This window comes from Barbus barbus (genome assembly GCF_936440315.1).
Source record: "Barbus barbus genome assembly, chromosome: 3".
In the NCBI taxonomy this organism is placed as follows: Eukaryota; Metazoa; Chordata; class Actinopteri; order Cypriniformes; family Cyprinidae; genus Barbus; species Barbus barbus.
This window is the reverse complement of record NC_136731.1, coordinates 19539790-19683968: the sequence shown is the minus strand read 5'-3', so window position 1 is coordinate 19683968 and position 144179 is coordinate 19539790. Positions and strand designations below refer to the sequence as shown.

Here is a 144179-nt window from a genome sequence, read left to right as displayed (position 1 = left end):
TGAGACAGACAGAATGAATGCTTCAGACAAAGTATACAGTTCCACATGCGTTGAAAGGAGCGAACACTTCCCACAGTATAGTTAAGTTGCAGGGATACAACAGACTCGAAGTCGACAGGCCGAACAGGGCTTCTTCTAACACAGGCAAAATGAATATTTCAGACAGAGCGTGCCAACCTCACATTCGGGGCAGAGGGACAGTCGCTTCTCCCAGCACAGGTGGGCTACAAGGGTGCAGCAGACTCGAAGTTGACAGGCTGCACGAGGCTTTTACTGAGACAGACAGTGAACATTGCAACGGGGCATCTCCTCTCCTATTAGGGCAACAGAGGGGTTAATTCAAATCCCAGATGATAATTCTTCAACATCCAAACAGTTAAAACAGATCAATGTCACAGAACTCTCACTATTGACGGTAGACCAGCATAACACCGGGAGAGTGCACGGCAAAAGGGAATGTATCTTCCACACACACGGCAATTCCACTTCAAGCATATAATGTGGGGGAAACGTCAATCATCGGCACTGCAAACTCACTTCACAAGTGCAATTTAAAGCCAGCACTCACCCTTGGGTCTCTGTGCGAGGGGCCGTGATCATCAATACTGCTGAGGATGGTTTAGGATGTCTTTCTTCACATACACAGGCAGAGTTCACCTCACCATTTTTAATGGAGGGAGAGATAAGAGATCGGTAATGAATCAATACAATCCACTCAGTGATATTTATAAACGTGATCCAAACACTCCCAGCCACATCCAATTCAGTGTCAAACACATGTAATTACGAGACTCCGTTCTCAGTTACTTAGCTCTTCTCCAATGCAAACGGGGTATTTCACTCTCCCTCTGTTGTCCTCAGGTCTCTCATCAAGCCAACACTCTCCTCTTCCTTCACCCGTACTCAAATAACTGCAACCACCCAATAAAACAACTTCTCACGGGGGAGAAAAGACCAACCCCAACCGCCTCTCTCTCCTGCCTTTTATCCTCTCAAATACTGACGGGGCTTCTTCCAAACTCTCCGAGTAATTTCCCACACCTGTCGCCAATCTGTTGGGGTTGTCATGACAACAGACACACACTCAGGCCGGGGGACGGAGTTTCACTCACAAGTGTCCCACCGGAAACACTGCTTCAGCGGGAATAAGTTCCATATGCTTTTTGTCACATCGTGACAAAGACATCACTAGTAACGTGTCTTTGTCTTCTGGAACGTCACCACGTTTTGCCATTGGGAGAGGAATTAGGCAAGGCTGCCCTATTTCCCCCTTCTTGTTTTCGTTAGTTGCAGAGCTTCTTAATCTTTATACAGTGAATTGTTCAAATATTGAGGGCATCCAAATTGTAGATCAAACTATTTTGATTAATCAACTCGCAGACGATACATGTATTTTCCTAAAAGACAAAAGACAGGTCCCTATTATTTTAGAAGCTTTAAAACTGTTTTCAAGTGCCTCTGGCCTTTCTGTTAACCAGACTAAATCTGAGATTATGACAATTCATTACTCTGATATATCAGATGTATGTGGAGTTAAGGTAAAACAAACAGTTAGATATCTTGGTATTGTAATGAATAAATGTTCATCTGAAAGAATTGAATCTAATTTTTCTAAATGTTTACTTAAAGCAACAACAGTTTTTAATTGCTGGTCTCAGAGGAATCTAACCATCCATGGGCGTGTTCTGCTCTACAAGGCTGAGGGAATTTCGAGGCTGGTGTATCCTGCTCTGTCTTTGTATGTTAACCCTAAAATGTGCTCAGATATTGACAGGGCTTTATTTAAGTTTATTTGGAAAAACAGAACTGAATATGTGAAAAGAAAAACTGTTATTAGAACTTTTTCAGAGGGTGGGCTTAATGTCCTTGATTTTAGTACTCTTAATATTATTTTTAAAATCAATTGGATTAAACATTGCTTGACCCAGAGTAAATCTATATGGTTTCATATCCCCTGTTGTAACATGTCAGTTTTGGTTTTGTTCCGTTTCTACCTTATTTGGTTCTTCCTGTATTAGTTCCTGTCCTAGTTCTGTTAATTAATGATCCCCAACACCTGTCATCTTGTTTCCTCGTTTGTTCCTCTCCCTTTATAAGTCCTCAGTTCTGCCTTTATGTTTGTCGGATCTTGAGTTAACTTATTGTCAAATGTGTGTTGATGCTACTGATTAAAGCTTACTCTTTTGTTTATACTTTCGTCGAGCGCCTTTTTTGTCTACAACCACTGGACCGTTACAGAAGATCCGACCACTACCGAAGATGAGGAGGCAGCTATTTTTGGTTCCCCGCAACGGAGGTCCGGCGCCGATCAGCTTGCCCACGGCGAAGAATGTTCCGCACGTGGCGATGAGGAAACCGCCGCAACCGGCGATGAACGTTGCACCGTTGACGGCGATGATGGTCCCCCCGCCCAGGACGGCGATGATGGTCCCGTCCAGCCCACCTGAGTTCCCGCTGGTCCCGTCCAGCCCACCTGAGTTCCCGCTGGTCTCGCCCAGCTCTCCTTCGTCTCCGCTGGTCCCGCCCAGCTCTCCTACGTCTCCGCTGGTTCCGTCCAGCTCCGCGCTACAAGAGCGCCCCTCTGAATCCGCGCTTTCAGAGCGCAACCGAGAATCCAGTTCTCAATTCACGGCCAGGAGTGCCGATCCCGATCCCCGAGAATCCAGTTCTCATGTCACGGCCAGGAGTGCCGATTCCGAATCCCGAGAATCCAGTTCTCAAGCCTCGGCCAGGAGCGCCGATCCCGAATCCCGACAATCCCGTTCTCTGACCTCGGCCAGGAGTGCCGATCCCGAATCCAGTTCACCAGTCATGGCCAGGAGTGCCAATCCCGAATCCCGAGAATCCAGTTCTCTGACCACGGCCAGGAGTGCCGATCCCGAATCCAGTTCCCAGACTACGGCCAGGAGTGCCGATCCCGAACCCCGAGAATCCAGTTCTCATGTCACGGCCAGGAGTGCCGATCCCGAATCCTGAGAATCCAGTTCTCAAGCCTCGGCCAGGAGCGCCGATCCCGAATCCCATTCTCTGACCTCGGCCAGGAGTGCCGATCCCGAATCCAGTTCTCCAGTCACGGCCAGGAGTGCCGATCCCGAATCCCGAGAATCCAGTTCTCTGACCACGGCCAGGAGTGCCGATCCCGAATCCAGTTCCCAGACTACGGCCAGGAGTGCCGAACCCCGAGAATCCAGTTCTCCAGTCACGGCCAGGAGTGCCAATCCCGAATCCATTTCCCAGTCTACGGCCAGGAGTGCCGATCCCGAATCCCCTGTGTCTGCGCTGTCCGTGTGCCCCGTTGAATCTGCGCTACAAGAGCACCCCCAAGTGCCCGCGCTGCAAGAGCACCCCCAAGTGCCCGCGCTGCAAGAGCGCCCCCCAAGTGTCAGCGCTGCAAGAGCGCCCTCAAGTGTCCGTGCTGCAAGAGCGCCCTCCTGTGTCTCCGCTGGTCCCGTCCAGCTGTCCTTCGTCTTTGCTGGTCCTGTCCAGCTCCGTGCCTCCCGTGCACCCTCGAATGTCCGCTCTGCAAGAGTGCCCTCAGGTGTCTGCTCTACAAGAGCGCCCTCCTGCGTCTACGCCGGTCCCTTCCAGCTCTCCTTCGTCTCCGCTGGTTCTGTCCAGCTCTCCTTCGTCTCCGCTGGTTCTGTCCAGCTCCGCGCCTCCCGTGCACCCCCAAGAGCCCGCTCCTCCAGAGTGCCCCCAAGAGCCCTCTCTTCCTGAGCGTTACCATGAACCTGCTCCTGCAGTATGTCCGCCAGAGGGGAACGTTCCCAAATAAATTTTTTGGGGGGTGCCATATAGCCTCAGTCTGTGTGGCCAGGCCAAAGGCCAAGGCCACAAAGCTCCCCGATCCGCCATGGCCGCCCAAGGACCCCGATCCGCCATGGCCGCCCGTGTCTCCGATCCGCCATGGCATGCCGAGTCCCCTGATCCGCCATGGCATGCCGAGTCTCCTGATCCGCCATGGCATGCCGAATCTCCTGATCCACCATGGCCTCCCGAGTCTCCAATCCCGCCATGGTCTCCTGAGTCTCCAGATCCGCCATGGTCTCCCGAATCTCCAGATCCGCCCTGGAGGCTTCCCTTGTCTCCTCCCTGTCCTGGCCTGCTCCAGCCTCCAGGGCGCCCGCCCCCCCCTCCCCGATGTTGCTGTTACGATGCGGGACGCACCTTCCGGGAGGGGGAGATACTGTAACATGTCAGTTTTGGTTTTGTTCCGTTTCTACCTTATTTGGTTCTTCCTGTATTAGTTCCTGTCCTAGTTCTGTTAATTAATGATCCCCAACACCTGTGTTTGATTTAATCATCTTGTTTCCTCGTTTGTTCCTCTCCCTTTATAAGTCCTCAGTTTTGCCTTTATGTTTGTCGGATCTTGAGTTAACTTATTGTCAAATGTGTGTTGATGCTACTGATTAAAGCTTACTCTTTTGTTTATACTTTCGTCGAGCGCCTTTTTTGTCTACAACCACTGGACCGTTACACCTGTTTGTTCTTTGAAAAATGTGGTGGGTTATCCTTTCTACTATCGTGTGACTTCAAATACAGTAAACTTCACATAAAATTATCTAACTTTCATAAGCAATCACTAGAAGCATGGAAATTAGCCTTTAAACATAATTTCTCTCCACATTCATGCATACTATGGCATAACCAATTTGTGTTGTCTAAAAACAAGAGTATATTTAAAAAAGAATGGTTTGATAAAGGGATTATATTTCTTTCAGATTTATTGAATACTGATGGTGAGATTTATACTTATCAGCAATTTCTTTCTTCCTCGGGGATTGAATCTTCCTGTAGAGAATATAATTTGGTTGTGAAAAGCATTTCCCATAAACTGCTTCACCTTGTGAAAATACATCTCAGTTATAATTCAGCTGTCTGTCAAATTCCAAACCTTGTTATAGGAGGTGTTAATATAATGGCTATTAAGTGTAATAACTCACACATTAGAAAATGCCTTATTCAAGATGTCAGCTGTTACCCAAAAGCACTCATTAAATGGAAACAATTCTATTTCATTCCTGCCTCTGAAAAAATATAGTCGGCAACTAATAAATTTGTACTGCCAAATAAGGTAAAGGAATTACATTTTAAGATATTGCATAGGTACTATCCCTGTAACACTTTTATTAACAAGTTTAGAAAAGATGTCTCACCAAAATGTTCATTTTGTAACTTAGAAAATGAAACGCTTATACACTTGTTTTGTAACTGTAAATATTCTGAAGACTTTTGGAAGCAGGTATCTATGTTGGTTTTTGATATATTTTACAAAATATTTAAAATAGATGAATCTATGATCCTTTTTTTGAACTGTAATACTGGATCCGATGTAGTTGATAACACTTTAAAGGTGATAATTCTTCTTTATCTTCCATATACATAAAGCAAAAATTACATCTATTAGTCCCTCATTTAAGTTTTTTTGTAAAGAACTTAATATATTTTATGACTCATTGACTTCAATTACTAGAAACAAGAAATGTATAAAAACATCTCTCATATTAAAAAATGTTATTTGTAAAATGTAATGTTTTACCATACATCATATATATTTGTTATATGTATCCCCCATGTTCTTATTTATTTATTTTTGTGTGTGTGTGTGTGTTTTATATGTGAGTTATGCTTGAAGTTATGTACTTTTGTATAATTGAAAATAATAATAATAATAATAAAAATATATATATATGTGTGTTTTTTTTGTTTGTTTTGTTTTTTTAATTGTCAATAACATGAACAGTTTGACAATATTACCATTTAAATATTTGTGATTTGTGATCATTGTTGGAAAAACAAATATCGATGTCCCACTTCTATATAACCATTTTGCATTTTGAAGTGTTATTGAAAGGAATTCTCAATATAATAACAAAGAAATCTCTTAAATTTCTGTATAGTTGTGTATTTCATTACATGAAATCATGATGTGACCCTGCTGTTGCTTTTATGCTGCTTCTCTGTTTACATGCTGCTCATGCATGGTGTAAAACAGCACAACAGAAACAACACAAGATGAGCCACAAAGATTCATAGTGTGTAAAGATGGTTGTTTATTCCGGGGTGCAGCCCAACTCTTTTCCTTCACCCTCCCTTACTTTTTCATTTTGTACTTCTGTTAACTTTCTCTATCTCTCTGTCACACACAGATGCTCATAAAATGGACCTTTTTCTCAGATTGATTGTAGCCATCGACAGAAGAGTGAGCCGAACGGCCATTTAACTGGACTTGGCCATCAAATAATAAAGATATGAAAGTCAGCGGAATAATTGAAGAAGGTGTTTTATATGTAGAAGACAGAGAGGGGATGAAGTGGAATTGAATCTCAAAGAAAACAAGAAGGGAGAGCGAATCTCAGGAGACAGGCGCACAAAAGCTCCACCATGTTTGAAGAAAATAGAGGATAATTAGAGTGGTCAGTACCTTCCCTCGACTGGAACACTTCAGTCTCTCTCTCTCTCTCTCTCTCTCTCACACACACACACACACACACACACACACACACGTAATCACACGCAGATAAAGATAGCAGATTCTACACACGCTAACAGGCATAAATCAGTTGGCTTTTGAAGCTCCCATGAGCAGTTTATGAAACTGTCTACAGTGAATACATATCACTCTGAGAAGAGGCAAAAAACAAAAACAACAAAAAAAAACACTTTAGTGCCTTCACATCTCTCTTTGACTTTCTCTTCAAGGGGACCAGTTTTAGCCAATTTTGCTAAAACAGGAGAGCTCACTCACTCACATGTCTTCCCTCCCCTAGTTCAGCTGTTGTAAGGGCTAAAATGGTCTCTTCCTAGTTCCTCCATCACAATTGAGGGGTAGAGAGAGCCCCACGCTGGCACGCGGTCTGGAATGAAAGAAAACATTCTGTCTTCAGATCGCCTATTGATCCCAACACCAGTCCCCACCGGCCTGTCCACATGACAGTAACTAGTCTCCATGACAACAGCATTTGAGATGCAGATCCTTGTGGGTCCCATCTGTGAAAATAATAGCCCACCTATTTAGCATATATGCCCACGTGAGGGGTTACAATCGCTGGAACAAATATGCGTAAATTTATGGAAAATATTTTATCTAAATAAATTTAGATGCAAATGCATTTATAGAACATTTATAAATGTAAAATATTGTTCAAAAGTTGTTTTTTTTTTTTTAAGAAATTAATAATGTTTATGTTGCAAGTGTACACATTCAATGGATTAAAAACTGAGATTGAAGACATTTATAATGTTATTTATTTCATATGAATGCATTCATCAAAGATTAAAAAGAAAGCCTTGCTGAGCGTAAGAGACATTTTTCAAAAACATTAAAAACCTTACTAGCTCCAAATTTTTGAAAGGTAGTGTATATTTGGGCCATTAAATCAGTCTAGTAAGAAAATATACTGTTCCCAAACAAAGGTTATTTAATGATTCTTTGCAGCAAAGAACCCTTTTTGTACCAAAAACTTTTTCACTTTACAGTACTTTATGGTTTACATGTATGCTTGACACAGATGTTTTTCTTTCACTTTTAGTCCAATTCAGCCATTATAAAATAAATTCTGGTAACACTTTACCTTAAAGTTCAGTTTGTTCAAGTCAAGTCAAGTCAAGTCACCATTATGTACAGTATATAACACTTTTTACAATGCAGATTGTATCAAAGCAGCTTTACCATATTAAATGGGGGAATAGTGTGCCGTTCTACTCTGGCCAGAATTTCAAATTAGTAGTTCATTTATTATGACTAAAAATTAAAATACTAAAAATTTAAATTGAATCATTATTAATTTTTAAGATTATGAGAAACATACAGTTAAGTGTGTTCTATAGTAAGTTTTGACTGTTAGTGTATAATATAAAACTGAGACGTTTTTCTAATCGCCAGAGAACTATCTTACAACCATACAGTGTAACTTCATAAAGTTTGAAAAAAAGAAATGTACAGTCCTAAAATATGAGATGTCTGTATTTGCTTACATTCATTCATTCATCCATTCATTCATTGGGTCAATCCATAATTCCATCCATTTGTATTATTTTCTGATGACTTTTCTATTATTCTAAAATGAGAAAAATAAGAGTGCCAAAGAATGAGTAAATGGTCCAAATCTTTGACCAGTCCTGTATACTGTAAGAAAAAAAGAAATTATAGAAAAATTAAAAATGTCCCTCACAGCCATTTCCTCCGACCCCGAAACTTCTGAAAAATCAATACAGAAAAAAGCTACTTTTGCAGCCTCTATTTTTGAGTGTCGCTTTATGCTTTCTCCTGATCTCAATTCAAGCATTTGACAACAGAGGGACAGCGTGTGTGGAAATAAGTCCATCTCTGCCCTCTCCTTCTCCTCTAGGCCTAATCCCTCAGTATCGATTACCCTGCAAGAGTGCAGGTAAGAGAAGATAAATATGAAGTCGGTGGCCATGAATGCTCCTCTCACTCACGATCACACGGCCAGCGATAGAATCATTTTCCTGCACTTTCAACCTCCCGCTGCTCTGAGCTCGAACAACCCAAATCTTAACCTTGATTCAAGGAGAAGCACACAGGGCGTCCTCTGGTTATGAGCCCTTCCTTTAACCCTAGAGTGAAGACCCTGAGCAGAGGGCTGATCGGCAGTCACAGAACCACACAGCGCTCTATACGCAAGGTAAATAATGGCTGGTAGCCCGATGCGCTGGGGGCAGTGAACCGATACACTCGCTCTTTCCATCTTTCTCTTCCTCTCACTGATTTCTCAAACCCGTATCTGCATCTAGAACAGCAAACTGAAAAGGCAAATTGCTTTGTCACACCCAGACATGCTTGACTACCCTGAATAATTGCACTGCAGCGCTGAAAAAGAGCTGTTTTCCTTTTATCTAATGAAGCCCTTAAGGGGAGGGGAGGTGTGGGTTGTGTACGAATATGTATTGGTGTCTGTGAGAGCGAGAGATGTAATGATAACTCCCACCTTCGTAATATGTTGATCATCCGGCTGCAGGTGAAGGAGAGTACCGGTTCAATAATGCCAGAGGGAATAACAGACAGCAGTGGACTTCAAACAACAAGCCCTAAAATTTGCTGACGCTTCATTCTACACACTGATACCTGCTGAGAGAAAGATATAAGATGAGCAAGAAAGAGAAAGTGAGAGAGCGAGCGATGCCAGAGCCAAGGGTTCAATCAGACCACTGTGGCTTCTTGGCCAGAGGTGACTGTCGAGTATTCGCTCTTAAACACAGAGAGGAAGAAAAAGAAAAACAGAAGTGAGAATGACTGTAAGGGACTGCATGCAGGGCTAATGATTGCGTACAGCAGGATATAGAATTTTTACACATGATTTCCACATAAAAATGACTGTGAAGGGATCAAGCTGATATTTGCATGTAGATTTATATACTGTTAATTTATATTAAAATTTATTCAATTAGGGAACTACAGGGGGGAGGTGATTAAAAAAGCTGAAGTTGTGTGTGAGCAGATAAAAGTTTCCTCATTATTTTAATGTATGGCAGTGTTCTACAGGGCTCATTTTATGGTTTTGAAGTTCCATCTGCTCAGAGCTTGACATTATGATTAAGAAATTTCCAAATACTGACATATATTTAACATGGATGCCATCAATTTAAGATATCAATGTTTCATGTAATGAATAACTGTTTTGTTTTTAAATTAGCTTGTTTTTTATTACACCACTATTAAAAAGTTTGAGGTTGACAATATTTTTTAGTTAAAAAAAAAAAAAAAAGACTCACCATGGCCGCATTGCTTACCAAGGATACATTTATTTGATCAAAAATACAGTTCTGTCATGACAACTCTCTGAGATTTTGGCATGGTAATACACATGGTTGTTAATGTTAATAATAATGTTATATCACCCTGCAGCCCAAGACTGGTTGCCCACTGAAGCTATGCAGGGTTGAGCCTGGTCAGTACCTGGATGGGAGACCTCTGGTGAAAACTAGGTTGCTGTTGGAAGAGGTGTTAGTAAGGCCAGCAGGGGGTGCTCACCCTGTGGTCTGTGTGGGTCCTAACCCCTCAGTATAGTGACGGGGACACTATACTGTAAAAAAGCACCGTCTTTCGGATGAGACGTTAAACCGAGGTCCTGACTCTCTGTGGTCATTAAAAATCCCATGGCACTGCTCGTAAAGAGTAGGGGTGTAACCCCGGTGTCCTGGCCAAATTCCCTCTACTGGCCTTTGTCTATCATGGCCTCCTAATAATCCCCATACACTTGATTGGCTCTATGACTCTCTCTCATCTCCACCTGTAGCTGGTGTGTGGTGAGTGCACTGGCGCCATTGTAGTGTGGCTGCCGTCACATAATACAAGTGGATGCTGCACACTGGTGGTGGTTGAGGAGCGACCCCCACATGATTGTAAAGCGCTTTGGGTGTACAGCAATCAGTGGTGGTCAGTAATGAAGTAGCTTTACTTCGTTACTGTACTTAAGTACATTTTTCAAGTATCTGTACTTTACTGGAGTAGTTTTATTTTGAGTAACTTTTACTTTTACTTCATTACATTCCAAAGCATAAGATCGTACTTTTTACTTCACTACATTTCATAAAACATATCGTTAATCCTTAAAATACATCACGAGCTCCGAGACGCGGAAGCGGTGTCTGATTCATGAACAAACTGATTCTTTTCAATGAACCTGTGAAATCGGTTCGCAAATCGCAACAAACGATTCATTCACGAATTGGAATGATCCGATTGCAGCTGTTCTTGAGTCGACAACTCACTGATTCAAATGATCCGTTTAGGGCGAGTCTCCAATGAACCGGGAGATCTTGTGATCTCCAAAGAACCGGGAGATCTTGTGAGTGCAACTGATGCTGCGAAAAGTAAGTTACTAATGTCGAATTTTAGGATTAATTATTGTAACTGAAAATCATATTACGTCAAATCTGCTGTAAAGGGTGATCTATTTAAGCCCACTGAAATGCTTGAATGCAAACAGATCGATGACAGTGTCTCTATGTTTTAGGTAAAAAAAACCGAAACATTAAAATAACACAGATTAAATAAAATAACTGATGCACGTTCATATTCCCCGCTGCTGTAACGTTAGCACTTTTATTAAAATGCTACGCATTTAGCCCTATGTTTTATATTGTTTATCAACAGTATAAATTTTTATATTGTTTAGATCATCTAGCCGAGTAGACAGATATGAATGTTTATTCATAACCTTACTGAAAATAAGTAAATATTGTTAGCTGATGCTAACTGTCTAGCTAGCAAGCTTGCTGGTGCTAAGTTGAGGAAATTTTTAGATATAAAGTCCAAATATTTTTATCCAACCACCTAGATAGATTACATCTGAGGGAAAAAGAAAGAATGTGATGTTCAGAACATGATAACTACAGTAATTATCAGAGTGGGAAGTGATGCCCTCTGTGGGCATTTGGCCAGGGGTGTTTTTACACCACAGACAAGGTTTGAGAAGAAAAAAAAATCATTATGAAAATATAATTATATTTTCCTTAAAATGTTCTTTCTAACTTCAGGCCTTATTCTCATGTCATATATAACTGTGACATTCTGCAAAACAACAAGCTTTAAAACACTTTTTTCTTACTGGTGAAAATTATATGGTCAGATCTGTTTTCTCTCAGGTACATCACAATGTAAGCTTCACAGAGAACATTACTACATCACTCTCGTCAACATAGTCCATATCAACAACAAAATATATCCCTTGACTCCATATAGTTGTTATTTTGGGAAAATCCCAGGTATTTTGAGCAACATGATTATAAAAATATGCGCTAATATAAAAGTAAATCAAGTAGTCTATATAAAATTGCAAATAAATCTATCTATCAGTACTTTTTTACTTAAGTACATAAAAAATTTTGTACTTTTGTACTTTCACTCAAGTAAAATTGAAAAAGCAGTACTTTTACTTTTACTGGAGTAATATTTTATAGTACGTATCTGTACTTTTACTCAAGTACTTGATCTGTGTACTTCGTCCACCACTAGGGCTGGGTATCGTTCAAAAATGTTCGATATCGATACCGATACCGGTACCTTGAGTTCAATACCGGTTCCTGATCGATACTTTTTTCGATACCAATTTTATGAAAACAGTTTTAACAAGATTTCATTATCTCAAAAAACTTTGGTTTTATTTTTTTCAGCTTGTTGACATGTATACAGACTCAAAGACTCATCTCCTGAGCCAATGCACAAAGGAACAAAATATAGCCAACACAATAAATCAGTACAAATAATTTTAATAAAGCTCAAATAGTTTTCAGTTTACACTAGTGCGTGCTCGTTTTAAAACGCATAGCTCAGACAGAATCATAATTTTTATTCATTTATTCTAGGTTGTTAAAGACTTCAAGAAATGTAAAATCTTTATCCACTTTCATAAGTGAATGTTTTATTTTCTTTCACAATATGTTTTATTGTTATTAAATTCTATGTTGTAGTATGTCTATTTATTTGAATGCATAAATCTACTTAGTTTATTCAAATTTATTCTTAAAACAGCCTTATGAAATGTTTTCTTTTTCCTCAGAAATTCTGTATTCTGTATCTGGTTTTCAAATGAAGGCATAAACCATTAATTTCATTTTTCTTTTAAATTATTGAAAATAAAACTTTATTTTGGCAAACAAAATTTTACTATTAAAATTAAAACATGGAAGAAATGTTGTGTGATCATTAATTAAAAAATAAGAGTTTTAATAATTTTAATAGTAGCCTAGTAGTAGCAGTATGTACTGTCTGCTGAACAATATAAATTTATTTCTGCCGCAGTGTCTTCTAAGTTAAACCGAACTTTTATTTTGAATACCTTTACAGTTCTGTGTGTATATGATATGACGCAAGTTTTACTCAAATCAAATGGTAAAATGCTCATGAAGTGACTCTCAGAGCAGTTCTAGAGCTGTTGTTCATGTGTTTATGTCCTCATTTAGTGAGACGGCAGACGCTGAAATGTCACGCGAGCTTCAGTCTGTGTCAAGTAAGCGAAACTGCGCGATATAGAGAGCAGACTGCTCCGTACGCTTTCGAATTGCTCTCGCGGATGTCAAACACTGATCAATCAGCACCGCGTCACTTCTAGTCAAACACACCTAGTGCTGCAGGCTTATTGGCTCACTGACGTTAATGAGATTAACCCCTTAGGTATCGAAATTTGGTACCGAACGACAAGATGTTTTTCAATACTCGGTGGTATCGAAGCAATTCGGTCGGTGCCTAAAAAGTATCGAACTCGATACCCAGCCCTATCCACCACTGACAGCAATACACAATAAAGTGCTATATAAATGCATCATTCAGTCATTCATTAATGTGTTTGGTCTTGGTGGAATAGATCTGCTACGCTGCAAGTACAGAGATTTGCTACTGCCAATAAATCCACAGACATGCTGCTGTGAGTATGTAAGAAATACTGCTGCTGCACATAAAACATATGAAATAACCCCTATCCCAGATAGCAAAATTCCTGAGGTCCAGATGAGGCCCACACCTGACACTTTCATCTGGCCCACATACCACGTGGAATGATGGCACTTGGGCAGTCCACTCCTGTGTAGGATATCATAGACTGAATCAGACAATTTTTAAGATGCATTGGAACATTGAAACCTGAGGAGCTGGAATGCAGAGAGGCCTTAAGGAACAGGACGTCATAAATCTAGTTTGGGGCAAGCAACTCCCAACTAGCAAGCCTTTTTCACCAAACAACTTACAACACTGAGGACAAAGAAACACTTATTGATAATTCCAATTCAAGAAGGAGACTGTCAAATTTGTTGCAAGTAATCAAGACTGATGTTCACATGTAAACCTGTGATAGAAATTCATTAGCTACAGACTCTTTCGGGCGTGTCTCCACACATAAAAGACCGTCCAAACCAACATTCCTTCGTTCTCCTTAGAACTATACAAATACTTTATTTTTCATATGCACATAAAATCATCCTAAAAGGACATTTTTATGCAGAACCCCACATATGATTTTAATATCCTTGTTTTAATCACTCATTGTGTATGTCTTGCTTTTAATCATTATTGAATAGCTCGAGCCTTAAAGATAAATATTGCATATTTAGTATGTATGAGCTCGAAAATCCATGATGTGAATGTTTCTTCCAATCAGTTCTTTGTCAAGTGCATCATAGTCTTATTATGAAATCATGTTCAGAAAGGTATGCTTTGCCAAAGCCTTTAAAATTCGAACCATGTGACTGATAACAAGCTGATTTATGATGTGAAGAACACACCCTAGCTAAGCAAGGACTGTATCTGGTTGGTCGGGACGTCCAGATGGGACGGTCCAGAAGCTGAGTTTAAAACCTCAGGACATCGTAAAATACCCTCTCTCTTGCCTTTTACTCTCTCCAACTCTCGTCCCTCTCACCGAGTGCGTGCTGCTCTTTGAGCGTGCCCTGGCCCACGTGCCATAATGAGAAAGAAAACAACTTAGTCTCGTTACATCATTTTATTTTATTATTTTACTTTAGTTTCTTTTCTTTCCGTGGAGTTTCGTGTTCTAATGTAAGTTTGCTACGAAGCTAGCTCCGACCCGCTTCAAACTTCAACCAGAAAGAACTCCGCATCCTCAGCCAACGCCCAAGAGACATCACTTCAAAGACTACTGAACTTCCAGCCAATCAGACACTTCGGGGAACCCCCCCTGTCTGCAACGAGGACACAACCCCGTTACACAGGCAAAACCAGCAACACACCTCCAGATTCTAACAGGTTCAAATTGGTGTATTTAATATAAATTTTAGCCTCATTGAGAAACTCAAAGCGAGGGTTAAATAAGTGATTGACGGTTGTTCAGGTCTATGCAATAGCACATTTTGCTGTGAACTTGGGATTTCACATTTCCATTCTCTTAAACTCATCCTTTCCTCACTTTCTCTCTTTCTGCAACGTGTGAACGTGTGAATGCTTGTGTTCATGTGTTAGATTAGTTTATGTCTTAGGTTTATATAAATAAAATCTGATTTATATTTTAAAAGAGAAGTATCTTGTGTTTTCTGCTCACAAGTTAATGCCTTAATCTGTCGATTTCGTTACTGTGCTATTTAATAGCGTTTTCACTATATTTGGGATTTTAATATCCAGTGCAGAGTTTGTTATACGGCTCGTTCAGTGAATCGCCGTAACGCTGATTCTGTTCAAATCCCTATAAAATCATAAATGATTCCCTTTGAGCTAAATTAAACTATTTGTTTAAATTACGTATTAATATTATATGTAATAACCTTACACCTGTTTGCCAGATTTGGGCCACAAAGAAGCCAAAGGAAGGCCCAGTGTCAGCCATGAATAAACCAAATAAAGCAGAACTGGCCCAAATCTGGGCCACATTGATTTTATTGATTTAATTCTGGCCCATATCCAACACTTTGCTCTTGGATCTGGGCCGACACTAGTTGCTGTCTGGGTGGGTATGTAGCCTTCTTAAGACTTACTATCCAGATCATCCTGCATCAGTTAACTGTTGCATCCTACTAAAAGTAGCCAAATTCTATTAAGCCATATTTACAATTTCAAAATTCTATTTCAATTAGCCAGTGTCAAGTGCAACATCAAAACCAGAAGTGGCCCTCATCTGTTTTATATTATATGGGGCATATTTGCCACGTCTTGTCCAGGGACAAGTTAGGCTCACAGCCACATTAGCCAGTGCTCACTGTGCCATATCTTTGCCAAAACTTGCCCAAATTGTTACAGTAACTTCCCAACACAGAGGTAGGTGTAAAAGAATAGATGTTTATTTTACAGGATGAGTGGGAACTGTGATGGTGAGGTGAGTCGTGAACTTTAGATATCTTGCAGGTGATGATTCGTGCTTCTAAAGTGTCTTTCGTGTCTTCAGGTGCTGGATGAGGCGGTGATGTGGAACACAGGAGAGCGGGGATATCCAATGACACACAGGACGGTCTGGAGAAGGGGAAGACAACGAGGAAGAGAACAGGAGGTAAGTATCAATAGGTAAGGAACGCAGAGGTAATACTCAACGGCTGGAGTCTGTCGGGGGATCCTCCCTGGAGACCCATGAGCGCTCTTCGGGACCGTAGCCTTCCCAGTCGACTAGGTATTCCAGTCTCCCACCACGGCGCCGAGAAGTCAAGATCTCCCGGACCCTATAGACGGCACCTTCGTCCATGATGAGCGGGAGAGGGGGCTCCTCGACCGGGCCAGGCTCTGGGGACACAGAAGGGAAAAATGGTTTCAATAAAGAGACATGGAATGTGGGATGGATCCTGTATTGTGCAGGTAGCTGAAGCTTATATGTAACCGGGTTAACCTGTTCCAGAATGGTGAAGGGACCAATGAATCTGGGACTGAGTTTCCGGCAAGGCAGGCCAGCCTGTGGATAGCCATACCTTCTGCCCGGGATGGTAAGTGGGCGTGGCGGAACGGCGGGCATCCGCTGTTATCAGTTGTCTGCGCACTGCCTGCTGCAACTGATAGTGTGCTGTGTCCCAGACATTGGAAATGGCACAGTCTGGGAAGCCCTGAACGAACCTTCTCACGTCCCTGGCCATGCTGGGCCACCAGAAGCTCTCCTTGAGCAGCGAGAGAGTGGCATTGGCCCCTGGGTGGCCAGTACCGAGAGAAGTGTGCGTGGAGTGGATGAGTGGTGTGCGTTGGATCCTGGGAACGTACTGTCGGTTTGGAGGGCAGCCCGGCGGACTGGCAGGTGGAGTGTCGGAGACAACTGGTGGAGAGGTCCACTGAATGGGGCTTGCAATAAGTTCCGCTGGTAGAATTCCCTCTGGTTCCTCGTGATACTCCACGGAGGTATGGATGCGGGATAGAGCATCCGCCTTGACATTCCTAGGACCGGGACGATAGGAGATCTTGAACTGGAATCTAGTGAAAAATAAGGCCCATCGAGCCTGACGAGGGTTTAGCCGCTTAGCATCACGAAGGTACTCAAGGTTTTTGTGATCCGTGAGAACCATAAAGGGATGTGCTGCCCCCTCCAACCAGTGTCTCCACTCTTCCAGAGCGAGCTTGATAGCGAGTAGTTCTCGGTTGCCGATGTCGTAATTTCTCTCCGCCGGACTGAGCTTCCGAGAAAAGAAGGCACATGGATGGAGCTTGGGAGGCGTCCCCTGCTGCTGCGAAAGGACCGCACCTACTCCCGTGGTGGAGGCATCTACCTCGACTACGAAGGGTAACTCGGGGTTCGGATGGACGAGGAGAGGTGCGGTAGTGAATGCTTGCTTCAGCTAGTTGAACGCCTTCGTGGCACAGGTGTTCCAGGACAGAGACTTGGTTCCTCCCTTGAGTAAATCGGTAAGTGGACTGGTAATGGAGCTGTAGTTGGCGATGAAACGGCGGTAGAAATTTGAAAAGCCTAGGAAGCGTTGGAGTTGGATGGATTTTGGTAGTGGCCAGGATGTGATAGCTTCCACCTTCCTCTTGTCCATGCGAATGCCACCACTATGGATAACGTAACCGAGGAAATGAACAGAGGATTGATGGAAGATGCATTTTTATGCCTTGAGATACAGTTGGTATTTCCGAAGCTGTTTGAGGACCTCCTCAACGTGGTGGCAATGTTCGGCCAAGCTCTGGGAGTATATAAAGATATCGTCTATATAAATGACCACGAATCGATGCAGAAACTCCCGGAGCACCTCATGCATAAACCCCTGGAAGACAGAGGGGGCGTTGACGAGCCCATAAGGCATCACCCGGTATTCGTAGTGGCCAGTGGGTGTCACGAAGGCTGTCTTCCATTCGTCTCCCTCTCGGATGCGAATGAGGTTATATGCGCTGCGGAGGTCCAATTTGGTGAATATGGTGGCACTGCGGAGTTATTCCAGAGCTGCTGGGACAAGAGGAAGGGGATACCTAAATTTAACGGTGATTTCGTTGAGCGTTCGGTAGTCTATGCAGGGTCACAAGCCTCCGTCCTTTTTGGCCACGAAGACGCTGGAAGCAGCAGGGGAGGTGGATGGTACAATATACTCTTGCTTGAGTGCCTCCTCAATGTACTCCTCCATGGCCTTCTGTTCAGGTAAGGAAAGGGGGTATATTTTACCCCGTGGTACTGGCTCACCCGGAACAAGGTCTATGGCACAGTCTCATGGCCGATGAGATGGAAGTTGGGAAGCCCTTTTGGGGCAAAAGACGTCGCTGAAGGAGGTATAATCTGAAGGGATGTCTACCGATTGCTTCTCAATAGGACTCTCGATGGAGGTGTCTTGGAGTGGTATGGGTGTAGGGACTCGGTGTACAGGTCGAGGCAGATTGGGGAAGCACCGAGGGAAGCAATTGTTACCCCACTTCAGGACGTCTCCTGACTTCCAAGACAGTGTGGGATCATGGTTCACCAGCCAGGGACGGCCTAAGATGATGTCCACTGTGGAACCCTCCAGAACCAGCAAATGGATTGATTCGTGATGAAGTTGGCCTATTCGGAGCTGTAAGGGTCCAACACAAAATTTAACCAGACGACGAGTAAGTGGTGTACCTGTTATGGTTTGGATCTGGTAGGTGGTTTCTGTGGCGGTGGTCGAGAGGTGGAGCTGCTTGCAGAGATTCCCGGAAATGAAGTTCCCCGCGGAGCCGGAGTCGAGGAGTACGGTAACTGACAGAGCAGTGGTATCAGTGATCAGTTGGGCATGGGTGGTTAAGGGGTTCATTTTGGGAATATAAGGCCGAATTCCACTCACCATCAGCCGTGGAGGGCCAAGGGGACATGCCAGGATCATGTGACCGTTACCACCACAATACAGACACAAACCATTCATTATTCGTCGCTGTCTCTCTGAAGGCTCTAGGCGATGCATATCATTTTGCATGGCTTCTGGAGGGTCTCTGGCCTCTGGCTGGTGACTGGGACGAGTGGCAATGGCGGTAATGGTCGCTGGATCTGGTTGGCAGGCTTGCATTCGATTCGAGCAGCGGATCGCTAACTGGATGAATTTCTCGAGCCCATAGGTGTCATCATAGGTGTCATCATATGCCGCTAGATGTAATTTTAACCGGGGGTTCAGTCCTTGGCGAAAAGCGGTCAGTAGTGAGGGCTCATTCCAACTGCTCGCGGCCGCGAGGGTGCGGAATTTAAGAGAATATTGGTGGATGGTCATGGAGCCCTGCCGCAGCTGATACAGTTGTTCGCCCACTGAAGAATCCCCCGGAGAACTACTGAACACTTCACGGAAATGGGCCAGAAATAGGGTGAAGGATTGGGTAGCGGGACCGGCTTGATTCAGAATCGTCTCTGCCCACTTAAGTGCGGGACCCGTGAGTGATGTTACAACAAAAACAATCTTGGCTTGATCTGTGGTGAACATATGATCTGTGGGATATCCAATGACACACAGGACGGTCTGGAGAAGGGGAAGACAACGAGGAAGAGAACAGGAGGTAAGTATCAATAGGTAAGGAATGCAGAGGTAATACTCAACGGCTGGAGTCTGTCGGGAGAGAGTCCACGTTGCAAGAACGAGATCGGACAACTAGGTGAATGGAGGTGAGTGCTTTTATGTGGTTCTGGGTGATGGTGGTGATGAGGTGCAGGTGCGCGTGATCAGAACTCAGGTGAAGTGGATCGTGGTAATTGGTTGATGGGAGAGCCTGGCCCACAAATATGTTTGAGGATAACTGGACCACATTTGCAGCATCATATAAGGGCCACTTTAGGCTCACAGCCACAACAGCTCACTGTGCTACATCTTTGCCAAACTGGCCCAGATATGTTTTAATATATCTGGGCCACATTTGCTGAAACGTATGTGGACCACATTTGGTTTAGCCTTTGGTGACTGTGCCACATTTTTGCCAAAGGCGGACCACATTTGGTTGGCACTATTTGGGCCATATTTACTATTTACCACATGGGCCACTTTAGGGTCACATTCAGATTCCACATTGCTGTGAACACCACATCTTTGCCTACAGAGGCCCACATGTGATTTGATACATTGGGGCCATTTTTGCTATTTTATATGTGGGCCACTTCAGGCTTATATCCATTTTGTATGGGCCATAAGAAGGCCAGCAGTGGCGTATCATTGCCTTAAATGGCCCACATTCACATGCTATCTGGTATATAACATAAATGAAATCACCCCGTAGCAGATCTAGACAGGCGTATTTGAAAGTAGAGCAGCATGCTCATTGGCTGCTGATGTGAAAAGAAACCAATCAGCTGCGTCATATGAGTAGCGATCTGATTATATCAGATTAAGTTGGAACCTATTGACCTGCACCATTTAGATTTTTATGACAGAACTTTATTAGTTAAATATTATTACAGTTTAAATCAGCTAATTTCTATTTGAATGCATTTTAAAAGGTAATATGTTCTTGTGATTCAAAGCTGAATTTTCAGCAGCCATTACTCCAGTTAAAAAATTGCTTAATATTTTCATGGAAACTGTGATACATTTTTTTTCAAGAGTCTCTGATAAATGGAAAGTTCAAAAGAACAGCATTTACTGTCACTTTTGATCAATTTAATGCATCCTTGCTGAATAAAAGGATCAAAACGTCCAGACTCTAGGCTTTTGAACAGTACTGTAGTCAGCAACTTTAACCTGCCATCTTATAATCAAAACCAATTGTATTTATGTGCATCATTTGAAGCAGTGGCAGAACTAAAGCTTTATACATGGGGTGGCCCAGGGGTGGCCAAGGCTGCTTCAGGGGGTCCAAGGAAAATTAGTGTGTAAGGCAGAGTGTGGAGCACTACCTAACACTTTTTAGCTTTCTCTCATTTTTTTTTTGTGTGTGTAAATTCACTTGGGGTTCAGATAATTTTTCCCCCACAGACTCTGAAACAACTGTACAGCAGAGGTATAAGTGATAAATTATGTAACCATGAGTTTAATGTGGCAAAAGTGGTCTGATTACACTCACGATGCTGTGACTATACACTTCCGTAATCATTTGAAAGACAAATGTATTACTGAAAAATGTCTATATACTCTTTTCTAGCCTACACTCTAAAAATTGGTGCTAAATAGCACCAAAAATAGATCATGGGCTAGTAATCATAGGGGTACCACTTTAAGTGCTATATAGCACCTCTCTATGAACAAATTATTCTTTTAAGGCTAGTGCTGTTGGTTAATGTTTTAAGGTGCTTGCACTTTAACTGGGCATCTTAGCTTGTTGTGATACAGAAACAGCCAAATCAAGCTGCTCTTCAAACTGAATGTTTCGAGGTATCTTGAATAGAGGTGTCTGAGATTATAGTTTAGTATTGGCTGTTACAGTATACATATGGTCAGGAACAACTGATTTGATGTTGTCACACTTGCCATACCATTCCATGCTGTAGTGCTAGCAACATAATAATCATGGGTTCAAATCCCAGGGAAGGCACATACTGGCTAAACATATAGTACGTTAAATATACATGTGACTAATAAGTCAACGACTGCATATATCCTCATCAGACTTATTTCAGCACAGGCTTTGTGTGTGATGCAATCAAATGTTTGTCACAATGGAGATCAGACTAAAACAAGCTCAGTGCAAATGATGAACAGTCTGCAGGAAGGAATAAAGCAGTGAGTAGTGACCAGTGCAAGGTGTGCTGTTCTGCAGCTGTCAATCATCACAAACACAGATTGTGTCTGCAAACACTAAAAAGCAGCATGTTTCAGTGTTCCCAAAACATCGTATAGCCATAATCTGGAACAATATGAGGATGAGTTAATGATTTTTGGGTGAACGATCCATTTAATTGACAAAATAATAGTATTGTTTTCCAGATACAGCTCTTGAACTTCTCTTTTTTATCCAGGAATGCATATTAACTCCTAATTATCCCATGAACCGATCAACCTTGTATTGACTAGAAGTTTTAGAATAGCTGAAAACCAATTTCAGTTGACAGCAGACATTTACAACTGCCTAGTAAAAGCCTAAATTAAATCAGTTCATCATATAAAGCGATCGTATCTCTTCACAAGACTTGAATTAAACCGCTCAATTCATATGGATTTGTTTTAGAACATTTTTGGAGCTTTTAAGTTTTTGTTAACTAGCCCTTCAATGGAGAACTAGAAAGGTTTCATTAAAAATGTCTCACTTTGTGTTTTGAAGATTAACCAAAGTCTTACGGGTTTGGAACGACATGAGGGTAGGTTTTAAAAAAGTACATCAAAAAAATATTCCAGCATAAGGGGAGAAACAAAACAAAACAGAACAGCTGTTTTTTTCCATTCAAATATGGACACTGTCACAAACTCCAAATGAACTGCACTTCGGTGCATCTCATAAATATGCAAAGCATACAGGAATAAATTCAATTCAATTCAATTCAATTCAATTAAAATATATAAAAATATTCATATATAGAAAAAATTGTAACAAAATATTAATAAAAAATGAAATAAAATAAAACGTTTTTGCATATTGAAACTGACAGAATTTCCCAAACCTCACTTTGGGCGGTTGCACATTTAGTACCTGCTCGTAACCAAGGCAACTGGGGCAAGGGCAAACAAAGTTCACAGAGAAGTATTGCGATGCGTTGTTTGTGTGGCCATGAACTCAGATGAGGAAACAACACATATCTGCACTTAGATAAGGCTTGTTGTGAGTTCACTGCTGCTCGCTGATTGATTGTTTAAGGAAAGACTCTGGACTCCACCAGATTGTTCCGTTCATCAGTACAATCACAGCGCTTCAATCTAGAGCCATGATTTCTGAACACCACATGTACACATTCAGTCTAGAGATGAGACATTTGTTGGGCCGCGCACGATAGCCCGTATTTGTGTCTAATTGGATGCAGAAAGAACCATAATGGGATACGAGAAATTGCATAGCTCCCAGTTTTCTCTGCCAGCCGAAAGCTGCAGTTATTTGCTGTCGGCAACTCTCCCTGTTGTTTTTTTCTGCTCCATTGAAACAGAAGACATTTCATGTTTTTTCCCCATTCATTTAAATTTCAAAATGGGCTTCCTGTGTTTTCAACAACCCAGAGAATGTCGTTTTAATGTGTGCTGGTGTTGGAGGTCTTTAGACGGTTGCCCTCCTTGTCAAAGTTACAATGGCGGTGATTGCGCCCCTTTTTTCTCAAACATGGGGTAACAGTAATAGCCATCTGCGGATGTATGGTCATAAAGGGCATTGTGCTGTGAAATTACAAGCTTTTCTTTCTTTTTTAAGGGAATTGTTCATGCAAATATGACAACTGATTCTGTAAAGGCTATTAGAGTTGTCATAGAAACGGCATTTGTAAACCAAGGGCCGTAGAGCCATTAACAGACTCTGGAGATTATGACATCCCTCCCTCTCTGGCGTCGCAAGACCTGATTCACAGGCAGATGGAGTAAACAACAGAAATTTCCTGGCTTCCTCACTCAGCTTTGCCCGGAAGTGAAGCCTCGTCCTTAGAGGTTAGTAAAAATCGGGTACGTTTTTCCATGGCTGTTCCTACCGAGTCTGTGGGTATGAGCAGACGCAGAGAGAAAGGGGCTGGGGGATAAAAGCATGGTTTTACATAATTAAACAGATAGTAGCGATTACAGGAGCTTAGCCTCAGAGCACTGAACTCCACGCACTTGGGCTCATTATGAAGTTAAATACTCCAAACTGTCACTGATGGTTTAATTACAGCTCTGCTATGGAACAATCGCTTCAAAACCCATCGGCACAATCCGCAAACCTGCCCCGAAACGCACGGCATCAGCCCGGAAAGAAGCCGAATTTCCTTCTTTTCCTGCATTTCTTATACCCCAGAGAGAAAGGGAGAGTAATTAAACAGTCATTATGATGCACTTCCCCTGCTGGCTGACAGGGCTGCACTCTGATGGAGGAATTCCTGTGCTCTCACTGTCAGCTGTTCTCTGTCCAGGAGGAATGGAACACTTAAAGGCGTTACATAACCAGGATGCAAAAAAGGCAGGGGAGAGTGGGGTAAACTGTGCCACTTTTTACTCCAGGCAACGAGAAACAAGATGGTAGGTTAAAAAAAGGACAGTTCACCTAAAACCTACTCTCATGTCGTTCCAAGCCCGTAAGACTTTGGTTAATCTTCAAAACACAAAGTGAGACATTTTTTATGAAACCTTTCTAGTTCTCCATTGAAGGGCCAGTTAACAAAAACTTAAAAGCTCCAAAAATGTTCTAAAACAAATCCATATGAATTGAGCGGTTTAATTCAAGTCTTGTGAAGAGATACGATCGCTTTATATGATGAACTGATTTAATTTAGGCTTTTACTAGGCAGTTGTAAATGTCTGCTGTCAACTGAAATTGGTTTTCAGCTATTCTAAAACTTCTAGTCAATACAAGGTTGATCAGTTCATGGGATAATTAGCAGTTAATATGCATTCCTGGATAAAAAAAGAGAAGTTCAAGAGCTGTATCTGGAAAACAATACTATTATTTTGTCAATTAAATGGATCGTTCACCCAAAAATCATTAACTCATCCTCATATTGTTCCAGATTATGGCTATACGATGTTTTGGGAACACTGAAACATGCTGCTTTTTAGTGTTTGCAGACACAATCTGTGTTTGTGATGATTGACAGCTGCAGAACAGCACATCTTGCACTGGTCACTACTCACTGCTTTATTCCTTCCTGCAGACTGTTCATCATTTGCACTGAGCTTGTTTTAGTCTGATCTGCATTGTGACAAACCTTACTAGGTTACGTATGTAACCCAGGTTCCCTGAAGGGAACGAGAGCTGCGTCCGAAAACACTATGGGAACGCCTTCAGCGTGACCACGCTCTGAATATCACCTGTAATCAGTCAAAAGAAGGCGAGGCGTCACGGGCGGGGTGACGTCACGACCAGGAAGTATATAAGCACGTGCGGCGGAGCCGGCGTCAGCTTCAAGTCATGAAGCAAACACTGGCAGGGATGCCGGAAGTGTGGCTACGAGACGCAGCTCTCGTTCCCTTCAGGGAACCTGGGTTACATACGTAACCTAGTACGTTCCCTTCCAGGAACTTCGAGCTGCGTCCGAAAACGCTATGGGAACGAGATACCAACACCGCCAGACTGACAAGTCCCTGCCTGGTGTCAGGACGAAAGGACGGAGAAGCCTGGAGTGGCTTGGATGTCTAGGTTATAGAACCTGGCGAATGTCAGGGGCGTGGGCCACCCAGCAGCGTTGCAGATGTCCTGCAAGGAGACACCTGCCAAGAAGGCCTTGGAGGCCGCCACACCTCGTGTTGAGTGCGCTTTGACTCCCAACGGCGGGGGACGCTCAGAGGCCTCGTATGCCAGATTAATGGGGTAGAGAAAGACTTTCGCTGAACCGGGCGCAAAGTCAATACACGAAGGGGCCGTAGACAGGGCCTGAAGGTCACCCACCCTCCTCAGAGAAGTGATGGCCAACAAGAAAACGGTCTTAATGGTGAGGAGTCTGTCCGAGATCTCCTCAATAGGCTCAAAAGGTGCCACACACAGAGCCTCCAGTACCACAGCCAGGTCTCACGTGGGGACACGTGATTGTACAGGCGGCCTCAGCCTCAGCGCACCGCGGAGGAAACGTGTAACTAGGGGGTGTCTACCCACTGACTGGCCACTACTAGGGGCGGGGTATGACGAAATAGCTGCCACGTAGACCTTAATAGTGGAGTGGGTTAACCCTGCGGAGAAACGGGCCTGCAGGAACTCCAGAACTGCGCAGCCTCCAGAGTTAGAGAGCAACGGGGGAGGAACCGCTTGAACGCCTCCGCTTGCTTGCGAGCCTCCTAAAACCTGTTGACGACAGAGCTCACAGCGTCGGCGAACAGGCCAGAAGGCTGAAGCGAGGCGTCCAGAAGGCAGACCCTGTCCTTTTCCTTAATATCGGACAGGGTCAGCCATAAATGCCTCTCCGTTGCCACCATAGCTGCCATGGAGCGGCCGATGGCACGGGTCGACTCCTTGGTGGCATGGAGGGCAAGATCAGCGGTTCTCCTGAGCTCGGAGATATCATCAGCTCTGATATCCCCGCCCTCATCTAACTCTCTCAGCATTTCGGCCTAGTACGCCTGCAACACTGCCATAGGGTGCAGACACGCACCGGCCTGACCTGCTGCCGCATTCCCCCTGCCCACTAAGGATGATGTGGTGCGCAGAGGCTTAGCGGGCAGAGTAGGAGCCTTCAGAGACGGTGCCGTGGAAGGAGACAGATAGCTCGCGAGCATCTGCTCAATCTGGGGCATCGCCTTGTATCCGCGCACATCCAATTCCCGCACATTACCGTAGTAATCAGACGCGGGAACGAATGGGTGGGACGAATAGGATGTGGAGATCCTCGGTGTGGAGATCGGGGAAAAACGGAAGGCTCCTGCGTAGAGGTGGTGGCTGCGAGCGTAGAAAACGCTCATCAAGGAGACTATAATGCGGCACAGTGACGCCCGTGACGCCTCGCCTTCTTTTGACTGATTACAGGTGATATTCAGAGCGTGGTCACGCTGAAGGCGTTCCCATAGCGTTTTCGGACGCAGCTCGAAGTTCCTGGAAGGGAAATTTGATTGCATCACACACAAAGCCTGTGCTGAAATAAGTCTGATGAGGATATATGCAGTCATTGACTTATTAGTCCTGTACTGATGAACGAACAATCTGGTGGAGTCCAGAGTCTTTCCTTAAACAATCAATCAGCGAGCAGCAGTGAACTCACAACAAGCCTTATCTAAGTGCAGATATGTGTTGTTTACTCATCTGAGTTCATGGCCACACAAACAACGCATCGCAATACTTCTCTGTGAGTTCCCTTCCAGGAACTCGAGCTGCGTCGAAGCGCTAGGGGAACGCCCACAGCGTGACCGCGCTCTGAATCAAAGTGTAATGTGTCCAATGGAAGGGCGAGACATCATAGGCGGGTGACGTCACTGACCGGAAAGCATATAAGCACGTGCGGTGGAGCCGGCGTTTGCTTTTCGTCATTCAGCAACCGCTTCTCTGTCTGTGTTTACTGTCTTTGCATGTTGTGAGTCTTATTTAGTGTTGTTTGTCCTGCACAATCACTTGAATAGGCTCCAGCAATATGTGCAAGCACTGGGGCGATAGCACATCGCATTCGGGGCTGTGTGTTCCTCCCTGCACACATTATATCACTGCTTGGGATACATGCAGTCTGTGTGTGGTCTGCTTGAGAGCAGAGCGCGCAGATTCAGCTCTCGAGGGAGCTGACTGCCCGTTTGTGAGCTTTTTTCATTTCTTACGCCTGCTCTCTGAAGGCTCTCTTTAAAAAAAAAAAGAGAGGAGTGAGTTTCACTAGCGCTGTAGGAAGGCGGGCGAGCCCCTATCCTCTTCCCTTCCCTACACCTGTCTTCCTCCGAGGAGGTGGATGTGTCAATGAAACAGTGCTTGCACAAGCATATTATGAATGAGAACGGCGCGCAGTCAGCTCTAAAAAAAAAAAAAAAGGAGAAAGGGGGCTGATTGTGTTTCTCTCCGCTGTACATCTCGCATTCCCGCCGCTGCTGAGGCACGGCGGCGAGTGTGATTGCGGGGATCAGCGCGCGTTGCCGAGGCGACGCGTGCGTTATGTATTCTCATTCATATCAGAGCGATGCCCCGGGTGGATGCGTTGTCTCTGAAGGCTCGCGGCGGCAGGTCAGGCTGGTGCGTGTCTGCACACTGAAAAAAAAAAAAAAAAAGAAAGAGAGTGTTGCAGGCGCACCAAGCTGACGTACCTGCTTAGAGAGCTGGATGAGGGATTGGGGCTCAACTTGATTGAAATATAAGTTGATCTCTGAGCTCCCTAGAAACGCTGTCTGTGGTCGACCCTATCTGACATGAAAGAGAAGATAGGGTTTTCCTCATGGACGCCCCGCTTGCGCCTTCTGGCCTGTTCGACGCCGCCGTCAATCACGTCGTCAACAGGTACCAGGAGGCTCGTAGACAAGCGGCGGCGTTTCAGCGGTTTCTCCCTCACCTGTCTCTAGCTCAGGGGGCTGCTGGGCGGGAGCAGCCCTTGCCGTGTGCCAGCCCCTCTTTAGAGAGGCGCAAAACAGAGCGTGGCTACTCGCACCCCACCGAGGTGGGGCCGTGGTGGCTAACGCTCTGGGAGGGGGTTCTCAGCCAAGAAGCCTACGGGCGTGGCAGATCAGTCTGCCAACCCTGCCAGAGTTCCAGGGCGCAGCTGGCTCCAGCGAGCAATGTTCTCAGTTCTTCCGCCCCGAAGTGTAGCGGAGCTGAGAAGCTCGCCACCCCTGCGGGGGTCTCTAGAGCTTCTGGTTCAGCCGTCTCCTGCCGGTCCTCCGCTTCAGGGCACCGAGCCAGCAGCTCTAGGCATGCCAGAGGCCAGTCTCGAGAGACTGGTTCCCTTAGGAGACCATCGGGCAGCGTGGAAACTACTGCCAAATGGATCTCGTTGGGTCCTGCGTACTGTAGAGAAAGGCCTTTTGTATTCAGTTCGGCGCTCTGCCACCGCCTTTCAACGGGGTGATTCCCACGTGCGTGGGCCTCCAGCAGGCTCTGATCATGGAACAGGAAGTAGACACTCTCTTGGGGAAGGAGGCCATCGAGGTGGCCCCTCCTCATGGAAGAGAGTCCGGGTTCTACAGCCGGTACTTCATTGTTCCAAGGAAGGATGGTAGATCTGCGTCAGTTGAACCGCTCAGTCATGTGACTGAAGTTCAGGGTGCTTACACTCATCAGTCATGTCTCAGACCAAGTCCGAGGACTGGTTTGTCACGATGGATCTAAGGAAGCATATTTCACGTCTCCATCCTTCCCTCTCACGGGAAGTCCCTCAGGTTTGCTTTTAGGGGAAAAGCTTACCGATATCGGGTTCTTCCCGTTGGCCCTGCACTCGTACCCCGCATTTTACATCAACGATTGGTTGATTCTAGCTCGATCAGAGCAGGTGGCGACTCGGCATCGAGATGTCGTTCTCGCGCACATGAAGGGGTTGAAACTGAACGCCAAGAAAGTGTGATTTCTCCAGTATAGAGAACCACTTATCTAGGCGTGGTGTGGGATTCGACCACGATGCAGGCACGTATGTAAGTGAAGAGAGTGAAAGAGGGCCAGTCACTCACTGTCAGGCAGTTTCAGAAACTGCTGGGGCTCATGGCAGCTGCGTCCAACGTGATTACTTTTGGCCTCCTGTACATGAGACCCCTACAGTGGTGGCTCAAGACCAAGGGGTTCTCCCCGAGGGGAAACCCGCGTCGCATGTTCAAGGTCACGCGGCGATGCCTACGTGCCTTAGACATGTGGAGCCAAGCTTGGTTCTTGTCTCAGGGCCCGGTGCTGGGAGCCTCTTGTCGCCGCGTAATGCTAGCGACGGACGCATCCCTCACCGGTTGGGGAGCGGTCATGAGTGGCCACCCTGCCCGCGGTCTGTGGAGCGGTCGCCATCTAACGTGGCATATCAATTGTTTGGAAATGTTGGCCGTGTTTTGTGCACTCAAGCACTTTCTCCTGGACCTAAGAGATCACCATGTGTTGGTGCGTACCGACAGCACAGCGGTGGTCTCTTACATCAACCACCAGGGAGGTCTGCGGCCGAGGCTTCGTCTGTACGGTTTTTCCCCGATCGCTCTGCTCCCGGGAGTTCTGGATGGCAACAGGGATCTGGTGAACAGGTTGGAGACGAGTTCGCCCTATCTCCTCCTGCATTCCCCAGATCTAGCGCTCTCGCTCGTGGAAACCCACGTGTGCGGTTCTTCCCCCTCTGAGTGAGTGCTCGCTGTTGCAGCGCACGTTGCCGAGGCTCTCAACCGAGGTTGCTGAGACCATCTTCCAATCCAGAGCTCCCTCTACGAGGAAACTGTATGCCCTGAAGTGAAAATATTTCACTTCTTGGTGCGGAGACCGCCACCTTGACCCAGTAAACTGCCCGTTTGGTACAGTGCTGCATGTCCTGCAGGCCCGTTTCTCTGCAGGGGTAACTCACTCCACCCTGAAGGTTTACGTGGCGGCTTTATCGGCCTACCATGCCCTTCTCGGTGGCCTTACAGTGGGTCGACACCCCCTGGTTACATGTTTCCTCCATGGTGCGCTGAGGCTGAGGCCTCCTGTACGACGTGTCCCTACGGGGACCTGGCTGTGGTCTCTTAAGAGAGTGGGGATTTGTAGGCCCTTCATGGCCCCTTCTTATCTCGTCTTTGCCCCTGGTCTGGCCAAAGCGTTTTTCTACCCTCGAGCGGGTTATTTCCTAGATCCCCTCTTCTATACCACAGCCTGTCGTGCTGCAGGCCCTCAGTCCTCCTCCCTTTCGGGAGCCTGACCAGCGAAAGCATAACTGTGTGTGTCCAGTGCAAGCACTGGACGCATACGTCCACAGAGCTGCTGTGGAGAAGGACGGACCAATTGCTAGTTTGCTTTGGTCCTCCTAAGTGGGGTCTGCCTGCTTCTAGGCAGACCCTTAGCAGGTGGATTGTGGATACTATTTCCTTGGCCTATGAATCTTCAGGCATCCCTTCGCCTCTGGGGCTTAAGGCCCATTCAACTAGGAGTATGGCGGCCTCCAAGGCCTTTCTGGCAGGGGTTTCGATGCAGGATATCTGCAATGCTGCGGGTTGGTCCACGCCCTTCACCTTTGTTCGGTTCTATCACCTTGATCTTACGGTCACTCCCGGCTCTTCTTCTCGCCCTCACTGTGCTCCCAGTGATACACACAGGGCAGGTATTTTGGAAGTCTGGAGGCGTGGGCATCTCGTTCCCCTAGCACTTTGACGCAGCTCGAGTTCCTGGAAGGGAACGTCTCGGTTACGTATGTAACCCCGGTTCCCTGAAGGGAACGAGACGCTGCGTCTCGTAGCCATACTTCCTGTATCCCTGCGGGCGGTTGCTTCATTCCTGGAAGCAAACACCGGCTCCACCGCACGTGCTTATATGCTTTCCGGTCAGTGACGTCACCCGCCTATGACGTCTCGCCCTTCCATTGGACACATTACACTTTGATTCAGAGCGCGGTCACGCTGTGGGTGTTCCCCTAGCGCTTCGACGCAGCGTCTCATTCCCTTCAGGGAACCGGGGTTACATACGTAACCGAGACGCTTTGTTTGCCCTTGCCCCAGTTGCCTTGGTTACGAGCAGGTACTAAATGTGCAACTGCCCAAGGGAGGGTGTGAAACGCCATGTTTGGTTCTGGCCGACGAGCAATCTGCCTCTTACACCTTCTCCTGCTGAGACCGTAATGGACATTGCTATGGCAACAAACCACTCCTCATACCTCTTGCCCCATAGGAGGACAATGGCTGAACGACGTGACCAGATTTGGGCTGTTTATGCCCCAAATAAGAATCTCCATCAGTCGGTACTGTGGCTTGCAGATGGGACTGAGGAACGACCATTGTCTCAATATCAGCTAGAGAGTGACGCTGCGAGGGAAATAACTGTGAGCTGTGCTGGATTGATGCTCAATTCCCATCAGAGTTGGATGTTTGAAAATCCTACTTGATATCCCCGGCTTCTGATCTTATAGCTTTCTGTTTTATGATGCTGGGAAGATGATGTATAAAGAAGCAATACTATCATTTGTTTTGTAAGTGCACTGCTGCCAACAGAGAAGGTTATTTACCATGTTTTAGAAACCTTTTTTAAGCAAATGTTTGACAAACAGGTTTAAAAAAAAATGTTGAGGGAAAATTGACTAATTGATGCATTTTTATTTTATATTATTTTTTTTTAGTTATTAGTTAAGTAATATTATTGTAAACCTGCACCAAAGTGAGGTTTGGGAAATTCTGTCAGTTTCAATATGCAAAAACTATTTATTTTATTTCATTTTTTATTAACATTTTGTTACAATTTTTTCTATATTTGAATATTTTCCTATATTTTAATTGAATTGAATTGAATTTATTCCTGTATGCTTTGCATATTTATGAGATGCACCGAAATGCAGTTCATTTGGAGTTTGTGACAGTGTCCATATTTGGGCACTTGTTACTGTTTTGTTTTGTTTCTCCCCTTATGCTGGAATATTTTTGTGATGTACTTTTTTTTTTTTTTTTGAGAGAGAGAAATTGTCTCTGGTTCATTGTTATTAATACTTGTAGCATGGTAGCCCATTTACATCACATAAGCAAAAATCACGCAGTGGTAATAATCTCATTATTATGAGATTTAAAAGTCAATATTATGAAATACCAAGTCATAATTATGAGATACATGTCAAAATAATGTAATAATTATTATTGTAATAATTTTAACTTTTTATCAGAAATATGACTTCTCATAATTTTTCATGACTTTTCATGTCAATTTTTTTCATGTTGAATTTTTAACCAAATTTGTCATAATTTTTAATTATCAAAACACTTCCATAAATGTGCTACAGTATGCCCTTAGTATGCTGAAATATATCCCTGGGTCTCACTGACAGTGTTTGACATTTGCTTGGGAAAGTGGAAGTGACCGGAAGAATGCTGATGGTGCTGACACACAGTTAAGCTGCTTTCACATGTGGACTACACAGCAGCTCAGACATCTTTCAGACTCCAGTGCGTCTTTCTACCATATCAGGATGGGAACAGAATCAATGCACAGAAATTTTTAAATGAACAAGTATCGATCTGTTCCTGTTTCCACTGTTCATTCCTCCTTAAAACCACTACATTACCCTCTGAAGGCAGCCTGTTGCTGGATAACTAGTTCCCTCAATAAGCATTTTCCATTTCATGTGTGTCATTTGGAAAATAATTAAGCTTTAGGCATTCAAGGGTTGCTATTTTGCTGTTAGGAACAATCACTGCTCAATACAGACTTCTCTAAAGCTTCCTACAGAATATAAGCAAAATCACACACACACAAACACACACTAAGGTCTAGACATTGTGTCCTGCAGCCTTCAGTATACAAAAAGACTATCTGCCACTGTTAAGGAGACAGAGAGAGATAGTGGGGAAAATATAGATGCTTTAGCTCAATTTCCTTTTCATAGTGTGCAGCCAAGTGTGCAAAAACAGAAAGAGAGAGAGAGAGAGAGAACTCCTGATTTGGCTCTGCGCCTCAGAAAACACAAAACTTTTTCTGCCCACTGTGTGTATGTGTGTGTGTGTGTGTGTGTGTGTGTCTGTAAAATAGTCGCTTTTGTCATGCATATTTAACAATGCAGATAGATTTAGCAATCTCATTTGTGTTATCTGATATGCATCAATGAAAACTGACACTAAAAACCAAGTAGATTTTCTGCAGCTTTGTAAATAATATGCACTTATATCACTACTCAACAAACGTTAAGACACTCCAATCTCTGCATTTCAGGTTCTCCAAACTGGCAATTCCTATTACAACACTTAATATTAAATGTCAAAGATTTCATGTTCATGTGAAGGCCTGCAGCCTTCACATGAACTTTGATTGCTTTTAAACAAGTGCAATCAACAAGTAGGCCTACTATGGCCATTATATATTTGCTTATATTTCTTCATAATTCATAAATAATGCACTGAGAGTGGCAGGCATTTGCACCGGAGTTTGATGCAGGAGTGTGCGTTCTGGCATCTTTGTTTATTAATGCACATTCATATTGCTTGGGGGCAAAAAATATAATCCACCTCATCAAACCCAGGGCGATCAGAGCCCTACCACACACTCCCTACTACAAACATCCAGAGGTTCTGCTTCTCTTACTCCTGTCTCTCAACATTTTTTATTCTTATTTATTTATATATATTTTTCCCACAGAGGGACGCTTCTTCTTACTGTGAAGAAACAGTAACAGCACTGCAGTGTGTAACACTGATGCAACTGATACAAAAGTATACATCGTACAGTATGGTAAAGATGCTGTTAGTTCTGCACCATATTCAGTACCACCCAACTTAAATGTAGTAGTCATACTATGTGTGTGTGTATGTATAAATTTCCTAAAGAAAATTTTGCTTTCATGTGCAAAACTAACCAGTTTACCAGTATGTCATGCTAAAATATCATAATGGTATTGATACTACCATTATGTACCATTATACTGCTGGGTTAGCAACTAACCCAGCTCTCTGTCCCCACCTCTGTCTGTCAGTGGATCAATAGCTTCCTGACAGACAGACAGCAGTTAGTAAAGCTTGGTAAATTCACATACAGCACTCGTACCATCAGCACTGGAGCTCCTCAGGGCTGCGTACTCTCCCCAATGCTCTTCTCCCTCTACACCAATGACTGCACATCTACAGACCCCTCTGTCAAGCTCCTGAAGTTTGCAGATGACACCACACTGATCGGCCTCACCCAGGACGGTGACGAGTCTGCTTACAGACAGGAGGTTAAGGAGCTGGCTGTCTGGTGCAGTCTTAAAAACCTGGAGCTTAACACGCTCAAAATTGTGGAGATGATCATGGACTTCAGGAGAAACCCCCCTGCTCTCCCCCCACTCACCATCATGAACAGCACTGTGACTGCAGTGGAGTCATTCAGATTCCTGGGCACCACCATCTCCCAGGACCTGAAGTGGGATATTCACATAGACTCCATTGTCAGAAAGGCCCAGCAGAGGTTGTACTTTCTTCGCCAGCTGAGGAAGTTCAACCTGCCACAGGACTTACTGAAACAGTTCTACTCCGCCATCATTGAATTTATCCTCTGCACTTCAATAACTGTCTGGTTCAGCTCAACTACCAAATCTGACCTCAAAAGACTACGGAGGGTAGTCCGGACAGCTGAGAGAATCATTGGTACAACCCTCCCCACTCTCCAAGAACTGTACTTGTCCAGAGTGAGCAAAAGGTCTCGTAAAATCACTCTGGACCCCTCACATCCAGCACACTCCCTCTTTGAACTGTTACCGTCTGGTCGACGCTACAGAGCTCTGTGCACCAGAACGGCCAGACACAGGAACAGTTTCTTCCCTCAGGCAATCCATCTCATGAACACTCAACAATAAACGTGGAACACACAACTATAATACATTATCCATTCACCACACTCACTTATTTTATTTTTATTTTCTCATTTCTAATTTGCACATACTTGACCTGTACATACATAGTTGTCTATATTATATATTGTGTTTTTGCTGCTTTGTACATTGCCCATTTGGATATTTGTATATTATTCTTTTATTATCTGTGTCCTGTCCTGTTGCTGTCTTTCTGTTGCACTGTGGAGCTTCTGTCACTACAACAAATTCCTCGTGTGTAAACATACTTGGCCAATAAAGCTCATTCTGATTCTGATTCTGATACATTAATGATTTAACATTATTACATTTATAACATTTACGTATAACCCTATAACATTTCACAAATTTATAATGCCATGCATGGACCCCCAAATATGATGATCTTGTTGTAATGGATCTCTTTCATAATATATAGGCCGACATTTGTTTTCATATACGTGACACTGGAACACAAAACCAGTCATAAGAGTAAATTTTTGGATAGGGCAATACTTGGCTGAGATACAGCTATTTGAAAATCTGGAATCTGAGGGTGCACAAAATCAAAATATTGAGATAATTGCCTTTAAAGTTGTCCAAATGAAGTTCTTAGCAATGCATATTAGTCAGAAATTAGGTTTGATATATTTACGGTAGGAAATTTACAAAATATCTTCATGGAACATGATCTTTATTTAATATCCTGATGATTTTTGGCATAAAAGAAAAATCGATAATTTTGACACATGCAATGTATTTTTGTCTATTGCTACAAATATATCCGTGCTACTTATCACTGGTTTTGTGGTCCAGGGTCACATTTAAAGACACATTTACAAATAAAAATATTTTACATATTTACAAATTGAAAATAAATAAATTAACAAAATTAAATAGTAAGATCTTTTTATGTTTTTAAAACAAAAATATTTTTTGTAAAGTAAAATTATTTTATAATGTAATTAATTCCTGTGATGGCAAAGCTGAATTTTCAAAAAAAGAAAAGTTGTACTGTTTAATATTTTTGTGGAAACTTTATTTTTCAGGATTCCTTGATGAATAGACAGTTAAAAAGAACATAATTTATTTGAAACAGAAATCTATATAAATAATTATACATCTTTAAACTGTCACTTTTGGTCAATTTAATGCATTCTTGCTGAATAAAAGTAGAAATGCCTTTCCAAAATATAGTGTGTGTGTGTGTGTGTGTGTGTGTGTATATATATATATATATATATATATATATATATATATATATACATATACACATTTAATACTATTTGTGTGAAATATCATCTTGAAATGAATCCAAGAATTTAGAAATAACCTCATAGCATGTCATAATTTGTTAAGGTATTATTATTCTTATTTATTCTTATTTGTGTACACTATTTTCTCTGCCATGGCCCCCATCACTCATCCCTGAACCTTACTTTGAAAACCTTGGCTCTACAAGGCTTCACTGGCCAATCTCATAATTGATATTCACATAAAAATGGTCAACTATTTTTGAACGTTGTCCATTTGTCATGGCCTCATTGTATATACACTCATCTGGGAAACCTACATTTCCTAAATATTGCAGCAGTCTGTCCACAGCCTCCACAACTAAACAAAACAACTTCTCTCAAATTAATATTTTATGTCTGTTTATTTATTTATTTGCTAAGTAGCCCTAACAACTGGGATAATGTGCAATAAGCTGGCCATTATCACAAAATAACCCCCTTCAGGGTGATACAAGACACCTCTTGATCAGCCTGTCGGAGTTCTTTTGCAATAATGACCAGCTGACTGCGTAGATTATCCCTTACTTAGAGACTCCACTAACTGTCAGCAACTCTCTTTCACATACAAAGCGCCGCTAATACGCTGCTCAAAGTCTAATCCAATCATCAAACCGCCCGTATCATAATGTCACAGCTCTCCTGGGGATATGCATGTCATTTCATCCCATCTCAAAAATCCATTGTTTGTGCAACAGACTGGTCTGTCAATACAAAGCCTCCCCTTTCACCCTCACACACACACACACACACTGGAGCGGCTGGGCTGCATCTCGAGCAGGGCATCTCTTTGATTCCTCTCCCAGAGCGTCAATGTGTGCTGCTCCTAGCGTCAGAGCTTCGCAAGCACATTAGTCACCTTCCAACCTCTGCAACTCGAGCTCAGGCAGTCGATCCCACTTCAAAAAGCCTGCTGAGAAGGGAACTGTGGATGTGGATCGTCGCGCTCGCTCGACAGATCACTGACAGAATCCTGCGCGGAGCTTAAGGTAGGCAGGAGAGCTCTGAAAACGAAAGTGTCCGAGTGCTGCTGGTGGTCGGGAACGCTGTCATTTCGAGAGGAATGCATCTCTTCAGTGCCATGTTCCTGCTGCTGATGTTATCTACTATACCCTGCGAGGTAAGATGCCTTCGTAGCATGCGAAACGCTGCTCTTCATCACAACCTGTGTTGTAAATAGGCATTGTTGCGAGATGCACAGTGGCTTCTTTGATGATCAGTTTCTAAACAAGTGCACTCTAATTAGCTCATCGGAGGTTAATGGCTGAATCACTGTTGAGTTGTTTGAATAAATCACAGACGCAGGGAAGGTTTTCTAAGAATCTGGGAACTCGATTAAGAGGACGACAGCTGAAAAGTTTCGCGATGAATCACAGTCCTCAACCCTGAACGTTTCATCACATCCAGACTTGTGTTTGTTGGAGCACTGTTCGTATTGTCACAGAAGCACTTGTAAGAGCTCTTTTTGTTTGTTCGCCTCGAGTGTGAGATTTCCTCGCGCTGGCTGATGAGAGCTGAAGTGACAGATGTGAATTGAAGTGAAGGACGGCGCATTACCTGACCTAGAAATATTCAGGCAAAATCAGACATGCGAAAATTTCACAGGCTACAATTGAGTGTGAAATTTTGATAGACTCGCCAAAACTACTCTTCTATCAGTCGTTGTCGTTTCAGCTGTTAATTATCAATAGCTAATTTGAACTCTTAGAATTGTGTATTTAGGATTCACGCAATGAAAATCTATGGCCAGATTGGTCAGGACCATGGACAGCGCTCAGCCAATGGCGTTTATGTTGGCTGAAGTCGCCTTACTCTGTTTGGAGTGAATTATTACCTGTGCCACAACTTTCTAAATTCTGGTTTAACCAGCAGTGCAATTAGTCAATATTCAGTTTGCGTTATGCTGCAATAAATAGTAGGAGTGGCTGGAGAGTGCTGTAACACGGGGTGAGTTGTAACACCATCAATTTAACCAATTGGGAATGTGCTACAGAGTGACATCACTGACATGCTAACATGTTGTAGTCTACATCTACAGTATGTTTTAATTTGTTGCAGAATGATGCAAATGGTTGTTAAATGACAGAACTGGTGTCTTTCTGGGCTTTCCTGGGGGCTTTCCTGTAGCACAAATAGTAGAGCATGGCGCTAGCAATGTCATGGGTTCGATTCCCAGGGAAAGCAAGAGCTGATAAAATGTAAAAACTGTAACTTGAATGCAATGTGAGTCGCTAGCGTCTGCTAAATGCATAAATGTAAATGTGTCATCTGACTGAGCAGATGGGAACGGTTGTACAGTAAAAATGTCCATTGTACTTCTACTGCATTTGCCACACTTATGAGACAGCTATTAATCAAGGTCTATTATGTTGTTAGAGACGCAAGCCTTTGTTTTATTTGATTTGATGTGCTGTTTTGTATTAGGCCTTACATGTTTAACTTTTTTGAATTAGATTAGGTGGTGAGATGAATGGGTTAGGGGTTAGGAAATAATTATGCTGAACAAGTAAATTCGATTAACGCAATACATTCATGCACCAAATTTATAATGTCCATGTTTTCTGTTAATACAATCAGCTGTTTAGGTAGGATGTAACAGCAGCACTCTTTGACACTAATTTACACCGATTATTCTACTGTAGATTTCTGAAATACCTTGATTTATAGCAGAATGAATATAATCATGCCAAAGTTATATATAAAAAAAAATTACTGTTACAGACTCTGAAATAATGTGTTACAACACTCCCTGGTCTTCCATAAATTTGTTAACATCTGCATAATAAATAATTAAGGCATGTTCTTGAAACTGTGTTAGAACAGCTCTGCTGTGTTTTATTTTATTTTATTGTCAGTGGTGTCTAGAATGGAAAATGATATAATTTATCATTTTATACCTTTAGAACTATTTCCATTATATTTTGTTTTATCACATGCTAGTTTAATATGCTATTAAAAAAAAATAAAAAATCAAATAAAACCCAAGAGCATGTGACTTTCCACTGTGTGGCATAATTAGAGACTGGAGATGATGCATTTGATTAGATGTAACCTGTGTGCTCTATAAAGCAGTATGTTAAACAGTCTGCGACTGATTTTAATATTAGAGGAAAGGAAAGGAAATGATACGGTACAAGATGTGTGCACAGTTTGCAAATTTGCCAGTGCTGCTGTTCCAGACATACATTAGGATATGTAAATGCGAACGCATCACTAAAAGATATGAGAGTCCTGTAGGCATGCATAGGAATGTATATTTCTATTCCTTCACCACAAACTTCTCATAATTGGCCCAAGGGGACAATTTGTTGTAAGTGATTGCATTAAATATTAAATGGAGAAGAGAAGAAATGGCACCACCCATCTCCCTGATGTAGAAATGTAGACATGAAAAATGGATGAATTGTTCTGGTGTTTCTCTATCCTGCTAGCACTACTTCACATGGGATGCAAAGGAATTTTCACAAACATGTAGCCGTACACACACAAACCTTCAAACTAACACACATGAACACACTCGTGCAAACCGTGAAATATGCAACGTTCAAATGAGACAGATTCACTTGTTCGCTCATGACTTGTGTTTGTTAAGTTCCCATAATGCCCTGAGGCCCTGACAACCAGTGATACAGATGGGCACCTACTCGACCTTGATGATTCCCTTTTATGATGGGGTTACATCCCTTGCACACTTAGCACACTTCACACGTCTGTGCATCTCTATGCATGTCCATATGTATGTGTAAAATGCTCTGCGATGTGCATTGCGTTCTTAAATAAGGACAAACAGAGGATCAAATTCTATTTAGGCCATAAAACTGGATTGAACCGGGTTTAATTAGACTCTGGGAAACATAGAGTTTAAAGCAGAATGCAGATTAGCAACAATAACAGTTTAATGAATTAAAAGCTAGTTTTGTTCTTAGCTCTCTGCGATGATTCGCTCAATAATCATTCACTTGAATCAGCTCGCACACCTTTATTGCTACACTGGACGCAAATGGCATTTTTGCTTTTTTTTTCTCCCTCGGTTCATAGCGCATTGTATTATTTATAGGCAAACCTATTGAGTCTGTATCAACAGATGTACGTTTATTAGGGTCTCATCCTCTTAATTAGTTTTGAGTGGCTGCTCGCAGTTGGGATCGGACATCTATTGACTGCTATCATTAGCACCGTTCAAAGCGAGGGCTACCACTTCGCACTAACACGCAGGCATCTTAAAGAAACTTTAATTAGTTTATTTTAAAACATTATTAAACAGATTGACATTTTAAATCCACGCGTTCAAGTCTGAATCATGTACTGTATACGTTGACAGCGACAAGTGCTGATTCCGCAGCCACACAATGACAGACATTAGCCACAAATCTGCGCGCAATCAACATCTTCATCAAATGTAATTAGCTAGTGCGTTAGAGGCAAACACGTTAGCTTAGATATGCAGCTTAAGGGACCCACTGGATGTGTCTGATCATTCCTTGCTTTAATGGCATCACAGAGCTGTCATGAGAGCATCGGATAGCTCCTTTCAGCTGGAAGGCAGATTGATTCCATTTGAAGCTATCCATCAATGAAATTATAATTTAAAAAAAAGGAACGATATGGGAGGCTCGGTGGCCACACTTTGCCAACCCCCAGAGATGTTGAGAGATGCAAAACCATCACTTTTAGCTTGTGAAATGAGGGGGTTGTCTGTTTACTCACTATTTAGCCCTGTTATATCAAATTCTCTGCAGGGGAGAGGTGCTAATTGGTTGCAACTGTGAGACAAAATCCTCATAAGTTGATAAAAATCTGTTCGCGGCCCGTTTTTTCACTTTGTTTTGTAAATACACCGGAGACATGCATCAAAAGCAAATGGCTACAATTGTTTAATAAGACTGTTTAAACGTGCAGGCCTTTGAGAAATAGAGAAGCCGTTCACAGTGGAAAGCCACCCAGCTGGAGAGAAGTGAAATAATGTGCTTTAGACCCACTGTTCGCTAGAAATTCTCGGTTGTACTTTGGAATTCAGTTAAATACAGTCATTTAATAATAAGCTAGGTAGGAATTGGCTGCCGCAGACCCGAGATTTTATTAAAAGGGAAATTTGAGACAAAATTAATAATTTCAGTTAAACTGCAGTCAGATATAATTTCTGCTGTCCTTGTAGGAGTTATTAGTCACGCGGGGTCAAGCGAAGGTTCCCTGGATCATATGAATGGGTGTCATTTTATTTACAGCTGGTAAAAACATAATTTTTTATCTTTGACTATTGTGGGCTTGTGAAATAATGTCCGATTCTAATAAGCAACTGGTCCGATTCGAATAAGCATGATCCAGCCAGATTTGGCTAGGACAGAGTGTTTGCATGGCACTGGAGTATGCCAGATACAAGAGTATGCCAGATACAAGCAGCTGCCCGGAGAGTATCACTACTTTCGGGGCACATCCAGCCTAAAAAAAGCTGTGCCGTGAAAGCCCATTCTCTGAATTATGATTGGTCCAGTCCAAGTCAGTTCGTCTTGCCCACCAGCTAAAAGGCCTATTATACACCCATTTGATCAGATGTGAGATAATGTGTGCGAACCTATTAGGCCTCCTTTCTAAAGTTAGCTTGGCAATGAAAATGGCCTCATAGTAAATTTTGGCTGTTGAGAGACTAATACATATCAGGAGCGGCGATGGTGCTCTTGGACGGCGGTCAAAAAAGGGCACAAATCTTCAGTTGCCTTTGAGATCAAGGACGTGCGGGCAAATCGGACAGGATGTGCTCTGCCAGCCATTGGTCCGACTTCCAAACGGGGAATTAGACAAATGAAAAGGCCCAGGACCAGCGGCATAAATCTCTCCACCAGAACCCCGAGCACAAACAAGAGTGGCCACTCTTGCATGAAACTCTTGCATGGTTTCCCACTGAAGCTAAGCAGGGTTGAGCCTGGTCTTTACATAGATGGGAGACCTCTTAAATACAGACGTGCTCCAAGTGTTTACCTGATGGTCTGTGTTGAAAGTATTCTTCCCTTGTCAGTGTTCTGCTCTGGTTCTTGGATGGTCTGCGTAATGTAATTCATCCTGATCAAAACTGATGTCTGTGCATGCTGTTCGTGTGAAGGCCAGTTTTTGTGTCTGTGCAAACTTGTGCATGGACAACATCACTTGTGTGAGTGATTTTGAGTGCTTGAAAAGAACAGTCCACTAGATAGTGTGGATGTGTGTGTGTCCGTGCACACTCATGGTCAAAGTCGTATAGGTTGTAAGGCTTGCACGCTCAACTGTACGCAAGATGGAACATGGAAAATGAAGTGTAGGCCTACCTGAGCCTTAATGCCCCACAATTAGGGTTGGGAATCGAACATCCAATTCCAGGTCAGGAATCATATACTTGTTGTAAAATTAAAATTTTGATTCCGCCTATCGATTCCTGTGTGCACTTATTTTTTCATCTGTGAGGACCCGATCTAGCGATCTGCCAGGACCTTGCTCGCTAATCTAAAGTGGGTTAAGGCTAGAAGGGATATAACTAAAATTACTGGGCATGCGCACATCAATATAGTGTAATTTGTGTCATGCTGTACAACAATAAAAAGTCATTTGACATTTCAAATAATAATAATAATCATAATCATCGATTACATTGTTACACCAGTAGGTGGCAAAAAGGGGCTGTTAAAATTTATTTGTCTTTGAATAATTCAAGAGATTTGTTCTTGAGTGAGCCACTGAATCATTCATTCATTCATAAATTATATGTGGTTTTGTTTAGTTGTTTTTTCTTCAGATTCATGAGAACAACAACAAAAAAAACCCTCAATTTATCCAGAATCATGCAGCTCTATTTTGCACAAAAAACAGCTCTTAAACGAGTCCAGTTTTTATGTAGCCTGCTGATTTTTTGTTCATGTATTCAGCTGCAACTGAAACTGTTTTGTAAAAAGAGATAGAATAAATAGCTTATGTTTGATATAATTTTTTTAATCACATTGGAATCCAAAATCAGAATTGATAAGCAGAATCAAAATTGGAATTGATAAAATTCAAACGATACCTAACCCTACCCACAATAATGTTGGGGACAATATAAATGTGCTGTCCTTTGGATGAGATGTTAATCTGTCGTGACTCTCTGTGGTAATTAAACATCCCAGTTAGTGTCTCAGAAGATTAGAGGTGTAATCCTGGCTACATTTGTCATTTGTCCTCGATCATAGGCTGACCAGATGTTCCCTATTTTCTGGGTACAGTCCCCTTTTTTGGTGACTTTTCCCTGGTTTTTATAGCCAGTCAAAAACAGCTCACAATCTGAAACACCAAATGTGGGTAGATTGGAGATGAACAACTTCAGTTCTAGAGAGCCACTGTAACCTGCAGAGTTTAGTTCCATCTCTAATCTAACACACCTGCCTGTAATTGTAAAGCAATCCTGAAGACTTTAGTTAGATTTTTCAGGTGTGTTTGATTAGGGATAGAGAGAACCTCTGCAGGATAACGTCTCTAGGAAGGAAGTTGTCCATCCCTGTGCTAGATTTTGCACAAGCTTGTTTTTTTTAAACATACAGTGTGTAATTTCAGTTCATTTTTTGAGACTCGTTGAACAGAAGACAATTAAAAAGTAACAACAACAAGGCCGCTAGTGACTTGTCAAGTTGCTGTGCTAACAGGGGCACAGTGAGGACAGAAGATAGGCCTAATGTTGTCAGTCTTGTGTCTTGTTTCCCCCTCCTCTCGTGCCCATATTTGGCCTTCCTGTTCCTGTCCTCGTTTGTCATCATTAGTTCCTTTGTCTCCAGCCCTGTTTAATTACTTCCCACCTGCTCCTGGTCTTCCTCGTTGATTTCCTAGTGTTCTTAAGCCCTATGTCTCCCTGTCTCCCAGGTCCTGTATTGTTCGTCGATACCCCAAGCTCCATGTTCTATGTTTTGGATCTAAATAAACCTGGCTGTTGAAATTCTCCGTGTATCCTCGCTCCTTGCTCCAAGTGCAACGTGACAAATGTATAAATGATTAAAAAAGCCTCATACTTATTACGTGCCAGTGTTAGTTTATTTGTAGTTTGCTTCATTAGAATAATGAAATAATTTGATGAAGCACGTTATTTGAATTCATTTCGTTTCATTAAGGCCGTGACACCAAGCCGGCGGCCAATATCGAGCCATAGTTGAGTGTCTGTCGGCTTGGTTTTTGAGGTGTGTTCGGCACCATTGGCATTAGTTGGACTCCCATCGGCAGCTTTCTGGCCAATTGAGCATTTTGAATGGGAAGAGGAGCCCACTGGTGAACAAGATACGTTTTGATTGGTTGTTTAGCTCACTGAACCATTGCGCAAGAAGAAAAACGCAATGGATGAAAGCAAGCAAATGACGAAATCTAGACGATCCACGAGAAGCATTCTTATCTGCAATGCAGGAAGTTAAGCGTTATCGGTGTGAAAATCGTGAAGTACAATGTTATTTACGTCTATAGTTATTTGTATATCCAGTCCTAGCTCTTTTGGTTTCCCTACTTGAATGAGAAATATAGACTTCTGCTACCTGCTGGTATGGAGAGTATTTTTCCTCTTACTCAGGTGCTGAACGAACAGTACATGTTAGTTAGCCATTGCCTGTAGTTTTTGTGCTGTGACAATCACAATGGCAGGTGGACACAGAAAATAGTGTTAATATTTTCACATGCGGGGGCGTCTGCTCATAATGATACTATAGTTGACATCATAATAATGTCACAGGCAGCGTATGAGCCGCACTAACAAGCAATGAGAAATGAATAAGCCCTCCTCCCTTCGCCCACCTTCAAGTGTTCCCATTAACATTCAATTGTAATGCATTACAATCAGGGAGCATGCGCGTATGCATGGCTAGATGAGGCGATTGAATAGCACAGCCTACACTGTGAGAGGTGGCTGATTAGGACCCACTGATGGGCCTGTATTGTGTGTGGCACAGCGGAGGGGTCGAATGTGGATAGAATGCGTGTGTGTGTGTGTGCCAGTCCACATGTCTAGTGTGAACAGAGATGCTACTGCTGTGGAACTGTGGTGGTGTTTGTGTTTTCTGCAGGAAAGAGGAACAAGAGAAGTGTGAGATTAGATTCTAGGTTTTGTCTCTTGCATGACAGTTGTGTGAATACCTGCTGCTATCAATATTTATTTATTTATCCACATAAGAGCAGGCTCACAATGTGTGTTGACACTTCTGTGGGTCCTCACAAACACACAGGAAAACCTACAAAATGTTAGCATTTTTAGGATTGTGGTTTTGGAGTTATGAGTAAAATAAGGTCTTTTGTTAATAGTTCCTACTTTAACATTTTGTTATACAACATAACATTACACAAAGTACATCAAGTGTGAATATTTAAAGCATAGTGTGCTTTAACCCTTGTGCTGTGGATAATTTTGCCAATGTTCATTTAAAAACAGGCGCATAAGCTCAGATCAATAAGGCCAACTACATGTATCAGTAAGTTTAAAAAAAATGAAACCTCTGCTAATTAAAAAAAAGAAAACGAGTTGATAAAAAAACTTGAATCCTATATTTGGTAATTATAAAGATTTATGAGCAATTTTTATAGGCTGGTTAATTTTGACTGTGTATAGCACAAGTGTAACAAGGTAAGGAAAAATCTCTGTGTGCAAAGTCAGTAAGGTTTAGACCAGTGGGATAACATTAAGTAGCATTTTTGTGAAAAAAGAAAATCCTCTCTGGGTCAGAATAACCGAAACTACTTGAGGTTTGAAAATTAAAGTTGCTACAAATGGACCACAGACATTTTTAAACCCATTTAATATTCACAGGGCAACCTATTGGGCATTAAACCTTCAGGTTGGCCTACAAATTTACATTGCAACTTATTCCACCCATAAATATCTGCAGAACGCTGGTTGTCATTTTCAAACCAATCAGTGTTTTCAACAGCTTTACCTGTCTTGATTTAACCCACTGGGAGCTAGGTTTAGGGGTGAGTCTTTGTTATTTTTAACAAATTGGCTAAAACGGTTAAATATAACCCAACATTTGAAAACACCCACTAATCTGGAAATATTTTGGTTATGCAGAGACACCAAACTTGAATATTCTGGCCAACTGCCCACGTAGGCAGGAAGAGACAGTCTGACTGACATAGAATGTAACCATTGCCATTTTTTTCTTCTTCATTATTTGGCGGTTTAGAAGCAGGTATATTTGAAATAATTTTAGTTTTTATTACACATGTTGTCTAATGTTTTGCTGGAAAAACATGCTTGAAATTTTGTGCATTAAAATGTTTCAAACATTATCTGTTCAATCAATGCTTTTTTGTATTGTTGCAGTCCTACATTTTTTTAATTATTTTCTTTTTTGGTATCAGTGGTTCCATGAAGAGCCATTCATGGAACATTTATGGAACAGTTCTTTAGTGGATAACTGTTTTTTTTTGTTTGTTTGTTTGTTTTTTATTATATTTAAAAGGTTCTTTACAAAAAGAAAAAAAGTGGTTCTATTATGAACTATATAACTAAAAATTCACTGGCATCACTGCAAACCCCCCCATTTTGGAAATTTTTTAATGTGTCCCCCAAAAATAAATAAAAAATAAATAAAATGTTTTAATATCTAGATTTAATGCAATGAACATTATAAGATACAACGAAATTTGATAAAACATCCAGAAAATACATTAAGCCAGCTAGTCAGATTAAAACTTCCCTTTTCTGCAAAACAATTCTTGTCATTCTGTGTACAATAATCGTCAGACGACCTGTGAACAGTCTGAGGCGACCATTTAACTAATGGATTCAGTATTTCTCTTTTACTAATTATTGGTAATGACTTTGAGTTTTTCCTCTCAATGTTCATTTCCATTTGTATGTGAGTGTACCTTTTGGGGTAAGCAGTGGCAAACCTCAATGAAAAGTGAACTATGAAAGGCACTTTCGGAAGCAGTTAGTGAGGTTTGTATGAACACTTGAACATCTGCTTGAAGATTCTTTGACAGGTGTAGCAGCATTGCGGCAGCATGTTCGGGTAAATTTGTGAACTCTCACCTTCCGTGTCCTGATTCAAACCTGGCCCAAGGACTAAACAGGAAAAAATCTTCCTCATTCACTAATGTTGCTACATGAAAGCATGTTTGTCCTGGTGTGACACCACACTCCAGCAGGGCTCAGGGGAACAATGGCCTAAGCTGACCACGCCAGGTGTCTTGACTGAGCTTTTATAGGCCTCCAGGTGCCTCTGTTAATGTCGACGATGTGCAGATGTGCATGTTCGACTGTCCCACAGCCTAATGGAGCACCTAACCACGCGTCCTTAGATGACAGCTTGAGTGAAGGGTCTGTTTCCAGCTCGTTCCCCAGGGGAGACCCCCAGGCTCTTCTCTGCTGCAGAAGGCTGTAACATTAAAGCGCTACAACTCAATCCAACCCCAAATATATGTCACTTTCCTTTAACGCCCAAAATAAAAAGCCACAGGACTCTTCAATTTTACCCCATGAGAAAAAAAAAAAACACAGCGTGGTTGGTTTGACATTATTAAATTACATTTAGTACAGCTGGTACATGAAATTCTTCTTTTAGTTCTGCTGAATCTGTTTCGTCATCCAAGCAGCAGATTAACAGAGCATCCTGTTCAAGCAGCGTGTCATCGTTTTCTGCCTCTCTTTCTCTCTCTTTGTATCGGGCTACAGCTCTGTCTGCTTGGTGGTGTGAATATCAGGCATGAGGTATCAGGTCTGCCGGGCTCCCTCGGCTCTGTGGCCTTGATTCTAAGCGAATGTGACATTTTTCTGACAGCCGCGAGAGCAGTCAGTGAGAGGCTCGTCCTCCCCTGCTCTGGCCTACTAATACTGTTCACAGCCGCACACACTAGTGCCACCGCACATTATGACCCAATAAAACACGTGCACAGAATGCACCCTAACTAGACAACACACAGCGAGCAAGGGCAGGGTCATCTGCGGCCAGTCTGGGGCTGCCAGCCGGTTGGATCTTGCATGGCCGCTTTGCATTTGCCTGATGTTGGTGTTGTAGTACCTTCTGACCGGTTTCCTGTGCGACCTTGCTTTCCACTACCGAATGAATCTTTTATGAGCCCTGCGATGTGGGTTTTCGGTGTGGAAGATTGGAATATAAATATGGCAGTTGCACACAGAGCCTCAAGCCGTGTGATATTAAACTCTTTATGCTGAGAATGTGCTCGATGTGTGCCACCTGGCAACATACTTCACATATATGTGTTCTTTTTATGCATAAGGCCGCTTTACTGTGATGGAAAGATTTCACGGTTTTCTTTAGCAGTGGTATCTATGCAACAGTTTCATCTTAAAATAAAGCAATCTACTTTTCAATTTGGTAACAGAACAATGCACACTATAATTTGCTCTCAAAACTCTTAACAACAAGGCTTGACAGTACTAAATATATTGACAACGTTTTTTAAGCCTACTGTCACTTTGGTGTCTCATTTGTGTCAGTCTGCGTTATGTTTCGTGCTACAAGTAAATGTGGCCATCTGTTCACAATGAATTAAAATGTAATATATGAAGCCCATCGATGGCAAATGCGACACGCTGCAAGGGTGCAAAGCTAATCGAGAGTGAACTCTTATGGAAAGGTCACATTTACACTGTCAGCCAGTTCCGCTTTTGTTTGTTTTGGCAAATGCGACACGCTGCAAGGGTGCAAAGCTAATCGAGAGTGAACTCTTATGGAAAGGTCACATTTACACTGTCAGCCAGTTCCGCTTCCCTTCCAGGAACTTTGAGCTGTGTCCGGAGACGCTATGGGAACGCCTTCAGCGTGACCATGCTCTGAATATCAGGTGTAATCAGTCCGAAGGAGGACGAGGCGTCACGGGCGGGGTGACGTCACGACCAGGAAGCATAAAAGCACGTGCGGCAGAGCCGGCGTCAGCTTTTTGTCATTCAGCAAAGCGCTCTGTGTGTGTCAGTCTTATTTGGTGTTGTCTGTCTTTCAAAAAATTAAAAGATACCCAAATGCAAGGGCGATTCCAGATCGCGTTTCAGGTTGTGTGTTCGTCCCTGCCCTCGCTATATTACGAGTGGGGACACACACGATCTGTGCGTGGTCTGCCTGGGTGCGGAGCATGCGGCATCGGCTCTCGAGGGACCCGATTGCCCTCATTGCGAGCGGCTGTCGCTGCTTACACTCCGCACCCGGAGGGCTCTCTTCGAGGAGGGAGCCTTCACGAGCTCTCCACGCAGTGTTGGTCCCGCTTCTGCCGAGGCAGAGCGGCGGCTGCACTCGTGGGGCTCGCAGATCTGGCGCCACGTCTCTCGTTTGGAAGCGGTCTCTTCCCCCCGAGACAAGGGTTCGACGCTGCGTCTTTCTTCCTCCGAGGAGGTTGATGTGACGAGCGTTCACGAGGTTTCGCTGCCTCTTTCGCCCCAATATGAGGAGCTTTTAGAGGTGGTTACTCGGGCAGTGGCCAAGCTTGACATCAGCTGGTCCCCCAAGAGAGCATCTGAGCCGCAGACTAGCCGTTTGGATAAGTATTTTCGGCGCTCGCGGCCGCCACCTCTACACAGGAGGCGGCAGGGGGCTGTTGGGCGGGGGCAGCGTCCTCCGCATATCAGCTCCTTGCGCAGGGATGCGCAAAAGCAAAGCATCGCTTCTCGTGCTCCCCCGCAGAGAAGCCGAGACCAGCGGCGCCCTGCGCCGGGGACTTCGCGAGCCGAAGGCAGATCTGAGGGCTGTCATTTCGGCCAAGAGGTCCTGACGGGCGAGCCCCATGATGGTGGAGGGCGACCCCTACTGGGGTGGAGCGGCTTACACCACGGCACACGGTGACCGCTTCACCTCAGTGCCCTCCAGGGACTTGTCTGCCAACCCTGCTGCTGTTCCAGGGCGCAGCTGGTCCCAGCGAGTTTTCATCTCAGGTCTCAGGTTTCATCTCAGGTACAAAGCGTACCAGTATCGGGTTCTTCCCTTCGGCCTAGCACTCTCACCCCGCACTTTCACCAAGTGTGTGGATGCGGCACTAGTCCCGTTGCGACTGCAGGGCATCCGCATACTCAATCATATCGACGATTGGTTGATTCTCGCTCGAATCAGAGCGGTGGGCGATTCTGCATCGAGATAAACGCCAAGAAAAGTGTGCTTTCTCCAGCTCAGAGAAACACTTGGCAGAGGCTGCTTGGGCTTTTGGCAGCTGCGTCCAACGTGATCCCGTTCGGCCTGCTGTACATGAGATCCCTACAGTGGTGGCTCAAGACCAAGGGGGTGTCCCTGAGGGGAAACCCGCTCTGCGCTGTCAAAGTGTCATGCTGTATTCGTGCCTTAGACATGTGGAGGAACCCTTGGTTCTTGTCTCAGGGCTCGGTGCTGGGAGCTCCTTGTCGCCGCGTCTCGCTTGCGACGGACGCGTCCCTCACCGGTTGGGGTGCGGTCATGAGTGGCCACCCTGTCCGCGGTCTGTGGAGTGGTCGCCACCTGACGTGGCATATCAACTGGCTAGAGATCCTAGCTGTGTTCTGTGCACTCAAGCACTTCCTCCCAGACCTAAGAGATCACCACGTGCTGGTGCGCACCGACAGCACGGCAGTGGTCTCTTACATCAACCACCAAGGAGGTCTGCGGTCGCGCCCCTTGTACAAGCTGGCACACCAGATCCTTGTGTGGTCCCAGGGCAAGCTCCTGTCACTGAGAGCTGTGCACATTCCTGGGCATCTCAATGTGGGAGCAGACGTCCTGTCGAGACGGGGGCCGAGGCCCGGGAATGGATGCTTCACCCCGAGGTGGTGAAGCAGATTTGAGCTCCAGCTCCTCTGGGACTGGACGCTATGGTACAGACTTGGCCGAGGCTTCATCTGTATGCTTTTCCCCCGATCGCTCTGCTCCCGGGAGTTCTGGTGAGAGTGCGCCGGGACGAGGTCAGTCTACTGTTAGTAGCACCGTTCTGGCCGGGCCTTATGGAAGCTGTGGGTGTGGCCCCTGAGGGGGCACAGCTCTTAGCGTCCGGTCTGTCAACCGAGGCTGTCGAGACCATCCTCTAATCCAGAGCTCCCCCCACGAGGAAACTGTACGCCTTGAAGTGGAGGCTCTTCACTTCTTGGTGCGGGGACCGCCAGCTCGACCCAGTCAACTGCCCAGTTGGTACAGAACTGGAGTTCCTGCAGGCCCGTTTCTCTGCAGGATTAACCCATTCCACTATTAAGGTCTACGTGGCAGCTATTTCGTCATACCACGCCCCTATTAGTGGCCAGACAGTGGGTAGACACCCCCTAGTTACACGTTTCCTCCGCCGTGCGCTGAGGCTGAGGCCGCCGGTACACTCCCACGTCCCCACGTGGGACCTGGCTGTGGTTCTGGAGGCTCTGTGCAAGGCACCTTTCGAGCCTATTGAGGAGATAACTGATAGACTCCTCACCATTAAGACCGCTTTCTTGCTGGCTATCACCTCTCTGAGGAGGGTGAGTGACCTTCAGGCCCTGTCTACGGCCTCTATTGACTTTGCGCCCGGCATGGCGAAAGTATTTCTCTACCCCCGCGTGGGGTATGTACCTAAGGTCCCATCGGTCGTGCCACAGCCAGTCGTACTCCAGGCCTTCTGTCCTCCTCCCTTCAGGGAGCCAGACCAGGAGAAGCACAATTGTATGTGTCCAGTGCGAGCACTGGGCACGTACATCCACAGGTCATCCCTGTGGAGGAAATCGGACCAACTGCTTGTGTGCTATGGTCCCCCTAAGAGGGGTCTTCCTGCTACGAAGCCCACTCTTAGCAGGTGGATAGTGGATGCCATCTTTCTGGCATACGAGGCCTCTGAGCGTCCCCCGCCGCTGGGAGTCAGACTCGTTCCCATAGCGTCCCATGATATTAGTGAAAACATACAAAACGTCTCAGGTTACGCATGTAACCATGGTTCCCTGAAGGGAACGAGACGCTGCGTCTCTTAGCCACACTTCCGGCATCCCTGCCCGCGCTTGCTTCATGATTTGAAGCTGACGCTGGCTCCGCCGCACGTGCTTTTATGCTTCCTGGTCGTGACGTCACCCCGCTCGTGATGACTCGCCCTCCTTCGGACTGATTACACCTCATATTCAGAGCATGGTCACGCTGAAGGCGTTCCCATAGCGTCTCCGGACACAGCGTCTCGTTCCCTTCAGGGAACCATGGTTACATGCGTAACCTGAGACGTTTTGTATGTTTTCACTAATATCTGGCAGAGATAGGATTTTGTTGAATGCATGTAAACAGCAAAAACGTTGTTTTCACATCTGATTTGGGCCACTTTCAAATCTGATACTTAACTGATGTCATCTGAATCTGAATTTTTACGCATGTTTATGTGATACATTAAATCTGGTCTAAAATTCATGAAATTCCGGTGTGTGAACCAAAGTACTTTTGGGGTCGGTAAGATTTTTAATTGATTTTAAAAGAAGTCTGTTGTGCTCACCAAGGCTGCATTTATGTGATCAAAAATACAGTAAAATATATAATATAATACAGTAAAATTATAGCAATATTGTGAAATTGTTTTACAGCTTAAAATAACTGGTTTCTATTTGAATATATTTTAAAATGTAATTTATTTCTGTGACGGTAAAGCTGAATTTTCAGCATCATTACTCCAGTCATCAGCTTCACATGATCCTTCATGATGAGAATTCATTCCAATATGCTGATTTGCTGCTCAAAGAAACATTCTTTATTATAAATGAGGAAAAAATGTTGCTGCTTATGTTTTGTGGAAACTGTGAAATATTTTTTCAGGATTCTCTGAGGAACACAAAGTTCAAAAGAACAGCATCTTTTGTAACATAAATGTCTTAACTGTCACATGTATTACAAATGTGTAATTTCTGATTATTATAGTAATCATTTCTTAAAAAAAAAAAAAAAAAAAACATTTTTGACACCAAACTTTCAAGAAAGTAAATGATGATAGAATGTAAATTCCTGAATAAATTATTGCTTTATTGTGGATACCATAGTTAAGATCATTTGGTACAGGAAGAATTTCAGAGAAATATTATTTTTAACATTGTTGAGGCTGTTTCTGAAACTTTAGTCTTTTTTATTTTGATTTATTTTTGTATAAAAATAATCTCAATGCGATTATTCATGAAACAAGCTAAATTATTTTTCAAGTAAATCATACATAAAACTATTCATACTTAAATGCGTCAGTTTAATGGGAATTTTTTATGTGAGATTGGATTTTTAAAGATTTATACAGAAATTTATTGTGCTTGTGCACCACGAAAAAGGACCTTTGGTGTGTGGGAGAAACAATTGAGATATTAAATTGATTTTATTTGTCATTTTCATTATACTAGCAACCCATTCCCCTGACTTTTCTTTCTTGATTTCTCTTTTTTTATCTCCCTCTGTCCCTGTTTGTTGCTTTTCAGAACATATTTTCCCTCTCACCACCCTCAGGTGTGACAATGCAGCATCTCCTGCAGAAAGATAACCTGCCAAAGAGAGAGTGAGCGAGATGGAGAGAGATTTGAAGGCAAGAGATGCAAATGCCGTAGAGGGAGAGAAGTAGAGAGAGGAAACTCTTTTTTATCGACATGTTTGTTCTGCCATAAGACAGACACCCAAAGAGATATGCCGGCCACTCTGGGTGCCAGAGCTGTGCAAACTCTTAAGCCGGGCTCACACTAGGGCTGTATACCTTGGAGAACCTGGCGATACGATACATACCTCGATACACAGGTCACGATTCGATACGTACCTCGATACAGAGCTGTCTCGATACGATTTGATACAATGTGACACGATTCGATACGATTCAATAAAAATACATTGGCCAGAGCCAATTAGTTAATGCTGAACACATTTACTCAACAAACAGAACTCTGCATTTTTCTTCAATTTATTGAAGACAAAAGTGCATTATAACAAAGTGCATTTTGCTTAAATATTTGCAACTTTAAGTGCTCTGATTAATTGTACACAAATTGTATTAATCTGGAAATTACCACAAGTCAACATTTAACTTTCCAAGGGTACAGTCTGAGCTCACACAAGCACAAAATCTTCTTCTTATTATTCTTAACTTCTTATTAAATCTTCTTATAATTCTTTTTTGTGACACCATACTGCCATAACATATTTCACTATGAAATCACTTAAAGGTGCCATAGAATGCATAGATACAGTATTTTAAATTGTTCTCTGATATCTACACAGAAGGTATGTGGCTTAGGTAAGGGCAAAAAATCTCCAGAAACGATTTTACATGTCCATTTACAACCCTAGGATTTCTCCCTAGAATGAAACGGTCTGTTATTGGCTTATTTGGCAGGGTCATGAATAATAATGAGCTCTGCTCTGATTGGCTGTTTCACAGTACGGCTCATCAGCAAGAAGGAAGCACAGGGAGGAAAATATATATTTAAATACTTTCTCTCGCAGTTATATCGTCGGGTAATTATACTGTATATAAAACGCGGGCATCAGGGAGCCGTTATTAATATGCGAGGCATTGAAACTGCTTTTGAACGATCCATCGATCGCGTTATAGTTCACTTTCAAGAGACGCGATCACACAAACTATGTTTACATTATAGAGCAACAGTACATACCACACATTTCACAAGATCAGATGCTTGTCAGTGGTGCTCAGGATCTGTAAGTCATTCGCCATCATCCTCATCTCTCCTTACTGAGAGTGAAATCTTATGTACTGTAACAGGCTACCGCTAGCAAGGAGCTAACCATGTCCCTTTAGTGGCTCGCGTTATTTGCTTTCTGTGCCTTTCTGAATACAGACACCAACCCATCCCTGCACTTCACACCCCCTGCACGGCCCGGAACATAACATTTATTTTGTTATTTTCGCTGTTGTCCGCGCTTGTTTATTTACAATACCTGCAGAGCTTCTGATGGTTCGGCCGGCTTAGAACAAGTGCGGGTTTATGCAAATGTTGGAGGCGTAGTGATCCCGACTGTTGCGTCACAGTCGGTGTTATGTTCTGATTCGCCTGTTTTTCAGTGGTCTTTTTTAATCACGAGATTTACATATGAAGGAGAAAACTATGGTGTTTGAGGCTCACTGTATGTCATTTCCATGTACAGAACTGTTATTATTTAAATATGCCAGGGTAAAGACAGTTTTTCATTCTATGGCACCTTTAAATGCTACATCTTGCTTTAACATTTTCCATGAGTTTTTTTTAAACTCGCGGGCGCCGCTGCGCCCCCTAATGGCTGGGCGGAGTATCGATACTAAGGGCTAGAATATCGATACTGTATCTTTTTTTATTATATCGGTATGTATCTAAGAATCGATATTTTGAGCACACCCCTAGCTCACACTGTGCGATTTTTAATAGTCTTTTGCGATTGTTGCTTGTCACACTGTACGAACATGACCCCCATGTCAGACTGTACGATCTCAGTTGTCTTAATGTCAGACTGTACGACAGTCAAGATGCGATAAAAACGGACGTACTCAAGAAGACTTGTCCGGAGTTTTACGTCATCAATACGTGACCCGCGTTCTCTCGCTATAATGGTAGCAAGCAAACAACAGCAACGTGTAACGTTAGTTTTATTAATTACATGCCTTGATGTTAAAAAAAAAAAAAAACGAAAAAGACGACGTGTGTGGAGCAAGTCATGGCTGGGCAAAAGAGGACTTTATGGACTTCCAGTTCTACAGAGCGAACTTGAGGTAATTTTGTTATTCGAGTTTAAACATCCTGCCCCTTAATAAATAAACTTTAAGTAAACTTTACCTTGTACATGTATTGTTTTTACAAATAATGAATGGTTTGAAGTTGTCGCGCTAATTGCGTCATCAAGTTCAGTGCTCCTATTGGTTCTTGGTTTGACGGTCGTCGTAGGAGATGTCACACTGCAGGAAACTTGAGGAAAGTGTCTGAAATCTTCTGACACTGCCAGAATTTAATCGGAGGGGAAAAATGATCGCAACGGCCATTAATCGGCTGTCGGTGAACATGTCAAACCAGCGATCTAGACAACCGATTTTAGCCTAGGATTATAGGAATCTTTTAGGATTTTAGGATTTTCAAAATTTGTCTCAGACGAACAAATCGTGGCCAAAATCGCACAGTGTGAGCCGGGCTTTAGACGGGGCATTGATGAGGAAATGTTCCTCTCTTTCCCCGTCTCTTTGTGGTGGTGCTTAAAAGCGGACTCAGAAGTGGAATACCAGTAGTGGCTATACCTGAGCCAGGCCCTGTACTGGGGGAATTTCTTTTCAAAAACCAAGAAAGAGAAGCACTGTCAGCCCTCATTTTATATTCTCAAAGATAACAAGCCTCTCCTGTTTCCACACAGCAGCACAACCTGCTCTCTCTGATACTTACTCTTGGGACTGATGTGGAGCACACTGATGTGGAGTGCACAGACGTTACATGTTTGAGAAGCAAGTATGCTGATGCCAGCACATGTGAGCAGCAGCAGGAAAAAAGCTTGGCATGTCCATGCTGTAAAACATTTCCACCTGATTCAGCTTTCACCTTAAAAAAAAAATGTGTGGAAACAATTTTCACTCAGAAATTACTAGTAAATTTTACAATAAATTACAACATGACCGCAAGCAACACATTGAATTAAATGTAAAATTTGGAAGAAGAAAGACTAAAATAGTATGTTGCTGTAAAATGTACTCCAATAATCTTTGTTTTATTTACATAAAAAAAAATAATTATTGTCTAGTTGAATCTTGTTTAACTTAAATTTAAATTGGTTAAATTATTTTAATGAGTTAAAGTAATGGAAATATATACAGTACAAATGGGCCATTCTACAGAACTGGTCTAACATCAGAGTTGGAAACGTCTTGAAAATTTTTTTTTTTTCAAAAAATGTGTATGTATGCAAATTGTATAATATGCAAATGTACACATTTCTAGTAATTGTGCAGTTAATTCTCATATTGTATTTTCAGAAAATTTTGGAATATTTGTCCTCTCCCAAAATTGGTCACTATGAAACAGTAATAATAATTTAATTAGAGGGTTATATTAAGCTATTAAGATTTTGCTTACATCTACATTGTAAATATTTTTTTTGGCTATTTAATACATTTTTCAGAGGTAAATCACCAACAATTACGTTTCTAACAATATTTCAAGTGCAATTTATGAGATTTGTTGTATATTTAATCCAATTTTTCTTTGTAAAAGGCAAAAAAGTTGATCATGCTGATTTCAAAGTTCATAAGTTTGAATACACATTGAACTAAAACTACACAAAATACACATTGAACTAAGACATCTTAGTTGATAATTCAGTATAGCTTTTTTTTTTTTTAAATCCCATATTTCGGTAGTGACTGCACATTTATGGTAGTGACAGTAATGCTTTTGTAATGACCACATCACATTACAGAATTTTAACTCGCATACTGAAATACTAAAAAAACTACAAAAATTTAGTTTATTTGCCCCAAAAATTAGGATTATGTGTTCCCTTTTGTCACTACCACAACATGATGACATGTTTCGGTCTTGACTATTTTGGTACACCCCCCCCCCCCCCCACCCCCCGATTAGCAAAGATGCTAATCCCTCCACAATTGACAGATTTGCAGAAAATGTATGTCTTTTTACAAATAAACATTTACATTTAGTTGCATGCATATTCCCAATTTATTATGTAAGCTTTATGTTACATCTTACTTGACAAGGGAATTTAAAGTAATGTTAATACTAATTAAACAGTGGCTGTAAACTCATTGGCTTGGGTATGTAGAGAATTTGCTGCATACATTATATGGACTGCATGGCCTTTTAAGATATGGTGGTTCAGTTCAAAGTAAAAGGTTCTCCATGTTTGAAATGTTCTGACTTCTTAATATTTTTTAGAAATGTTTGTCCTTCAGTCTGGAATATATATTAATTTAATGTAAGAGACGATTTTCTTCATTTCATTGTAAGTAATCATTTAGAATCATTGTTCTAACTTTAGCTTTTAGGGAATAACTCTTAAGATTTGATATTTATATGATTAATTGAGATTAATCAGAATGTCCAACTTATACCTTGTTAACGATACCTTATTAATGACTTGTCCAGCAAGCATTAAAATCAGCACGTTATCTCTTAACAATTTTGTTTATCTTATTCGCGGCCAACGATAAAACAAACCAAATAGTTAGTTATCAAGCTCATGAGCACAGGTAACGTTATCTTTTTGGCAAGTAATTTCAAGACTTGGAAAATCACATAGCAACAGACATGCGATTTCTTAATAGAATTAAAGTTTATTTCACTACTCTAACAATACTAAGCTAAACAACACAAAACAAAAGACGTAAACAAACACACACTTTCGTTGCAATGAATTGTTTTGATCTGAAGAGAGTCTTAGGTTCTAATGCTCGTTTTCAAACCTATCTTTACTCTTAAAAGATAAATACAACCCGTTCAGCCGATTCAGGAGATTTTGTCTAACTTTGCTTTCGGTCGAGTTCAGTCTTTTTCCGGTTCAAGGAGGCTCTACTTCAACTTTTCTGCTTTCAGTTGAATTTCTTCCTTCCCGGCTCACAAAAGATCACGCGCTGATGGCGGCTTGGTAGGTTGCTGTCACGAGAATACTCTTCAGTGGTTGGTTGGCCTCGTTCTGACTTGATGACGCTCCCAGGAAGTTGGTTTCCGTGTCTGAGGCTTTTAGATGTTAAAGTTCTTTGGAAGCTTGAGTCTTGGTCTCAGTTTACTGCTCAATCATGATGTTAAATGGCTGAGAGCGTTCAGCAAGGAGGGAGCTGAGCTTAAGCTTTCCTTTTCAATTTCCAACAACCACAACAGTTGAGTATCTGTTTTTAACGGGCCGATTTGGGATCTGCCCCCCGGGCGACTGACCCAATCAGATTCTTCCTGTGGGGCGGAGCCCCGCCCTGCACGGCTTCTCTCCATGCATACATTATCTGTTCAGTTATTTATCACATGAAAAACTTATTGACAGCAGATTTCTATTCGTATTGTAATCATGCATTGATGAGAACAAACAACTTTCATCCACACCAGCTTACTATTAATGAAATCAGCTTTCATCTGAAACCAAACACCTACGTATTTGACATGCACAAAAAAAATACATATTGTCAGGGTTCTTGGCACAGCAGATACTAGAGAGAGACCCAGATGCAGAATTATCAAGGGAGTGACATTTATTGACAAGATTTAAATAAACAGGGCTGAAGTGAGTCCAAACAATAGAAAAGGGCAGTCCGCTGGAAAACAGGAGGATGACCGAAGTCAGACCTGGACCAAGCTAGGCTAGAGAGCAAAGGAGATCACCAGTCAATGATATCAATGGAGATCAGGCAGCAGCTTGGGTAACCAGTGATTGACACTTAGAGCTGTAGTGAACCCAGTCCAATCAGCTAACCAGTTCTTGAGAACAGCAGCCAGGGCTTGATACTTTGAGCTGTAGTGAAACCAGTCCAGTCAGATAGCCAGGTCTTGAGAACGGCAGCCCGGGGGAATCAGGACACAGAACAGGAACAAACACTAAACAAGACAAGACCACAAGACAAAACAACAAGCAACAAAATAAAACATCTATGACTACATGCTATGACTAAAAAGGAAAAGCCAAAATCAAACTGCTGCGAGCAAATAAATCAAAAGAACCAAAAAGCAAATTCCAGGAATCTAACTGGAATATAAACTGGCTAAGACGAAAATCAAAATAAGGAAAAGCCAAACTAGAGGCTAAAGAAAACTAGAACAAAATTAAAAAAAACAGGAACTAGACTAGAGCAAAATAACAAAAGCAAGGAATCTTGATAAACCTCAAGAGAACCAATGCAAGCTAGACAGATAAGGAGAGCAAAAAAACAACACTACTCAATACGACTAGTAGACTGACAATAAATTCTCTTTCACACAAGGAACTCACGCAACGAACCAGCAGAGACATGAGGGAAAGGAGTACAATATAAAGGAGCAGAGCACATGAGGATCAGGTGGACACAATCACGTAAACGAGGACTAGACAAGGACTAAACAAGGGGGCGTGACCATGGGAAACAGGGAGGTTGGACCAGAGGAGCATGTGGCAAACACAAACAGAGACAGAGCCATGTGCTCAGACACAAAACAAACAAAGAAACATTGAACAGGGACAAGACAGACAAGACTGTCAGGGCAGAATCCTGACACATATATCCTTTGTATTCATTACGCGGTTAATGCATCGATTAAACGATCCTAAATTCTACATAAACACATCCAGCATGTGAACTGAACACTAGGCATCAGATGACGTTATGCATCAGAAGATTACAACAATATCATACGTTCCAATAACACAGTAAAGTTTATACATGTCGTAACAACCTTAATATATGTTGTGAATATAATATATATAGTGTTTTTCCAGTATATTGCTTCAATAGCAGAAATGAGTATAAATTTGTCCCTGTAAGATATGTGAGCATAGCGTGGCGTCTTTGTCTGTTAGAGAGCAACAAGGAAAAGGCGCAATCCCCTCTTGGGGAGAAGCGCGAAGTCGTGGGAAGGTCACTTTGTGGAGATCTGGAGATTTTCTTAGTTGGACGTTGATCGCAAACACATCATCTTCAACGATACCATCCTTGAATTTACGGCGTTAATGGAGAGAGATTAGGGAGTGTTTTGTGTGAAGTTTCTCCAAATGACAAGGTATTTTCCCTTGTCCGACTTTATTTCTGATAAATCCAGCCAAGCACTTAAAGTTGCTCTTCTCTTAAAAGCATCCAGATGTCTTTTCTCCAATATATCCTGGTTTTTATGGTCCCAGGAGAAAAGGGGGTTCGGAGCGAGCCATGGGCGCTGGAATGCGAGCTTTGATCCTTGCTTCAGGAATGTGTTGAAATTAGGTGTTTGTGTGTATCCTGGTTTCGACCAGGTCTTACATCATCTAAGAGATGATATTTTCATCAAATTAATTGGACCATTTTTTAAAAAGTTGATGTTGCCTAACATTCTTTTCAGCTGCACATCCTCATTCGAATACTTCAGCACCTTCAACCCCCAAAATCCTCCCATATTTCTGCCAGATATACATTTTTAATAAAACAACAATATCATAAGTAACTTTAAAGACTCTTTGAAATGAAAATAGGAGAGGCCATCTAAATGCTAATGTACTACTTATTGAATCTTCTGATGCATGAATTATTAAAATCACAAAGAAAAAAATATATTTTTTACATCAAAATTTTGTAAACATTTTTTATTCATTTATTTCTTTTTATTAGTAGTATAGATACACGATTGTGCATTATTGTGGACATCATACATGTAATTGTTTTAGACAATAACATAATGAATAGTAGAGTAGCTACCTGAAGAACCGTGATCAATAGATACTGCCACGTTCACACAACAGCAGAATACAGTTGTCAGTCCTGTATTTAAGTCCTTAATACGGTTACGTTCACACACAGTACGGTTATTTACGGGGGTGACAACCGCATTCTGTAACCGAACTCACACCCGTAAATTTTCAGGACTCACAACCGCATTCTCGGAACACACTCCCTGTGTGAACGGAACAGTTGTCTGTCATGTCATACAGCGCGAGAGAGAGCCGCTCTGCCGCACAAATGTGTGTGCGTGTTTTTGTGACCAATGAGGTCATAAATTTGTATAATGACACAGGTATGACATAGGTATTTCAAGGTGAAGGTGACTTATAAGGACAATGACCCATGTCCCCACTTTTTGAAACACTTATAAATCATACAGAGTGAGGTTTTGGGGGGGGAAATAGAAATGCACAGTTTCTTGTGAGGGCTAAGTTTAGGTATAGGGTTGGTGTAGGGCAATAGCACATACAGTTTCTACTGTATAAAAACCATTACGCCTATGGGATGTCCCCACTTTTCACAAAAACAAACGTGTGTATTGCGTGTGTTACGTGTTTTCACGTGTGGTTTCAGTCACTTACAGTGATGGAGAAATAAGCTGCGTGTCATCTGAAAGTTTTAGATCCAGTCAGTTGAGCCGCTCCCATCTGTTTTGTTTTCTGCGCGACTCAAATATGCTCCGCTCTCCACCCAAATTTAAAAGCTGCTGTCGGTTTATGAAGATTTGACAAGAACTCACGGCTTGATTGGACTCTTGTCGTGTCAGAAAGTGATAAAACTTGTATCTGATTCTGAGTATTATGGACGTTGCCATCTTGGATTTTACTTTGGTCACTGTCGCTATGGTTACTGGTAAGAAATACGGGCTTGACTCCCGTTGCACATTCATACATTCTAAACACAACTGTAAGCTGTTGCGTGAACAAGACATTTCGAGACTCACACCTGCAAGTAAATGTAGTTGTCAATCCCAAAAATTGACGGTGTGAACGTAGGCACTAATTAAAGATCGAGGTAACTGGTGCTTCACCATTTCCGTCAGCCATGTCAAATTTTTGTCATAAAAACAATGACATATAGAGAGGAATTACATGAACACAGGAAAGCTCTCCTAACATGGCTCTCCAAACCAGTTCTTAGACTGGAAGTTTGTAATGGTTTAATGTATGTTAGGCTGTAGTATCTGTGATTACCTGCTGTGCTAGAAGTGAAGTGTAGCCACTGAGTCATCGCTGTATTAAAGGGGTTACAAAAGGGTGTTTTTTTGCTGTTACTTTATTTATGCTCTTAAAAGACACTTTCCTGCCAAAACACTTCGCAAAGCACCTTTTACAAAATGTGCACGTACAGTAGATGAGTAACCATCATCATACATCATTTAATGCTAAACTAAGAGATAGCAACTAATAGATAGTGGTCCAAAATACCAGCAGCATTCATAATAAGTATTCAGACCAGAACGTCCAGTTTCTTCCTGCAAGCAGTCAGACTTATGAACGGCTGTGTCTAACAGCTGTATAATTCATAGATATATAAATCTGTAACAGAAATTTAATATTTGGGTGAATTTTAATGACTTTGAGTCATTCATTTTCCCCAATATCCAGAGTGTGCACCACCAGCCCATACAAACTGGGGGGGTTTCTAGAGGGAGCCTCGGTAATGACTGAAATCAAGGGTGGGAGATTTGGTCCCCCTCAGTAGAAATCGGTAAGGTGGGGGGCATAATATCGGTTAATTTCAGTGCTGAGCAGAGGAAGAGTGTGTAGATGTGCTGAATCCATAATCCCGCTGAAGGGATTCTCGACAAAATAAATGTGAGTGAAAAGAGAGAGAGAGAGAGAGAGAGACAGAGAGAAATAATGGCAGAAGTTGGAGAGAATGTGCCTCAGGGGTTATTATCTTAAACATCCTTATAAAGAACAGAGCAATAATTAGACCCCTATCACTCTGTCACTTTGATTTCCTCTTGCTGAATAGCACTGGCACTCCTTACAGTTTGAGTTTAATTAGAATTATATTGTTAAATCAATACATGCACCACAATGGCTCAACAAAAGATAAGAATGTGTCTTTTTACTGTAGGAAACGCTGTACTGGAAATGGGTGGAGCTTTAAGCGTTTGTTTGAATCCGATTACCAAAAATATTTTCAGATTTGTTGACTGACCCTTTCTGGAGGTGACATCTTTAGTGTGAATGAATCATTTGAATCATTCTGAGTTGTTACAGAACAGAACAAGTCTTGGTGTTTTATTTATGTGTTTGAGTGCATATACATAGACCAAAAAAAGAGTGTTTAAGCATGCTGCAAAGCACAACAAAGCAGATCTAACTTTTTTTCTCAAAATTCATATTCACAGTATTTGATTCACAAGTGAAACATCTCTACTGCCTTCAGACTGAGTCTGCTTGAGACTCCGAAACGTGTTATTGTATCCATTGTATCTTAATTTTCATTTAATAGTGCCGCAGCCATTTTTACCTCGAATGTGCAAGTCTTCCGGTGCCATTCACTTCCAGCTATTTCTGCTGTACAAAAATAGTCTGTTATGCTCCTTGAAATTACAAAATGTTATTTATCATATTATTTAAATTTATTATTGTAATCATAAAGACACTCTTTTGTAGCAAAAATTGTTTTACCATTTACTGCACTTTGTTATTCTTCTAGTTACCCAAACTAGCTAATGAAGTGGGAAGTCTTGTATTCGCAGAAAATAGCATACTTTAATTTTGAAAAATAGGGACGTTTTAAAAAATTAACACAGATTTGTAACAAAAAAGCAAAAAACAGAAAAAACAACAACAAAAAATTTGTTTAATGTACTCTCAACATATTCGGATTTCTGAGATGTGCACTGTTAAAGAAGACAATGTGCAAAGCATATTCATATCACACTTCAGAATTTAATTAATGTTTAATTAACTTCATACTGGCAACACAGACTCACCATTGCTATGTAATTTCAAATATGTTGATTAGAATATCACTTCATGCTTGTGCTTATCTAACAGTCGAATCAGTCTAACAAAATTTTTTTTCCTATTATAGTAGAATTTCTTCTTAGTTTTTAAGTCATTATTTGTAAATTTTTTAATAAGATATTCAGCTGACACTATCAACAATCAATCAATTCCAGAATATAATATTTTTTTTTTGTACTTTTTACTAGTGCTGTCAAACAATTAATCACGATTAATCGCATCCAAAATAAAAGTTTTTGTTTACATAATATATGTGTGTGTGCTGTGTATATTTATTACGTATATATAAATACACATGCATACAGTATATATTTTGAAAGTATTTACATGTATATATTTATATTCATATAATTTATATATTATATATATATATATATATATATATATATATATATATATATATATATATTAATATACAAGCATAGCATATTTTTCTGAAATATAAACATGCATGTCTGTATTTACATATAAATAATAAATATACACAGTACACACACATTATGTAAACAAAAACGTTTATTTTGGATCCGATTAATTGTTTGACAGCACTACTTTTTACATATTATTTTTGCATTGTTATATTAATATACAACCTATTTAGGCCATAGACAAACTGTTTATGGAATTTTTAATTCTGAATTATTTATTTTAAATAATTAATTATTCATTATTTTCCTCTTCTTCTAACTTATTTTTTATATTCTTCAAAAATGATAACTACATTAATACAACAGCAAGAATATTTTCTTTTTTTTACCTACTGTAACTGCTGATTAGCTACTATTTTTATTTACTTTATAGTCACCTTCATTTCAGTTAATTAGTCAACAAATCCTCTGTAAACATGCGGGTGTCATAAAGGTCGCAGCCAAAGTGATGCCGCTTTAATTTAAGTGAGCTAAATGCTCACTAACAACCGCCTCACAGATCATCACTTCAAGTTCATTCCAGTTTGAGCAAGAAAACTGTAGAAGTCTGAGTTGGCGAGTTGTTTACTTTGTATTTAGTTCATCCATTTTCAATTAAGTTAATTTCTGAGCTAATTGTGGACATTATAGGTGGACTTTATCCTATATGTACAGGGTAACGAGCCTATCATCTCATCAAGGAGGTTCCCTTTTCACCCATATGGGTGTTGGACAGTGTCGGTTTTTAATACTTAGAAATATTTTATATATTTGTATGGTCAGCTGTTTTTGCATACAGTATTTTTTCCCTTGCTTCTCAGAGAAAACACCCATGGAGGAGGGATCGAGAGCGAAATCGAGTATGAAAGGGATCCTCTGATTTTATGAATGCATGACTGTGATGCATGTGACATTTCTCTGAGATTGAGCTTCAAGGTTTTGTCTCCCGCTGATTGCCATGTTCTCTGAGCGATATGGCTTCACTGTGATCCAGAGGTGCAAGAGGAGCAGTGGAGGAGAGAAAATACTGACACAGACAGACAAAGGCAGAGATTAGATTTACAGCATCCAAGCCATTACGCTGCATGATGGACGAGAAAAACCCAGAAGAATTCTTGCAAAACAGCCGCTAGCACATTCAGCGTGCCCGATCAGGGCTATAATGCTCCCTGCCTCGCATGCTGCCATCTTAATTCTGAGCTTGTAGCAAGCAAGGAGAGATATGTCAGCATTCTGCCAGACTGGGGGGAGGTGAATATGTCTGCCGCAGGAGGAGGCCCCCCCGGCCACTCAGACACCCTCAGAATTCTCCTCTCGCGCTCCACACCTCTCTCCCGCAATCTGCCTCATGCAGCCGTGGGAGAGGAGAAGGAAGAAGTGGAGTTTGACAGGAAGAGAGACAGATAGCTACTCACAGCCTGACGTACACATTTTTCTCATTAGGCTTGCCGGGGATCGATGGTTGCAGTTGGGCTGATACCTTTGTTGGTGCTCGAGCTCTCTGGAAAGCTTTATTAAAAATGAGTGACAGAACAGATCCTCTGCCTGTCTTTATTTCTTTAGCGCGTCTGCCGTAAACCGCGTTAGTAAGATGTAGTCAGACATACCAGTTTCTATTGCCTTTGTCCTCTTGAAATGCTAGTTTCACGTGTGGGGAGGGACTATAATTGGTGTTTAGTTACGGCTAAAGCAACAGTTTACCTAAAGATGTCAATTACACAGCTTCATATCGTTTCAAACCTGTAAGACTTCCTCTCTTCTGAGGAACACACAGAATGTTTGCAGAATGTCTGTAGGGCTCTTTTCCACACAACTCAAATAAATAGACACTGGGGCTGCTGATGACAAAAATTTATAATAAAAATATCATAGAAGCGGTCCATTTCAAGTCTTCTAAGGCTATATAATAGCTTTGTGTGGGGAGAATATGTTGATATGGACTGAAAATCTTCCTCTCCACAGAAGTTCGCAAATCTCATTCAATGTTGTTCACATTTGAACTTGACAGAATGTCCATTTTGACCTTTAGCAGTCCAAGCTTTGTACATTTATTGTGATGTTTTGTCCTCTTTTGAGCTTAAGCGTCATTGGTAGTGTTGTTATAATATTATTTATATATTATTATTCATATTATATTTTATACATATTTTAAACTGACTTTCATTTTTCTATTTTCCTTTTTTAATTAAAATGTTTTATTTATTTTGATAAAATTAGTCATTTTAATTAGCTTTTTTATTTTTTTTTGGCATTTTGTTATGTGCTTTTGTCATTTTATTTATTTATTTTAATATATTACTATTTAGGGTTTTTTTTGGTATCACTTTACTGAAAGTCTTTATGCATAATGCATTATAAAAGTAGTTTTAATGCATTAATCATGTCTTGTAATGCACCTTATAATGCATAGTACAATCTCATTAATAACTGTAACCTTAATACATTATTATAACACTTATCAATTCATTGTTACACTATGCATTTTAAATTTGGTTATAATTATTTGCAACAAGATATTACAATGTATTACAATGCACATTTGAAAAATTATAAACACTTTATAATGTATTATATATAAAGGATTTAAGTAAAGTGTTACCATTTTTTTGTTTTTCAGCTTTAATTTTAGTCGTTATTTATAGTTAGTAATTTTAGTGCCTGAACTTAATTTTTTTTTCAGTTAGCTGCCAAGGCGACATTTCTAATTTTAGAATCTAATTTTAATATTTATATTTTATTGTACATCTGCTTTTTTAATTAAAAATACATTTTAATAGTTGTAGCTTTAGTTAATTACAATAACCCTGGTAAATATGCTTTTATTGTATGGAAAAAAAGGCCAAGGTGTTCATCAACAGAAAATAATAAAAAAAAAAAAAAAAAAAGGGTGAAAAATTATTTTATAACAGACGGTTCATTTTCTGGTGAATATCCCTTTAATTGTGCGTTACAGAAATGGGTCACACTTTATATTAGGTGACCTTAACTACTATGTACTTGCATCAAAAAATAAGTACAATGTACTTATTGTGGTCATATTGTATTTCAAAACACTTTTGCTGCTATTGAGGTGGGATATGTTTAAGGTTAGAGACAGGTTTGGTGGTATGGGTAGGTTTAAGGGTGGGTTAAGGTGTAAGGGATGGGTCAACAGTGTAATTGTAAATGTAATTACAGAAATTAATTACAGATGTAATTACATACAGGTATTTTTTAAATATATAAGAACAATGTAAAAACCTGTATGTACACAATAAGTGCATTGTATCAAATGATTAATTTCAATGTAAGTACACAGTAGTTAAGGCCACCTAATATAAAGTGGGACCCAGAAATGTAATTCATGCAGACATATTAAAAAACATATTCCGTAAACGCATACCATTTTCAGATTTAGTTCATATAAATGAAGTAGAATAAATTGAACAGACACTGCACTTCCTAATCCTCTCACATATTCACAGAAACAAACCCCATGCAGGTTTGACCGAGGTTAGTCATTAGACTAACATATTTAACAAATGTACCACACCAGTGCTTCCAGTTTACTTGATGCTTCAAATTACCAACAGACCCTGAGAGGGTCTGCAAACAGACAACGTTTAATGAGGGAAAATGGCAAGTAACATACAAATGAAGGGGAATTTGTCTTCAGGGAGGACTCATTTTACATTCCCTGCATTATTCTGAATGGATTAGTAATGTGATAGCATGCTACGGAAGCAAAGCCAGGATCTCATTGTTATGGGCCATGGCTCTTCATCTAAGTGCACTGCTAATACACTGGATAGAATGAATAGCTACAGGAGTATTTGCCTGGCATTTGAGAAATCTGAAATTGCTGCTTACACCCGTGCAGAAAAGACCAGCTTAGACTAGCATGAGTTCCAATGCCAGATCAAACTGGTTTATGCTGGTGAACCAACATACTGTAGTATAAAACCAGAGGTGGGTAGAGTAACCAAAAACTGTACTCAAGTAAAAGTACTTGTAGAAATATTTACTCAAGTAAAAGTAAAAGTAATAGTCTGAATAGTTACTTGAGTAAGAGTAAAAAAGTATCGGATAAAAAAAACTACTCAAGTAGTTACTAGTTACTTTGGATCATATACTGAATATAGTCTATTTTTATTTAGATGTATAGATATTTAGATAAAATTTATATATATACACACACACACACACACACACACACACACAACTGCCGTTCAAAAGATGTTTTTTAAATGTAATTTATTTCAGTGATGCAAATGATTTTTTATCAGCCTTTTAGCCAGTCTTCAGTGTGACATAATCCTTCAGAAATCATTCCAATATCTTGATTTATTATCAATGCTGTTCTTTTCAGCTTTCTATTCATAAAAGAATTGTGAACAAAATGTCACAGGTTCCAAGAAAAGCAACAAAACCCTGTTGAAAAAACCAGCATATGCTGGTAAAGGTATGTTTTGGAGCATGGGATGCTGGTTTGGGCTGGTTTAAGCTGGTCCTAAAATGGTCTGACCAGCTTAAGACCAGCACATGACCAGCTAAGGACCAGCATAAACCAGCAAAAGACCAGCATAAACCAGCATCACAGCTTCAAAACATACCAAACTAGCATATGGTGTTTTTTCAACAACACTGATAATAAATCAATATATTAGAATGATTGCTGAAGGATCATATCATATGTCTCTGAAAACTGGAGTAACAGCTGATAAAGATTCAGATTTGCATCACTGAATTAAATTATATTTTAAAGTATATTAATTAATGATTAATTATGTATTATTTATATATGTATATAACCTCTGACACGGAGAAGAGAGAAATCTCCTCACATGAGTCATGACCGCTACAGAACATCTGAACATAACGAAATAAATGCATATGACGGATCTTCTTCCGTCTGTTCCGCAAAATGTAAACAAATGTAGCTTTTATTTCTGCAAGCGTAAATATTGTGAAAATATCAACATTAATTGTGTCTAAGCAAAGGCATTCCTCCTGGAACTAACGCGGGTTTGGCGGGTGTTCATTTCATACTCTGTGACAGCTTATTTAATGAATTACTTCTAGATTGTATTTAATGTATAAGGTACATTTACAAGAAACTGGTAATGTCATAGTGGTTCGTGTACTGTAAACGAATCTATAACGTTACCTGTGGAACCGACAGCACACGCGGTGTTCATCTAATGAAGATCTTCATAGCTAGCAAACCATAGCCTTTGCAGATTTGCTTTCAATTGACTGTAGATCCAAAGCCATGTCTTCAACGCTCTTAATGTTCATAAACTTTCTGTTATCTGAGTGAGAACCGCTTCAGCGACTCAGCACGTGCGGCAGGGAACTGAACGAATCATTCAAATTGATTCGTGAACCGATTCACTGGTTTGCCAACTGGTTTGATCGAGCCTTCGAACAGAATTGACTCAAAAGAATGAATCATTCGCGAACGGACATCGCTCGTTGCCCAGAGAAAAGTAGACGGCGCGTTTGGAATAAATTTAAGCATTTTTATCTTTATCATTACGTAGCCTATTGCATTAAGATAAAGTAACGAGTAAAAGTACCGTTTTTTCACTAAAAATGTACTTGAGTAAGAGTAAAAGTACCCAATTTTAAATATACTCTAAAAGTATTAGTTACTCAAAAAAATTACTCAAGTAAATGTAACAAAGTAAATGTAACTCGTTACTACCCACCTCTGTATAAAACTTTACTGCAGAGTAGTTTTCTAGGAAATCTGGTTCATTAAATAGGTTTTAGATACCAACATCCCATGATCCAATTCCAACATTATTGCAAAACATAAGCTGGTGACTAACCATGCCAGTCTTTCTATAGTTTTAACAGAAACATGCATTCTGTACAAGAATTTATTTTGGTATTTTTTTAAACAAGTGATTTTACTTTGACAAGACAAGGCAAGTTCAGCTTGTAATGTCACATGGCATGACTTCTCAAACACTTAGCATTTTATTTATGAATTAATAATTCATGATGTTATAATGATGTTAATTCATGATTCATCATGGAGACGTTGCCATGGTTCTTCTGGATTTAGTCTGTCTCAGTTTGTTCTGTTTCTTCTTGTAATTGCAGACAGATTGGATGATGATCAGATCAGATCTCTGTGTGGAGGACTGGCTGTTGTGCAAACAAAAATCTCACTGGATTATTACAATTAATGGCAAAATGAATGTTTGTAAATGTAAACTGGTATTTCCTACTGACACACTACAGCAAAAGATAGAAATAATGAATAAAATATGCATGTAAACAAATAATTTTTACTAGGTTACATCACATAGCTTCTTTTTTTTTCAAAAAAATTGTATGGTAAATAGTTTTTTTTTTTCAGAAACCAACATGAACACAGAGAGTAATTTTTTCTTACTTTTTTCTTTTTTACTCTAATATGTCACTGGCCTACAAGTTAAGATATGAAGGTCATTGAGCAAGAAGGGACAAAGAAAATTCCTGCATGTCACGTTTTGATGACTATGCGAACCATCCTCTTCATCACATCAAAAACCAGCCCTCTTGTTTGCCTGCTTATTTTACTCTGTTCTTTCCCCTTCTTCCTTTTGTTTGTGCAATCACGAAACGGATCAATGAGCTATACACGCAATTACTGAACGCCACCGATGGGACATGGACCAAAAGACAGTAGCTGTGGGATTAGTAGGACAAGAGGAGTGAATGGAGACACACAATCGACTTAGTATCACCCCTGCATGCCTGTTTAACTTCATTTTATCTAAATAATCACTTTATCAACTTTTTGTTTTTTTACGCCCTCAACTGAAAAACTGACATGTTAATGCATTTCACTTGTTTTCTCATTAGTCACTGTAATTTTCTGTCCAGCAGAACATGCAAGTCTAAATGTAACCAACATTATTTCTAGGAAAGGAAGCCATGTGTAGCAATAAACACGTTTCTAAATGCCAAACTAAACACACAAATCCTTGTAGAAACCCCAGGCTCTGGACACATTATTCATTTTGAAATTATAGAAGTTTACTCTGCACTGCATTAAATGTGGAATTCTTTTTTTCTTCTCAAGAACATTTCCCATTAAGGCATGGGTCTGGGGATGTGTTGTGATTTATATGTCCGTAGTTGTTCAAGTAATTACAGCAGCCTCCTCATTAAATTATACAGTCCACATTCACATTCATAACCTGCAGAGAAGCAATCTCTGGAAGAAAGTTAGCTAGTGTTGCACACCAGAGGCGTCTGTGAATCTGCATTGACTATCACTTCCGAACACCTTTTGGTCTCTTATTGGCCATTTGCACTCTCACAGTAGCATCATATAAACATCGATGGTTTAATTAGTGAGATTTATCTATTTCTTTTGCCTTGACTTAATGAGCATTTAAAGAATGTGCTTTTGTCTGCTAGGGTCCAGTAGGGTCTTTCTGTGCCAGCCTCTCTCCTCCTTTTAGCTCTTAAACAGTGGTAATCTAATTAGTAATTAGTGTATTATGAGCACTTTTATTATCTTTTACCACAGAAAACTGTGGCAGTTTATGGCTGGTTCCTGAAATGTCACTAGTCTTTAATACTCGGAGCACTTGAGAGTGAATACATGTACTGTAGCCCCATGGTCTGCGGAAAAAATGGCTCCTGCGAGATCTTTATATAATCTTTATGGGCCACTTGATTTTTTCCATCTATAGAGGGCTAGAGGCCACTGACCCATTTTTCACAATTGTACGCACTTATCCAGACATGTTTTACAAAAACAGAATATATCTGTGTTTTATACTTTGCCATACTGTAGGCTAGAAAGAATTGAAAACTATGTATACATGTTACCTGTGACCCTGCAGCTGCTGCTAAAGCTTCAGAACAGTCTTGTGGTATTATAAGACAGTATACTGTACATTTACATTTTTTACAATAAAACATTTAGCAGACGCTAAATGCGACTTTATCCAAAGCGACTTACAAAAGAAGAACAATTTGTCATGAGGCCAATGATATTTGTAATATATACATGCATCTATACATACATGTACATGAAGTATACATGACATTTTGAGCTGAAGTGATGATGCCTATACATGAATGTGGAATTGTAGTCATTGGTAGATCAGCTAATGCAGTATAGGTGCTATGCCAATGGCCAAAAAGGGGGAAAAAAATCACCAATTGAGTTAATTCTACCTGAATGACTCCAAAGCAATTCCACTGGCTGAAAGTACTTTTAATGAATACTGTATTTAGAGACGTCATGACCAGAAATACCTTTTAAACTGTCACATATAATAGTATATAACCATAGTTGTAGATGAAATACTGTGAAATTACATCCTTGCCAGTCTTAGTGCTTTTAAGTTAGTTTAACAAACCGTTGACCATTTTGCCTGTTAGCTTAGCCTATTTTCTGTTTTTGTTTTATTTTTCAACCTTTAACTCATGTAATGATGTTCAACTATGCATTTAATAGGTAATATCAAAGACTATATATACCACAACAGTGCATATGTCAGAAGTTTGGAAACATTATGATTTTTAAATGTTTTTAAAGATGTCACTCATGTTCACCAAGGGACCAATTAAAAAAAAAAAACTCTTTTCTTTTGTAATATATTTTAAAAAGGATTCCTGTGATGTGATGCAAAGCTGAATTTTCAGCATCATTACTCCAGTCTTCAGTGTCACATGATCCTTGGCAAGCCATGGTAAGCATAACAGACTTCATTAAAAACCACAACCTTTCCAAACTTTTGACAAGTATCGTATGAATGGGGAAAACTGCAACATATGGTGGCTCCAGGGCAGCTCTAGTAATGCAAGTCCCATCTTATAAATTTAAGAGCCAATTAAAGTCATCACAGAACTGAGAAAACTATTAGAAACTCTGACTCCCATAGAAACCTAAAATTTGCGCCTAGGACTGCATAGTGTTCCAATGCAGGCAGCACTGTACATAGGTCTAACTCTTTGTGACACTGTAACCAAAAATGCTGTTGGTTTTTGTGACTGCATCTTGCTCATAATATGTGAGATGGCTTTAGAAGGGTACATCAATGATTCTGGTGTACTTCTTGGCTATGGTTTTGTTTGGATGCAGTTCTTGGCAGAAGTAGATAGAAATGACGTTCAAAGGGAAAAAACAATGCTGCCTCTATTGCAAGCTTTGAGGATGATCTTTGGATATTAAATGAGTGGTTGCCACAATATACAGTAAGCCTTTACCTCTTCTAGAACCTGATTAGAAAGGCAGGAGCTATGGGTAGTCTTGGGATTGTGAGACTTGTCCATGTGTATAGGAGGTTTAGAGTAATATAGGAGGTTTTCACAGCAGTGGGACCCTGTGAGTTCAGCAGTTCAGCACAAGGGTTTCTGTTGCCTACACCATCTGATCCTGAGGCTTTGTGGATTTCAGCTGCTTTGTGGATAACACATCTGAATGTTTAAAAAGAGCTTACAACTTTGTGTAATTTCAGTTACCTGTCATGCTAATTGCCAATAACGCTACTGGTTCATTTAACTGTGTGCAGCTTCGGTAAGGAGAGCATCTGCTGAAATATAAATGCAAATGTAATGGGGGTGCCAGTTTACTGTGATTTACCCAGTACGATGTGTCAACATGTTTGCTGTTTTTGGATCAACATTCCCATAAAAACCAATCAGATTTTATGGTTAGGTTTAGGATTGCATTTAGGAGCTTTAGTATTCATCCTATTATCCAGTGCTTTCCCTTTTATTTCAGGTGTAGGTTAGGGTTAGAGATAAGGTTAGGAATATGATTGGTCCATGGTAAAAAAAGGATGTTGATTCAGGAACCCATTATGCTTGGGTAAATCAAGTTGTGTTATTGGGCGTAAGAGACTGAATGTTGGCATGTCAGAAGGTGGGTCAGGCCACCATAGCAGGAGTAAAGATTTCAAGTCAAGTCACTATTATTTGTATAGCGCTTTAACAATGCAAATTCAATGCATTTCAGTTCACTGGTCAGAAAGGCCATCTTTTGTTCTGCTTGTTCACACCAGCCATTTTTAAAGTCTGATCTGTTCTTTTCTCTTTCTGGGTCCCATGTGAACAATAACCCAGGGTTTATTATTGAGGGAGTATTATCTTTTTAAATCAAATTTTACTCATAGAAACATCACAAAAATAATTCAAGTAAATAAATATGGTTTACTCTTGGTATGTAAACACTGACCATGAGGATAATACTTTATTATGATCTACTGAATCAAGGACAATAGATCCACATCTTTGTTTTAACCATATTTTCATTTATGTCTTTAAAGGGGTCATCGGATGCACAATTCACTTTACAAGTTGTTTGAACATAAATGTGTGTTGGATGAGGTTTTGTTTTATTTGGAATATTTCCCAATTTATCATTCTGAATGTACTGTTGAATGCTAAGTATTTATATTTATGCATGTTATTTGTGACCCTGGACCACAAAACCAGTCTTAAGTATCAATTTCACAATTTGAAAGTTGAATAAATAAGCTTTCCATTGATGTATTGTTTGTTAAGATAGGACAATCTTTGAGATAATCTATCTGAGGGTGCAAAAAAATCTAAATATTGAGTAAATCACCTTTAACTTTGTCCAAATGAAGTCCTTAGCAATGCATATTACTAATAAAACAATTTTGGAATGCATATTACTAATAAAAAAAGTTTTGATATATTTACTAAATATCTTCATGGAACATGATCTTTACTTAATATCCTAATGATTTTTGGCATAAAAAAAAATCTATCATTTTGACCCATACAATGTATTTTTGGCTATTGCTACAAATATACCCGTGCTACTTATGACTGGTTTTGTGGTCCAGGGTCACATATGTTGTATACATTTATATCAAATATCCATTTTAGTTTTTATCATAGTCAATCTATCCTGTTTTTAATTTAGCTGTCTAAAAGTCTGGAAATTGTTATCTTGGGCATATTTTAGTCATGCTGCATAAAGATTAAACTAATAATTACAATTATTTGTTTATCAAATAAATGTTTGTTGATATTTTCAGGTCATCAGCACTGTGTCAATAGTGTGTGTGCATGGTTGCCAGGTTGCACAGATAAAGTAAATCTCTGGGTAGAAAATGTGTCATTTGATAGGGGGATTTAAACCCTTAACATTTGGTAAAACCCATCAAGGTCTGCTGTTTTTTATGAAGAAAATATAAAGAGATTTTGGATAGCGAGTTTTTCATTTTAAACTACATTTTAAACAGCATTGACCACTCATTTACATAACATCAGTGTTTAGAGGGCATGAAATGCTAAGTTTTATACTCTGTATAAACTACAAAAATGGAAATCGTGACATTATGCGCTGCATATTCCCTGTGAATGGGGATTGTTTTGACAATATTGATGTCAGTACTTGAACCTTCCCTAGTGAAAAAAATATGCATTTATTTCATGCAAAGTATACTACAAATACATTTGCATATTTATTTACTTAATAAAAAACCCTGCAATTGTACTGTTGCTATACTAAACTGATAAAGTCTGCAAGATTAGTCTTGTCTTTTTTAAAGTTAGAGTGCTTAAGGTTGTTGGTGTCATCTCGTTTTAGTCAGGGAAAAAAGGTTGTCAATAAATATTTTTCATTATAACATTTTGTTAAAAAAAAAAAAAAACTGGTATACGTGCATTTCCACGATATGTGCTAGCGATTGTCTTACGTGCTACAACATTATGGATGAAACAATGGGAGGAAGACCACTGCAGGCAAACATGAACAGGTCATGAAGTCAATGGTGGCTTCCAGGATGATAACTCACGTGACAACTTACTAGATACATTTTCCTATGTAACGCTAAAAGCACCCCCCTCAAGCGAGTTATTATCCTAGAAGCCGACATTCACAATTGACATGTTTTTTATTCAAACTGTGCTAATAATCTGAAAAGGAACTGAAAGCTACTGAAAAGTAAGTAAAGTAAAGTAAAAAAAAGGACCTTTTAAGTCCCATTAGCAACAAATCCTTGTACGTGCACCTGGTTCGACCGATTAAATGAAAAAATCGAGCATGAGCATTGACTTAAAAGCCCCACTGGATCATAATACTTTCCCAGAATCTTATTAGTACAGGTGCCACGTGTTACATATGGTAATAGCTTTCCAGTGCTTTCTCCTTGGTCTAATGGTTTATAGTCACACAGTTTGAATACAGAGGAATAGTACTGTACATATAGTGTTTAGTTTACAACAAGCATTTAGTAAAATCTTGGTTCCCTTATTACAAGGGTGTATGTCAATGCGCAATTTGTGAATTATGAGATACTGGAACATAAATGCGAAAAGGTTAGTTGGCTAGTTTGGAACATTCTCTCCCCCCTGAATTTATAAATCACCGGTGAGAAGGACTTTTAACAGAAACTCAGCAAACAGTTTGCGTTAATGTGAACATATGAGCCATGACAAGTTACAAAGCCTACACATATTGTTAACAAAAAATGGCATTGCTACTTATGGCTGTACAGTTTCTAGAGGGATAACACCATTATTGTTTATTTTAGCTTTATCATATAAGGGGATCCACTTAATATGTGTCAGATCTGGCACAAACAACCCCCAAAGAACAGTTTGAGAAGTAATATTACACCAGTTTTTGAGTTGGAGTGCCAGGAGTACCAACCTGCTGTCAGTGCAATACAATCCTTGCATGTTTCAGTGAGCTCCAAGCTAGCTTGGAAAGTCTCAACATGCAGTGATGTTAACTTTCAACCGTTTACAGGTTAAAGGTTTACTTCCATTTTAAAATATAGCACCATTTAAAGAGAGTAAGACCAGCTCAAATGTGGAGTATAGCTTTCCTTCAGCCTCAAACTGAAAAGCCAATTATTTTCAAAGACAGTGTCAAGGCTAAACCCAGAAGCGGGCAGACAGGCATTTAGACGATTCCCGTGGGGTAATCTCAATTAACAGGCATTCTCGTGGCCTCGACTTCCTCTCGCTCAGGTTTAAGACACCCAGTTTTCTGTCAGTAATTGGTCAAATTACAAGAACGGAGGGAATTGTTTTTTTCATTTCCCACCACAGAACGAATGTTTGATTAGTTCAGATCAGCGGGAAGGGTCAGCGTGTCGAGTCAGTGTTCACGGGGAATGTTATTCAGAGAATTAATCTCCGTGGCTGTGGGTGTAATTGGGTCATTGAGGCGTGGAAAATGCGAACGGTGATCATTGTAATAGGTTGTGAGATGAATGTGTACAGCATCATTAACTCAATGGGGAGGCAAAGCAGTCTTATTGTCACCTAGAGAGACAGCGCAGCATTCGGCTTGTACGCCACTGCTCCGGTTTAAAGATCTCTTTCTCTTTGTGCCTATTGACTCATCGTTGTATAAAGAGGGACCGGTCATAAATAGAACAGGCCAGGATGCTATTGCTATGGTTTTGTGTCCCCTCACAACAGCAGCGTTGAGCCATATTGGCAAAGGATGTGAGGAGAGGAGACTGCTTGGCTCCATTTGCAGTCATGTTCTGCCCAAACCGCTGTGTGCATGTGTGAGCTGCTGCATGCATGTGTGCAAGGTTAGAAGAACATCTTAGATAAATAACAGTGCCACTTTTATACTCCTTAAAGGTGAAATAATATCTCTGCCACTCATGACAACAAGGGAACTTGTAGAAATAATGACTGGCTATATTTGGAACAGCACGCTGCTGGAGTGCTGTATCCCACAATGCAATGCATTCAACTTGACCATGCATTTCCAGTAGACAAAAGGAACAAAATTCATTTTAGATGTTTTTTAAATTAAGATTAATATTATAAATTTAGCTATGGATGCACTATGTATCAATACCATATCAGTGTTCAATATTGTACATTATTGTTATTTTATTTATTGAATAGATTTGATTGATGACTGACATAGCAGATATTTGATATTCAATTGTTCAAATGCAATTCCCTGTTTCTACGTTTTTAGATTACCTTTGGTGTCATCGCAAGCTTGCTTAAAGTTTAAGAAAAACAGTTACACTTACACTAATTGGAAATTTGAATGAATATCTGTTTTCATTCTGCACATTTCAATTTGAGTTTTTAGTATATTATTTTTATCTAGACAAAATACAGAATATATAGACTTCACACACACACACATATCAAACAAATACGATCAATGTATTAGGGGGAAAAAAAAAAGAAGCTGAATCTGAAATACTTCTAGTTGACTCTGTAAATTAACCTGGGATAGGAGAAAGTATTTTAACATAAACAAAAATGACACACTTTAGCTTTAAGCTTCTACTCACACCCATCACTCATAAGAGGAAATTACACACCGGCATCCCTACAGCATCAGCTCTCAAAACCTCTTCTGCAACCAAAGTGCTTCATCTCACAGAACATCCTTTTCCCTGCTGAGCACCAGCTCAATAATGCTGCCATTTTAGACATATTTATCATGGGAAAGGTAACGTTGGCATAAAATAGGAAGACAAGTTTAACCAGCCAGTGGCCTCAGTCATCCCTCATTCAGCACTGTCACTGTCTGTTTGTAGCACATGGATAAATGCGTAACAGGCCTACATCACAGTGCTAATATTTCTCAGAACACATAATGGGAGTTGACGTGTACGGGGTGCTGTGACGCTGCAGGATCCAGGGCTGGCGGTGATGGGCTGCATTATTTAGTGAGATTTGGGCAGGAGTTAAGTGCTGGCAGAGGGAAAGTGAGATGGACGTTGCAGGTTACGTGCACCGTGGTCTCTCGAGCAGCCACTGTACAGCACACGCTCTCGGGAATCTCTGTTGTAAAATCCCACATGCACAAAGCATTTACTATCCATATACTGATCTGTATGCAACAGCTGCGGCACAAACCTGAGCTGCATATAGATGCATTACAATTGTGATTGTGTGAAGCGAAATCTACTGTGATTAGGTTAAGTTCACTCCAAAATAAAAATTATATTTTAGTATTCACTCACCCTCATGAAGACTGGTTGTGGGTGAGTCAGTGATGACGAATATTCATTTTTTGTTTATCTATTCCTTTAAAAATGGTTCAGCGCTTCATGTAGAAAACAATGCCTTGTGTAGTCTATGGTGTTTGCAAATTGAGAGTGGTGAATATTTGATGTGTTGTTGGCTGAATTCTTTGTGCATGTCCAGGTGTAGGAAAGCATTTACAAGACAGTGACAGTGGTCTTGGACATGCTGAGCAGACACATTTATTATGGTACAGGTTCTTGAATAGTAAATCAGTGTCCTTGGAGAGGTTCTGAGGCCATTTGGTAAACTCTAGATCTTTATTGCCACCTGCAGGCGGCCAGCAGCACTGCACTCTGCAGCTGAAGTTAATTTAAATTGTGTGAAGTGATTAAAAATGCCCTTTAAACCAGAATCCCCGAAGGCAAGCACCACAATCAAATTTTAAATGAATGCTTAGCGTTGAGCGCTCGATAAACACGGCAGCCTGCGTTTGAACAGGTATGTGTGCTGCACGTGTTTGCCTGTGCGAATGCATTCTTAAGATGCGGGTGTGTATGCGAGACCACGTTAGTGTGTGAGACTATGAGTAAGATCATTAATGAGGATGGGAGCGCTGTGGACAGAAATAGCAGACCGAGAGGCCTGCAGGGCAAGAAGGGAAGAAACTCAACCACAGCTTGTGACTGCAGCACAAAATGCACGGCTGTGTGGTTCACATAGTCAGAGCTTGGGATTGTAAACTGTATTTACAGGTGTGACTCAAATTGTCATGTAGCCTACACACAACAGCAAACAGGAGCAGATTGAATGTCTGCATAAACCAAGGGGATAAAGTTTGGCTGGCTAACATGGCCCTATTAGTACACTCACTTGGTTAAAGGTGGGGTAAGTGATTTCTGGTAGCCAATGTTGATATTTCAAATCACCAAAACAAACACGCCCCTACCCCAAAAGGGTCTCACCCATATTTTGTTAGCTCCACCCCACACATACATGCACAATCCAGGCAACGATTAGTTCTCTCAAACAAAGCAAAACCAATGTTACTCACCAATCGAGAAGAAACAAAGCAACTTCTGCGTCCGATCGCAGGCCTTCCCGCTCCTTGAGTTCTCTCCAGCGCTGGAAAGCTGATCCGATATTTACACAGGCCCTACTTCTTGCCTTAATGTAACACTTTGTCTACACCGGACGCGAGCGGTGTGACAAAATACTATAGAACTCATTATAATCAGTGATGCTGTCTACACTGGATGTGGTGGGGAGCGACATGACAAGTCCCCGACAGTAAACTGCTGCCGTGTTCTATTTATGAGGTATTGACACAAATTTCAAATGATTTTCAATGGTCACTTTGTCGCATCCAGTGTAGACAGACTTTAGCTGCTGCGGCACTGCGTCTGGTGTACACACGGTGTAAGCCTTCTTTTGTTTTATTTTTATCCGCCATCTCTATCTTTCTGTCATCGCTCGGCTCGGCTAATGTCCGGCATGTGCACTGAGAGCTCTCTCAGCAGAATAATAGCGTTATTCTGCTGCTGTGTGAACATAACCATTGTTGAGTCTCACTCTGATCTCATTTACTGGTCAGAATAAAAGCATGTTGTCTCCTTGCTGATTCTACCTGTTCATTCACAGGAGAGATGGGATTTTACCTGGAGTGACCATCTGTTGAACAACAGCATCCTCTAGTGGACATTAGCACAGAACAAGCTACTTTATAATGCAAAACCTCATTACCACAGACTGTCTCATAAAATGTATTCAATACTGAGAAGGACAATTTTGTGTTTTTTAATGATTAGAAGAATGAGAAGGTTGTTTGTTTTGTCTTTCCAAAATCAATTCTCACTCTCATACATTTTATGAGGCTATCAAACGCAATAATATACTGTGGCATTGGAGAATACAGCAAGTGCTAAGTACATCTGACACTATTTGGATACTCAGTGTATTTCCATATCTAAATAACCTCAGATGAACTGTAAACATCTCTACCTTAAATGTGTGTTCAAAGTGTTTTCGCTCAAACAGAAGGCTAATGTAGCTTTGGTGAAAACCTTCAGTTGGTGAGGTTAGTGTACTCAGGTGGGTAAAAATTATTCATCCTACTTAAAAAACCTACACAGAGAAACATTGTTTTTGGGGTCATTTAAATGAAACGGTGTTGCTTGCGCTCTCTTTGCATGATAGTAAAGCTTGTGAAAGCTGTGGGTGAAGTGTTATATTGGTGTCATGACAGTTGCAGATCAATTTTACTGATTTTTACACGTATGCATTTGGTGGATGCTTTTATCCGAAGCAAATTAGTGCATTTAGGCTTTACATTTGATCAGTATGTGTTTTCTGTGAGTATGAAACCCATGACCTTGGTATCGCTAGCACCATGCTCTGACAGTTATATTTATACATATGCTGTATATGCTAGTCTATGGTAAAGATGAAAATTCTATGCTTGTTCAAATGTCTCTAAACCTGACGTTTATGTAAGAGCACATGAGATTTGACAGTTATGAAATAGCAACTGTTAATTTACATTTTTGTACATTTATGCTATAGCATAAATGTACAAAAATGTAAATTTCAGCCTTTTTCTAATAGAAGGCTATTGTAGGGGCTACATGTACAGTGCCTTATGGTAATTTTTTAAACTTTGAGAGCCCCATTCATTTTCATAATATGGTCATTCTGCAAAACAACTTCTTTTGTGTTCTACAGAAGATAGATAGTTTTACAGAAAAGAAACAACATTCTGATTAAATGATGACAATTTTTATTTTTGGGTACGTTTACAAATGACTTGTTGCTAGGGAAAAACACGGAATTTTATTATCTCTCATTGAAAATCAATTTTAGTGTGGCTTATTTTACTGAGAAATCAGGTCATGCTGTTCAGTGTAACCTTTGGATTCCTATTGATGTGACACAAAAACAAACAAAACAGATTGCTCTGGAAGCCTAGCAGCCAACAGGCTGTGACTAGTTATTACTGTATAATCCACAGAGGACGTTATATACATGTGTATCTATGTTATGCTGTATTACACCTGCTCATGCAAGGGGAAGTCGTGGCCTAATGGTTAGAGAATCGGACTCGTAAGCCAAAGGTTGGGGGTTCGAGTCTCGGGCCAGCAGGGATTGTAGGTGGGGGGTAGTGAATCTCCAGCGCTCTCTCCACCCTCAATACCACGACTGAGGTGCCCTTGAGCAAGGCACCGAACCCCCAACTGCTCCCCGGGCGCCGCAGCATAAATAGATGCCCACTGCTCTGGGTGTGTGTTCACGGTGTGTGTGAGTTCACTGCTGTGTGTGTGCACTATGGATGGGTTAAATGCAGAGCACGAATTCCGAGTATGGGTCACCATACTTGGCAGAATGTCACTTCACTTCACTTCACTTCACTTCAAACTCTCAAGGTGGGGTGTATAATTAATGTTCCAAACAGAATAGCAAAACTAAAAAAGTCAGGTTTGCAAAAAACTCCTGTCTGCCAGGTAGTCTCATGCCAAGCTCAAAAAGGAGTATTTTAGCACTGAAAAAATTACACATAGCACCTTCAATAGACTTCAAAATAGTACCTTCAAAATTTCAATAGTTGCAGTACTCATATACAAACACATGATGGCAGTGTTAAGCTGGTTCAACTCTAACGTATCAATGCATCCATCAGGTGAGTTGAGACCACACAGGGTCTCAGGCAGCTGTCAATTTTCATTAATTGTTGTCATTATGCTGCAAAACTCAAAGTCACTCTTAACATATCTGTGAGAAAACACCTGAGGTAAATAACAAGTAAAGATAAAAACAAGCTATTTAGGTATTATAATGGAGCAGGTTGTTTTGTACGTGAAGAGTGAAGAACTGTGGCATTGTACACTTGGTACTACTTAAGGCTTGAATGACACAGTTCTCCAACAGTCCATCACTCAAGGTTAAACAGCCTCCACGTGGCTCATCTGTTTAATTATGTGATTTATGTGGCTTCAGGCTGGAGATGACGGGAGAGAGTGAGAGTGGGCTGCATGGCTGGGCTGCTGATGGACTGCAGTCAGCTCTGGTTAGTGCCGAGCACCAGCTCCGTGCCCATCCGCATTCAGATTTCCTATTACTCTTTGATTAAGGGAGTGTCAGATGCACATGTGATTGACGAGCTGTCGGGGGAAAGCCGCCGACTGGAACGCCTCATCCTCTTCCTCATTAAACACTCCAGGAGTACAGCTCCTCTTCTTCACACACATGCAAACAATACACTCGTGGAGCGAGATCCTAATTTAGCTCGAGCTGTGAGCCGCCTCTGTGCAATTGTGAGGGAAGACAAACCCTTCAAATAGCAACAGCTTCAAACAGCTGATTGTTGCACAAAGATCTGGGGGTGTGCATCTCCCCTGCCTCTCTGATTTTTTGTGCTCACAAAAGAGAGGGATCAAGAGGCACAGAGGAGCCAGAAGAGAGGAAGAAGACAGAGGGATGGATGTGGAGCAAGGCTGGAGAGAGGCAGGGGAGGGGAGTGAAGAAGAAGGGAGAGAAAGAGAGAGGTAGATGCAGCCAATGCGCAGCGCGGCATTTTGAAAGAGTGAGAGAGGAGAGAGAGAGAAGAAGGGAGGGAGAGGGAGCGGAGGAGTGCGAGTCAGGCACTGGCAGTTGCTCTTTGGCTGAAGAATAACGTGTGCTGTGCATCGCTGGGATGCCGTTGGATCCGAGCGGCTGGTTCGTGTGAGCTGGTTTCAAGACTCCCTTGTACACGTGCAGCCGATTGTCCCTTGGCTGGAGGAAGAGGGAGGGGGAGGAGGAGGAGGGCACATCAGGTTCGTGTCCATTCTTGCGCGCTGCATCTGGACCCCAGCGCCAGGGAGTGTGGGGGGGCACTAGGGCCAGGCGGCCGGGCGGGGGACGACATGAGCGTTCCGCTCCTGAAGATTGGCGCGGTGCTCAGCACCATGGCCATGGTCACCAACTGGATGTCCCAGACACTGCCCTCGCTGGTGGGGCTCAACGGAACCACCATCTCCCGCGCAGGCACCTCGGAAAGGATCGTCAGTGTGCGTAACCCTTGACTTTTCCTTACTCTTCCTCTATGTTTATCTCTCGGTGTGTCTGTTTGCTCATCCGATTAAGCCAATAAGTCAGGACCTTTTGTGTTAAAGAGTAGTTACACACCTCTGTGGTTGCAATCCTTAGAGATGTTCTAGACAGGCTTTTAGAGGGATTTTCAGGGTGAGAGGCAGGTAAATTGAATGCGTGTCTGGCTTTGGGGGTTGGTTACAGAGGAATTGATGGCTGCTGTGGGTGAATGATTCTCAGTGGGAGATGATAGATGAGGAAGTTATACCCGGTGAGATTCATGACTCCTGCGAGGATATCCTCACTTGGCAGGGGGAGAGGAGTTAAGTGCCTCATGACGGATGTTCAGGTCAAATAGAGACAGGGAGGCAGGATTGTCTCCATGAGGCAGTGTCTCGTCTGCTGGAGATGATGGTCCTGAGACATGAGTTTATACTTAAATAGCATTTCAACTCTTTTCTTCCCAGAGAGGGACCATTTCTCTTTTTCCCACCCCCTCATGCTCTCTTTTTTAATCAAATCCACTGTACTTTTTCATGAGAACTGTGCGCTTCTGTCTATAACAGAATTAAGTACCTTGTGGGAGAGAGGCCGTGCCTTTGGCACTCTCAAAGCTGTCACATTTAAAGTAAAAACACAGAAAGAGAAGAACAAAATCAAAGTATGACTCTAGAGCTAAGCACCTTGTTATATCTTAAAAGGTTGTTAAGTAAGCAATGCCTGAAATTTAAACCTTCACAATCCTGCCAGCATGTGAGTAATTATATTGCATGTTTGAGTGTGCATGCTTTTGTTGGGTATTGAAAAATGGGACCAGGTGTGAGTAGGTGTAAGTGGATGGAGAGTGAGATGTGATCCCTGTAACGTTTTCTGGATCATTAATGTTGAGAGACCGCCAGGGGTATCTGCTGTGTAGTATCTTAGCATCTGCCCCTCAATAAAAGCTTTGCCCAGCTTAGCTTATGGCCAGGGACGACACTGGATGAAAGAGGAGACGCTGTAGGGGTCGTTTGGGTCGGTCAATATGCCTATGCTGATTTCCATCTGTCTTAGAAGAGGAGTCTGCAGAAACTGTCTATCACAGCTTTGTCTAACATGTTCACACTCGCTTTGGAAGACTGTTACTACTCACCATTAGCTAAAAGCTGTAGGGATGGAGGTTTCTTTTCTGTGTGGAATTCTATAGAAACTCTACAGTCAAAGCCAATAATGCTTCATATCAAGGCAAATTATTCATCTAGTCGTGTGCTTGTGTGCACCCAATGATCACACCATAAAATGGTCCACTTTGAGTGCTATACATCCAAATGTAGTTACCAGGAGTTAAGCTTGGTATGTGGGTAAATGAGAGGAAGCCAAGCAGGAAATTCAGAATTGGCTCCCTTTCAATTAATGAATCTAAATTTAAATTGAATCAGAATAACAGGATGAGGAATTTACTGAACTGCAATTCTGTGAAATTAAGTCTTTCACTCTGATCTATCTATATTGTACCTTCAAAAACTTATTTTTATTTTTTTTTAACTTGCTTTCAAAATATACCAACCTTGCTCTGTCAAGCCAACATTCAAAGTTTATCTTGACAAACTATGCTCTATAAGTTGAAACTTATAGACATATAAGGAATTTCAATTCATTTTAATTTACACTTGTTTTCAATCAAATTGCATCCTGCTTGCTACTTTGATTCAAATTTAATTCCAATTTCCACCAATTGGCATTTAAAAGTCATTCTCAATTCAGGGCTTAACACTACACAAATCTACAGCTCAGGTTAGGTGCAAGCTCCAGAAATTTGATAATGCATATATTAAATAGTTCTAAAGTGGAAACTACTGGAAAATGAGCCAAAATTGTTCAGGGCATTTATTTATTTAGCTAAAGTGGCACCCATTGGCACCCGCTATTGGTAGTCATCATTACCCAAAACACATTAGCATTTGTGAACTCCCCCGTATCTCATTTCAAGCAATCACTTTAAAACATTGCCTCACTTCACCTCAAGGAAAAACCAAGGGGAAATTAGCATACGTAAAAAAACAATCTTCCCCAATCTTCCCTGAAGCGAAGGCCTTCGTTTTTAGATTTGAGGCATTAGACAGATGTTACTCTCATGCCGGGGACTAATTTATTCTCTGTGATAAGTGTGAGCCCATCCAAAGCAATCTGGCTTTGTAAAGACTCAAAATCTAATCTCAAAAGCAGCTTGCTCTCAGTCAGAAAGAGAGATGCATCCCTCTGTTCTTGAAATGAGGTGATGATCATGTGAAATGAGCTGCAGAATGGAGGTGTGGTCCGTGAAGCAGAGTGACTGATGGACTCGTAGCAAGCTGCAAGGAAGTCCTTTCTTCTCTTCAAAGTAACATGTCTTCCATGCAACCAAGATGATCTAGGACCCACATGACTGCCCAGTCTACCATCATGTCAGTGCCGCACGTTAAGTGTGCCATATTCCATCAGCTCTGAACAACAATCACACTGTGCTTCACTTGCTCTTTTTTGCCCTTCTCGGCTCAGCTGCTAATTCTTGTGAACTTGTCACGTGTAAAGATCCTCACTACACTTAGAGGCGAAGTGTACAATTTCTCCGCTACTAGTGACACCAAACAGAATTATAAAAATGCTTTCTCACTTTTCCCACTGCCTATTCTCCCCTACCCTAATTTTATCCCAATATTCAAACAGATAGTCTCACCCCAAATTCATGGAGCTGTTTAAACATGAAGTTGATGTCAAAGGGTTAGTTCACCCAAAAATTAAAATTACCCCATAATTTACCCATTCTAGGTGTATATGACTTTCTTTTTTTTCCAGACAAATACAATCTGAGTTATATTAAAAGATGACCTGCCTATTCCAAGCTTTATAATGGCAGGGAACTTTTATCCATCATAAAAGTAATCCACACGGCTCCAGGGGGTTAATATAGGCCTTCTGAAGCGAAGCGATGTGTTTGTGTAAGAAAAATATCCATATTTAAAACTTTGTAAACCATAATCTCATATGTCATATGCACGTTCATGGATATTTTTCTTACACAAACACATTGCTTCACTTCAGAAGGCCTTTATTCACCCCCCCCAGAGCCGTGCGTAGTACTTTTATGATGGATGGATGAACTTTTTTATGTTTCAAAATCTTGACCCCTACACCTTGGATGGCTTGAAAATTAGAAAATAAAGCACGACAAAGTCACATTTTTTAGTTAATCTACAAATTACTTTTAATTTAAGTTACACTTCACCTATAAGGAGGAAAAAACTCATGTAGGTATGGAAACTACCTTTACATATGCACAGCAAGAGCAGCAGAGCTGCACAGAAGCAAGTATACAGGAATGTCTTAATACCACAATGATTGCTGGGTAAAGATTTTGTTCCATGTATGCATGTAGGCGAATGTGTGTAGCGAATACCGCTGGTTCAGGGGTGAGTCTGACACTAACTGTCTCCTCGATTATGAAAAATAAATGAGAGGCGAGTGAGAAGCCGTAGGACAATTTGCAACAAACGTGTAATGAACACAAATGCTTAACAAAGCCACATGCCCATATGGCTGATATCAGTCGCTGTTTCTCATTTTCATGGGACCAAAATATTAAAGGAACGTCATGGAAAGTCATATGCATAAATAGGCACCAGAGACCAGAGACAACATTCTGCTAAACTCTACTGACTCTTTGGGAATTGGAAACATGGAGCTTTGGACTTTCTTTCTTTTTTTCATTGGAGCGGCTCAGATCTGTCTGTTATGAAAGCACCAAAACACAGCTCTGCTCAGCTGTTGCTGCCCACCAGGGATCTCTAAATGAGAAAGTGAGGTTGAACCACTTTGGCTGCTGTCACCACCACACACACCCACAGATGACAACGTTTAGATTTACAGCCTTAGAAGGGACATCTAATCAGACTCACCTTAGTCTTCACATTTATTTACTCTTTCCGGACTGATACAAAAGGTCAAAGTCTCGTTAGCCCATGTTGGTAGATGCTGTTACCATCTGACTGTGAAATGCGCATTTCTCCATTTGCTGTTCTTCAAAATTAGCTGTGTATAGCCTTATATTTACAAGCATATATATTCATTTTAATAAAGTCAGTGTTTGGCCAGTGCACAATTTTGATTTGGAGTGCTCTTAAAAGCATATAATGGATCTTAAAATGTTTAAAATGTTTTTTCCCCCATTCTGCTGCCTTTGAGTCACAGCTCAATATATCTTAGTCCATGTTTTGGGACTGTGTTTGTTACTGTGGTGAATCAGCGAATCAGCCAATCAGCGCTGGCATGACATCATTTTGCTGCAGCCCTGGAGTCACTATGTACAGATCAGGTGATTAGCTTAAAAAGTTATGTGGTCCAATAAGCTAAGATGGCAGCTCAGCAACTGCCATTTGGATGAATGTAAATGCTAATGTCTAATAGGTTTCTCTATGTAATATAAACCTCATGGTTCCACCTCAGAAAGGTGCTGATTAACAGGAAACTACTCTTGATGTCTTTGATGACAAGCTAAAAGACTGTGAGCAACCTTCACATAAATATTAATATTCCTGTAGTTAAGAAACTGTAAATGATACAAGACCCCATCAGTCCCTTGACTGGCACCTTTGCAGATATGAGGAAGCAGGGCCTTATTGGAGTGGAAGCTCTTCCAATGTTTCAGTCACATTATCAATACCATGCTCAAAATTGCTGGCTGAATCCTTTATTTTCAGAGGCAGAAGCAGGGCAATCTTTAAGAGTGCCTAGGAAATTGAGCATCTAAATGCTCTCAGAGGGCAAACAGAGTAATATCTCATTCACCGGTTTTATGCTGCTCCATTTTTGTGTATTAAAGCTTAGATAAGAGGGAACACTAGCAACTGCGTGTATGCAGGACATTCATGTTTATTTGCAAAAATTGAGAGAGAGAGAGAAATGGTAAAAAAAAAAAAAAAGTCAAACAAAAACACACTAAAGGACATCTAAGGAGAAAAATAAGGCAAATTTCTCTCTCCTTGTTACTGTGGAAACCCGGGTTCACAGAGCATCAATAAAGGTCTTTCTGTAGAAAACAACTCATGGCCATCTCCCACGCATTTCTTATGAAAGTTGTAATAGACGTCCTGTCACTTTCATGAAATGGAGCCTACAGATTTACGATCTCATTTACGCCCAGACTACAGTGCCGAGCTCAGAGCTTGGTCTAATGAAAACCGCCCTAGGTTCAAACCCATGGACGTCTCGGGGGCCAAGTGTGCCTCTGTAATTGGTTAATCTTTTCCGTAATGTGTTAATAGCGACCTCAAAGTAAAGGCCAGCTGGAGATCACAAGCAGAAGTGGCGACGGTGAGTGAGAGGAAGCCCAGAGAGAGGGAGGTGACCCGAACATCCTGCTCTCAGTGCCTATTGATCACCTTCCGTTTTCGCAATTGGACGTCAATAACTGGGTGGCTTCTCCTCAGTAGGGAGCGTGTGGGATGTGTGTGTGACGGTTTCCAACCAAGACGGGGCTGAAGATCAGACTGCGGGATTGAGGCTGGTAAAGGTCGAGCAGTGTGTGGGGCTCACAATGAGGGCTGGGCTCGTAATGGAGCTGGTGTCAGGCTTTGGCAGCGGTTCAGCCGAGTAAGAAACTGCCACTCTAGGTCTGAAATTAGACCTCGGCATCTTCCCCCTCAGCAGCTCTCTGCTTTCACTCGGTGTCACTCTCTCTCTCTCATTCTCATTTTTTTTTTCTTGCTGTTTCTGTCCCTCCCGCTCACACAAACACTAGCTGTGGCATCTTGTTATCTATTGCCCTCACACCAGGTTCTTTCCTCCTTTGGTCTGTTGTTCTGGATTTCTCGGTGAAGCTATCAGTGTGCTCTTCTCCATGCCTTTCACTTGACATTTTTGTGTTGGAGTACAAAGGAGGTGTTGGTTAAGTGAGATATACATAAAATCATCCTAAAAGGACATTTTTATGCAGAACCTCATATTATGTTGTAAACCACATATCATGTTTTAATCAAATAATATGTATGTCTTTTCAATAAGTATTGAATAGCTCGAGCCTTAAAGATAAATATTGCATATTTAGTATGTATGAGCTTGAAAATCCATGCTTTAAGTGTTTCTTCCAATCAATTCTTTGTCAAATGTATCATAGTCTTGTTATAAAAATCAATGTTGAAAAGGTATACTTTGCACGAGCCTGTAAAGTTTGGACCATGTGACTGATAACAAGCTAATTTATGATGTAAAGAACACACCCTAGCTAAGATAATAGCCTATCCAATTGGTCAAGACATCCAGATGGGAGGGTCTGAAAGCTGAGTTTAAAACTCTTGTCCGCTTTCTCCGCCCTCTCGCTTACTCTTTACGCTCTTACCCCTGCTCTCCAACTCTTGTCCCTCTCACCGAGTGCTGCTCTTTGAGCATGCTCTGGCCCACGTGCCATAATGAGAAGGAAAACAACTTAGTCTCGTCACACCCTTTTATTTTTATTCTTTTACTTTAGTTTCTTTTCTTTCCGTGGAGTTTTGTGTGTTAATGTAAGTTCGATACAAAGTCCAGCTTCGACTGCACTCCTTCAACTTCCAGCAAGCCAACGCCCAAGAGACATCACTTCAAAGACTACTGAACTTCCAGCCAATCAGACACTTTGGGGAACCCCCCTGTCTGCAACGAGGACAGAACCCCGTTACACAGGCAAAGCAAGCAACACACCTCCAGATTCTAACAGGTTCTAATTGGTGTATTTAATATAATTTTAGCCTCATTGAGAAACTCAAAGCGAGGGTTAAATAAGTGATTGATGGTTGTTCAGGTCTATGCAATAGCACATATTGCTGTAAACTTGGGATTTCACATTTCCATTCTCTTAAACTCATCCTTTCCTTACTTTCTCTCTTTCTGCAACGTGTGAATGTGTGAACACTTGTGTTCATGTGTTAGATTAGTTTATGTCTTAGGTTTATATAAATAAAATCTGATTTATATTTTAAAAGAGAAGTATCTTGTGTTTTCTGCTCACAAGTTAATGTCTTAATCTGTCGATTTCGTTACTGTGCTATTTAATAGTGTTTTCACTATATTTGGGATTTTAATATCCAGTGCAGAGTTTGTCATACGGCTCGTGCAGTGAATCGCCGTAACACTGATTCTGTTCAAATCCCTATAAAATCATAAATGATTCCCTTTGAGCTAAATTAAACTATTTCTTTAAATTACGTATTAATATTATAAAATGTATAACCCCTACAACACCATTCAGCCATGATGTCATCCCTACTGAGTGAAATGTGCCAAATTGATTTCTGATCTCCCATCAGTCCTTGCTCTCAATGCTGCTCTTATCCTTGTAATGGCTCAGACCTCAAAACAAATTCAGGCTCTCACATAGTGTTCTGACCAGGTACAACAAAACAGCTTTCCAGTGAAAAGTAAAAATGCAGCACAATGTGACAAACAGGGCCTCAACTAATGGTTAGTTAATAATTGGTTATTTATTAATCTGTTGAATATTTATTTGATTAATCAGAAAAATCCAAACATTGTTAGAATTTTTACATTCTAATTCTAAAACTAACTGCCTACCATTCTAAAGCAGAAGTTAAAATCACTATATTAAAAATGAACAACTAGTATGAGGAACACTTATTTACTCATCAGAACATACAATAATAATTATATTAAATGTATAGTCCATTACAATATTCCTTTTACTATGACTACTCTTATGAACATTTTAAACTTACATATATAACAAGAAATATTTTAGCAAAATGTATATTGTGGTCTGTTTAGTCTGCTTATGAAGCATTTAAAGAGGACACAACACACAGTTTCACCCAATCTCATGTCAACCTTGAGTACCTATAGAGTAGTACTGCATCCTTCATATGTCTGAAGAGTTCGAATCATGACCGGGATCTTTTATCACTGGGACAGCTCCATCTTTCAGTATCAAACGATGTGCATATCCAGTGCCAAACTGGGCTGAATAAAACATTTGTGACCGAAATCACAGGAACAAATAAACACTTGCGAAACTCTGTTGCTGCCATGGAAAATTTAACTGCATCCACTGTTCACATCACGTTGGGTTCTTTGGGAAGCTGAACAAGGTTATCTTTCCCTCACATCCAAAAACACACTGCTTTAGAGACATTTTTCTTGAGCAAGTCCTGTGCAGCACTGCCGATGACGCTGATGGGAGTGCAACTATGGTCACATGTTCCTTCGTTACTAATAGAGTTAAATGGAACTAATGACCATAGTTAGCTAACGATGCTTTTGGGAAACACACCCCAGGTCGATGTGTGCATCTTTGTGCTCTTCTGGGAGAAATGCCCATACAAGAAATTCTGCCCTTCATGATATCATGAAGGTCCAAGCTCGAAAAAAAAAAAAAAACAGGCTATATGAACCTGGAAGGAGCGCATTTAATACAGAATTCAGCCAGCATACGTCCAAATCGTTTTTTAAAACTTTGGCCATGTTTAGCATGAGAATTCAACTCTTTAACAGAATGCATGAAATAGCATTAGACCCCTTCCTCCCTCTGTAATATAAAGGATTCTCATGTTTTGTGCAGCTTAGATTGTGTAGTTTTCGTGTAGCAGCTCGTTCCGTGTCCTCCACTATTTTCCAGATGCATTTTGTCCATAGAAATGCGTTTTTCATTTATATAGCTGTATATTGACATGACTGATGGATGATTTCCTTGCATATTATGCAGACACAATTTGATCTGTGTGCAATTATTTTTATTTTCAGCTGATAATTACAACAATTGAACAACTGATCATTTATTTTATCAATGCAGCCCTAATTACAAAATCCCGTAGAGTGCCACTGTAGAAATGCTCTAATGGTGCCTTCAAGTGCACCTGAGAAACTCGTAGAGTTGGACGTTGGGTTATTGTGACATGTCACATATTCAAGTCAGAAACAACACGGAAGTAGCCTAAACAAAACAATTATATTGAAACTAACAATTAACCCAACTGTCATCCTCGCTCTGTTATTGTGTGTGTGTGGGTGTGGCTGATTGAGGCGGATCCGCCCCTCTTCTTCTCCAGCGGGGGCGGGGGGTTTTTTGTCGCGAAGAAGGATGGCTCTCTGCGACCTTGTATTGACTACCGAGGTTTGAACAACATCACGGTAAAGAATACTTATCCTTTGCCGTTGATGTCTTCAGCGTTCGAGAGGTTGCAGGGAGCATCCATTTTCACCAAATTGGATTTAAGAAACGCCTATCATTTGGTCCGCATAAGAGAGGGGGATGAGTGGAAGACCGCGTTTAATACTCCCAGAGGGCATTTTGAATACTTGGTTATGCCTTTTGGGCTTTCTAACTCCCCCGCGGTCTTCCAGGCACTTGTAAATGACGTGTTGAGAGATATGGTAGACCAGTTCATTTATGTCTACCTGGATGACATATTGATTTTTTCTTCTTCTCTCCAGGAACATGTTCAACACGTCAGGCGAGTACTCCTGAGGCTGTTAGAGAATGGGCTTTTTGTCAAGGTGGAGAAATGCGTGTTCCATGCACAGTCGGTTCCTTTTTTGGGTTTCATCGTGTCGCCCGAGTGAGTTCGCATGGATCCTGACAAGGTTAAGGCTGTGGTAGATTGGCCAACCCCTGATTCCCGCAAGGCCCTGCAGAGGTTTCTTGGGTTTGCTAATTTTTACCGGCGTTTTATTCGCAATTTCAGCCAACTAGCCTCTCCTCTGACTACTTTGACCTCCACCAAGACGGCGTTCAGGTGGTCAGATGCAGCCGAGGCTGCATTTACTAAACTCAGAAGCCGCTTCGTTTCGGCTCCCATTCTCCGGGCCCCTGATCCCACACGCCAGTTTGTGTTGGAGGTTGACGCATCAGAGGTGGGGGTAGGTGCAGTGTTATCCCAGCAGGCTGCTTTGGACGACAAGATACATCCATGCGCTTTTTATTCCCACCGTTTGTCCTCTGCCGAACGCAATTACGACATCGGTAACAGAGAGTTGCTGGCCGTTAAGCTAGCGTTGGAGGAATGACGTCACTGGTTAGAAGGTTCGGGGGTTCATTTAGTTGTCTGGACCGACCATAAGAACTTGGAATATATTCAGTCCGCTAAACGTCTTAACTCCAGGCAAGCTCGTTGGGCGCTATTTTTCGGACGTTTTGATTTTTCCATCTCCTATCAGCCGGGGTCTAAAAACGTTAAACCCGATGCTTTGTCACGCATTTTCGATTATTCGGACCGCCCGGTGTCTCCCGAGTGCATTGTACCTGAGATATTGGTTGTCTCTGCGGTCACTTGGGAGATCGAATCGAAGGTACACACAGCCTTAGAAGGGGTAACGCCTCCGCCCGGGTGCCCAGCGAGCCATTTGTTTGTGCCGGAGAGGTTACGGTCCGATGTTATCCGATGGGGTCATTGTTCCAACGTGGCTTATCATCCAGGAATCGGTCGCACCATTTTTCTGGTTAAACAACGTTTCAGGTGGCGCGCCATGGCTCGTGACATCCGATAGTTTGTTTTGGCCTGTTCAGTATGCGCTCGGGGTAAGACTTCCAATCGACCCCCAGATGGGTTACTTCAGCCTGGTCCCATATCGCGCTAGATTTCGTTACAGCCCTCCCGCCCTCCCTTGGTAATACGGTGGTTTTAACCATAGTGGACCGATTCTCGAAGGCGGCTCATTTTATTCCCTTGCCCAAATTGCCTTCAGCCAAGGAGACAGTGGTCACTGTTGTAGATCACGTTTTTCGTATTCATGGCCTCCCGGTAGACGTGGTTTCCGACAGGGGTCCCCGATTTGTGTCCAAATTTTGGAGAGAGTTTTGTCGATTACTGGGGGCGACTGTTAGTTTGTCTTCTGGGTTTCACCCTCAGACCAACGGTCAGACTGAGCGGGCCAACCAAGATCTCGAGAGGGTATTGCGATGTTTGGTCACCCAGAATCCCACTTCCTGGTGCCAGCAACTATCATGGGTTGAGTACGCACATAACTCATTGTGTCGTCCATGGGCCTCTCGCCTTTTGAATGTAGTTTAGGTTACCAGCCACTTCTTTTTCCTAGTATGGAATCCGAAGTCGCGGTCCCCTCTGCTCACGCTTTCATCCAGACATGTCACCGTACCTTGTCGAGAGCTCGAGGCTGATCGCCACCGGTCGAGGCGATTTGCCTCAAAAGGTGTGGCTTTCTACCAAGAACATTCCTTTCCGGTCCGTGTGCAACAAGTTGGCTCCTAAATTTATTGGCCCGTTTCCTGTCGCTAAGAAGATTAGTCCAGTGACAGTCCGCCTCAAACTCCCTCCTGCGTACAGGAGAATTCATCCCTTGTTTCATGTGTCTAAAATTAAGTCCGTTTTTCATTCTCGCCTTAATCCGCCTACTCCGGTTCCTCCCCCGCTGCGACTCGTAGATGGGGAACCCACTTATTCAGTCAATCGTATTCTGGATTCGAGACGGAGGGGACGAGGTTTCCAATACTTGGTGGACTGGGAAGGTTACGGTCCGGAGGAGAGAAGTTGGGTTCCGACCAGGGATATATTGGATCACTCCCTTATTGATGATTACTATCAACGGGTAAGATCGGCGCTCTTAGGGGGAGGGGTACTGTTACGGGCTCACGGTGTCATCCTCGCTCTGTTATTGTGTGTGTATTTGTGTGTGTGTGTGGGTGTGGCTCATTCGCTCCAGCTGCGAGTCATTATCAGCAGTACTTAAGACGCTCTCACGCTGTCCTGTGTTTGTCAGATCCTTGGATGTGTTTGCCGGGCATGGTCACTGATTTCTACATTGCTCCTGTTTTCGGATCCTTCGTCTACAGACTGCAGTCGTTTCCTGGACCTCACCACCGGACACTTGGCCGTCCTTGCATCCCTGCGTTGCCGAGCCAGACGGATGCTGTATATGCTTTCTCTGACTATTGTTATCCTGACCTGTGTTTCTCAATAAATACTTATTGTTCCCGCAGCTTGAATCCTCCAGTCTTTTACGGCCATGACAGGAACTCCCTGATGTCTTCACAAACATTTTCAACATCTCATTAAATCAGGCCGTTGTCCCCACCATCATTTCAGTCCCGAAGAAGTCATCTCCATCCTGCTTCAATGACTACCGTCCAGTCGCACTTACTCCAATTCTCATGAAGTGCTTTGAACGGCTAGTCATGCACCACATCAAGTCTGTCCTCCCTGCCTCCCTGGACCCCTTCCAGTTTGCATATAGGTCCAACCGCTCGACCGAAGATGCCATTGCCACTGCCCTCCACCCAGCCCTCACACATCTGGACAAAAAAGACACATATGTCAGGATGCTGTTCATAGACTTCAGTTCAGCATTCAACACAATCATCCCTCAACAGCTCACTCACAAACTGGTCCAGCTGGGGCTCAACACCTCTCTGTGCAACTGGCTGTTGGACTTCCTGACCGGGAGACCTCAGGCAGTATGGGTCGGCATTAACACATCCAGCACCATCACACTGGGGCCCCCCAAGGATGTGTGCTGAGCCCCCTCCTCTTCACTCTGCTGACCCACGACTGCACACCGTCACACAACTCCAACCTTTTCATTAAGTTTGCGGATGACACGACTGTGGTGTGTCTCATTAGCAACAGAGATGAGACAAACTACAGGAGCCGCCTGGCCGGGTGGTGCAGTGACAACAATCTCTCTCTGAATGTGGAGAAGACGAAGGAGGTTGTTGTTGACTTCAGGAGAGTACACACTCAGCATGCCCCTCTGACCATCAACGGTGCGACTGTGGAGAGAGTGAGCAGCACCAAGTTCCTGGGTGTGCACATCACAGAGGACCTCTCCTGGACTAACAACACTGTAGCACTGGCCAAGAAAGCACAGCAGCGTCTCTACTTCCTCCGCAAACTTAGAAGAGCCAGAGCCCTGGCCCCCATCATGTGCATCTTCTACAGAGGCACCATCGAGAGCATCCCAACTAGCTGCATCACTGTGTGGTATGGCGCTTGCAACGCATCCTGCCGCAAGTCACTTCAACGCATAGTGAGAGCAGCTGAGAAGATCGTTGGTGTCTCTCTCCCCTCCCTCCAGGACATCTACAGCACCCGTCTCACCCGCAAAGCCCTCCGCATTGCAGGTGATCCCACCCACCCAACACACAGCTTCTTCAGTCTGCTGCCATCAGGGAGGAGACTGCGGAGTCTCCAGGCGAGGACCAGCAGACTGAAGGACAGCTTCATACATCAGGCTATCAGGAAGCTGATCCCCCGTCCTTGCCCCCCCCCCCCTTTTACCCCATGCAACACTGAACTTTGATACTACAAACCATACACACACACACACACATCCCCAGGACCTTCCACCCCCCCCCCCCCCCCCCCCCCCCCCCCCCCACTTAAAAACTGTGACCAGCAACTGTCACTTGTGCAGCATTGGACTGATCACTACCTCATCCAGCATTGACTGCAAACTACCTCTTCGGATAGTCTGATAAAAAGACTATTCTTTTGTCACAAACAGACTGATAAGCTCTTCTTGCACTACATATATATCTGCACAGTTTTGTTTTATTTAACTGGTTTGCACTCTATCTATTCTGCCATGTGCGTTATGCCACTTTATCTATCTCTTTTTTATTTTTCTACAATGTCCTCAGATTGATAAGCTCCTCTTGCACTATATATATATATATATATATATATATATATATACTCTATACATATACACATATATCTGCACAGTTTTGTTTTATTTAACTGGTTTGCACTCTATCTGCCATGTGCCTTATGCCACTTTATCTATCTCTTTTTAAATTTTTCTACAATGTCCTCATTGTATATCTGTATAGTTGTATGTACATATGTTTAAACTGTATTTATCTGTATTTGAACGTCTGCTGTCAGTGTCTTAAATGTTAACTGTATGCACCAAGGGTCTGAGAGTAACGCAATTTCAATTTTCTGTATGTATGTGCCGTACATGTGGAAGAATTGACAATAAAGCAGACTTGACTTGACTTGACTTGACTTATGCATGCATATGATGCATTACATGATGTATTATGTATATTGTTGATTAGCATAGACGTATATAATAGATTAGTGTTTCCACCATGTTTCAAATTTACACTTGAAGAGTTGTCATCCGCATAATTGCTGTCAGCCATGATTAATTTATTCCACAATGACTGCATCCAATAATAGAGGTGTAAGTGAGTCATGTGATTCAACATGACCACCCCTTGAGGTGACCCGCTTGTAGAATAAAACTGCTTTTATTAGGCATTATCTCATGTAAGTGTATATGATTTTTAACTAGCTACTATTAATCTTCCTTGTGTACAACGTTTTAAATAAGGAAAAAATGACTCTGTATCCAATTATGTAAAGAGGGATTTTGGACCAATGTGATTTGACTGCAGACAGGGTCTTCCCTACTCAATGTGACAGAAAAGTAGCTGACAAAATGTCTTGCTCATCACTTACCATGACCCCGGCAGGTTAAGACAACAACTAAAATGAACATTGAGGGCATACTATCTATTGCTTTCTGCTTTATCGTGTCTCACATGGTTAGGATACGCAACATATGATCAGCAACTCCATTCACTCGCTCGTCGTCTTAAATGCCAGCAAATAGACTGCACACTACTGATAGAGAAATTTGATCATTTGCAGGCTGTTAAATGCAAATGAGAAGTAAAAAAACAGACGCATACGGATACACTCACTCTGCAGTTTATGGATGACAGCTCAACCATTACTAATTAAACCATGGCTCATTTCATCTGACCTGTTTGTTCATAAATAACTGGCCTATTCCGCAACATGCACCCTCATACAGTAAAGAAGCTGAATAGGATAGGGAGATCTGAATAAGGATGAGATGCTACACCCATCTGTGAGTGATATGGGGTGTGTGTGTGTGTTTGTGTTTTTTACCCCCCCCGTTCACTACTCTGCCATTAGCAGTAGATGAGAGGAAATTACAGCAGAATGAATTGGTGGGTGGTAATGAGTCCAGGGGTGATTCTAATCAGTTCTTAAATTAAAACTCAACATTTATGCAACATTAATGAACAGAAAGTATATTTATGCGAAAGCGCAGCTCCCCATTGCCCTCCCGGCTCATATCTTCCACCCATCGGATGGGCACACGTGCCACGCCGATGTTTAACATGTGAGGTGCATGTACCGCACCGATGATTGATGCGACAGTTTTATCTGCTCGAGGGACTATGGGCAGCAGATTGGCGTATAGATTGAGCCGGAGCTTGACGCTAACCGTATCAGACGTGCTCAGACACTAAGCCGCAGTTCCGTCGGGACGGGAATGAGACTGATGATGAAATGTTAGGGTGGTAATACACTCGAAGAACGCATTCTTTTAGGCCAGGGCGAGACACGCTTGGGCTAGTCTCACATCGGCTACGAGTGGTCAACGGAGCGGGCCGTGTCTCAGAGACGAACCGGCAGACCTGTCTGTGTTCATCTTGCGGAGAAGGCTGGATTACTGTATCAGCTCACCTGGGAAAATTCCATCCAGGATAGCAGTGCAGTTTCAGCGTGTGTTTGATTATAGTGACACGAAGCACAGAAAATCACTGCTAATGGAAGTGAGGACCATGCTAGATTTGACAGCCGCTGAATGTAAGGAAAATGGCCATTTATAACAGTATATGGCATTCTTATGCAAATCAACATGTACTGTACAAGCAAGAGGTTAGAAGAACAGAAGGAACGAGGCTAATGACTTTGAGCTAGACCAACCTGATCAAATCTGAGTGTGAATCGGATCCACTAGGAACTGTGTGTGTGTGTGTGTGTGTGTGTGTGTGTGCATGTTTATGTGGTTTATGAGGACACAAATTTGTATAATGACACGGGTATGACAGAGGTATCACAATATGAAGGTGGTTTATGAGGACACTGCCTATGTTCCCGTAATTCAAAAGGCTTAAAAAACATACTAAATGGTGTTTTTTTGAAAATCTAAAAATGCACAAAGTCTCCTGTGAGGGCTAAGTTTCGGTGTAGGGTTGGTGTAGGGCAATAGCACACACAGTTTGTTCAGTATAAAAACCATTACGCTTATGGAGAGTCCCCATAAACCACAAAAACCAACATGTGTGTGTGTGTTGAGCGTCAGCAATTGTATGTGTGTCTGTCTCTCATGCCTTCAGGCATTGCAAGCACCTTCACTGGAATGAGATGGGAGACTTTATGTGTGTCAATCTACTGGGTCAAAAAAAGCAGTTGGGTGTATTTTTAGACCATTAATCTTTAATGTAATTTCATCATGTTTTTGTGTTTTGTTTCTTTTGTATTGTTTCTTTTAAGAGAGAGAGAAAGGTAGGTTGTTGCTGAAAATAGGGAGCCAATGCTACCTAAATGAAAATGTGCTCAAGGGGAGAGATAGAGATGAAGAATAAATTGGGGAAACTGATACCGAGAGAGAAATGTTCTCAAGCCAGAATTAATCAAAACAATCAATTTTTTTGCCTGCATCTCTAGATTCAACAAACTGATAAAATTGAAAATACAAGTGCCATTAGATGGTTCAAATGAATTGCAGCTCCACAACGAATGAATACAGACCTTCAAAGGGATCGAAAATTTGCATGTTACTTGACTAGTAAAGAATTTAAGTCGAACGAAAAACAACTGACGGTCAAAACGCAAAAATCTTTTTGGCTTGATGGAATCAGAGTTGGGTTTTTTTAAGGGAGCATAGCACTTCCATTAGAGACAAGCAGAGGATGAAACATGGCTTTGCTGTTTCCCAAAATAAAAATCACTTAAAGTTGTTTTTCCTCAAACAAAATCTCTGTGATGCTTACAGAGAAACTCATCAGAGAAACTCATCAAATGATAAAACTGCACTACAGCATAAACGGCAGCAAAATATGTGAATTATCAAGTAGAAAAAAAAAAAAAGTTTTTAGCAAAATAATTGTTACAGTTTTTGTTTTTTCACGTTTTCACATTCATAAAGCCATAAATTGTTCCATCAAAATGAAAAACAATGCAACAATGACTGCAAGTCACTGTAGACATAACAGTATGATTTTCTGTAAAACTGCTTTGAAACGATGTGCTTTGTGAAAAGAGGTATACAGATCAATTTGACCTTAATAACATTCATTGTGATCATTGTGATCATTGTATTTATGAAATTTGTATTTTTTTATTGCTTCTGCACCTATATTTACAAATCAATTCCTTTTGATTTCGTGAAATTACATTTGTCTGGCAGGCTAATAAAGCATCATTGAGTTGAATTGCCATAATTTGAATTAAATTGAGTGAGCGAGAGAGTGAAAGATTGCTCAAGGACACAGGAAAAAGGGACAGATGAGAACGATAGGAAGGTGAGAAGAGGACAGACTGTGGAGGAAAAGGAGCGATGTGGAGGAAGTGAAAAAGGGAAGGATACAGAAAGAGAGCAGAGAATGACAGGGATTGGCAGGAATGACGGGATGTGGCAGTGAGCTCATGGGGCGGCTGCTGCTTTACTCTCCAATCACATAGTCTCTCTGTCCACTCGGTCATTTAATCTGATCAGGGAAGTGTGGTGGGAGAGAGGGTAAAGCATGAGAGTGAAAAACACCGAAGAGGGTAAGAGAGAATGAAAACGGGAAGGTTAGAGCAGGAGGAGACATTTTATTGCTGCTCCTTTTTCTTGTACATGCTATCTTTAATGACATCCTCTATTGTTCTTTTCCAATCTGGCTTTATTCTTCATTTAGTCTTAAAGGGTAGTCTTTAAAACACAGAGCTGCTCAATAATGGATGAACAGTTAATCACAATTAACAATAATTATTAATCATGATTTTTGTCATTTCAATTTTTTTCTTTTTTTGTTTTTTTTACATTTCTTCAGATTTATTGCACTTTCACATATGCACAAATCAAGAGAATGTCAGCTTGCATGTTTTGCTCGCAGATTTATTCACAGCAAACCACAATAAAGAAAACAGACTGGCTGTATTGCACTTTTTTTTAGCAGAATATCTCAATAGAAATTGCTAAAATACAAATAGTTTGCCAATGTTTTTAGCTCATCTGGGCTTTTTCTGTAAAGTAGCATGAGCATGTGCACATAGGTGCCAGGTTGGGAAGATTAAGTAAGCAGAAAGCAAAAAAACTAAATGCATCGATTTATGGAAAAAGCTCTGATAGGGGTTAAACTCTTGAAATCTGGCAACCACAACCATGAAAGCCTGTGGTACCAATGCAAAATAACACAAATGCCCAATTAAAATACAATTCTCAGGATAAATAGCCAGTGGACAAATATTGCAGATAATTATGCTTAATAAATCGAGAGAGAAGCAGAAATCGTGATCACGATTGAAATTCATTGTGCAGCCACAGTAAAACCTGAAATCACCAGCTTCATAAGCATACCTAATTGTGCTCACTACAAGCTAAGCGCAATCAAATACATTTGTGTCAATGCTGATTACCACAATCATTAATTTCCACTTGTCCTTCCTGGGCTACAGTGAGGCACTTAGTGTAAAATGGAAGTGTAAAATGTAGCCTGTCAGCATACAATAAAATATTCAATAATATAGGAGGAGATAATGATAGCAGGAGATAAACAATGATTTAAGCTTAAAAATTGCTTTCTAATTGTGTAATTCCAATTTTACAACTTTGTTGCCAAGCCAACACCATAAACCCAACTGTAAAAATGATTTAAACAGCTTTATAGCTCAATTAATACACAATCTTATCAGAAGAATTAATATAAGTGCCTTTATAAAAATATGAACTTCACATTTCTGTTGTTTGCCAAAATTGTCCTCATTTACTTCAAATAAATACCTCACTATCACCTCTTTTAAAGGAAAGTATGAAAGGTTAATATTCAGTATTACTCCACAAATGTTGAGTTTAAATTGTTGCTATTCTATTAATGAAAAGCAAAAAGGTTTGTGTGAACTTTTATAGTATGGATAGAAACCACTACAGAAGTTGGAAAGTCCCCACTATGATAAAAAGCTAACATCTCAGTGTGTTTGTGTGTGTGCATTTGAGCCTGTAACGTTGTTTCAAGACATCCATCTCCTGACTCCACCCCCAATGAAAAAGCAGCTTTATCGATCCAGAGCAGTTCTATTTCCTCTAAGTGTCTAAGCTGATCAAAACATCCTCCTCTCACAGATGCCACATTCTATTCTGCTCATGCTATTCTACCCATGCACTCTCCATGGGTAGAATAGCATGGAGAGTGCATGGGTATCTATCTCTCTTTTTTCATCTCTTCATGTCTTTCTCTTTGCAGGCCCTGTATCCGAGCCCAGAGGAGGGCTGGCAGATCTACAGCTCGGCACAGGATGCAGATGGGAAATGTATCTGCACAGTTGTGGCTCCAGCACAGAACATGTGTAATCGAGACCCACGCAGCAGACAGCTTCGTCAGCTTATGGAGAAGGTGACATTCGTCTCTTACATACACAATAACCTAAATGACGCACGCTTGTCAAGAGCAAATCCTAGTTGAGTAATATTTTGTACATATTACGCAGTCATTAAACATGGATCCCAAACATTGCATAAGACTGTTCCACATTAGAGAAAATTTGTGAAAGTACATGATGCAAACAACCGCCTAAAAGAGGACCTTAGCCTAATGAGCACGATTTTATATATATATATATATATATAAAATCGTGCTCATTAGGCTAAGACCAGGCAAACTAAAAAAAAGTGTAAAAGTACCTCCTAAATCAGGAAATGGAGCACTCAATGCACAGGGATTTACTAAAAGCCTCAGATTCACATAAAGCGCCTGTTTGAAAGAGCATAAAAATGAAAATTTAGCCTCCACATGTGAGCAAATGATGACAGAATGTCTTTCAAAGTCTGTGTCATGCATTTCTTTTATCTGTGGATCACAAAAGACTCTATTAAACCCTACTGACCACATAATGAATTGGTATAAAGCAAAAAGGAAAGCGATGCCCAGCTAAAAAGACAATCTTAGATCACCATTGAATTTCCATGCTGGTTTAGACTGGAATATGCTGGCTAGTGGTGGTTTTGTGCAGGTCTGTTTGGTGAAATTCATCATTTTGACATAGCTGATGAAGCTGGTCAAACAGTTGCAATATCCAACACACAATATAACCTTGTTCTTTTCCATATGTAGTGTGAGGGAGAGAATTTGAAATATAAAAAGAAATCAAGGAGAGAGAGAGAGAGAGAGAGAGAGAGAGAGAGAGAGAGAGAGAGAGAGAGAGATGTTTTGCTACAGAGAAACGGCTGGATATTGAGTCTGCTGATATGCACAGTTCAATCGATTGGCAGTTAAATGCAGAGTGTCGGCATAAATAGAGTGTTAGACTCAGCCAGTTGACTGGCCCCCATTTCCTGCTTCCTCACCAAGCCCTCAGTGGTTTCTAGCCTCATCTGTGAACAGCAGCCCATTAAGAACCACACGTCCCCATCAACATCACGCTCACTGAATCAGAGAGAGGTTTGGAATCACACTACAATGGGAAGCAGCTGTTTGACTAGCTAATGAGTACAGCTGATGGAGGCAGAGATGAAGAGAGACGCAGAGAAATAGAGGCTGAAATTAAAGCAGTTTGGAGAGGGATTCCTGAGAAGACAAATTTGGGACTCCAGACAGAGTGAGTCAATAAGGCACATGACTCACAGTCATGCCAATCTACCACAATATAACTCTGCCTTACAGGAATGGTTCATCCAAAAATGAAAATTCTGCCATCATTTAATTAGCCCTAATGTCATTTGAAACTGTATATTAAGACTTTTTGTAGTCTTCACCTCGGCTGTTTTTGTCTGTATTATTAATTAATTGGGGTCCAAAACTTTTAGGCTCCAAAAAGCACACAAAGGTAACAAAATTCTGGTCTTCTGAAGCAATACAATCCCTTAATATAATTAAAATATTAAAATGTTATTTATTCAAATCAAATCAAAACAATGATTAACACAAGTGTACATTTAACTAAATCAAATAGGAACCTTAAACGTCAACTAACATCAATTTGGTTAAGTCACTTGTCCAGATGCCATTGATGTTTGAAATTTGTCACCATATTTGTTGTGAGAGAGAATAAAGGATCAATCTGTTTATCATACAAAGTGATAGTAATAGCCTACATTTTAGAGCTTGAAAGTGTTGTGCCCCACTGACCTCTGTAATATGTATTGACAGAAACAGCTGAAATATCTGTAAAATATCATAAATTACATAAGGGTAAGTAATTTTACAAACAACCTTAAAGGAATAGTTCATCAAAAAATTTAAACTGTATAATTGACTCAGCACTATGTTGCTCCAAACTCTTTTTTATGAAAGACATGAAAGAAGGAATTTTAAAGAATTTTTCAGTTGTTTGTCCATATTATGAGTCACCGGAGTACAAAGCTTTCAAGCACCCAAAAGGAATTAATTAATACAGTAATATTATATATTGTTTGTATCACTTCTTCTGAAGTGATACAAACTCTTTGTATGATAAACAGATTGAAATTTACTGTATATCCTGTATATCCTGTACCACACTGTATATCCTGTACCTCTGCTTATTGCACTTCTGGTTAGATGCTAACTGCATTTCGTTGCCCTGTACCTTACATGTGCAATGACAATAAAGTTGAATCTAATCTAATCTAATCTAATCTAAAAATTTAAGCTTTATTCACTCTCAAAACAAATCAAAGCATTGATTAACATAAGTGTACACAAACTAAAGCGTAACCTCAACTAACATCAAGCTTTATTGGTTCTTAATGTCATGTGACCATGATATTTGAGGTTTGCGTTGCCATATTTGATGTCATCTGCGTATATGTACTGTACATTGGCCAATGTTTTGATTTTATTTGAGAGTGAATAAAGAATCAGTCTATTTATAACAATGACTGTGATCCGTTTGAGAGCTTGAAAGTTTTCAACCCACAACTTTCACTATACTGTATGGACAGAAACAGCTGAGACTTCAAAATATCTTCTTTTGTGTTCTGCAGAAGTATTAAAGTCATAAAAAATTGGAACAGCATGAGGGACAGTAAATGATGACAGAATTTTCATTTTTGGGTGAATTATCCCTTTAAATCCTGCCACAAATGCTATCTTAAATTCTGCCTTGCCCCTCTGTCAGGGTCTAAACACGTAATCTACAATTGTACGGCAACATAACTCAGACAATAAAGCCATTCAGACAATAAAATGTGTGTGTAGCTATGCCAGCAGCGGTGAGGCACTACTGCTCCTAACTAATAAAACGCAGACTAATGAGGACACCTGGGTCAGTCCTTCTCTGAGAGAGATGTGTTCAGAATTAAACTATTACCACCCAGCCTCTTGTGTGTGTGTGAGAGCGTGTATATGCTCAGTCCTCCTGAGCAGTTAGTGACATGCATGACGAACAAAACTGAATCCAGAGTGAATATGTGATCCCACCTAACCCTTGCCCAAGTCCAAACATCCACAATCCTCAGTGCTAAGTGTGACCATTGGGTCTGACAGCTATGCAGATCAGCTAATTATAAAAGAGCCCTCATGCGCATCAGTGTGGACATGAGGAGAATACCAGCATGCAATCCATGTCCTTTCTGATTCTCTTAAGAGCAGCCAGGAGGAGGGTGTGTGTATGTGGCCTCTGGGAGTATGTAGGAGTATGTAGGAGCTAGTAAGGTGTGTGTGCTGATCAGCAATCACGTTCCCATCGCCTGTGTGTTGATGTGGGCAAGATGCTCAGTGGGCGGTCTGAATATGTAGGATGGCTGATTTAAACTACAACAAATTGAAGGCGTCACGCTGTTGTGTCCTCAAAAAACATGCCCTGATGCATCACACTGTTTTGACTTTGTGTTTTGTGGTATTTAACAGGTTCAGAATATCACTCAATCCATGGAGGTGCTAGATCTGAGGACGTACAGAGACCTGCAGTACGTGAGAGACACAGAGAACCTCATGAAAACAGTGGACGGCAAACTGAAGACTGCCTCTGAAAATCCACGCAGCCTCAACCCCAAGAGTTTTCAGGTACTGAAGCATATCCAGCCTAAAAAATGTCTTAAAACAACAAAACACATTAGGTGTGCCCTTTCTTCTCACAACGCCAACACTCTACCCTCCCCTCTTCCATATTTACTTCAGAGCCTTGTCATTGTTATTAAATATGTTTCAGATTGAGTAGAACAAGGATAACTTGCAGAGATTTCAGGAAACTATTCTTAGATTTATGTATAGGTAAGGGGTCAATCAGTCAATCAAAAAAGGTCAAAACTAAAAGGATTTTTGAATTTTTTAAATTAAACAAAAATCTCAAATGTAAAACTGGCTTGATTAAAGGTTATTGCAGCAGTGCTGCAAACCAGCGACAGCAAGCATGGGAGGTGGGTGTGCTAACAAAGAAACAGCCTTTAACATCAGTCGCAAATTCGCCTCTTGTGGTCAGGGGAGTAAGTTTACTACACAGCCTTTACCAGCTGGACCCTATCCGGGTCATGGCACCAGTGCAAACAGTTCAACTTGGCCCGTTCTAAGCAAGGCTTGATCCTGTGACAGACAGCATGGGAGGTGGGTGTGCTAACAAGGAAACAGCTTTTAACACTAGAACCGCCAGAGGTCGCTGTATACCTAAAAGCGCCAGCAGGTAAATTTTACCCACACGCATGGCAACTGTTTTTATATGGCTAAAGAACATATTATTTCATTGTATTATGCCACTGTCTTCACAAAGAAGTGTTCAGAATCATGAAATGATTATGTCTAGTCGTCAACTATATTTTTACCCTGTTGTTTTATGTTCAAGACTTTTTAATGCAGCCTACACTAATCCATTATGGTCAGTAAGCTAAATAAAAAGCCTGCACTGACAGCGAAAATTAGAAGGTAGTAAATAGGCTAAAACATCTAAATATGATGTCTGGATCACTGTCAGATGAGCCCTCAGATGCTAAGCCGACCCAGACGCATAACTTAACCATCAGACTCTCCATCACTCATGGCATTTAGGCTAGTGTTTCTACCTACAATCCATAAATCGCCTTCTTTTAGTCATTTTTACTTTACTCTGATAAAACTGATAACCGCTAAATCGGTGAGTGAAAGGCGTTGCCTAGAAATGTACAATGTTAAAACAGAAGCGGCAAGAAAATGACAGTGCGAAATACATTCATTATATAGCTGATAAAATATAAGAGCTGATAAAATGTAAGAGCTGATAAAATGTAAAAACTGTAACTTGAATGCATGTAAGTCGCTTTGGATAAAAGCGTCTGCTAAATGCATAAATGTAAATGTATATAGTGGGTAAATTTGACCCGCGCGGCGCTTATAGGTATAAATGTTCAGTTTTTTTAACTGGATTGATCTAATTCATTTTTAACAACATTGGATTGTAAATTACATAATTTTAGTAAAAGTCAATGACTGGGAGACTTGAATGTTTTGTTGAAAATATGTTATGTACATTTGAAAAATAGCCTCGGGTAAAATTTACCCCGTGGTGGTTCTAGTGTTAACATCAGTCGCAAGTGCGCCTCTTGTGGTCAGGGGAGTAAGTTTACTCCACAGCCTTTACCAGCTGGACTCTGTTAGATTCACCCCTATCCTGGTCATGGCACCAGTGCAAACAGTTCCGCTTGGCCCGTTCTGAGCAAGGCTTGATCCTGGTGACAGACAGTATGGGAGGTGGGTGTGCTAACAAGGAAACAGCCTTTAACATCAGTCGCAGTTTCAGCTCTTGTTGTCAGGGGAGTAAGTTTACTGCACAGCCTTTACCAGCTGGACTCAATTAGATTCACCCCCTATCTGGGTCATGGCACCAGTGCCACCGGTTCAACTTGGCCCATTCTAAGCAAGGCTTGAACCTGGTGACAGCCAGCATGGGAGGTGGGTGTGCTAACAAAGAAAATTTACCCCATGGTGGTTCTAGTGTTAACATCAGTCGAAAGTGCACCTCTTGTGGTCAGGGGAGTAAGTTTACTCCACAGCCTTTACCAGCTGGACTCTGTTAGATTCACCCCTATCCTGGTCATGGCACCAGTGCAAACAGTTCCGCTTGGCCCGTTCTGAGCAAGGCTTGATCCTGGTGACAGACAGTATGGGAGGTGGGTGTGCTAACAAGGAAACAGCCTTTAACATCAGTCGCAGTTTCAGCTCTTGTTGTCAGGGGAGTAAGTTTACTGCACAGCCTTTACCAGCTAGACTCAATTAGATTCACCCCCTATCTGGGTCATGGCACCAGTGCCACCTGTTCAACTTGGCCCATTCTAAGCAAGTCTTGAATCTGGTGACAGACAGCATGGGAGGTGAGCTCGCTAAAAAGGACACTAAAGACTGCAGCCTCTAGCGCCAGTCATTAGTGCGCCTCTTGCGGTCAAGGGCACTAGTGACTGGAGATTGAGCAACATCAGTGCATGCTAAATAGTATTCAAAGGCTCTGTTTTTTATATAGTGACATCACAACCTGCCCACCTCCAGACGTTCTACTCTAAAACTCTTTCCGGCATGAAATAGACACTGACACTAACCTTCAATACCTCAGATTTTTGTGCTTAATTAAGACATACCAAAAGGTCTTCTGAGAGAATTCAAATGCACCTCAATTATTTATACCTAGAACTTGGAGCTTGTTTCAGTAATGAGTGTGTGTGTGTGTGTGTGTGTGTGTGTGTGTGTGTGTGTGCGACTGTGCGTGCATACAAAAGGTTACGCTTTTTTTCTTTTTAGCTAGTAGCTGCTTTCCCAAAGTCTAAAAGCTTTTTATCCCTTGAATACGAAAGTGTGCTTGCAGCCCTGCACGATCTCAGAATAGTAGAAGGACTTGCTACCAATATACAGAGGACTAAATGGAAGAGCACGCTTTAAGATGAGTAACATGTATGTAGCCGTCTGCTAAAGAGAGTGGGATGGAAGCCACAGACACTTTATTTCGGCGAGGCTGATGATGAATGTGGAGAGCTCAAAGTCGCCTATGGCAGGGCGGTAGATTAACGAGTCAAAATTTTTGTATTTCGGAACAGGAAAATTAGATTTATGATGTGGCGCCGCAGGGCTGAGAGCAGCTCCATCACCAGATTTACAATAAACTTTAACAAGGAGGAAACAGCCCCTCCTGTGGTGAGCATGCTTTATTGATACACCTGCTGTTCAGACCCCCTTTATTGATATACCTCAGCCTATGCCAGACCCGCCAGTCCGCATGGCTGCGATAACTGATTGCCCACACTGAGCTGAGATCAGCCCACAAGTTTTAGCACTTTCGTATATATACGCTTGGTCACACCGAGGTGGAGAGCTGACAGCGCTCTGATGAGTGGGCCTGTGTCACCACGTCCGACGAGCAGTAGATTGTGAGAGATTGCAAATGCATGAAATCAATATTTGGTTCTCATGTGAGGATGCATTCGGATCCAGGGCAGGAGACCGGTCATGCGAGATTAAATATTGGAGATGAACGTGATGAATAGTTAATGAGAGCCCATGCAAATTTCCAAACCTCTGTGTTAGGGAGATTAACATTTCTCATCTTTCCTAACCACCATTTCACACCTTCCTTCCTTCTGTTTACGTCAGGAGTTAAAGGACAAGGTTACTCAGCTGCTTCCCCTGCTGCCAGTGCTGGAACAGTACAAGGCAGATGCAAGAATGATCCTTCGGCTGAGGGAGGAGGTGAGGAATCTGTCCCTGGTACTAATGTCAATTCAAGAAGAGATGGGAGCCTATGACTACGAGGAGCTCAGGCAGCGAGTGCTACTGCTGGAAACTCGCCTGCACTCCTGCATGCAGAAACTTGGTAAGACATCTAGCAGTAGTGGGTTTGAGTTGATGTTAATAATCAAGAAATGGCAGCAACCAATCTATTGACTGGACACACAGTATGTGACCTATTACAGCAAGAAAATAGAAATAATTTTTACTTGTTGGATTCTCAGTGCAGGACTCGTTTTACATGATTATTTGTGGAGTTATTTTAAAGCAGCTGCAGTAATTTACTTTTAAATGGAAAAGCAAGAGTAAAGTAGACATGTCTGATGGTTGGGGAGACCACATTAAACCCAATTAAGTCAAAATGTTCTTGCTGTCTAATTAGATAAGCAATTTAACGTTAGAACGTTAAAAACAGCCAGCTAGCAGGCCTCAAACCCAAACATCCAAAGTTCATTTGGCTTTCAGATGCATGACGAGACAAGCTCATGTTCTATTTAGGGAGAAACTGATGACTTCACAAGAAAATCCAAAATGATGATATAACGGATATTCGTTCTGCTCCATAAATGTCACTTTTGGCAGTTTAATGCTGACTGGTTCATTGGCGTTCCGCTGAAGCCGTCGTTCATAGTGCCCCCTGTGTTCTATCACCAGGTTGCGGGAAGCTAACTGGCGTCAGTAATCCCATCACCGTCCGCGCCTCAGGGTCAAGGTTCGGCTCCTGGATGACTGACACAATGATCCCCAGCTCAGATAATAGGGTAAGAATGACCGTGCTGCAACACTCTATCACTCCATCACTGCCATTGCGATGATGAGCCACCTCTCCCCGGAGACACACAAACACACACACACACACACAGACAGTGACTGAGTCAGTGTTTTGGTACAGTGAAGCTGCTCCTCAGTGGTGAGAGCTGAGTCACTGATATATGGTTCTTCCACCATTTTTCTCCCTCCCTCCCACCCTCTTTTTCCTTCTCTATAATGCTTATACTCTTTCTCCCATGCTTCATTCTTCTCTTAATCCTTACATCTCATGTCAAAGCCACAGTTCTCATTTTAATTACTCCATCAGGGGGTTGGTATTAACAACTTGTTTAGGCAAACGCTTCACCAGTCATTGCCAAGAATTACTATCAGCCAGAGCCATCATCAGGGGGAGACAGCTGGGAATGCATCCTGGGCCCAGTGATGAAAAGCTATGTTTCCCAACCCTGTTCCTGGAGGCACACCAAAACTACACATTTTCAAACTTATCCTCATTAAGCACACCTGATTCAACTGATCGGCTCATTAGTAGAGATTCTAAGTCCAGAAATGGATGTGTCAGATTAGGGTTGGGTGATATACGGGCAGACACGGTTAACCGGTAGAAATTTGTTAACAGGTAGAGATTTTGGACTATGGTCTCTATTGCAGTTGCTCAAAGGTAATCTATCTACTGTTCTCACTGTCCAGTCTTAAAATTTCCACTATAAAAGTACTGACATGAAGAGGACAACAGGCAATGATCATCAATTATTCTGTTTCAAGGGTCAAGTCGAAAGTTCATCTTCAATGATACAGTCCTTTATCTTTGGCTTTAATGATCACATCACTCGCCAATATCAATCACCGATCACGTAAAGTAACAAATAAATCACTGCAATCAAGATAATGGTCATATCAATCTAGCAGGCATCTGAGCATTCACTGTCCCTAGATTTACAACATCACACACATTGCAGATTAATCTAGTAAAGATCCAGACTGCAACATCCAAAGCACAACATATGCCATTTCCCTTCCAGGAACTTCGAGCTGCGTCCAGCGACGCTTTGGGAACGCCATCAGTGTGACCATGCTCTGAATATCAGGTGTAATCAGTCCAAAGGAGGGCGAGGCGTCACAGGCGGGGTGACGTCACGAATAGGAAGTATATAAGCACATGCGGCGGAGCCGGCGTCCGCTTTTTGTCATTCAGCAAAGCGCTCTGTGTGTGTCAGTCTTATTTGGTGTTGTCTGTCTTGCAAACGATCAAAAGATGCCTAAATCCCAGTTTAAGGCCAAGGGCGATTCCAGATCGCGTTTCAGATTGTGTGTTCGTCGCTGCCCTCGCTATATTACGAGTGGGGACACACACGATCTGTGCGTGGTCTGCCTGGGTGCGGAGCATGCGGCATCGGCTCTCGAAGGAGCCGATTGCCCGCATTGCCAGCGGCTGTCGCTGTGTTCTCTCCGCACCCGGAGGGCTCTCTTTGAGGAGGGAGCCTTCACGAGCTCTCCACGCGGTGCTGGTCCCGCTTCTGCTGCACTTGTGGGGCTCACAGGCTGATCTAGCTGGCGAGAGTGAGACGGGCATGTCCCTTTCTCCTCCCGTATCCGCCAGATCTGGCGCCCCGTCTCTCGGTGCAGAAGCGGTCTCTTCCCCCCGAGACGAGGGCTCAACGCTTCGTCTCTCTTCGACGAAGGAGGTCGACGTGACGAGCGTTGACGAGGTTTCGCCACCTCTGTCACCCCAATATGAGGAGCTGTTAGAGGTGGTTACTCGGGCTGTAGCCAAGCTTGATTTTAGCTGGCCGCCCGAGAAAACATCTGAGCCGCAGTGCAGTCGCCTGGATGAGCGTTTTCTGCGCTCGCGGCCGCCACCTCTACACAGGAGCCTTCCTTTTTTTCCCGATCTCCACACCGAGGTGTGGAGATCGTGGAGAAAACCCTTTTCGTCCCGGCCATTCATTTCCCCCGTTGATTATTATGGCAACGTTAGAGAATTGAATGAGCGCGGGTACAGGGCGATGCCGCCGGTCGAACAGACGCGTGCGAGCTATCTGTCTTCCTCCGCGGCATCGTCTTTGAAGGCTACTGCTCTGCCCACTAAGCCGCTGCGCACTACTTCATCCTTAGTGGGCAGGGGGTATGCGGCAGCAGGTCAGGCTGGGGAGTGTCTGCACACTATGGCAGTGTTGCAGGCGTACCAGGCTGAACTGCTGAGAGAGCTAGACGAGAGCCGGGATATTAGAGCTGATGATATCTCCGAGCTCAGGAGGACCGCCGATCTCGCCCTCCGTGCCACCAGGGAGTCGGCCCGCGCTATCGGCCGCTCCATGGCAGCCATGGTGGCAACCAGAGGTGGGTAGACTACCCAAAAACTGTACTCAAGTAAAATTAAAAGTACTTCTAGAAATATTTACTCAAGTAAAAGTAAAAGTAATAGTCTGATTCACGAGTTCGCCCTTGCGTATAATGAACAGAGTTTAAGGTTTATGCGTATTTGGCGTGCTGTCCGGGGAGAGGGCTCCGAGCTCTGTGAATTACTCCCGAACCCGGGGCACTCCTCCTGTCCGGGGAGAGGGGTCCGAGCTCGGCATTTAGCCCGGACCCAGAGCGCTCCCCCCCGAGCTCCTCCCCACGCTGGGGTAGGAGCGGGCTGATGGTGAGGAGTTGGGGTGGAGGTGGGATGCTGAAAACTGTAGAGAGAATGAAGGTAAGATGGCTTGGTCTATTTATAGAAGTTCTCTCTCGGCTGATGGGATAGACTGAGTGATTGCTGATGGTGAATTGGCCGTGTTAATTATCCGCGCGTGCTCCTCACGAAATTTGTTAATAAAACATCACTTCACGAGTTCGCCCTTGCGTATAATGAACAGAGTTTAAGGTTTATGCGTATTTGGCGTGCTGTCCGGGGAGAGGGCTCCGAGCTCTGTGAATTACTCCCGAACCCGGGGCACTCCTCCTGTCCGGGGAGAGGGGTCCGAGCTCGGCATTTAGCCCGGACCCAGAGCGCTCCCCCCAAGATGCGATTAGCGCGGGACAGCAGCCGGAGTGGGGCGTTGATAACCCCCAAAATTTGCAAGGCTTCAGGATGGAGAGGCGCTGGACGTCGCTTGGAGTGGAAATGTTGCGGTGGCATCTGAAAGAGAATGTGGCTTCTGAGGAAGCGGCTCTGCTGCCGCATCTGGAAAGAGAATGCAACTGAAAGGGAATGTGGCTTCTGTGGAAACGGGCATTGCTGCGGCGTCTGAAAAGGAATGCGGCTTCTGCGGAAGCGGGCACTGCTGTGGCATCTGAAAGGGAATGTGGCTTTTGCGGAAGCGGGCGCTGCTGTGGCATCTGAAAGGAAAATGCAACTGGAAGAGAATGTGGCTTCTGCGGAAACGGGCACTTCTGCGGCGTCTGAAAAGGAATGCGGCTTCTGCGGAAGCGGGCGTTGCTGTGGCATCTGAAAGAGAATGTGGCTTCTGCGGAAACGGGCACTGCTGCGGCGTCTGAAAAGGGAATGTGGCTTCTGCGGAAGCGGGCACTGCTGTGGCATCTGAAAGGGAATGTGTCTTCTGCTGAAACGGGCACTGCTGTGGCGGTATCGAATGAATAGGGCGCTACTTGTAGTATTTGAAAAGAGAATGTGGCTTCTGCGGAAGCGGGCACTGCTGCGGCATTTGAAAAGAGAAAGTGGCTTCTGCGGAAGCGGCCACTGCTGCGGTATGTGGAAAGGGAAGGAGGCTTCTGCGGGAGCGGTTACTGCGGCAGAGCGGGAATACGCGAAGGCTCCTGTGGGAGCGGGGTGCTGCTGGGATGGTTTGGAGTGGAGGTGAGCAGCTATGGGTGGATAAGGGGATCAGCTGATGAGGGTTTGTTGAGCCTCTCTGATGAGGAAGCGTTCTGACCGAATGTAGGTCTTGAATGCCTCTGATGTCCAACGGCCGAGTGTCTGGATCTGAGGCTGGGAGAGGCCTTTTTGGGCGGCTGTGGTAGCTGCGCCTATGCGAAAGGAGTGGCTGGAGTAGTGATCTGCTGGGATGCCGGATAGTAGTAGGACGGACTTGAGGTGTTTTTGGAACCAGAAGCGTGTGGCAGGGCGATTTGAGTCGTCGACGAAAAGCGGGTCGGATGGGAGTTTGGCCTGCGGGCTCCTGTACTGTAGGTAAGCTAAGAGGGTTTGGTATGGTTGGATTGGTGACTGGAGATTGAAGATATAAATGACGTGGCCTCTTCTCGCTTGGTCTGTCTTGCTTTGCTTGATGAAATAGGAGATTGCTTCGGTGTCTGGTGCTGATAGGTCTGAAAGGGTTGGATGGATTTTTGGATTGAAGTTGGATGTGATGGTGAGTTCCGAGCATCTGAGAAAACCGAAGAAGGCCAAGATGAACATGGCGTCGAGCGTGCGGGCGGTGTGCATGGAGTGGTAGCCTCTGCGGAGGGTGGAAATGCATTTAGTTAAGATCTCTAGAGTTATTGGCTGTCTAGCATCTGGGCGGGTGGGTTGGGCTCTTTGGATGCCCTTAATGAGCATGGATGTCTGCGGGCTGGTTATTCCTGGGGAGGGTGAGCCGAGCATGAGTTTGTGGAAAAAATGGATTCCGCTGAGGTAGCCTTTGATGGAGCTGGCCTGGAGGTTTTTGGTGACGTTGAGATGGGAGGTGAACTCAAATGGTGAGTAGGGAAAAGTCGGGGAAAGGCAGGTTGTAGGTGCGGTGGAAACTTTTGAAACTATTCCAAGCAGTTAAGTACGATTGGAGGGTCCTGGGGGAGACGGCATGGAGGATGGAACTGAGGGAGGCATCTAGGAGGGTTCTTAGAGGGTGATTTACAGGAATATCAGCTCTGAATATGGAGGTACTGGCGTTGGGAGTTTGTCGGCATCTGGCACCAGCAGCCTGAATTTCTGGAAAGCAAACCGAGAAAGAGAGTCAGCTATTTGATTTTTGGACCCGGAGACATGTTTTGCATTTAGAATGAACTGGCCGCATGCCGAGATCCAGATGAGACGTCTTAGAAAGGGCATTAATGCAGGGGAATGAGACCGGCCTTTATTTATGCAATGCACGACCGCTTCGTTATCGCAATGCACTACGATGCTTGCGGTGGACCATTCTTTCCCCCATAGAACCGCTGCGGCGACAAGAGGATATAACTCAAACAATGCTGAGGATGACAGGGACTGCGGTAAATCTGCCAGCTGGGGGGGCCACGTGGATGCAAACCAGCGGCCTCTGTAAAATCCCCCGAAACCGCAGGAGGGGGCGGCATCCGTAAATAATTGGATGTCGTCGGGGTGGGAAACCATGCTGTTATAGAAGGATAAGCCGTTCCATTGTTTGAGGAAGTTTATCCATAGCCTGAGCTCGTTGCAACACGAGCTGGATAAGGATAGGTGATCCTCCAGCGCGTGCACAGAGGGCGCGAGGGAGAGTAGGTGAGAAATGAAAGGGCGGCCCTGCGGGATGATGCGCATTGCGAAGTTTAGGTGACCGAGGATAGACAACAGCTCGCGCTTGGAACAGTTTGGGTTGTCTAAGAGGGCGGAAGCGACCAGGATCGTTCTATCGATTTTCTCTTTGGGCAAGGAAGCCTGGAATTTTTTCGAGTCTAGTTTGATGCCTAAAAATTCGATGGACGTGGTTGGGCCCGTGGTTTGGTCCTGGGCGAGCGGAATCGCGAGTTTGAAAAAGACTTCCTGGACTGTTGAGAGGTGTGCGGCTGGGATGGAGCCGGGAGGCGAGATGAACAAAAAATCGTCTAAAAGGTGGATGAGGTATGGGATTTCGTAATTGTTGGAGAGGATCCAGCAGATAGCCTCTGACAGCATGTAAAAAAAAATATATATATATATATATATATATATATATATATATATATATATATATTTATTTATTTTATTTTATTTATTTTTTTTTTTTTTGACGTCCTGAAAAGCCTGCGCGGCCTGTGGAGGCAGACTCAAGCTAGCGTGTGCTGTGGGAGCTGGAGACCACTGAAAAGGAAAAGGATTTGGAGTAACGGGAGGAAAGGACTGAGATGTGAGGGCATGTGTTGCCAGCATGAGCAACTTTGTGCTCGTTTCAGCTTCTGCAGCTGTAGGCCGTGGAGGCTTGTGATATTCGGAGAAAAATAGCTGGAGAGCCTGTGCAGCCTGCGCAGCTAGCGGAGGCAGACTCAAGCTAGCGTGTGCTGTGGGAGCTGGAGAAAAAGAAGGGTTAGATGTAGCAGCGGTTAGATGTAGCAGGAGAAAATATGGCGGCTTTTAACAACTTTTTAAAAAAGTTTTAAAATTATGAAAGTACATGTTTTCCTCTTAACCACATGAAAAGAAGAAAGTATTGGAGCAGCTGGCCAGGCAAGCCGTACATCGGTTGGTAGAGACTTGAAGAGAGGTGCCTAGTCGTATGCACGACACATGCAAGGTGGGTTGCATTGTTCAATAATGGCATGAATGGTACTTTATGATACACCTTAGCTGTTAGTTTGCACCTGTAATTGTTCATTTAGGCATAATGATTTCCTTAGAATTAAGTTCAGACAATCTTTTACACCTTATCCGTCTATCGGCGTAATGTGCAATTTAAAATGCATGTAAAGTGCTGGTGAAAATTAATACGGAAAATGAATCATTTCCTTACGTGATCTGCGCAGTTGCGTCATGGTTACTGAAATGACATCACGTCCATAATGTTATCACCTTGTTTGACGATTTTTTAGCAACAAAAGACTTGCCTTCACACGAAAGTTTGTTTGCAACATGGCCTGCGCCGCTACCGGAGGCAGCCTCGCGCTGACTGCTACGAGAGCTGGAGGTCCGGCTACGTGCGGCACCGCGGCCGGAAGAACTGCGGAGAAAAGAAGAGCCGAGTGAGGTTTTGCTCGTTTGAGGCCTGCCACTGCGACCCAATGTTCTAGGAGAGCCGGGTCTTGTACGGGACGATGATGGTGGAGAGTGGGGCAAGATCGTGGCTTTGCTCGATCTATTGGCGCCTGGAGTGGATTTAGGAGTGAGGTTGGCTGATTTGCAGTGTAACGAACGGATCGCACGTATCCGCTTTGTTTGCCCTCTGCGAGAATGATTCGTCAGAATAAATCAGCGTTTGCTTCGGGCTTAAATACAGACTCCGATCGGGGGATATATTGGAATGGCCGAATGAGACGAGGATGTCGGTTGAGGCGAGGTTAAACCTCGGCATTGTGGAGAGCGTGTGGCTGATCTAGCAGAGCATCTGCTGCGATGGAGCCTGGTGCTCGGCGATGGTGACTGACGGAAGGGGAGTGAGCCTAGAGCTTGCAGATTGCGATGTGATACGAAAATCTCCGGTCCAGGTTTTCCATTCTCCAGAAAAAGATGCGTCTGTGATATGATAGCAAAGGAGCAAAACCGAATGCTGAAAACTGTAGAGAGAATGAAGGTAAGATGGCTTGGTCTATTTATAGAAGTTCTCTCTCGGCTGATGGGATAGACTGAGTGATTGCTGATGGTGAATTGGCCGTGTTAATTATCCGCGCGTGCTCCTCCCGAAATTTGTTAATAAAACATCACATAGTTACTTGAGTAAGAGTAAAAAAGTATCGGATAAAAAAACTACTCAAGTAGTTAGTTACTAGTTACTTTGGATCATATAGGTACTGAATATAGTCTATTTTTATTTAGATACACATTACATAAATGTAATCTATATATGTGTATACACACACACACACACACACACACACTGCCGTTCAATATATATATATATATATATATATATATTTTAATGTAATTTATTTCAGTGATGCAAATCAGAATTTTCATCAGCCTTTACCCCAGTCTTCAGAGTCACATAATCCTTCAGAAATCATGTTGATTTATTATCAGTGCTGCTCTTTTTAGCTTTCTATTCATCAAAGAATACTGAATAAAATGTCACAGGTTCCAAAAAATATTAAGCAGCAAAACTGTTTCCAACACTGGTAATAAATCGATATATTATAATGATTTCTGAAGGATCATATGACTCCGAAAACTGGAGTAACAGCTGATGAAAATTCTGATTTGCATCACTTAATGAAATTATATTTTAAAGTAAATTAATTATGTATTATCCTATAACTTCTGACACTGAAACCTCTGAAAACGCCTCACATGACTGAACATAACGAAACAAATGCATATTGACGGATCTTCTGTTCTGCAAAATGTAAACAAATGTAGCCTATATTTTTGCAAGCGTAAATATTGTAAAAATATGAATATTAATTGTGTCTAGAACAGGCCGCACGCCGCTGCGCAGAGCTAACGCGGGTTCCGCGGGTGTTCATTTCATACTCTGTGACAGCTTATTTAATGTATAAATTATACATTGTATTTAATGTAAGGTACATGTACAACAAACTGGTAATGTCATAGTGGTATCGTGGCCTATACCTGTGGAACAGTAGACAGCACACGCGGTGTTCATCTAATAAAAGATCTTCATATAGCTCTAGCAAACAAGCCTTTGCAGATTTGCTTTCAACTGACTATAGATCCAAAGCCACGTCTTCATCGCTCTTGATGTTCTTAAACTCTCTGTTGAGTGAGAACCGCTTCAGAGACTCAGCGCGTGCGGCAGGGAACTGAACGAATCATTCAAACTAATTCGCGAACCGATTCACTGGTTTGCCAACTGGTTTGATAAAGCCTTTAAACAGAATCGACTCAAAAGAATGAATCATTCGCGAATGGGCATCGTTCATTGCCCAAAGAAAAGTAGACGGCGCGTTTGGAATAAACCGAAGCATTTTTAACTTGTATTGCATTAAGATACAGTAACGAGAGGAGAGTCGCCCACAGTAACCAAGTAAAAGTACCGTTTTTTCTCTAAAAATATACTTGAGTAAGAGTAAAAGTACCCATTTTAAAATATACTCTAAAAGTATTAGTTACCCAAAAAATGTACTCAAGTAAATGTAACAAAGTAAATGTAACTCGTTACTACCCACCTCTGGTGGCAACGGAGAGGCATTTGTGGCTGACCCTGTCTGATATGAGTCCTACAGACAGGGTCTGCCTCCTGGATGCCCCGCTTCAGCCTTCTGGCCTGTTCGGCGACGCTGTCCATTCTGTTGTCGACAGGAGGCTGCTGGGCGGGAGCAGCCTCCTCCTCCGCGTGCCAGCTCCTCACACAGGGCAGCGCAGAAGCAGAGCGTCGCCTCTCGTGCTCCCCCGCAGAGGAGCCGAGGTCGGCGGCGCTCTGCCCCGGGGACCTCGCAACCTAAGACAGATCTGAGGGCTGTCTTGGCAGCTAGGAGGTCCTCGGCGAAGAGGTCCTGATGGGCGAGCCCCAGGACCGTGGAGGGCGACCCCTACTGGGGTGGAGCGTCTTACACCACGGTACACGGTGACCGTCTCCCCCCGGTGCCCTCCGGGGACTTGTCTGCCAACCCTGCCGTTGTCCCAAGGCACAGCTGGTCCCAGCGAGCGTTTATCTCAGGTCTTTCCGCCCGTAAGCACAGCGGAGCCGAGAAACTCGCCTCAGCCGCCAGATCACGCATCTCCTTCCGGTGCGCCGCATGGAGACAGCGGTCTGGCCGCGTCTCTTACACCAGAGGTCAGTCTCAAGACACTGATTCCCTTAGTAGATCGTTTGGCAGCCTGGCAGCGGCTGCCGAATGTGTCTCGTTGGGTCCTGCATACCATAGCGAATGGATATCGCATTCAGTTCGCCGTTCAACGGGGTTGTTGCGACTGCGGTCCGCCCCGAGCAGGCTCTGGTGCTGGAACAGGAAGTCGTTACTTTGCTGAGGAAGGAAGCCATCGAGTTGGTTCCTCCTCACGAAGTTCATACCGGCTTCTACAGCCGGTACTCCATTGTTCCAAAGAAGGATGGGGGGCTGAGGCCCATACTGGACTTGCGTCTGCTGAACCGCTCAGTCAGAAAACTGAAGTTCAAAATGCTCACTGTCAAGCAGGTCGTGTCTCAAATCAGGTCCGAGGACTGGTTTGTCAAGATAGACCTCAAAGACGCCTATTTCCATGTCACCGCGTTTCGCTTGCGACGGACGCCTCCCTCACCAGTTGGGGTGCGGTCATGAGTGGCCACCCTGCCCGTGGTATGTGGAGTGGTCGCCACCTGCCGTGGCATATCAACTGGCTAGAGATCCTAGCTGTGTTCCGTACACTCAAGCACTTCCTCCCGGACCTGAGAGATCACCACGTGCTGGTCCGCGGAATGGATGCTTCACCCCGAGGTGGTGAAGCAGATTTGGAGAATTCTTGGCCAGGCACAGGTGGACCTCTTTGCAACTCAAGAGTCAACGCAGTGTCCCCTCTGGTTCTCTCTAGCTCCTCCAGCTCCTCTGGGACTGGACGCTATGGTACAGACTTGGCCGAGGCTTCATCTGTACGCCTTTCCCCCGATCGCTCTGCTCCCGGGAGTTCTGGCGAGAGTGCGCCGGGACGAGGTCAGTCTACTGTTAGTAGCACCGTTCTGGCCGGGCCGAGTATGGTTCTCGGACCTGATTTCTCTCCTCGACGGCACTCCGTGGGAAGTGCCCGTCAGGAGGGATCTCCTCTCACAGGCCAGGGGCACTATCGTGCACCCTCGCCCGGAGTTATGGAAGCTGTGGGTGTGGCCCCTGAGGGGGCACAGCTCTTAGCTTCCGGTCTGTCAACCGAGGTTGTCGAGACCATCCTCCAATCCAGAGCTCCCTCCACGAGGAAACTATACGCCTTGAAGTGGAGGCTCTTCACTGCTTGGTGCGGGGACCACCAGCTCGAACCAGTTCTGGAGTTCCTGCAGGCCCGTTTCTCCGCAGGGTTAACCCATTCCACTATTAAGGTCTACGTGGCAGCTCTTTCGTCATACTACGCCCCAGTAGTGGTCAGACAGTGGGTAGACACCCCCTAGTTACACGTTTCCTCCGCGGTGCGCTGATGCTGAGGCCGCCGGTACGCTCCCGCGACCCTACGTGGGACCTGGCTGTGGTTCTGGAGGCTCTGTGCAAGGCACCTTTCGAGCCTATTGAGGAGATAACTGATAGACTCCTCACCATTAAGACCGCTTTCTTGCTGGCTATCACCTCTCTGAGGAGGGTGAGTGACATTCAGACCCTGTCTACAGCCTCTATTGAATTTGCGCCCGGCATGGCGAAAGTATTTCTCTACCCCCGCGTGGGGTATGTACCTAAGGTCCCATCGGTCGTACCACAGCCAGTCGTACTCCAGACCTTCTGTCCTCCTCCCTTCAGGGAGCCAGACCAGGAGAAGCACAACTGTACGTGTCCAGTGCGAGCACTGGGCACGTACATCCACAGATCATCCCTGTGGAGGAAATCGGACCAACTTCTTGTGTGCTATGGTCCCCCTAAGAGGGGTCTTCCTGCTACGAAGCCCACTCTTAGCAGGTGGATAGTGGATGCCATCTCTCTGGCATGGGAGTCAGAGCGCACTCGACCCGAGGTGTGGCGGCCTCCAAGGCCTTCTGGGCAGGTGTCCCGGTTCAGGACATCTGCAACGTTGCTGGGTGGTCCACGCCCCTGACTTTCGCCAGGTTCTATAACCTCGACATCCAAGCCACTCCAGGCTCATCCGTCCTATTGTCCTGACACCAGGCAGGGACTTGTCAGTCTGGTGGCGTTGGTATCTCGTTCCCAAAGCGTCGCTGGATGCAGCTCGGAGTTCCTGGAAGGGAACGTCTCAGGTTACGGATGTAACCATGGTTCCTTGAAGGGAACGAGATGCTGCTTCCTTTGGCCACACTTCCGGCATCCCTGCCCGCGCTTGCTTCATGACTTGGAGCTGACGCCGGCTCCGCCGCACGTGCTTATATACTTCCTGGTCGTGACGTCATCCCGGCCTTTGGACTGATTACACCTGATATTCAGAGCATGGTCACGCTGATGGTGTTCCCAAAGCGTCGCTGGACGCAGCGTCTCGTTCCCTTCAGGGAACCATGGTTACATCCGTAACCTGAGACGTTTTCTCAGAAGGGAACACAGAGGCGGAGATGGGCAGACTGCAGTGTGACCACAGCTCCACTGGACGATCTACAGGGACTCGTTTAGCCCACAAAGGAAATGCTATACTTAATGTTCCAATTATCCTGCCTGTCCATAAGTCAACTGCTCTCCTCCTCTCCAGTCACCACGCAGCGCCACAGTAGCCTAAAAATAAAAAATGCACCGCATCTCTCTGTGGAATGAGAAATGGGAGAAGAGGCAGGGAGGGAGACTGCGGGAGGGAGGGAAGAAGGAGGAGAGGAGGCAAAAGATAGCAGGGGAGCGTTAAATACTCAGAGGGGCTTCATTATGCAGGAGAAAGAACATAATAACCATCCTAAATAAGCTGACTGTCTGAAGTTTCATTACAATGTGTTAATAAAGAGTGCACAGTGCATGGCTTGGTAAAGATGGTGTGCACAGCATGGCTGTTGTGTGCCTGATAGATATTTCAGCCTCATACAGTGGCGGCGAGTAAGGAGAAGAGAGGCAGAGGGAGATGGAGAACTGCTAACAGGATTGATTTCCTGTGAATGTGGAGTGGAAAAGGGCAGGGAACAACTGCTGCAGCCAAGTGCAGAGCACATACAGCATCTCCACTCCCACACAGGGAGCAGATCAATAGATTTGACAATACACACACACACACATACACACCTACACTGTGCACAGTGAGAGTCACCGCTGGTTACACAGGAAGAAAGGCTCTGCTGTCAGGCTCTCTCAAAAGTAAGTCAGAAGATGGCGTCTCTTTTGATGTACTGTACTTTTATCCAGGTATATGCTCTATCTACTCCATTCTCAGCACAGAAATCTCAGCTTTCATTTCTAACCTGATTCCTCCTTCCACTTACAAAGGAGTCAAAAAGTTTACTAGTGAAAATGCTTCTATTTTGGATTCTTGTCCAATTTGATTGTTTATTTGTAATTCAAATTATCTTAATATCCGGTATGTGCCCATTTAGCTTTAATGTCACCGGCACTCAAGCCGTATGAATGCCACAAGTTTATGTAAAGATTGATGATCCTCCAGCATGATTTGAAAATAATCATTAAAAAAAACAAACATCTTTAATGGAAATGGAAACATGAGTGATGAGTGTTTTTGTACAGAGTTCACACGGTCATGGAGCATGGATTATTGACTAAGAAAATCTTTTTTTCTTCTTCTTTTTTTCACATTTGGCTAGACACTTTCATCCAAATTAAGAGCTCATTTTTATTTATCTTTTATTTCTATTATATTTTCTATTTAGTTACCATTATTTTTTATTCGTTTTTTAACTCGTTATTTTTAGTTATCAGAGATTACCGATTTCTGTTTTTCATTTTATCTTCAGTATTTTAGAGCTGCCAAAGAGCGCATAGCCAACGATACAATACATTAGAGACGTATGAAGCAGCTAACAATGCGATACGATACGTTTAACCCTTATTACGATGCAGTGCAATCCGATTTTGATTCAATTCAACACAATGTGATTCAATGCAACACTATGCAATGGGGAAAAAATATGATGCACGCCTCAGTCTCCATAGTGATGTGATACGTCATATTCATGTACAGTGGGGATCGAAAGTTTGGGAACCCCTTGCAGAATCTGTGAAAATGTGGATAATTTTACCAAAATAAGAGAGATCATACAAAATGCATGTTATTTTTTATTTAGTACTGTCCTGAGCAAGATATTTTCCATAAAAGATGTTTACATATAGTCCACAAGACAAAAAAATTGCTGAAATTATTAAAATAACCACATTCAAAAGTTTGGGAACCCTTGGTTCTTAATACTGTGTGTGGTTACCTAGATGATCTACGACTGTTTTTTTGTTTTGTGATGGTTGTTCATGAGTCCCTTGTTTGTTCTGAACAGTTCAACTGAGCACTGTTCTTCAGAAAAATCCTCCGGGTACTGCATAATCTTCAGTTTTCCAGCATCTTTTGCATATTTGAACCCTTTCCAGCAGTGACTGTATGATTTTGAGATCCACCTTTTCACGCTGAGGATGATTGAGGGACTCAAACACAACAATTAAAAAAGGTTCAAACATTCACTGATGTTCCTGAAGGAAACACGATGCATTAAGAGCCGGGGGTGTAAACTTTTTGAATTTGAAGATCAAGGTAAATTGTACTTCATTTGTCTTCGAGGAAACATGCAAGTATCTTCTGTCGCGTCAGAAGGGCAGTACTAAATGGAAAAATATGATATTTCAACAAAATAAGAAAAATTTGGATATCTTCATCCTGTTCAAAAGTTTTCACCCCTGGCTCTTAATGCATTGTGTTTCCTTCAGGAGCATCAGTGAATGTTTGAACCTTTTTTAATTGTTGTGTTTGAGTCTCTCAATCATCCTCAGCATGAAAAGGTGGATCTCAAAATCATACAGTTACTGCTGGAAAGGGTTCAAATATGCAAAAGATGCTGGAAAACTGAAGATTCTGCAGGACCCGGAGGATTTTTCTGAAGAACAGTGCTCAGTTGAACTGTTCAGAACAAACAAGGGACTCATGAACAACCATCACAAAACAAAAAAACAGTCGTAGATCATCCAGGTAACCACACACAGTATTAAGAACCAAGGGTTCCCAAACTTTTGAATGTGGTTATTTTAATAATTTCAGCTATTTATTTGTCTTGTGGACTATATGTAAACATCTTTTATGGAAAATATCTTACTCAGGACAGTACTAAATAAAAAATAACATGCATTTTGTATGATCTCTCTTATTTTGGTAAAATTATCCACATTTTCACAGATTCTGCAAGGGGTTCCCAAACTTTCGCATGCCACTGTAGCAGCAGTGGTGATGAGAGAACATGCTTGAGAAACAGTTTAGAGAGGAGAAATCAATCTACATATACAATTTTGGTCACAAATTATTGGTCACTTTCTAAATAATAAAAGTTAAAAAATTAAGCATTGCAATACAAATGCCAATTTATATCTAAAGCACAATACTTTTTTTTTTATTTATGCATTGCATCATTAAATTTAATGCCAATGCACTGACATGAATCAGTGAATTTTACCATCCCTACTACATATATATTTTAACTGTTTGATGCATTCCCTGGGAATCAAACCTATGACCAGTACCATGCTTCTACATTGAGTACATTGTGAAAAAGGCCCAGCAGAGGTTGTACTTCCTTCGCCGGCTGAGGAAGTTCAACCTTCCACAGGAGCTGCTGAAACAATTCTACTCTGCCATCATTGATCCATCCTCTGCACTTCAGCAACTGTCTGGTTCAGCTCAGCTACCAAATCTGACCTCAGAAAACTACAGAGGGTAGTACGGACTGCTGAGGGAATCATTGGTACACCCCTCCCCACTCTCCAAGAACTGTACTTAACCAGAGTGAGCAAAAGGGCTGGCAAAATCACTCTGGACCCGTCACATCCAGCACACTCCCTCTTTTAACTGTTGTCATCTGGTTGACGCTACAGAGCTCTGAGCACCAGAACGACCAGGCACAGGAACAGTTTCTTGCCTCAGGCAATCCATCTCATGAACAGTTGACAATAAATGTGGAACACACAACACTATTATACATTATTTACTTAACACATATACTTATTTACATTTCAAATTTGTACATATCATACCTGTACATACATAATTGCCTACATTATATATTGTGTTTTTGATATTTTGTACATTGTCTATTTTGTATATTATTCTTTTTATTATCTGTGTCCTGTCCTGTCACTGTCATTCTGTTGCACTGTGGAGCTTCTGTCACTATAACAAATTCCTTGTATGTGTAAACATACCTGGCAATAAAGCTCATTCTCTCTCATTCTCTCCACTTTGAACTGTGCTGTATGTTTGTTTTTTCTCTTTGTTTGTATCTATCATGCATTTGACATTTGTATCTTGTTCTGTCTCAGGTGTGGTCAATGGACGGTTACTTTAAGGGACGTCGTGTGCTGGAGTACCGCACAATGAACGACTTCATGAAAGGCCAAAACTTTGTGCAGCATCTCCTGCCCCACCCTTGGGCTGGTACGGGTCACGTGGTCTACAACGGCTCCCTCTACTACAACAAATACCAGAGTAACATCCTCATTAAGTACCACTTCCGATCCCGAAGCATCCTGGTGCAGCGCAGCCTTAGTGGCGCAGGCTACAACAACACCTTTCCCTACTCCTGGGGTGGATCATCCGACATCGACCTCATGGCTGACGAGAATGGGCTATGGGCCGTCTACACCACCATTCCCAACGCTGGAAACATTGTCATTAGCCGTCTGGAGCCACAAAGCCTGGAAGTGCTTCAGACGTGGGACACAGGCTTCCCTAAACGGAGCGCCGGCGAGTCGTTCATGATCTGCGGCACGCTCTACGTCACCAACTCCCACCTGGCCGGTGCTAAGATCTACTTTGCATATTACACCAACACCTCAACCTATGAGTACACAGACATCCCCTTTCATAACCAATACTCCCACATTTCCATGATGGACTACAACCCCCGAGAAAGAGTGCTCTACACTTGGAACAACGGACATCAAGTCCTCTACAACGTCACATTGTTCCAGGTCATCAAAACAGCAGAGGACTAGGTCATGCAGACCTTACAAACACATTTGCTTATACACAAATGTACACACACTGATATGCCCACACACATATACACACACATTTATGTGGAGGAGGACATGACTAAAGCTTAGACTTTTTTACTGCATTCCAAACTTCATAGAGTGCTATTATTCATCTAATGTTCTGAGGAGAGCAAGATTGGAACTGGTACATAAACTGAGCCTTTATTTTCTTTCCTGTGATGATTCAGCATGAGTACTTTCTTTTTATTTGTGGACAAAAAATAAATAAACATCAAACTTTACCATTTTCAAGTTTCACCTTTTTCTTTTTCCATTGGTTAATAATGGCCGCATTCTGTAGTGAAAAGTTTGAGTAAATGCTTGTTCGCGGAGTATTCTTTGTGAAATCTTTCACAAAGCCTTTTTCTAAACTCCAGCTCTAATATAACTAGAGATGTGCGGAGTATTCTTTGTGAAATCTTTCACAAAGCCTTTTTCTAAACTCCAGCTCTAATATAACTAGAGAAGCTCCTCTTGACTGCCTCAGGAAGTGAATCCAGCTCCTGTTTGGTGTCAGCCATCCTGAGGAGAGACGTCAGTCAGGCGGAGCTTCGTGACATGAAGGGCTGAAAGGTGAGGTGGCGGAGGAGAAGAAATGAGAGACAGTAGAAAATTAGAAAAAAAAGTAAAGTATTCAGTCAGACAGATGAGGCCCCAGGTTACAGTGATGCCTGCTGCTGCTATTGTTGATGTTTGTGCCTGCCAAGTTGCAATCTGTTTCCATGTTTCTTTCAAGGCACGGCCTCCTCAGCAGGCTGTGTAAAAATATTAAATTAGAAACTGTGGGCTTGTCCAACTACCTGTTAGATGTATTATTTATTTAATTTGAGCTAAGACCAAAGCATACTTCCCCCAGACCAAAGCATACTTCCCCCATCTGGCTTGCAGAGAGTCCATGTGACGTAAGTTTGTGACGCAGACAATGCAAGTGCAAGTGTTTTGAGTACTTGAAAAGAAAGATCCACTGTACACACCGAACCCATCCATCACCGTTCATGATAAATAGAGCATCCGTACTGTTATTTTATTCAACCAAAACTTTATTTGTATTTTCAAAAATACTAAATGTAGTCTAAACTGCTAAATCGACTTTCTGATGTGAGAGACCATTAAAAGACATTAACATATAACCATCCTCAATTCCACATTAATTTTTATGTTTGAAAACTTACCCTGCGTCCCAATGTTCATACTATCCATCCTAAATAGTATGTGAGATCATAATGAGTGTGTCCCACCTTTCTTAGCCGTGTTCCCCGAACTATACCTTAGGATGTCGCTTAAGGTAAACCTTCTTACGTGCGACATTAGCAGGTGCTGTCCATGGCGGTGGTGCTGAATAGGTTGATATTGATGGCTCGAGAATCGATTGTTCACTATATACAGGAGCTCCTAGCGTTATAGAGTGGGTAAAGTATTGAGAAAGCGATGTTCATTATAAAGAAGCACTTTAGAAATAGTAGAAATAACATTTATCGGGGCTCACTGAGTTTATAAAATAATCCAAATTGTAAACTAAATGCAACTTTGGATATCATATATATATATATATATATATATGCTATGTATGTATAATTTTGCAAGTGTGCGAACCTGCACCAAAAGTAGGCTATTCTGGCCAAAATTAGGCTATTCTGCCTTAACCAGCTACAGTAACTGGCTGTTTGGCTTTGCTTGCTTTTGAAAGGGTCATTTATATTATCATGTTCATGTGTATTATGAAGGCCTGGTCGAGCGCTAATGGGGTGGTGATGGGGACAAGTCCACAAGGCCAATTACTTGCAGGACACCCGCAATGGCATGGAAGCCTTGATGTGCCTCCATCACTTCATGCCTGGCTAAAGGCATACATATATAAACGGTGGCATGACAGAGCAGGATGTTTGTGACTGAATGAACACACCGCCACACCAAGGAATTACTCAGCCCATATCCATCCCCAACCACCTCCAGAAAACTCCCAACAGCATAAAAATGGAGAGCCGCCAGCAACTTAACCCTCTGGGGTCTGAGGTAATTTTGGGGCCCTTGAGATGTGTTGACATGCCCTGATATTTGTGCTTATTTCAGCTACTTATAATATACTATTGACCAACATGTATTTTTTTTGTATTCAGCACAAACCATGCTACAATAATATGTGACCAAGGTGGATGTACATGTTTGCATTTGTTAGAAAAAAAAATATTATGCGCTGTTAGTAAGTTTTGGGGAAAAAATGTCGCTGAAATAAGGCCATAAAACCCACACTAAATCGTCCTGAAAAAGACTTTTGTGTAATCAGTCTTCTAGGCTAGAATATTTACTTCACAATTATGTGAAAATCATTCAGCTTACTCATTCACAGAAAACAATATATTGATTAAAATTTTTAAAGACATGTTTTGTGATTGAAAGCCAATATGCGAGGGAGTGGTAATAGCCTTGAATATTAAGTGATTTTCACCTGAGCGACAAAGGGCCCTCCCCTAAAGCTGCTAATGGGCCATCAGTGTGACTGTGACTGAGGCAGGTAAGAGAGTGTGAGGAGACTGAAAAAATTGGGTTTTTTAATTATTTGTATTTTATTTACAACACAGTATAATCAAAACATACATAATGAAGGTCAAAGACACATTATTGTGCACACTGATCTAACCACAGATATGTGAACAGACTTTGAGTCATTCCTGCAACAGATTCTGTTCAACAAGTGAAACAAGTACCTGACATGTACTTATGTCCATGGATTCAAGAAGAAAAAAACATAATCAGTAGTCAAGGATCTTGTTTTACCATAGAATATCAGTGTAGTAGACCATCTGATGTTGGTACAGCGCTCTCAGAAGAAAACATCTTGAAGAAAGTCATCAGGATTCATCTGTGGTTCAGGTACCTGATTCAGTAAAATACAAACAACCAAAAAAAAAAACATTTGTGAGCATAGACTCATGCATGCTTTGTACTATCATACACACAAAAAAGAAAACTTTATATCTGAGAAACTAATTATTATTGTTTAGCACATTATTTAAATCTATTTTTGAACAGAGAAGACTATTAATAATAAACATGTTGTAAACATACTTAGACTCGTAGCATTCATCATGTTACAATGTAACGTTACTCTCATATTACTTTTATTGTTTTATATAGAGCATGAAAACATCATCGTGCCGTAAGAAATTTAAATACAATGAATTGTCCATCATATTCAAACACTGTAGTCTGGAATTACAGTTTGGGAGAAAAACAACTATGATTTTGCAGTCATATAGTCTAGTATGCATGATTTTATAGAAGCTGTTATGATTCTGCAGCCATAGACTCATGTATGCTGTGAACTACAAAAGGATGTACTTTGTACCATTAAAAAAATTATATTTTATATCTGAGAAACTAATTGTTATTGTTTAGCATGATATTAAATCTATTTGTGAACATTAAACATTCTTAGATGCGTAGCATTCATCATGTTGTCATTTGGGAAAAACCCAACTAAACGCGTTCAGGTTTGTCACAATAACACGCTAACTAATGCAAAAAACAAGCATTACTTACTCATCAGATCGATCGATGTCTTCTGGATGAACTCTCCTCTTATTCTGAGGTAAATCCAGCCTTTACTCAGCGCGGTTTCTTCCAGAAACGAACAGTAGCAGAGATGAACAGAGTCTCGTGACTGTTTGTTTATGTTGTTGGGCGTCTCCAAGCGCGCGCGGATCACGTGGTTATTTACATGTGAACACGAGGGGGCGGGATCACATTAGAAATAATGAGTTAGACTGGACAGACTGAACATCGTGTCGGTTTCATACGGATTACTTTATCACAGAACATTTGTTTTCGACAACACTTACTTCAGTTGAAAGCAGACACTTCAGGCTTTCTATAGAGATAACTCTCATGTTTCTGTGTTGAGAATTTGCTGAGTTACACTTCATTTTAGTGACGCGTTACTATAAACAGATCGCGGAGACGGAGAAGACAGAGAGTGCACCCTGTTTGTTTTCTTTTTTCCCCAAAACCACAAAGTTTTGTTGTAATCTTGAGTGTACTCAAAAAAAAAGTAAACACTTAACAGTTTCGATTGATGTATAACACTTATTTGTGTGACCAAAATCAACAGAGTATTTTTAGTGTCTTTTGCACTTAACTTAAAAAAACGAGTTCGTATCGCCTGCGATACAGCCGACCCCAATTAATATTGGGGCTTAGGGGGTAGCTCCGTCGAGTTTGTCTTGACAAAGTTGGACCAACAAGATGTAAAAGCTACTGAATTTGCTCCCGTGGCAGGCAACATTTTTGTAGCATTTTATCTTCTGACATGGAAGCCAGGTGTCAGGGTTCTGTCGTGTGTGTCATGTGTTCCTGCCCCTTGTGTCCATATTTGGTTTGTTTTCTGTCCTTGTTTCATGTGACTTATTAGTTCATTCTGTTCAGGTGTGTTTGTCTCATTAGCGTGTGTATTTAAGTTCCTGCCTGTTGAGTTTCGTGCTGTCTGGTCTACTCGTTACTCCCCAGTGTTTGATGTCTGTGTCTTGCCCTGCCTTGTCTTGCCCTGCCTTGATGTCCTCAGTAAAGTATGTTATTTGAGTTTATATCCTCGTCTGCGTGTTCCTGGTTCCTCCCTCGTGTGTGCACCGTGACACCAGGGGACTAAAGTTTTCTTTTATGAAATAGTGCACATACACTTAATGGCTCAGCGGACACAGCTGTCTTTGATTTAGGACAACTATTTGCTGTCTGGCTGCCATATAGTTTGACCAAACTCCCCATCGCATTCATTCCCTTTAAATAGACTCCTGATTATAATGGTTTGCCAGCCGATGTGCCTTTGTATATTATAATGGAAAAACTAACAACCATCATTATAATGACATTTTTATTTTTTGCATAAAAACACTTCAATTAATTGAACACTGGGTGTATTACAACTTTAGATTTGTAATATTTATGTGGTTCTTTACTTTGTCTTGCCACAGAATTACAATAGTATCGACTGAAATGTGAAGAAGCTTTTTGCACAGTGGTGGCCACTAGCGGAGTGAACTGTGAACAGCGCTAAGGTATAGCTAAGAGTGGTCCAGACCAACCTTACGAAAGAATGACTTACAGAAGGTATACTTAACTAAGAACGTTTCGGGAAACACGTAACGATAAGGTACAGCTTAAGGTACAACTTAAGAACGACGTAGCGTTAAGGGGAGACACTGCAGGCAAAAACACAGTTTTTTCATGCACCTGTCAAATTTGAGATTTTGGGCTTTTTGGTTTTTCATAAAGTATTTTTTCAGACTAGCGGAAAGAAAACATCCAAAAGACACTGTTAAGTGTTTCTTTTATAGCACTTTATCTATGTGTGTCAATAGATTTCAATTACAATACATATTTTTTTTTTTTTTTAGAACTTTATTTTTTATACATGAAAAAATTACAAATATTCAACTGCAAGAATAAACATAACAATACATATTTTTAAAGGCCGTTTCCTCAAAATGAGTTTTCTCTCCTACATTGAGCCATATAGCTTCACTTCAGTAGCACTTACACACACCAAACTTTACATCTGTATTCCTGTCTATATCCTGAAGGTTTTTCCAGAGGGATTTGTTCATATATAATTTGCTTGATTATATACAACATTTTATTCCCCCCAAAATTTCCCCGAAAATTTATTATTTTCTGTCTGTTCTAGGTATTTTCAGAATTATGGAGTGACAAAATGAGATAATACCTCATTTGCATATTTAAACCTAACATTTTGGAAAGCTTGCAATACAAAAAATGTTTTCAATTATCAATGTAATCAATCAACTAGGTAAGTGTCACGTTCCCTCTCGGGATACAAGGAGCTTAGAGACGTAGAGGTATCAATAATCCGTTTATTGATGATACAACGAGACGAGGAGCTTGGGGAGAGACGAACATCAATGACGTTAAGACCGGACACAGGGGCTAGGAAACACAGGGCTTATAAACACAGGAAAATTAACGAGGAAGAACAGAAACAGGTGAGGGCTAATCAAACGCAGGGCTGGGGACACATGAACTACTAATTAACTGAACGAGGATGGCCAAATAGAGACACGAGAGGAGGAGAAACACAAGACAAGGACTGACATTACGCCCCCCTCCGGAAGGCGTGTCCTCACGCCTAACACCATCCAATGGGGAGGGGGGGTGGGCGTTCTGGAGGCCTCCAGGGCGGTGCTCGTTCCAGGGGCCATGGCGGGTCAGAGGACTTGGGAGGCCATGGCGGATCTGGAGACTCGGGAGGCCAGGGCGGGTCAGGGGACTCGGGAGGCCAGGGCGGGTCAGGGGACTCGGGAGGCCACGGCCTATTTTTTTCGGGCCCGAGGGGTTCTGTGGCCTTGGCCCTTGGCCCGGCCACACAGGCTGTGACCCTCTTACCCCCCCCCAAAAAAATTTTCTTGGGGAAGCCACAGAGGAGCGGGCTCTGTCAGGCGCTCTTGCAGCGCGGACTCTGTCGGGCGCTCTTGCAGCGCGGACTCTGTCGGGCGCTCTTGCAGCGCGGACTCTGTCGGGCGCTCGGGAGGCGCGGGGCTGGACGGAGCCAGCGGGAACTCAGGAGGGCTGGACGGAGCCAGCGGGAACTCAGGAGGGCTGGACGGAGCCAGCGGGAACTCAGGAGGGCTGGACGGAGCCAGCGGGAACTCAGGAGGGCATGTGCGTGGATCCGGCACGGGAGGGCACGTGCGAGGAGCCGGCACGGGAGGGCACGTGCGTGGAGCCGGCACTTGGGGGCGCTCGGGAAGCGCGGACACTTGGGGGCGCTCGGAAGGAGCTGAGCTGGACAGGACCAGCGGAGACGCAGGAGTCCACCTGCGAGGAGCAGGCACAGGAGGGCGCTCTGGAAGCGCGAGTTCGCGGGGGTGCTCTGGAAGCGCGAGCGGCGGCGGGCTCGGGAGAGCCGCTGACGAGGACGGGCTGACACTGGCTCGGGCCCGGACGTCTCCCAGACACCGGCAAATCCCTCCTCTCCAGGATAATCCCGTGGTGTCTGGGAGGTTCATGGGGCGGTGGTGACAGGCCCCGAGCCGGAAGAGCTGGAGGATGACGGCGTCGTGCAGCTCCGCCTTCCTGGCCAGTCCGCAGAACTCCTCCGCGTACTCCACGAAGGGGAGGTCCCGCAAAACGAGGGCGCCGAGGCGGGCGGTAACCTCCATCGCCGTGGAGGGAGCGGGAAAAAAGGAGCAAACAAAAAACTTTCAAAACGGAAAAAAAACACGAGGGAGGAGAAGCGCCGCTTACTTCAGTTGTTTGGGTCCGGTCTTCTGTTGTTCCCTCTCGGGATACAAGGAGCTTAGGGACGTAGAGGTATCAATAATCCGTTTATTGATGATACAACGAGACGAGGAGCTTGGGGAGAGACGAACATCAATGACGTTAAGACCGGACCCAGGGGCTAGGAAACACAGGGCTTATAAACACAGGGAAATTAACGAGGAAGAACAGAAACAGGTGAGGGCTAATCAAACGCAGGGCTGGGGACACATGAACTACTAATTAACTGAACGAGGATGGCCAAATAGAGACACGAGAGGAGGGGAAACACAAGACAAGGACTGACAGTAAGTAAGGTGATAATTATTAGTAAATGTTTACCCTATTCACCTGCAGTGTCTCATCTTAAGAAGGTTTCGGGAAACGCAGCCCAGAACTACAAACGTGGTGGATTCGCGCGATCGATGGTTAGGTAGAGAGGTTTGCAAAAAGGGGTTTGAGTTACTAATAATCAACATTTAACCAGGTAAAAAATATTTATTTATTGTTATCCATGTTATATTTCATCTGCAACACCAATGTGAACTTTTATAAACATCCATTTGGTCATTAACTTTTAAATGCATCATTATGCAGAAAATATGAGTTCTGTGCATGAAAGACCCGCGACTGACAGATCAACAAGCTATTCTTTTCTCTCCAATAGAGTAGGAAGTTAAATTAAATGAAATGTGGAGGATGTTAACTGTGGCAAGATGATTGACAGGCCAGGTTACAGTGACAGGTGCGTGTAACAGATGCAACAGAGCGGTCCTTTAAAGACGCAGTTATGTGACGTGTTAGTATGTCCTAAATAGGGCCGGGACTTGCGTTAATTTGGATTAATTAATTATACAAAAATAACGCGTTAAAATTTTTTAACGCATTAATAGCACTTATTTTTGCACCGCGGAACGTTTCTCACTGGATGAGTTTCGGCGGACCGATTATACTGGAGCACCAACTAGCGTTCAGAAAAAAACAAACCACAGTGAACATGGACTAAGAAGCTGATGAGACCGCTTTGGTAGGCCCTGTGGATGGGAAATTTAAAAATCCATATGAAAAAACTTACTTCTCACTGTTCTCAGGTCAAATATTTATATGCGATTAAAATGCGATTAATTTCGATTAATTAATTACAAAGCCTCTAATTAATTAGATTATTTTTTTTAATCGAGTCCCGGCCCTAGTCTTAAAGCTTGCCTACTCTTCTACTACACACTCAGAAGTGTGTACTTTTTCTTCACCAAAACAGTACCTACGTTTAGGGTGTAGTATAAGTAGGCACATTGGGACGCAGCAATAGCCTTCCAAGCCACAATGATACAAATATGAAGTAGGATAGACACTATTATTCCTAAATGCCAGTTAACAAGAGTAAAATGTGAGGAAGTCCACAAAACTCTGTGCTATTCCTGACTGTGTGTAGCACCTACTGCTCTGCATGTTTGTCTGAAAGATCAAAATGTTGGAAACAAGCAGGTAAAGTTCATTTTCAACATTAAGCATTAACAGGTTATGTGGCACATTTCAAAGCAGACTGTTTTGTGAATCTGTCATTTTACACAGAAATCTTCAATCACAGAAGAAAAAAAGTATTTACTTCAAAGGGACATAAACAAAATGGTCAAACTAAATGGCAAAACAATAAAGCTTGACTAATGGTATGATATGACACCTTTAGCAGTTTAAAGGTAAAGGTACTACTTGTATAAGACAGGAAGTCAGACAAGTGAAGGAGAAAATCATTCAAATTCAGCAAACTGGGAGAATTTTGAGATGCCACTGTCTCCTCTTCAGTTCTCCTCTGTGAGTTCAGCACACTGTTGTTGCAAAGAGCAGCTGTATGTAGCAGGGTGGTTGAATCCATCTATGGGAATGTTATACACCTGCGTTTAGTTTGTTAATTCCCCTCCCTTTTTGTTGGATATATAAGGGATGGGTTATGGCCACTTGGCACGCGTCTTGGTACTGCCCTTGTGACGTCATCCGTAGTTGCCGCAGGTTTAGACTGTAAGCTGGTTTCCCCGTCTGCTGTGTGCTGGCTGCCCACTCCTCACAGTATGTCACTTATAGTATGTCAATTGTCTTTCCTGACTGAGCCGCTGTATTGCAATATGGTGCGCGACTACGAAGCGGTTTGTGTGCAGTGATCATCCCGCGGTTCCCCTGCATAACTGAGGGTCTCTTGGGCTATTTGTGGGAATTGAGCATTAACATTGAACTTTGATTGCGTATAATTGCGACTATGTTGTTGTTTTTCCTCGACTTTAATCACGATAGCAATCATTAGCAACTGTGGTTTTGTCGCACGTTGCTATTGAGGATTGTGCCTTCGTCTGACTGTACGGGCTGGCTGACTATCTCCTTTGGCCGCCGCCTGTTGAATTCCATTGGTTTGTAAGCATCTCGTATGTATGTTTAACTTTGGGTAACGTATGGTTTTATGTTTGATTATTTGGTTTTCTTTTGTTCATTTTATGTTTTATTTTTGGTCACTGCAAACCTGAGTGAACTTGAGAGTCCTAATTTTGTTAAGTGGTTTAGATTCTTGAATTGATTTTTTTATTTTTCTTTGATTATATTCATGTTTTGGGTGTTTTTTCCTTTTTCCTTTTATTGTCTTTGTTGCAGGAGCTGGGGGGGTTTCTGGAGGGTGAAGGCGAAGCTGCCATTCGTGTGGTGTTCACACCTAGTGCTGTGTGTCTTCTGGCATCTAACCTTCACGTGTGCATTTGGGTAGTTGTAGTGGATTATTTGGGGGGGTTGTTTTCCAATTTGGCAGCTGGCCTGTACCTCCAGATACCTCTGCTCTTGGTTAATTTGTTTCCTTTAAATTTGAGTTTATTTACTGTGTGTGTATGAATAGATGCCGATTGATGGTGTTCATCATTATTAAAATGCTAATGTAGGAGTTTTTAACTTTGAATCTTTTTAGCTATATATTATTCAACATTGATTAAAATAAACTTTTCTACGTCTATGTACACGACTCATGTTTTCTCACCCACCCATTCAAAACGAATCTGTGTGCCCTTAGGGCTATTATTTCCCTGGTTTTCCGGGGTGGCGTAGTCGATCATATATTGCCCTTTCTGGCGTCTCTAGTTGAGAATGAGGTACCCACCCCTCAATTCTCTCTACTCTCTTGTACCGCAACGCTACATTTTGGCGTAGTCGGCAGGGTCCTTTTTTTTTTTGTGTGTTTGGGTGAGGACGTGGGTATGTATGAAAAAAAAAAAAAATAGTTTTTGTTGTTGCACAATCCAGTAGGTGTTTGTCTGTATCTTGTTTTTGTTTGAGGCAAAACAGCGACGTAGCTGGTGTGAACCGGATCTCCCCTGTCAGTTGGCTTCCCTCTATGATTGGTAAGTGCATTTATTATGGAGGAAGAATTGCAACAGTTAAGGGAGTTGGTGGCGCAGCTAAAAGCTAATAATGAGAAATTGCATCAGGAACGTACTGCTGAACTGCCGGGCCCAAGTGCAGCATTTAGTGCTCCAGTAATACCTGTTGGGGCACCTGTACCTTTGGGTATGGGTGCCGCTCAGCCTGAAAGATTTGTTTTCGTACTTCGGGATCGAAAATGCTCAAAGTTTAATGGCCGGACTGGCATCAGCATTGAGGAGTGGATCGAGGAAGTACAGGCGTGTATGCAATTGCATCACCTCTCTGTGACTGATAGAGCATTTTTTTGTTTGACCATTTGGAGGGGGAAGCACAGGAAGAGATTTGGCACCGTTCTACGGTTGAAAAAGGGGACCCAGATAAAATTATTTCTGCATTGCAAGAGTTATATGGTTGCTCACAGTCATATGTGGCCTTGCAGGAGGCCTTTTTCTCACGAAAGCAGCGGGAAGGGGAGACTTTGCTAGAGTTTTCCCTTGCGCTAATGAGCCTCCTTGAGGGCGTCAAGCAACAGGAACCATATGTCATGTCAAATTCTGAGACCCTTTTACGCGATCAATTTGTTGAACATGTAGTGGATAGTTCTTTGCGTCGTGAACTTAAGCAGTTGCGGGCTGCCAATGGTCTGGACATCCCTTATATCGGTTATGTAGAGTTGGATGTCGAGCTCTGTGGCAGGTTGGTGTCAAATTGTGGGGTGCTTGTTGTCAGAGATCCCGCTGGCGGCTTATGCACTAAAGTACCAGGGATTGTGGGAATGAATATCCTTAGCCGTTGTTACCGGGAGCTCTTTGGGCAGCATGGCCCTGCTCTTTTTGAACTGCCCTCACTACTGCAGGCCCCCAATTTTGTAACTCAGGCATTTCAGCACTGTCACGAGGTGGGTGCTCGTTTAGATGCCAATCGGGTGGGTCAGGTTAGAATACGAGGCCGTCGAGCATGGCGCATTCCAGGTGGTACGTTAAAATTAGTGCTGGCAACTTGTTCTGAGCAATTCTCAAAGGAGACTGTGCTATTTGAGCCCACAGAGTTGGGCTTACCAGCTGGACTATTAGCTTCATCATCGTTGGTGCGGGTGATCCGGGGAACGGTCTCCGTACCAGTGGTAAACGTAGGGACTACGGATGTAATGTTATATCCTCGGACCCTCCTGGGCACTCTCACAAGCGTTTATGTGGGGAGTCTGCCCAGGGGGGTTACTGAGGTTAATTCTGTCATTGCTGCTTTTGGTTCCCATAGTGCGCAGGATACTTCCACTGTGGAGGAACAAATTAATTCTATTGACCTGTCTGTTTTGTCAGCACAAGATCAGGATCATGTTAGGGCCTTATTACAGGAGTATCGGTGTGTGTTCTCTGCTCATGAGGGAGACTTGGGGTGCACTGGTCTACTATCGCATGACATCCCTTTATTGGATGACACCCCTGTCCGGCAGCGTTATCGCCATATACCACCCTCAGAGTATGAGCTATTGAAGGCCCACATTGATGCACTGTTGGAGTCACAGGTTATACGGGAAAGTTGCAGTCCTTATGCATCCCCGATAATCTTGGTTAAAAAGAAGGATGGTAGTCTACGCATGTGTGTGGACTACCGCCAACTGAATTCCAAGACTAGGAAGGATGCTTTCCCCCTTCCGAGAATCGAGGAGTCCTTGGATGCACTGACAGGTCCCCGCTGGTTTTCCACCATGGATTTAGCCAGTGGGTATAACCAGGTCCCTGTTAGTGAAAGGGATAAATCCAAGACCGCTTTTTGCACCCCATTCGGGCTGTTCGAGTGGAACCGGATGCCGTTTGGGCTGTGTAATGCCCCGGGTACATTCCATCGCCTAATGCAATGGCTGTTCGGTCATCAACAGTGCCAGTCACTACTATTGTATTTAGATGACATTGTCATCTTTTCTTCCTCAGTGACACAGCACCTGGAGCGCTTGGAGGTTGTCCTGAGTAGGCTGAAGCGTGAGGGTCTTAAAGCGAGGTTAGAAAATTGTTCATTTTTTCACCCAGAGGTAGTATATCTTGGTTACGTAATATCAGCTGATGGTGTTTCGACTGACCCAAGAAAGATTGAGGCGGTGGCTCGGTGGCCAAGGCCCACCAGTGTTTCCGAGCTCCGCTCCTTTTTGGGCTTATTACCGTTATTACCGCCGCTTTGTGGAGGGGTTTGCCAAGATAGCGGCGTTAGAGGGCGCCATAAAATCCAGGACCTGTGGAATCCAGTGGTGTATAAGGTGGTAGAGGCTCCTAGATCTGGGGGTGCAGTGTATAGCATTGCACCAATAAATGAGGAGGGCAAAGTGAAGCGAGTTCATCGGTCGCTATTAAAGGCTAGGATCCAAAGGGACCCTGCTCCTGCTCTTTCTGATAGGCCGGTGGTGGAGCTCGAACGGGAACGGGAACCGGAGGAGAGGGTGTATGAGGTGTACGAGGTGGACTTGTGGGTAGTAATGCCTGAAGGTCCTCAACTCGTATCGGATCTTGTCGATTCCGCTCCTCCAGTACCGAAGCTTAGATTGCCAGGTGAGCAAAATCAATCTGGTGGTACAGGGGTCGGCCCAGTGGTATCACCAGGTACCTCAGCCGTGGAGCAGCCTCCTGTTGTTGAGGTTGTCCCAGGGAGATCGAGGTGGGCCACAGCTGGCCAGCATTCTAATATTCACCGTTTGCCCAGGGCTGTGGGTGAAATGGCAACTGTTGCTGTACCCCCGTGCCTAATGTCTAACACAATGCTTGCTTTTTTTAGACCTTGGGACTAATGGCGGGGTAAGTGAGTTCATCGTCGGGGCGACGATGTGTAACTCTACTCTCTTGTACCGCAACGCTAAGCATGTAAATGATGCAGCAGCCCAATTACAACAGCAGGCACGCGTGATCCCTTCAGAAGAGAGTTTCTACTGTGTAACAGAAATGTGGAACTACACAGAAAATATTGATATACATTGATTTTTTTTCCTTTAGTAAATTATAAAATTACTATCAGGAGTTGGCCTTTAGGAATTAGAAACTTGATCGTTGTGAAAGTGAATTTGCATCCAAATGGTAATTAACTGACACGGCATGAAACCGAATCTGGTACAGTATACTGTATGGTCTATTGTGTTTCCCTTTTTTTTGCAAAAATTGCCACAGTGAAAGATAATAGGGAGAAAAAGTCTTCACAAAAATACACAGAGAAAATGTGAGTGAGAGAAGCAATACACAAGAAAAAAAGTGTTGTCCAGGGCAATAATTCATAGGGTATTGATTATTAAATTCAATTATTAAATTAAATTAAGTCAGCAGATCACAAGAGAGCTCTGTCTGTTATCTTTCTTAGACCAGAATAAAAAGAAACTGCCACAACCTCACAAAATAACGCCTTAACGTTTCAGTATGTCAAAGTGGCATACTGTATGTGTTGCTATATCTGCAGCGTAACCTCTTACAAAGCCGAATGTGCAAGAAAAACACATTTGCATTTACATCTTCATTAAATGTGGTTACAATCTTTCTCAGACCCTCTCCAAATGTTATTTCTAATGCATCTTGGGTGCATTTACTGTATACTGGGCTTTTAATGTTAAGTACCATTCAATCATGATCTGATCACCAAAAATGCAGAGGGCCTGGTCATCATGCCTAAAAGCTCTTTTTAAAAATAATTTGAGTAGTTCACTGTTATTTCATATTATTTAAAAAAAAAATCCTTCATAAAACCCCATATTGCTTACAATTGTGCTGATAAATAGGTTCATAGTGTACTTTCAACATATTTTTTTCTGAGATCACCATGCTATACTGGGCACAAAATCACTCCCTGTCAAAACTCCACTTGAAGTGCTGCTTAAGCGTGCAGTGTGAGTGCTGCAACCTGTTCATAAGACCGATTTTCATGTGGTGTAAAACAGGCTTTATGCAATTTACAAGGTAAATAATGGGAAAATTATCTGATGTGTGTTACACTGCGGCATCTAAGCCTGGTGAAGAGTTCTAAATAATTGTTTCATTTGTATAAGTACAGGGAATTAAAGCTTTGATGTAGTGAGGCCGCTAAAAATAGAAATCGTGCTGAGAATGCAGCAATGCTTTGAAGCCGAGCTAAAGAAATCTAAAGAAAGCTGTACCCTCTCCCTTTCTTCTCCTTTCTCTTTCAGGCACAAACATGCACCTAGGCCTCATGAATCTTGATTGTGGGGGGAACAACATTAGCACAGTCACATCTCTTATTTGAGTGCCTCAAATCAGCAGGCATCCCTGCTGAATAAAAGATGAGCCTTTAACAGCCTCCACTGCATCTACACTGCGTCCTTCTCTTAACACTGCTCAAGCAGACTAGTGCATTGGGACTCGGGACTACAGTAAACTTTCAATGGCATAAGCAAAGCTGTCTGTTAGCATCCTGCTGTATGTCTGTTTAAGTGATGGACATGATGTGATGGAGAGAGACGGACTCATGGATACACCACCCTTGTGATCGTATGCGTCTACTTGTGTGTTTGTGCGAGTGAGACATCGGTGTGATTCACACAACATCTTCCGCTTCTCAGTGAGGCTGCATCCGGCCCAGCATGCACTTCTGTTTAATTAAGATATACAGCCCAAACGGCGGGCATGCCAGCTGTTTCATACGCAGCCAATTAAAAGAGCCGCAGGCCCTTACTTCCACTGCAGTGTAAAAACACTCTGTTACTGTAAAATGGCACACTCTCCCATACACCCTTTCTTCTTCACATCCTAGAACAAATGTGACCCTGGACCACAAAACCAGTTTTAAGTGTCAGTTTTTCAAAATTGAGATTTATACATCATCTGAAAGCTGAATAAATAATATTTCCATTGATGTATGGTTTGTTATGATAGGACAATATTTGGCCGAGATACAAC

The 144179-nt window shown here is 42.3% G+C and overlaps 1 protein-coding gene across 3 annotated transcripts; it reads left to right on the top strand.

The window, feature by feature from the left end:
• The first annotated feature begins 36815 nt into the window (after positions 1–36815).
• Positions 36816–128884, top strand: LOC306856683 (noelin-2-like). Of its 3 annotated transcripts, none has more exons than XM_079396073.1 (6): positions 36816–37148; positions 103906–104055; positions 107488–107643; positions 111184–111403; positions 111973–112079; positions 127921–128884. In XM_079396073.1, the coding sequence occupies exons 1-6, from the start codon at positions 37092–37094 to the stop codon at positions 128593–128595; spliced, it is 1365 nt and encodes a 454-aa protein (XP_079252199.1). In that variant the 5' UTR covers positions 36816–37091; the 3' UTR covers positions 128596–128884. The 3 variants fall into 3 exon arrangements, with proteins under 3 accessions (XP_079252199.1, XP_079252200.1, XP_079252198.1); XM_079396074.1 differs by lacking the exon at positions 36816–37148 and adding an exon at positions 81651–81701 and having other exon boundaries at positions 127921–128735; XM_079396072.1 differs by lacking the exon at positions 36816–37148 and adding an exon at positions 84184–84652.
• The last annotated feature ends 15295 nt before the right edge of the window (positions 128885–144179 follow it).

Bases quoted from the DNA above. Each gene is read 5' to 3' on its own strand.
- LOC306856683 (XM_079396072.1), top strand. From the start codon at position 84,509: ATGAGCGTTCCGCTCCTGAAGATTGGCGCGGTGCTCAGCACCATGGCC. The intron at 84,653-103,905 runs GTGCGTAACCCT...TTCTCTTTGCAG, and splicing joins CCTCGGAAAGGATCGTCAGT to GCCCTGTATCCGAGCCCAGA. The intron at 112,080-127,920 runs GTAAGAATGACC...GTTCTGTCTCAG, and splicing joins TCCCCAGCTCAGATAATAGG to GTGTGGTCAATGGACGGTTA.